Source organism: Mauremys reevesii, linkage group 24 (assembly GCF_016161935.1).
Source record: "Mauremys reevesii isolate NIE-2019 linkage group 24, ASM1616193v1, whole genome shotgun sequence".
Lineage (NCBI taxonomy): Eukaryota > Metazoa > Chordata > Testudines > Geoemydidae > Mauremys > Mauremys reevesii.
The window spans coordinates 9,678,954-9,820,023 of NC_052646.1; the positions used below are offsets into that span (position 1 = coordinate 9,678,954).

Genomic DNA, 141,070 nt, shown 5'->3' on the forward strand with positions numbered 1-141,070 from the left:
AGCAGGTGCTCTGGCCTGGCCTAGCTCCCACCACCAGCCCCCAGCACCGTGGGGCCAGGCCGGCCTGGGAGGGATCTGAGAGTCCCTCAATCCAGCCGGTAGCGAGGCTGCTTCTCTCCCATCGCCCATTCAGGGACCCTCCCACAGAGAGACGGGCTGATCTCTGACCTTTCCCTGGTGGGAGCAGCTTCCTGCGGGATCCCCCGACCTGTGGGAGCTTTTCCCGGAGCCTGCGTATGAATGTCCCACTCAGGCACAAGCCATTGGCGCCGGCTGCAGGAATCCCCAGGGAGGGTCCCCGGCCTGGTTTACGCAGGCCAGACTAGACCAGACGGGTCCTGTGACGGCCGGGGGAGTGCCAGCCAGCCAGCCGGCCCAGGCCAAGGGCCTTTCCAGGGCTGTGGGAGGACAAGCTCCCACGCCCTGAGCTGAAGGGGCCAGGCCAAGAGGACGTGCGGGGAGATAGCGGCAGAGAGGCTGGGCGTGACAGGGAAGAGGGTTCAGGCAGGTCCGAGGGCCCGTGGGGCCGCTCACAGCCCCCCGCCCATTCCCAACAGGGCACGATGCCCCCTCCTGTGGTGCCAGCCCAGCGCAGCAGCGCGGCATCTCGCCCCTGCCCAGGCGACACCGCGGTGGCAGCTCGGGGGTCTGAGAACAGCCACAGAGACAAGGGGGCCCGAGGGGTCTGGGTCCTTCGAGCTGCCAGGGGGGAGGCCAAGGAGAAATCCTGCTCCCAGGAGCTGGCACTGGCAGGAAATTTCTAACCTGGGGGACAGATGCGTTTCCAAGGGGGGTGCTGTGCTTAGGGTGACCAGATAGCAAATGTGAAAAATCAGGACACGGGGTGGGGGGTAATAGAAGCCCATATATAAAAAAGCCCCAAATATCGGGACTGTCCCTGTAAAATCAGGACATCTGGTCACCCTAGCTGTGCTGCAGGCACCAGAGCGGGGGGCTCATAGGAGATTCGCTCCTTCAGTGAGTGCTGATCCCAATGCCCCAGTGCTACACTAGGGGGTGCTGTGCTGCAGGGCATGGGGAAGGGGGCTCAATAGGGGGCGCGCTCCCCTGAGTCAGAGCTGACCCCACGGTGGTGCTGGACCTGCTGGGTCAGACACATAACTCCACGATCCTGCCTTCCCACCTTCATTTTCACAAGCACCGAGGTTTTAGGCTGCACTCCAGCCAGGGCATTACATTCTGCCAGAGTAAATTCGCTCAGACGTTTACACTGGACACAAGATTCTTCTTCGCTTCTTCTCCTAAACTGTTATACTGTTCTGTGCTGTTAGGCAGCTGTCATGCTCTGCCCCAGAGGTGGCTGCATATTAGTGCTGGGTGAGTGAGCCTGGTGCAGAATTGTTGTGAGGCTGTTAAGCAGCTGCCATGCCCCGCCCCAGAGGTGGCTGCGTATTAGTGCTGGGTGAGTGAGCCTGGTGCAGAGTTGTTGTGAGGCTGTTAAGCAGCCGCCATGCCCCGCCCCAGAGGTGGCTGCATTTTTTCAGCGTTGGGAGGCAGAACCAATTTCCCCCACTTCCCAGTGCGGCTCTAGCAGTGTTTGTGAAGCTCTGTGCGGCCCTAGGCTGAAAGCAGCATCCCCAGGGCAGGGGTGGGTGACGCTGGCTGAGCTGATGGCTATAGCGGGGCAGTAGGCGACGCCAGGGGGTGTCTCATTATGCTCTCATATGAAAATGCTTGGCGATGGGATTAAGCAGTTGGATTAAGCAGGGGATTCTCAAACTTCATTGCCCCATGACCCCCTTCTGACAACAAAAATTACTACATGGCCCCAGGAGGGGGGACCGAAGCCTGAGCCCTGCCGCCTTGGGGGGAGGGGAGGGGAGCAAAGCCAAGGCCCGAGCCCCACTGCCGTGGGTTGGGCGGGGGGCAAAGCTGAAGTCCAAGAGCTTCAGCCCCAGGCGGGGGTCCTGTAACCTGAGCCCTGCTGCCCCGGGACTGAATCCCTCGGGCTTTGGCCCTGGGCTGCAGCAAGTCTAAGCCAGCCCTGGCGACCCCATTAAAATGGGGCCATGACCCACTTTGGGGTCGTGACCCACAGTTTGAGAACCGCTGGATTAGCCCTGAGCGCAGACGGCAGGCGGCCAGGGGCAGCAGACAACACCCAGCTGCAGGCCTGCCCGGAGCTCCCAGAGAGACCCAGCTCCCCCGGGGTGTCCACCGAGGGATGATGGCCCACACAAGCACTGCAGCCCACCCTCCCCCAGGGATAGACCCCCGGGGACCCAGCTGTGACACAGAGAGAGAGAGAGGCCAGAACCCCAGATAACTACGGCACATGGTCCTCTGGTTTGGGTCGAATCTCGTTAATGTCCCCGGTCGAGTTTAACCCCTCGATGGCTTTGCTCCAGCTGCTCTGTCCTTACCCCTTAGCTTAGCGGATCTCCCTGCATGCGCCCCCTGGATGCATTCCTGTCCCACTGCCCACAACACCCCCTGCTGGAAGAAGTTGGGACTGGAGCTGCTGGGAGCTCCCTTCCTGGCCAGCCCTCCTGCCCTGCTCCCTCCAGTGCGCCCCCTGCTGGGAGAGGCCAGGACTGGAGCTGCTGGGAGCTCCCTTCCTGGCCAGCCCTCCTGCCCTGCTCCCTCCAGTGCGCCCCCTGCTGGGACAGCCCGGGACTGGAGCTGCTGGGAGCTCCCTTCCTGGCCAGCCCTCCTGCCCTGCTCCCTCCAGTGCGCCCCCTGCTGGGGGAGGCCAGGACTGGAGCAGCTGGGAGCTCCCTTCCTGGCCAGCCCTCCTGCCCTGCTCCCTCCAGTTCGCCCCCTGCTGGGTCAGGCCGATACTGGAGCTGCTGGGAGTGCTGCATAGCAAGCACCTCCTACACCATTCCCAAGGGCGGCAGTGGCAGCCTTCCAAACAGCTGCAGCTCTGGGTTCACATCGTCTAGGAACTGCAGCTGGCAGCCGCACAGGAACTGATTCTGGCCTCCCTTGGCTGGAGAAGGCAGCAGATCCCTGTGCTGCAGAGCAGAAGCAAGTGCAGCCAGGCCGCTCCCTTTCCCCTGGTGCCCCAAAACTCAGACAGAAACCTGGGCCCCACAGTCATGCCCTTGCCAGGGGCACTGCCCAGGCCTGGGCCCAAGGGCCCCACCAGCAACCAGATGGGCAAGCCAACAGGGTCTGAGCTGCTTGCTAAAATAACCCCTGACGTCATGTTTCCAGTCCCCCACCCCCTCCTTGGGGGGGAAGCGAAAGGCCCCAGTTCCTCCTCTTGATTTCATTCTTACACTGCTCAGATTGTGATGCGGTTTGCTGGCCCCTCCTGTGGGGCGGCGTGGCGGGGGAGGAGGGTGAGATGGGCTGTCCCTGTGGGGAACACAGGAGTGGCTCCTGCAATCATGAAGGGGCTGTGAGGGTTGGGGGGAAGCAGGCTCGGGTGGAGCCAGGCTCAGGGATGCAGAAGAGGGGGGAAGGTGCCAGGTTGGGAGCTGCACCTCCTGGCAGCTGGTTGCAGAGTCTGTGTCATTCTTTAGATGCTTCTTTTTCACTTCCCAGCTGCCTGGGTCAGGCCCAGCAGTGCAGAAACTCATAAGTGACCCTACAATAACAAACCGGTGAGTGCAGCCCCTCATTGCCGGGTGACCCTACAATAACAAACCCACGAGTGCAGCCCCTCATTGCCAGGTGACCCTACAATAACAAACCCACGAGTGCAGCCCCTCATTGCCGGGTGCCCCTACAATAACAAACCCACGAGTGCGGCCCCTCATTGCCGGGTGACCCTACAATAACAAACCCACGAGTGCGGCCCCTCATTGCCGGGTGACCCTACAATAACAAACCCACGAGTGCGGCCCCCTCATTGCCGGGTGACCCTACAATAACAAACCCACGAGTGCGGACAGGGGTAACTAACTGCCCTGTGTGAAGGGATGATGGCAAGTGGCCAGCGGGTGGGAAATGCCCTTCTGGGACACTGGCAGGTTCTCTCCTCCGGGGATCGGAGCTGGGTCACGGTTTGGGCTTCGGTTCTGCCCCACTGGGTCTGGGCCCTGCCGAAACGAGATGCTGCTGCAGCTGCAGTTTGCACCTCAGCCCCTTCCCCCGAGAACGGGTCCGTGTCGCTCTCTGGCGGGCGCCGCTAGCCCCGGCCCTTGGCCACCCCGCGGGGTTTGGGTCGCTCAAGCCCCGGGCGGGCACGTGCTGGAGGTTGGGCTGATCCCAGCCAGCACCGCGTGCTCCCCTTGCAACTCCCCCCCGGGCCAACCAGCCGCGCGCGCCCCCCCGGGCCCGGGGCCGCCAGCCCCGAGCTCCGCTGTCTCCGCGGAGGGGGCGGGCGCAGGGAGGCGGCGCGTGGCAGGGGCGTGGCAGGCGAGGGGTTAAAGCGGCTGGCGGAGGCTGCTGCGCTCCGCGCTCCCAGCCCGGCGAGGCAGGAGGATGCAGACAAAGGCTCCGTCTCCCTCGCTCGCCCTCCGGCGCTGAGAGCCCAGAGCGCGGCGGGACCGCCCCGGCCCCGAGCCCCGGCCCCGGCCCACCCCCAGCGCCTGCTGCCAGAGCCAGCCCCGGAGCCGGTAAGTCGCTGCCGCCGGGCCGGGCTGCACCCGGGAGGTTTCCCCGGAGCGGAGCGGGGGGAATCGGGGGCTGGTTCCCTGCTCGGTCACCGGATCGCGCCCCGGCAAAGGGCCCGGCCTCTCCCAGCTCCTGCTCCGCGCCAGCCGCTGGCTCTCCCCGGAGCGCCCGGCCGGGAGGGACCCACCCTGCGCCGGGCAGATGAACCCCGACGCGCCCGGCCGCCGCTCCCCTCCGCCCCCACCCCGGGCGGGACCCTCACGCGCGCCGTGGGGCGAGATTTCGGGCCCCGTCGCCCCCAGGGAGCCCTGCCCGGCGCTCACGCCCTAGCGGCTCTGGGTGTCTCCGAGCAGCGCCGAGCTGGCTCCAGGGACAGCTGGGAGCACACGCTGGAGGCGGCGCTGTAAGGGTTAAAGATTGGTGTGTCTAACCCCGCGAAAGCACCAGGCTCCTGGTTCTCCTTCCTTGTGCCTAGCTGGTGCGCGCGCCCCCCCCCCCCATCCGGGAGTTGGGTATTAGCGTAATGCCCCCGGAGCTCCACCTGCCTTGTGCTCGGCGCTGTACAAATGCCGCTCCTATCCCGGGGAGCTGGTGAGCCTGGGAAATCCCTTCTGCTACCTCTCCCGTGGGGACCAGGCCAGTCCCTCCCCACCCCACTGGAGCTGCAAATCCCCGGACCCAAACACCAGAGCTTCTGTTCTGGCAGCTCCCTGGGCTTGGTTCCTATTCCTCCTCCCGCCCAGTCAGTTTCCGTTTCTGTGGCTGCCTTTGCTAGTGCCCCAGCCCAGCTGTAGGGGGCTTCCCCCCAAAGATCTGGAGGGGGAGGAGGGGATTGCAGGGCTGGGGCTGCCCGGAGGGGAAGTGGTGAAATCCAGAAGCAGGCAATCCCCACGCCAAGGAACGGCCATGTCACGGCCCGCCAGTGTGATTCAGTGGCTGACCATGGAAGCTGTTGGATCGGGCTCTTTTCTGCTGGGGAAGGGAGGCTGTTTCAGGGCAGAGGTTTGGGCTGCCCTGGGACCTGTTTTCAAAGGAAATCTCTGGGCAACATGACAGACGGGAGCCCGGGAGGCAGCGTGGGAACCTCTGGAAGCGTGGAAAGGGCTGCTGGCTTTGTGGGAGATTTGGGTTCTGTCCCAGCCTCTGCCACCTGGTCCGACTCCTTTAATCTCCCCACCTGTAATGTGGGGGCAGCGTCTCTCCTGTGTCGTTTCACTTGTGAGCTGCTTGGGGCAGGGACTCTGTCCCGGGGCGGTGCCTGGCGCAGTGGGGCCCTGCTCTCGGCTGCCGTAACCCAGGTAGGAAAGGGTGTTGTTAATAAGATCTCCCCACAGCGAGCTTGGCGGTGGCGGCGGCATCTTCCCGGCAGAAAACCCGCCTGACTGAGCTCCCCAGGCCAACTGGGGGAAAGGATGCACTGGGCACTGTGCCATTCACAGCATAGGGGTGTGGGCTCCCAGACCAACTTTCCAGCTGTTCTGTCTGCCCCTTAATGCTGTTTACTCCCAGTGCAGTAGGTACCCCGGGGTGATGCTCCTAACTGTGCCTAATCTCTGGCCACTAGACGACAACTGTGGGTTGCTGGAGGCATGGTCAGTATGAGGCAGTGGGCTGCAGGGGTTAGATCTGGGGGAGCTGTCAGGACTCCTGGGTTCTATCTCCAGCCCTGGAGGGGGGAGTAGGGTCTGGATGCGAGGGCACAGGGCGGAGTCAGATGCCTGGGTTCTAGCCCCGCCTCTGCTGCTGACTCTCTGCGTGGCCTTGGGCATGTCATGTCCTCTGTGCCTCGGTTTACCCGCCTGTCACATCGGGCTGATGATTCTGAGCTCTCCTTGGGGGCAGGGAGCTATTTCTAGAGGCCCTCGGATGAAAGGTGCGGGAGGCGTTGTTATTGTTGATCCTCTAGGACTCCCCTGGTTGCTGCGAATCCGCCATTCCTGCCTCCTGCATGTGAGCGGCCAAGCAGGAGCCCCTGAGATAGAAACGTCTCTGGTGCTGGGTGGCTGAGTTGTGGCTTTGGGGAAAGATGTGGGGCCTGGTTCTCATTTGCTCCAAGGCCCCTGTAGACCCCTCTGCCAGGAACTGTAATTGACAAACCCCCTCTGTCCTGTGATGCAGAATCTGGGGCCCGGTGTACCTAGATCTAGCGATGCCCCCGCCACACCCACTCCTGGCACAGGCACCCACGGCAGACACTCAGCTGTTCAGCCAGCGGTGGACATGCCTGGGTCTAGAATGAGACTCCAGCTCTTGGTCTAGACGCCCTGGTGCGCACAGGACGCCAGGTAACCCAGCCCCTCGGTTATCCACAGCCTGGCCGTGCCCCTGGTGCCTGATCTCTGCACCGGAGCCCCGCAGGAGTGCGCAGGCTGCGCTCCCAGGAGCTCAGGGCTGGGCTTTCTAAAGACCTCGCTCCTATCCAGGCACATGAACCGACTTTTCTGCACCCAGTGTGCTGAAAATCCTGGGTCCCTCCACAACCCAGTGCCTTTCCCCCAGGGCTGTCCCCTCTCTCCTGGCAGCTGACACAGACTCTACTCTGGTGGCTCTTTGGCTGTCTGTGGCAGCCTGGGATGGGGCGGGGGAGTCATTTGTCCCGCTGCCCACCAGTGAAAGTTGCTGTGGCTGCAATTGTCAGCAGAGATGCAGGTTTTCGGGGAGCAGTTCCTGAAAATCTGAGCTCTTTAAGGCACCCCAAACTGGGGCTCCTAAACCCCACACCACTTAGGAAACCCACTGGCCTGAGCATGCTCACCCTGAGCAAAAGAGTTCACAGGGCCCTCGTCGTCTTGTTCCCCCACCCCATGCTCACGGTCCATCAGCCCCTCCCCAGCCTCCCAGCCCTGCACTGGTGGGTACTGGCTGTATCCTTCCTAGGGCAGCTGTGACCCCTGGGGTGACAGCCCGAGCCCTCTCGCATGGTTCCACCATCGTGGGAGAAAGGGGAGCGTTGCTGAGGATAAGGGGTGAAAGGAAGCAGAGCCTGGGTCTCATCAGTCACGCTCCATTGAGCAGCGCAGAAAGCCGTTCTCGAGCCGGCTCCATATGCTTGAATGGGGCAGGAGCTGGCAGATGGACTCCAGCGCCGGGATCCGGGCTGCTTGTCTCTGAGCCGAGACCCCTCGAGAGCAGCCATCCGGGCCTCTGTGCAGAGACTGGTCGTGATGCCCCGTCCTGGTGTGGAGCCGAATGAAGGGGCAGGGGGTGGGCTTGTGGAGGGAGGTTAAAGAGAGATTTCCCAGCTGTCAGGCCAAGGGGGAGCGGGGAAGAGATGGGGAGAAGGAGTGCAGGGGAAAGGGGCCAGATTGGGCGTTGGCTGGGCTGCATCATGTGACGGGCAGCAGAAAGTTGCTGTTCTATAATCTCCTCCCCTCACAGGCATCTTCCCCGCCCACACCCCCTCGTGCCTTTGGCGATTAAACAATCGCATCGGAAATTGCTAGCGTCTCTCATCACATCCCCTCCGTACGTCTCATCGGCACCCGGGCTGTGGTGCATGGCAGAGAACCCCTTCCCCGGCCCCATGCGGCTGCTGCCCCGTCCCTATCCCAGTGTGATGGCCGGCTCCTCTCCCACCCCGCAGGGCTAGGGCTGCGCCCCGGTGCACTCACAATCACGTGCACGCTGCTGTCGTGACGCTTGCCAGGAGGGCGGGTACTTGTGCAGACGGGGGCTGGGGGAGGGGGTGCAGTCTTACCCAGCCCTGCAGTTTTTGGACTCTTGGACCTGCAGATCAGCCAGCTATAAACCGAGCCTCATCCTCTCGCGTGGGCTACGAGTCACTCCCTCGGAAGTCTGACTGCTGGGAGCAGCCCCCTTTCCCCTTCTGTCATTGCCAACTGTCTGTGTTCGCCGTCAGAAACTGCTGCAGGCCAGCTGGAGTTCTGACTGTGTGTCTGACAGTCCATCGAAGCCCTAAGGCACTGCACAGACCCAGTCCCCGCTCCCAAGAATCTGAATAAACCAGACAGACAAGCATGGGAGGGGAAACGGAGTCCCGGAGAGGGGAAGTGACCTGCCCAAGAGTGACCTGCAAACCAGGCATAGAATCCAGATCTGAGTCCCAGCTCTGTGCCCTCCCCACCGTACCTCTGTATGTGCCAAACTTGTCATAACAGTCCCCTCTGTGGGACATGACAGGACCTTTGGCATTAAAGACACGGTCTTCAGCAACTTGAGCTAAAGGAGCAGTCCTGTTAGCAGGCGGCAGTAGTAGGGCCTTATCCTCATCCGCTGACCAGCCACTAGAGGGAGACATGTCACCCATCCCGCCCACATGCCTGCCGTCCGAAGCTGCAAACACACCCACCCCCAGGCCGTCCGAAGCTGCAAACACACCCACACCCAGACCGTCCGAAGCTGCAAACACAGGGGGAACTGTTGAGAATCTCACCAGGAGTTTAATGGTGGAGGAATCCGGGAGCCAAAATGTCCGTGTTTCCCATCATCCTTGTCATCGCTCTGCCCTTTCCGAAAGCTCCACGCCCAAGTGCCCTGCCCCTTATCTCTGTGAGCCCCGGGCTCTGCTCCCCACTCCTGGGACCCCTCTGCTGTCCATGGAGCCCCCGGGCAGCCAGCCCCACAAGCCGCACGGCTTTGTCATTTCCTCTCTCTTGGGAGTTGGTCCCTTCGGCCGCCTCCCTGTCAGTGCCTCTGTCGGCTCCTGATCGGTTGCTCTGGCTGTTTGCTCACCTCCCTGCCCTGCGTCTCCCCCTGTCCCAGACTGGTAGCAGGGCTGTTCCTCGTTCCCAGGCACCTCCATCACTCCCTTTAGTGGGGTGAATCCTTGGCTGGCTGAGACTCTAGCCACGAATTGCCAGTGTCTAGCCATCTCCATATACGTATATCCCCTTGTATCCCATCCCCACGTGCACCCCTTTAATGTTCCTCTAGTTATCTAGCTAACCCAGTGGTTTTCAACCTGTGGCCTGCGGACCCCTGGGCGTTTGCAGATTTCCAAAGGGGCCTGTGCCTCCATTCACAATTTTGTAAGAGTCTGACCATGAGAAAAGGCTGAAAACCACTGATCTAACCAATCACGTTAGGGACACTGTCCGTGCAGCCCCAATGCTGGAGTCCCCGCCCCTGTTTGGAGCTCGGCTGCTGGGTTCCCTTCTCCCCCATGTTTGAAATGGCGGCTGCCACCCCCGGAGCTGGTTTTGGGTGTAATTGTCAGCAGGAGACCTTCACGTTGGTGCTGTCTGGGTGATGAGGAGTCGTCCTGGGGGGAGGAACCTGGGGCACCCATGGGGGCTGGGTCTGAGAGGACATGGCTGCCAAGGGTGCCCAGGGCCCGGAGCGTTGCTCAGCTCTGCTTTGCCAGCCCATCTCAGTCTATAACTCTGCTGTGCAGCCCGCCCGTATTGGCAGCACCAGGGCAGATGCATCAGCACTGCATGAAAGGGCCAGAGGGCCCTGCCCTCGCTGAGCAGGGAGGGGAGATGCCAGGAAAGGAGGAAGGAGCATTGCCATCATCCCCAGTGCCCCATTGCGCTGCCTGAAACCCAGCCAACCCCCACCCCCTGCAGACCCTAGTGCCTGATGCCCACTGGCCCGTCCCCTCTGCCCCATGCTCTGGGCAGGACCCGGGTGGGTCACTGAGGAAAGGCAGGGGGGCCCCTCCATGCAGCCTCGCTCTGTTTAGGGCGATAAGGAGGCTAAGGCCAGGGAGGGGAGGGGGCACTGAACCCATAACACCCCCCTCCCCAAACTGGGCCTGATTCCTGCTGCCAGACATGCCCACACACTCAAGTGCCTCCACACACAACATGCTCGTCACACACTCAGGCTCCCGGAGACACACCCTCCCTGACCTCCATGGAGACGCACACACGACACACTGACTGCACATGCACTGCGTCTGCACCCACAAGTGCAGCACCCACATCCGGACAGCCACCCGCGTGGTGCATTCACCCCCATTCACCATGCACACGCATGCACCCTCCCGCACAATACCCCCAACTGCACACGCAACCATGCACACTCGCGCTCATGACACCCATGTGCAAGACACACCCCGCCCAACAGATCCCTCTATTCCCTGCTCACCGCAATCACCCCTACAGTCACACTCAGCGCACGCTCGCCGTGTACCCACTCCCCACCCACCCCCACACTGATTACACAGACAAGCTCCTCGCACACACACGCACACACACCCTCGCCTAGCAGAAAATGAACCTTGCTCTCTTTGTGAGTCGCTGGGACCTTGGTGTCCCCCCCATGTCCTGACTGGGCTGAAATGGTGCAGCTCTCTCCCCCAACAGCGAATGGGGCTCCTCTGCTCTGCCAGACCCCAGACCACGGATTTTGCCCCAAAATGGCCACTGAGGATTGGGGGGGTGGGACAAACCCTAGTGAAATTGCACCCCCAGCCCCGTGCAATGACACGTGACCAGAAGTGCTAGCTAGGCAGGCTGAAGCCTAGCTCCCTAGTGCAGGCAGAGAGGAGCCTCTGGGGGCCCTGTGCTGGGGAGCCAGGCTTTAAAAGGGGGTGGGGTAGCTTAGTGGTTTGAGCACTGGCCTGCTAATCCCAGGGTTGTGAGTTCAATCCTTGAGGGGGCCATTTAGGGAACGGGGTAAAAATCTGTCTGGGGTTGGTCCTGCCCTGAGCAGGGGGTCGGACTAGATACCTCCTGAGGTCCCTTCCAACCCTGAGATTCTAGGACAGGACAGGCCTTGCCTCCACTTTACGGGCGTCTGGGCAGGGACCAAGAAGAGGGCCAAAGGCTCCGCGAAATGGCCGAGACGTTCCCCTCAATCCAGCCCCCTTCGCCCTGCTGGCAAGGCTGCTAAACCCGGCCAGGGATCGGCCGGGAGCCAGCGAGAGCCCCAGGGTCTGTCTGTGTCCGTCAGCCTCAGTAACGAATCCCCCCACCCCCTTTGTAACCATCACAGTGGTGTGGCGGGTACTGTCCTTCCAGAGCGAGGTCTCGGGGGCTGGCGGAGATGAAGGGTTAGCAGCAGATTCTCTCCCGCCTCAGCGGCAACGGTGCCAGCTTTGTCCGTCAGGGATGGTGTTTTCTAATCCCATCGAAGAGCAGAGCTGACTGTTGTGTGGGGGAAGAGGCAATGGATCTGTCTATCCCCACACACCCCTTTGACGTGATCTATTGATCGACCTGTGTATTTCGTACCTGCCGCTAAGGGCTGTCATCTGACCCTGCCCGGTGTATCACTCGTCTGGGATGGCTGTCTGGAGACCCGTCCCCAGGGGACAGGGTGTGTCGGGATCTGGAGACCCGTCCCCGGGGGACAGGGTGTGTCGGGATCTGGTCCCCTGGAGTCTCTAACTAATGTCTCCCAGGTGCAAGCGTCGGACGCCAGCCAGGCAGGGCTGGGTCTGTGATTAGAACGCAGCATGTGTTCCCGCAGCATGTGTCATCCGAGCACTTCCCGGTGCTTTAGAAACAGTCATGAAGGCCTCTCTGGTAGATGCCAATATCATTATTTCCATATTACAGAGAGAGAAACTGAGGCACGGGGAGACAGTGAGTTTGCCCAAGGTGACAGAACAAGTCAGAGCTGGGAATGGAACCCGGGAGTCCTGACTCCCAGCTCCAGCACTGGCCCCCACTTCCCTCTGTGTATAGACCTAATGACACTCCCCGTGTGTCTGTTCCCAGCCTGCAGCTCATCTGGAGTACGAGCTGTGCGCATTGCAGGTCTGCCTGGGGCACGGCTCGGTCTGTGCCTGACAAGCAGCAATCTCTCAGCATCACAGCCTCACCCCACGGGCTAAAGGAGGCTCCCCCAACAGCTGTCACTAGTAGTAGGGCTTTTATCTTCATTGCCAGCCCTTCAGCTGGGAGAAACCATTACATGTGTGGTGGGGAGGATGTGGAGACCCAATGTCTGACAGCTCCCACCCCCACTTGGCTCCTCTAGCAGCATGAAGTCATGTGTGGCAGCCAGCCCACGGGCGGTTAACCCAGCAGCAACCCCACTCCTGGCTTAGCACCTCCCTCCAGAGCAGCGGGGGGAGGGGGTATAGGCAAGGATTTGCCACAGCACCAGCCTGACACCTCCACCCAGGGGCACCAAGGCCTGGTCAACTTCCCTGCAGGCCAGGCACACGTGGTGAGGCCTGGCAGTGCAGCCTCCTCAGGAGCGAGGCCAGTACTGGGGGCTGGCACAGGCAGCCCCCGGATGTAGCCTCAGGGCCACCGTCCCCACAAAGCATCCCCTACTGCTGCACCCCTGCACTGCTATGCTGTGGCCATGGGCCCATCTAGCCGGGTATCCTGTCTCCAGCACCAGCCGGCACCAACCGCTTCAGAGGAAGGAGTGTGCAGTGATGGGAGAACCTGCTGCGCCCTGGTCAGTTCCCTCCTGACCCCTTGGCTTCTGCCCTGAAGCATGATACTGCTGGTGATTTGGTAGCAAAATATTCCACCAAGGGGCTTGCCATTTCCCCACTAATGAGAGTTGGGCGATCACATCAGGTGTTTTCTTTGCCCTTCCCCAGTGTCGCTCGCTGGGAAATCTGCCCAAGTGGCTCTTTTGGCATCAAAACTATGAGAGACTCTGAACCACCTGTCCCAATTTTTCCTTGGTGGGAGGCAAGAAGGGGAGATTGGGGAGCCATTACTTGGCTGCAGGTGCAAACTGCAGGCTGCAGGTCATGACCACTAGAGCTGGGTGAATCGTTTTCTTTTTTTTTTGTCCCCCTCCCCGCCTTACACACTGGTCGTTTTGAAAATCGGTGGGGGGGTGGGGGCGAGTTGTTCTGGGTCGGATGGAAAATGAACATTTTCAAAATTACCAGTGAAACAAGAAGTCAGAAAACCCCCAAGCTGATATTTTAGGTCAAACAAAACATTTTTGCTTTGACAAAAATCAGCCTGATTCATTTCGATGTTGAGCATTGCTAGATGGGTTTGCATTTTTGCTAAATGAAACTGAAGGAGATTTTGAAAGTCCTTTCCGCCCCCCCACCAGTTTAAAAAAATCTCTCTCCTTCCCCTCCCCACCCCCAAATTTGTTTTGTTGTGAAGGGAACAATTTCAGTACAAGTGACACGAAATGAACGAAACATTTGTTTGGTTGACTTGGCATTTACCTCCCAAGTTTTGGCCAGAAATTGTCATCCATTTCTAGTGGGAGCTGAGAAAGGAGCAAAGTGGTTCCAAAGAGGGTGGATTTGCCAGCCCAGCGGGCTCATGTTTAAACTGCGGTGAAATGGGCTGGGAAAACCCTTCCTGTTTTGTGTAGTTCCCCCTTTGGTTTTAAATATTTTCCTCTGACCAGGACTCGCAGTGGAAGTGGGACCCAGGGTTTAAAGCAAGGGGGTGGGGGCAGGAACATCTAGGCTCTATTCTCATCTCTGGGAGGGAGGGTGGTCTCATCGTTATATCAAAGGAGCAGGAGTCAGGACGCCTGCGTCCCAGTGGCTCTAGGAGGGGACGCGGGGCTAGTGGCTTGAGCAGGGGGCTGGCGGTAAGAACTGGTTTCTATTCCTGATTCTGCTGTAGGCTTTCAGCAAACCCTTGGGTGAGTCACCCTCTGACTCCGTTTCCTCTCCCGTTCAACATGTGGATGATGATACTTGTCCCCTTGCTCAGCAGCTTTGGCAGGCTTAGTTCAGGAATGTTTGGAAAGTGCTTGGAGTAAAGTGGCTGCATCATTGCAAAGTCCTTTGCTGAGCTGGGCTAGTGCATGAGTGCACCCCCACTGCCCTCTACTGGATGAATTAGAGCTGCTCCTCTGTGTGTCATAGGCCCCGCAGTGCTGACAGCGGATGGTGATTCTCCGGCAGGGGACCATGCTTTTGGAGCAGGAGGATCTGAGTTCTGTCCCTCTGAATTTCCCCAGCATGCAGTGTGGCGACTGGCTGCCTCTGGGGACGAACTGCCGTCCCAGAAACAGTTAACCATCAGGCCTGTCTCTGAAAGGCCTCTCTCTCTCTCCGGGTGTCAATGCTGTGCTTGCAGTACAGGGCTGCCAGTCACTTGGCATTGTCCTGGGGATTTGGGTGCTTGGGATCGCCGAATAAAAGGCCCATTGTTTGGGGCACACACCAACCCCCCCCACACACACATACACACTCTGCTCGTCTTTTGTTTGTGTCCCTGAGCTTTTCTGCATGGCTCCAGCAGCCGACCGGACATTCCATTCCATTTCCGGGGGGGCCCCGCTTGCTGGAGGATTTGCATGGATTGGCCAAGTTAGATCCAAAGTGTTTGTGTGTGGGGAGAGGTGTTGGGGCGGGGGGAACAACGCAGTGTGGGTGTGAAAAGGGCACGAGGGGTGCTGCTTCTTGGAGCTGAGGACAATGGAGGGAGATCAGAGGAAGGAAAGAAAGAAAGATGGGGAAAGAGCGAAGGAATGGGAAAGTGGGAGGAGAGAGGGAAAGGGAATCGGCTCCGTCGCCTTGTTCAACTTGATATTATTTCCAGCTGTCGGGAGGAAACTCGAACCTGCCAATGCACTCAGCAGACACGGGGGATCTCAGTCCAGGGTCAGGTTAAACATTCCACATCTGCTACAGTGGGAATTCCACTGAGCCAGATCCCCCGCCCGGCTGCAAGGGGCTGAAACCCCCCGGCGGTGGTGGCTGAGCCCCGGGTCCAAAATCTCTGCCCCTCTGGGCCCTGTGACACTGGCAAGGAAGCAGCTGCCCTGGGAGGCCTCTGGTCCTGTGGGGGTTGGGGATATGCCAAGAGCCTGTGATGGGGGTGGGGGGGATGCAGGGCCGCAGGAAGCAGCGCGGAAGGAACCGGGGTGCATGGAGTGACTGGCACTCCCCAGGCGCCCATGAGGCTGGGGAAATCGGGGAGCCATCGGGTCCCTCAGGTCCCTGCATCCTGCCCCTTGCCAGCCCCCTCGTGCAGAGTGCGGAGGGGAAGCACATTGTGCTGGCGAGACAGAGGGGCTAGTGGGGGCCATTGCTGGGCAAGTGATGGGGCTCCTCAGTCACACTCAGGCCCCTCTGCAAGTGGTGACTGGAAATGGCCCCCCGAGAATCCCCCTGGGGTGGCATGAAATGTCTGAACCCACCCAACCCTCAGCACAGGGGGTGTGGCTGGAATGCCTTGGGCCCTGCCCGTTCTCTGCTTGCTGGGGCCATAGAGGCACTATGGGGAGCAGAGCGTAAATTAGAGCTGCCCCGAGGCTGCTCTAACTAATGCTGGGGGCTGGGCTGGCCCCTGCATAGCCCTAGAATATGGAGAGTGCAAAGGTGGCTTGAAGCCTCCTGCTCTGGTGCAAGTAGGGAGCTGACTGAGAATCAGGCTGTAGAATCCCGGCCTTCGCTCCATGGAGCTCTCAGGGCATTGTGGCTGGTGCCTTGTTAACAGGAAAATTGACGTGCTGAAGTGGGCTAAGAGATGAGCCAGAGCAAGATCATGGGCTGGGGGAGATGGGGGCTGACAGAGAGGGCACGACAAGGGTCTGCAGGCAGGGAGAGGGATTTGCTGAGTGCTGTAACCAGGAGCAGGGGGTGAGGGAAACTAGCCCAAGCTGGGGAAAGTCTCCCAAGGGAATCTAGGTGGGAGGGGAAACTGAGGCACAGAGTGGGGAAGGGACTTGCCCAAGGCCGTCCAGCATGGCAGTGGCACAGATGGAGCCCAGGTCTCCTGACTTCCAGGCCAGGCACCGAGCCTCTCCCTTCCCAGAGGATGCGTTGAGCTTCATGCTCTCATGTCCCTTGCTACGACCTAGCCTTGGGGGAGACACGTGGGAATGATGCGGCAGGCAGCGTGTACAAATGGTCAGTGGCTGCAGAGGCCACCAAACGTCTGGCTGGCATGCAGGAGGCAGCGTGGGGCAGTGGTTAGGGGCTGCTGGGGCCTCAGAACTCCTGGGTTCTCTTGCCAGCACTACCCAGGGCTGGCTGTGCGACCTCACGGGAGTTGCTTCACCTCCCTTGTTATTTGCAAAGCTGGATGGAGAACAAACAAACATTCTTGCAACAATTTTTGCTGTTATTTATCGGAATTTCAAACTTCCGCGGGTCGGGATTGAGGGGAACCAGCAGAACTGGGGCGGGAGGGAGCCTGCACAGAGACACTCCTCGCTGTCCTATGGGCGAGCCAGCCACATGATGCATTTTCGGCTCGTGCGCTGCCGTTGGCTTGTTTTCCATATAGTACGTTTTGTTGTTTTTAAAAATTGCTTCTGGGGCGATTGGTTGTGTAACAAATGATGCTTTGCCATTGGGATGGCACCTCACCAGGGCCTGGGCGCTCTTCCAGCACTTCCTGCCGAGGAATTGGCTCAACACACTCTCTGCTGTTCCTGGAGGCGTTTTCCTCCATGGAGATTTGCTCTTTGCAGGTGTTTGTGGGGGGGCGGGGGACGCAGCATGGAGCAAGGCACAGAACCCTGAGCTGGGAGTCTGATGTCAAGGGAGCACTGGGATCATCTAGTTTGACCTCCTGGATACCCAGGGCAGAGAACGGCTCTGAGTTAATTCCTGTTGGAACCAGAGCAGATCTTCTAGGCAAACATCCAGTCTTGATTTAAAGCTGGCCAGGGATGGAGAATCCACTGTGACCCTTGATCTCCGTCGTACCTGGTCACAGTGGATTCTCCCTTGATCTCCGTCGTACCACACCACAGCCGAGACCAGGTGGTGTCCCTTATCTCGACTGGTTCTTCAGGAGTATGGGGTGCTGGCAGGGGTCACTGCATCAGGGAGAGTCCGTGTTTGCGCAGGCTCCGCATGTTCCCATCTGGGGTCGTTCCCCGGCTTCCACTTGGTTGGGTTGTCTCCGGTCTTTGCTGCCACAGGTCTCATGTGCACCAAGGGTTACGTCCGAGGCCAGTGCCAGGAGGGGGTTGTTCTGAAGACACCGGCTTCTCCACGGTCCTGGGCGCTCTCCTGACAGTTGAAAACGTGACCCTCATTTCCAGTCGGAATTGTCTCGCTTCATTGAGACCAGTGCACCCCACGGGTGCCCAGCCAGAGCTGTTCAAGTGAATGCATCCTGGTGGCCTTTTACGTGCCAAAGGGCCGGTTCTCCCGCCTCGCTCGAACACACATCTCTGAGCACCTCGTCGGCTCTCCTGGAATCCCTGTGAAGAGGGGAGAATTATTGCTTAGACTGTCAACTTCTTGGGGCAGAGACTGTGTTTGTACAGCCCCTAGCACCCAGGGGTCCTGCTCCACGACTGAGGCAGCTACAGATCAATAGCACTGCTCTCCCATGTCACAGATGGGGGAGCCAGGGTAGAGGGGAACTTGGGCACCAGTGTCGCAAGGGCTTTGAGGATCTCCGTGGCACCGAAATTTTGGACTTAGGCGGCAGAGGCAGTTGCATTAGTCCAGTGCCTGAGCCACCAGTTCATCCCTCGTCCGTGCACTGCGCCCAGTCTGAGATGTCTTCAGCTCACGCGGCTAGAAAAGCCTCTGTGTTAGCTGCTGCTGCATAGCATCCCCCAGAAATAATCCTAGCCAACCAACAGTCGCTGAATCCGCCGAGGCTAAATCGGTTCTTCCCTTGGCCGCAATCGGCTGGCCGTGGGTTTGCCCCACAGATGCTCATCTGCAAATCTGTAAACAAGCAGCTGGAGGAAGAGCTCTTCCTGCTTCAGAGATTAAAAAAAACCCTTTTGACTCAATCTCGGAACTCGCTGCAAAACTGAAAGGGTGGCAGGGCATGTGCCGTGGTTAAATCCACATACAGACCCACCCGGCGCGGGAGCGATATGAATGAGGGGGCTTAGCTGCCCCGTGGGACAGCAACGACTTTCCCGACGTGATCTCCCAATCCGGGACTTGTGCCGAACAGCTCCGAGATCAACAGCCTGCTGGGGGCTGACAACCGATCTGTCTCCGGTGCTGGATGCTCTCCAGAGAAACGGACACATCGCAGAAAGTGCCTGCATCACCCGGGCCTGCCTGGAGAAAGCCAGCCGCAGGATATTTAAGGAACAGCCCCCAAGCAGCTGCATAATTATATCCCTGGACACCTAAAACGACGTTTGCAAAGCACCTGAAGCACCTCGAATGGCAGGTGCCGTTGCTGCATACAGAGCGTTAGTGGCTGGAGGAGGAGTAACTAGGAGGATGTTTCTCATGGACTGGGCATGTGATTGTACCGGGGCACAATCAGTAACGGAACCCAGGAGTCCTGACTCCCTGTCACCTGCTCTAACCACCAGCGCCCACTCGAATCCCAGGGCTGGCCTAGAACCCAGGATTACTCGCCCCCCCTCCCTCCTCACACACCTGTGTGTGCAGCGACGGACGGCGAGGGACAAAGACAGGAAGATGCGGAGGGAGAGAGGAAGGAAACGAGCAGGAGCACAGTTTGGGTTCTTTCCACTGGTTACAAACCAGCTTCCTGCGTCCCCGTTCCTGTGCTACATCCTGTCAGAGCCACAGGCCCCACCCCAGCTGCCATCTCTCTCCCAGCCCCCCCGAGCCGTTGTATTTAGGGCAGCGCCGGCATTCAGGAGGGCAACGAGGCGGGAGATTACTTCTGCCCAAATGGGGGCAGCTGGTAGCAGCGCAATTCCCATCACGGCAGGTCCGGGCCGCGTGATCCACACTAAGCAGATTGTCCAGGGGAGATAAAGAGGGGCGGGGGGGGGGGGGTATGGAATGCAGCTGGGATTCCCACTGTCTCCAGGATGGGGGTCCCGAGGGTGGGGGGAGGCAGTGTCCCCATCCACCCCTGGGGGGGCTCTTCTTCCTGCTCAGGGTGGGCCAAGATGAGTGCGAGGACTGGCCCATCCTGCTCCCAGCGAAGCCAATAGATAGAACATCCCGAGCCTCCTACCCAGCGTCGGGCTTGGCGCAGCCTGACATTTTGATTAAAAAAACCCGCGAAGGATATAAAATGAACACGGCCCAGATTAAAGGGATTAAAAGCTGGTCTCAAAATGTAATTGTAACTGGGGAATCGTCATCGGGCGGGTGTGTTTCCAGCGGGGTCCTGCGGGGATCGGTTCACCCTGTTGAACATTTATATCAATGACCCGGAAGAAAACCTAAAATCATCCCTGCTAAAGTTTGCAGGTGACACAAAGATTGGGGAGCGGTGACTGAAGAGGGCAGGTCACCGACAGAGCGATCTGCATCGCTTGGTCCGTGGGCGGCAGCAAACAATACGTTTAAATACGGCTGCGTGTAAATGTACACAGCTAGGAACATAGTGTAGCCGGATGGGGGACTCGATCCTGGGAAGCAAGGACTGTGGGAGAGATCTTGGGGATCGAGGTGGATAATCAGCTGAAGATGAGTTCCCAGTGGCCAAAAGAGCTCATGTGCTCTTGGGCGGGGGAGGCATAAACAGGGGAATGGTGAGTAGGAGCAGAGAGGTTATTTTATCTCTGTATCTGGCACTGGTGCGACCGCTGCTGGGGTCCTGTGTCCCGTTCTAGAGTCCCCTCTTCGAGAAGGACGTCGATAAATTGCAGAGGGGGTCAGAGAAGAGCCACGGAAATTATTAAAGGATGAGGAAACTCACCTGAGAGCGAGAGCCCCACAGAGCTCAGTCTGTTTAGCTTAACAAAGAGAAGGTGAAGGGGAGACTGGATCTCACACTATAAATATCCACCTGGGGAACAAATACCTAATAACGGGCTCTTCGATCTAGCCGAGAAAGGTCGAACACAGATCCAATGGCTGGAAGTTGAAGCTAGACCCATTCAGACTGGAAATAAGGTGTAAATTTTTAACAGAGAGAAATTAACCACTGGATCAGTTTCCCAAGGGTTGTGGGGGATTCTGCATCACCCACAATCTTTCAATCAAGAGGGATATTTGTCTAAAAGCTCGGCACTGGTTATTGTCTGAGTTAGGCCGGTCAGAGGGATGATCACAGTGGTTCCTGTTGGCCTGGGAATCTGTGAATCAGTGGGAGTGTTCGCCCATGATCTCAGTGCGGCCAGAATTTCAGGGGTGATTGGAGTGGGGAGCCCCGTCTCACCTTGGTGGAAAGGTCCCTGCTGTGAAATGACTTGTGCTGGGTCACACAGCCAGTCGTGGCAAAATCAGGAAAGAACCCCAAAGTCCTGGCCTCCAGCCCCTTTGCTCCCTCCTGGTCCAAGCCAGGCCCAGAGCTGCGAATGCCAGGCCTGTGCTTTAGCCGTGGGCCCGTCTTTCGTTTGTGTTTATAGACGGCTGCAGCAGCCACTGGGTCAAATCTCCTGCCCCTGGCCACCAGCCAGCTGGCAGACTCGGTGTCTGGCTAGGAGTGGCCAGCAGGGTCTGGCCGAGGTCGAAGGTTGGCTTGTCTTGCAGATGCTAGGTCACCCATTAATGCGGTGGGTCGTTAGCTCAGCCAGCTGGAGGAGGCAAAGGGAAGCAGGAAGTCCCCTCTCCTCTGTGCTTGTGGAGCCGACAGGCTGTGCTAACGTTAAGGGAGCGCACAGATCATTCTAATGGCAGCAGCTGAGACAGGCAGGGAGAGACGGTCCCTGCCCCAGCTGAGATCAGGGCCCTCTTGGGCTGGGCATTGTCTCTCCCTGGGTGGCCGGACAGTCCCTGCCGCAGCTGAGACACATCATGCTGGAGGCAGGACTCGGAGGGTGGGGGGGAATCTCTGGGGCCTGCACCGTGATCCACCTGTGAACGCGCAGCGGGTGAATCTTGAACTGTGACAGCTGGTGCCCCCTGCTGGGCTGTTCAGGATAGCGGGTCGCTCCAGGGGACCAAATTCGCTGGGAATCTCAGCTGGGTCGGTACCTCCCCCGAACCCCCTGCTGCCAGGCAGTGCAGAAACAGGGACCATCGATATAGAGATGGGGATGGGGGCAGGGTGGGGGCGCTGCTTCAGTTATACCCGCCAGCCTTTCCATGCAATGGTGTTTCTCCCCACGTGGCTGGGGGCTGGCTGGCTGAAGCTCCCCCGCTCCCAGCTGCTGCTGAGCACCCAGAACATCCCTGCCCACTCACTCCAAGCACCTCTCTCCACTGCATCCTTTCCCCTCCCCCACCTCCTGCATCCTGGGGTGGGAGGTAGCGCACCCCTTTTTCAACCCTTCCACCCTAGTCTACTCATGTATGAGGCAAATATTGCAGCAGACCTGCTGCTGCTCGCAGCTTCCCAGGAGTAGCAGGGAGTGACCCCAGGGCCTTCTATGCTGGAAAGCTGACACCTGAGCTAAAGGAGAATCCCCCCTGGCTGGCAGTGCTAGGGGGGAGGATGGCGCCTGGAGCCCCAGGATCTCTCCAGGCAAAGGGAAGGGAACTGATCCTACCTCGCTAGTGAGGAGGGGATGTCAGGGTTAAAATAATGCTGGACTCGGCAGTTGCCATGGTGATTTCTTTGCGCCTAGAAACCCAACCACTGTTGCTTCCAGTCTGCTGGGGGGTCTCTCCGATGCCTCCCCCACCCACCCCCCGTCAGGCCGCTCAGCCCATTTCACATTTCATCCAGGGCCACAAACTTTAATTTGCTCTGTCAAACCAGCCCCCACGTTTCCCAGCGGCTTGGGAGGGACAGGGAGGAGGCCGGGGGCGGGGGGGGAGACCACATGCTGGGGAGAGACTGACCTGCAGAGGGTCTGTGTGGGGCAGCGTCTCTGACAGGGAATCAACTGCCCCCGACCCCAGAGAAGCCGCAATGGTCTGCCTGCCTGGCATCCTCCATGCATTTCTGGTGCGCTCTGGATCCATGCGCCCAGCAGTGGGATCCATCCCCCTCCCCTGCCAGCTGCAGACATGATCTCCCCCCTGTTCTAGGGCCTTTCCTCCCCCAGTCGCAGGCTCAGGGCAGCTGTGCTGTTTCCAGTACCCCCATCTCCTGCGCTGCACCCTCGCCTGCCCAAGAAAGTGAAGATGTTCTGAGTGGGGAGAATCAGACATTTCAGCTGCAGATCCCCCCTCCCCCCACCAGATTCACCAGTGTAGCTGCTGCCGAACACTAGCCCGCAAATCCAAAGTCTTGTGTGCTTCTACAGTGCCCTTCAGCTGAGGAGCTCACAGCTCTTTGTTATCTGCAAGTTAGGAAGCAGGAAATCGAGGCACAGGAAGGGGAATGACAGGCCCAAGAGCTGGGAAAGGAACCCCGGCGTCCTAGCTCCCAGTCTCCCTTCTCTAACCTCTAGACAACCCAGGAGGCTTTAAGCATTAGACTCCGCCCCCTCGCCAGAGAGGTGTGTTGTGGAACCCAGGAGTCCTGGCTCCCAGGCAATGCTCTGCTCTCCGGAGGGAGGGGCTGGGGCAGAACAGTTCAGGAATGCGGGCAGGGCCGAAGCCAGGGAGAACAAATTTAAATGTTTGATGTTAGTGGGGACGGGCCCAAGCCGGCTGGATAACAGGAAGCAGAAACCAACCTCCTGCTTGCTTTTTCCTTGTCACTCCACTGAGAAAATAGCCTGGCTGGGGAGAGAAAATTATTACTCTCATCACAGCCTCCAGCTGGTGTGTGCGAGCTGCTTTTTGTGAATGGGGCTCCCTGAGCCATGCCCCTTCATGCATATTCAGGAAGCACTTTGCATGTAAGGTATGAATGGAAGCAGGAGGGGGTGGTCACTTGGCGCAGCCCTTTCATGGTCTTCCTCTGCCTATTGCAGGGTCTGGTTGGCCTCCCGCTCCTCGTCTTATTACTGAACCATAATCCCTGCCCACCATAGCGCCAGCTGAATGCCTCCCCCAGGCGTCCCATCCCGGGTCCTTTCCACCAGAGCTGAGCACACAGGCTGCCCCCGTGTGGTGACACTGGGCAGTGTGGGCTGGGAACTGGAGAGCCAAGAAGAACCACAGGGTCTGTCTGTGCCCAGCAGCCCGGATAAAGAATCTCCCTTTAGATCCAGTGTAGCCCTGTGCTGTGAGGGATGCTGCAGGTCCCAGTGTCCCCATGGGGAAGGCCACCGCATCCCCTAGTCCATGTGATCTACTCCAGCTCCCCCACCACTCACTCCCCATTCCCCCACTAGGTGATTGAGTCCACATCTACCTCTCCAAGGTCATCCTTGCCCTCCAAAGGGATTTTGGCCCCTCTTGGCTCTGCCCATGAATGGCCAGGAGGAAGCGCTGGCTAGCACCACTGAGACCTGGCTCAACACCCAGCAGCGTCCAGGCGCTGGTTGGGAGGCTACCTGTGCTGTGACTGGCAGTCCCCAGGGGGAAGCCAGCAGTCTGAGTAGCAGGGCCAGGGAAGATTCGAAGCGGAGGCAGATCATCTGGAGGGATGACCCTGTTTTCCTCATTCTCATAAAGTTCCTTGTTGAGGGTTGGAAGAAGGCAACTCACTACTATTGTCACCTGACTTGAGTGCTGTGTGATGCGGTACAATGCCCTGGGCAAGAGAGGGCTCCATTGTGTGCAGCTTTGGGGAAGGGAGGGGTGTGTGTGTGTGTGTGTGTGTGTGTGTGTGAATTTTCCCTCCCCCATTTTTCTGCCAGCTACAGAAAATGTAAAATTAAATAAAAGGGGGGGGGCAGGGTGTAAAGTGGGATTTTTTTGGGGAAAAAACCCACCACAGAATTTCTCTCCCCTTTCCCAGCTAGTTTTAGAAATAACGTTACCGTGGGAGCCTTGTGCTTGGAGTTTATCTCAGTTCAGTCTGAGAATTGGAGTATAGATTACAAGCACACCCCCAAAGGAACAAATCACATTGCATTAGTCACTGGAATTATGACTAGCTGGGATGGAATGGATCCATCCAGCCCGCGACTGTAACACATTTAGCTACTGATAGCAATTAAATCGCCAATGTGTTCATTGACTGAGCAATGTATTTATTGATGCTGTTTATTTGCTGACCTCTTTACTGACCTGTCTTCCCTGGGGGAGAATGAGTCTTCATTCATTAATGCTTCAGGATCCTTAGAAGGTGTGAGAGCACTGTAACATGGCAATTTGCAATATGATTTATGTATAGATATGTATTAATTATCCCAGCCCCTATACTGGGGGTGGGGATGTGTCCATTATCGATGGAGAAACTGAGCAACATAGCAGAGAAGTGAGATCCCTGGTGGCATAGGTGGCTCCTGCTTGTGGTACTATGGGTTCAAACCCCTCACATGTACCTTTTGGGGGAACAAATCTGTGACAAGATGCCTAGATTCCAAGGCCAGAAGAGACCACTGTGATCATCTAGCCTGACCTCCTGGATAACATGGGCCAGAGAATTTCCCAAAACTAATTCCTAGAGCAGATCTGTTAGGAAAAAAAAATCCCATCTTTATTTTAAAAGGGTCAGTGATGGAGAATCCACCACAGCCCTTGGTAAATTGTTCCAGCAGTTAATTGCTCTTACCAGTACAAATTTACCCCTTTATTTCCGGTCTGAATGTGTCTAGCTTCAACTTCCAGCCATTGGATTGTGTTCGACCTTGGACCGAATAGCCCATTATACATACTTGTTCCCAGTGTAGATATTTAAGGATGTAATCAGGTCACCTTTTAATCTTTGCTTTGTTAAACTAAAGAGATTGAGCTCTTTCAGTCTGTCACTGTAGGGCTTTTTTTTAATCCTTTAATCATTCTTGTTGCTCTTCTTTGACCTCTCTCCAATTTATCAATATTCTTCTTGAACTGTGGACACCAGAACCGGACACAGGATTCCAGCAGCAGTTGCACCAGTGCAAAATATAGAGATAAAATAATCTCTCTGCTCCTCCTCGAGATTCCCCTGTTTATGCCTCCCAGGATGACATTAGCTCTTTTGCCTAATGAGCTCTTTAAATTAGTAGAAAAAGGGCTGGATGATGAAAATTCCCAACTGTTTGATAATGAGATCAGACTGGCCAACGAGTTCTAGAGCAATGTGATACTGAAGTTGGATTGGCCCACTGGTGTTCTAGAGCAGTGTGACAATAAGGTTGGATTGGCCTGTGGGTGTTCTAGAGCAGTGTGACAATAAGGTTGGATTGGCCCGTGGGTGTTCTAGAGCAGTGTGACAGTAAGGTTGGATTGGCCCATTGGGGTTCTATGGCAGCGTGATGCTGAGGTTGGATTGTCTGTCAGTGGTGTCACTATATGTCACTGTGTGTTCCTATGCCCCACACATGTCACCATCACCACTGTGTGCTGATCTCACCCTGGGAGTGACAGTTTAATCATCTAGAACCCAGCTGTTGACTGAATTTGGTCAGTCCCTGGGAATCCCCTGGAATTGCAGTGACTATCGGGGGGGGGGGGGCAGTTGGGGTGTGGGAAACAGTCCCTGCGATGCCGTTCCGGAGCTTCCTGCAGACTGCTCCCCAGGATCCCCCAGCCAGCCCCCTCCCTTCCAGCTCCACCACACTCTCCCCTTCCCGAGTGTCAGGCTGATGCCTCATGGCTTCAATTACCAGCAGCTTGAAAGGCTCGATTGTCTGGAGCAAAGTGAAACCATCAGCTTTCCTCACCCCATGCCCCTCCCTCCTGCTGCCTGGGCCTGGGGGCCTCTCTTTTCATAACCCTCCCCTCAGTTAAACTCCTCTTCCCACCTCCATTGCTATGTGTTATTGCCCTGACGTCTCACTTCCCCCTCCTCGCTGAAATGCAGCCGCCTCTGGAGTGGGATGGGGCAGCAGTGTAACAGCAGCTTGGCACTTTGGGACAGGAAGTGAAGGAAAATCCTGTCTCCATGTGAAACAGCAGCGGGTTGCATGGGGTGAGATGGGCTCCTGCCACTGGAGGTTTCACCCACCTCTGTAGTGGAGTGAGTGTGTCCTCCCCCCAGCTCACCTCCTCTGGGGCTGGCTCTGGGGGCCTTCTGTTCCTGAGCCCCCAAAGGAGAGCTGGAGCTTCCCCAGGCAGAGGCAGAGAGGAGAGGGGGACTTGGACCCTGGCCTCCGTGCACTTTGGGAGATGGGGAGACCCTGATCTCTACGTTCCCTGAGTGGGACAGGGCAGCGCTGCATCTTGTCTGCCTGCTCCAGGCCCTTCTGGTGGCTGGAGAAGCCAACACTGTCCTGAGTGCCCTGAGTCATGGGGTGTGCAGGGGCCGCTGCTCGGACAGGCCTTGGGGAGCCCGTGAGTAGGCTGAGGCCAGGAGCGTGGGCTTGTTTTCTCTCCATGGCCCCCTGGGAGCTGTCATCTCTGAGCCAGACTGTTATTGGGATCCAGTTAAATAGCAATAGATGAGGATCGCTTTGGAGATGCATTAAGCGGCAGTTAGAAGGGCCTGATTTATAGCTAGCCTCAGGGAATGTGCCGGCATTTAACTAACACCCAATTACTGAGCTCGTGTTCCATGAGGGCCTCATGATAACCCGCCTGACACATGGTAACTGACACGGGATAATGGACAGCACATGCCGCAACTACATGCAATGATGCCACATGCTGTAACTCCACATGTGATGACAGCACATCCCAGAGCATGCAATCATCTACAGCTGGCATGTCCTACATGATCCCACATGACATAGCAGACCCACACTAGCTGTCCTGATTGATGTGTGTGATACATGACATAGCTGATCTCACATGTCACCGCACACAACTGGCGTGCCAGAAATTACCCCACATGCCACAACAATGATAACCAACATGACACGTGGTAACTGCCCTGGGATAAAAGCACATGCCCTAATGACATGGGACTTCTGACAGCACATGCCATAGCTGATCTCACTTGTGATACCATGGAACGATCATTCCATAAATGACCACATTGTCCTGCCATAACAGACAGACAATAATTTACCATGGGTAATATCATTTGGACTGCAGTAACTGAAAGCGCATGTTATAACTTATGTATAATAATTGATTTGACACGTGTAACCCCAGAACATGCTGTAACAGCTCTCACGTGATAACATACAACTGACATGCAATAAATGACCCAAAGTGCCCCCCGATCACTGACAAAATGTGTCACCTGTTAACTCCCGCACCACAGTTCCTGTAGCCAGAGGCTATTGGGCCTGATGCTTATTTAGGGGAAGGCTCGTGTACCCTACCAGAGTGCTGCAAAGGGGCCTTCCTATAATGGCCAGTCAGACATTATTGGTCACCTTCGGTTAAGCTGCCACAGTGTAATTTCTGGGATCCTTTTCTCATCCACCATCTTAGGCAGGGATAATAGTTCAATAGCATTGAAGGAGCTTTACAAGGAAGATCAGGTTTATCATCCCTGTTTTACCATGGGGAAACTGAGGCACGGAGACTTACCCAAGGTCACCGAGCGAGTCCATGGCCGAGCCGAGAACAGAACCCAGGTGCCCTGGCTTAGCCAAAGCTTGTCCAGTGCACCTGTCTGGAGGGTTTGCTGTCACAGAGAAGGTGCAGGGCATATGACTCTAATGGGCAGTAGGGGGTGCTGTGGAGCATCTTGCTTTGAGATTGGCTGGGGACCCCTTTCTTGTTGGTTCAAGGCTATTGTCTGTTTTCTGTAACATTTGTATAAGTCCACAGTAACCTGTAATGGCTTGGGGGGTGGGGGGGAGAGGAAATCTTTATCCCTCTATTTGAGAGCTCGTAGAGATTAGCCCTAGAGGATTTTCTGTAGAACTTGCAAAGTGAAAGAGACGCACCATGAACTGGGATGCAGGTGGGACACGTGCAGCCATATTGCCCCGGAGCAGTTGTTTTGGGTCCAAATGCCCATGGAAGTCAATGGCGTTTGGCTCAGAGGGTACTGGCCATTGAGGGTTTGGGGCATGAGACTGGAAGGGTCAAGGCCTGGCCAGACTGACTTGGGAAAGGCAGATGGGAGCTGGAACAACATGGACCACGCTGGGCTGACTTGGGTTCAGAGAACCGAGCCGAGTCTTTCCGGGCGTTCTTTGCACTAGTGAATACATACTGCACTAGCATGAGGAGAGCCTGGCATTGGGGCAGCTTACCCCCGGGAAAGATAGGAACCTCTCCTCTCCCAGACCCAGGCAGAGAACCTAGAGGACCCGACTCCCCGTGTCCCCACTCTAACTACTAGACCCCCCTCCCCTCCCAAAGCTGGGAATAGAACCCATGAGTTCTAACCCACAGTCCCCCTCCTCTAACAGCACTTCCAGCCATCTCTGTACCCTGCTCTTTTCTTCGTGCCACCCAGCTTGCCTGGGAAATGGGCAGGAAGCCAGGCTGGGCAGTTTATTATCCCTGTGTTACGCCGGCGGGACAAAAGGAATAAACAAAACAAAAAGTGGGGGGGAGAAGAAAAGGGAGAAGAGCGAAAACCAGTCAGAATGAAAGTGGCGGGGGGAGGGAATGAAGTGAAAGGCACGGGTGAATGGGGAGGAAACCTTCCCTGGGATGGAGCGAATGGGAGAGACCGGCAGAGAAAGGATCCCCCTGGGCACCACACTCACAAGTTGCAGGGGCAGCCCGGAATACTGAGTGCAAAAAAATCCGCCTGGAACAACAGCGGAAAAAAGAACCCAGGAGACCGGGCCAAGAGCCGAGCCAGTGATTCATTGTTTCAGGAAGACGGGCCAGCTGGGAAACGTTTCCCTTTAAAGAAACACAACAGGAATTTCCCCTTCCCAGTGAAAAGCGGAGAATAGAAAAGCAGCCCTGAGAAAGGGGGTGGCCCGTGAGGTTTCTATGGCGAGAAAACGGGGCCAGGAAAGGCACTTGCATGCGCATGCTACACACGCCCTCCTTCCCCCCGGGCCTGTGCATAGCTGGGGCATGGCCGGCCTGCGACAGGAGAGGGGGTCGTGGCCACTTGAAATGAACGGATGGCGTAGTAGTGAGATGGGGCTGGTGGGAACAGTCCCAGACTCTAGAAAGGGGTTAGATTGGATCCCTGAGCCCAACACTTGGGTAGATAACGTGATGTCTGGTGAGACGGATACAGCTCTGTCAGTGGAGAGATGCGAGGGAGGTGGGGGCTGCAGAGGAGGAGACTCTCATGCCTGCAGTGGGGAGAGGGTGTGGCTGGAGAGGAAGGAGGAGGCTGTTGCTAGAAGGACAGAAGATGCCTGGATATCCAGTGAGGGGTAAGGGCCCGGGGCCTGGCTGGATCACAGCCTGGAAGGAGTAAATGGGGGGAGATCCTGAACCGAGCAGGCAGGCAGTGGGGTTATCTGGGGATGGGAGTGTCTCTGGTTAGCTAACTGCCCTCAATTGTGTATAAGATTCCGGTCCTTCTCCTGGATCCAACATTTCCGGTCTACATCCGGCTGCCCTGTCCCAGTCTCGAGCGCTCGTGAGCTCCCTGCAGCAAAAGGGGAGGTGGGTGCGGCAGGGCAAAGGGCTTTGTAGGGATTGGCTGTGGGTGCAGGCCTGGGTTTCGGGCACCACCATTGCGGGCGTGTTCGGCTCCAGGTTTGTGGCTTGGGTCTCTTGTTCACTGAGGGGCCCATTGTGAAAGTCGTGCTGGGATCCCAGTCTGGCTCCAGTGTTTGTTCTCGGTAAATCTGGTTACTCCAGAGGGGACGATGCTCTGTTGGGCAGTGCAGGGATAGGGGCATCCAGCTTTCAGCACCCTCTAGTGGTCATGCCAAGGACACACATTCTTAGCTCAGGAAATGCCTCTTGAGAGGGACAAAATAAACCCAGCTGGACTGTTAGCAGCAAAGCCCGGGGTCTCTGTCCCAAATCTTTACCAAAATCAGGGGGTGCGGGGCCGGGGTGAGAGTGCTATAGAAGCCCCAGAGACGTGGGGATGGAGGGAGACGTTAGAGAGATGAAGGAGTTGGATGGATCCCGGAGAACGATGTGGGGATGGAGGAAGGAAGGGGTAGTTTCTGGAGATGGAGGAATTGGGGCATTGGATATGAGAGGTGATCGGTGGCTGGTTAAAATGGAAGGATCGATACTGTGGACAGATGTATGGATTGACACACACATTCTGTGGCAGATGGATACCGGGGATGGAGGGAGGGATGGATGGACGGACGGACGGATGCTGGGGATGGATGACTGGACGGGTGGACCGATATTAAGGATGGATCGATGGAGCCCCACTTTGCCCCCATGCCAGCACCACCTGGCTGGCTGCTGGCCTCCCTGCCCCCTTTCCATCAGGAAAGGTCAGAGACAATCTGGGCCCTGTGAGAACCAACCCCCGCTGTCCTCCCCCCACATCCCCACCCCATGTCTCTCCAGGCGCCAGGTGTGCGGGATGGGGGGAGGGGGTGCTGCCCCAGGGGAGAAGGAGAGAAAGAAGAAAACATTAAGTGAAAGAAATAGTGGTTGCCATGGTGACCGTCTTTACCGTCATGGTGGATGGCAGTGGTTTCCAGGGCAACCAAGAGGAAACGAGGCGGCTCAGCACGAGGGATGGGGGGGCTGGGCTCTGGGGCGATATTGTGCCCTGTTGTCAGAGTTTGGATGCCAGATCTCAGGCCCAGGGAAGCCCCCACAGGTCCTATCTCCTCCTGCACCTAGGGCCTGGCACGAGGTCACCCCTACAGACTTCCCCCGCAGCCCAGGACTTCATGGAGGTTAAGTCCATTAATGGCTATTAGCCAGGATGGGTAAGGAATGGTGTCCCTAGCCTCTCTTTGGCAGAGGATGGAGATGGATGGCAGGAGAGAGATCACTTGATCATTGCCTGTTAGGTTCACTCCCTCTGGGGCACCTGGCATTGGCCACTGTCGGTAGACAGATACTGGACTAGATGGACCTTTGGTCTCCCCCAGTACGGCCGTTCTTATGACTCCCAATGGCACCCCCTTGGGGGGTCTGTACCATGCAGCCGGATCTGTTCCCCTATCATGGAGCAACACCCTTCCCCCGGGGGACTCGCCATCAGGGCTCTGAAGATGCTTCTCCCCCTCTGCCATTGCCCAGCCCGGTGGATTTAACCCTTTTCCTCTCTCCCCATAACTCATGCTCCTCTCCTGCCCGCCCCTGCCTGCCCCTTTCTGAACTCCCCTCGCTCGGCCAATGTCTTTATGGACCCACTGGGGCTGGAACAGGAGAGGGATGAGGCTGGGGGCAGCATGTCTGGGGAAGGAGCAGGATATGGTTCCATAAATATCTGTATGCAGTGCAGTTGTCACGAGGCGGGGGGTGTTGGTGTCATTCTATTGCGGGGGCATCAGATGCGATGTGTGTGTACTGGGGAGTGTCAGTACGTCTGTATGTGCTGGAGGTGTCGGGATCTGTCTTTGGGGGTGTTAGTAGATGGAGCGCATGCATATCTGTGTGTATGGGGGCTGTCAGTAGATGATTTTGTGTGTGTGTGTTGGGCGTACTAGAATCTGTTGCCTTTGGGGGGTGTCAGTAGATGGCAGGGTGTTGGGGGTATCAGGATAGGTGTGAGTGCTTGGGCAGAATCGGTTCAGCCCTGTGTCTCTCTCCATAGGCAGATGGGGTGCTCAGTGCTTGGGGGAAGGGAGGCACGTGTGGATAGGGGTGAGTGTGCAGTGAAGTGTGACCTGATTGTGTGTGTCGCGGTGTCTCCAGCGCGCTGCTATGTGCAGCTCCCATCTCTGTCAGAACCACTGAGCATCAAATGAGTCACAGCCCAGCTGGCCCGATCCCACTGATGCCACAGCCCTAGTGTTCTCGCTGCACTGTGTGTGTGTGCGTGGATGTGTGTGTGCACACGTGCTGAGTGATTGTGGAGTGGTATGAGTGACTGTGGAGGGTGTGTGTCACTGTGGAGGGTGTGTGTGCAGGGGAGTGATGGGCTAGGGAGAGCAGAGTGATGCTGTTTGCTCTGTGTGTGTGTGTGCCCACTTGGGCTTTGTGTCATTGTGTAGGGCATGTGTTTGAGGGGTCAGTGTCTGAGCTCGGAAGAGGAATGCATCAGAGTGATGGTGTCTATGGTGTGTATGTCATTGTGTAGGGGTGTGTGTGTGTGGCATTGTGCAGAGTTGTGTGTGTGAGAATAATTGTGTAGGAATGTGTGTTGTGTACTGCTGGGGATGTGAGTGTGATTTGACAGGGCTGTGGGAATGGGTGTGATTGTGCCAGGGAGCGAGTATTGATTTGACAGGGCTGTGGGACTGGGTGTGATTGTGCTAGGGTGCGATGTGACTTGACGGCTGTGGGACTGGGTGTGATTGTGCTGGGGTGCAAGTGTGACTTGACAGGGCTGTGGGAATGGGTGTGATTGTGGGGGGGAGTTAGTGAGTTAGGGAGTTAGTGAGTATCCCTCAAAATAGCAGTGTAGTTGTGCATGAGTGTGTGCAGTGGGGTGTGCGAGCAAGCCGGGAGGACTGGGAGAGGTCTGGTGCCTGCCAAGGGCTCCGTGTGTTGCTACTTGGGAGGGTGAATGTCTGGGTCTGGTCACCAGCCCCGGCATCTCCTCCCTGCTGAGCAGCCTCCCAGCTAGGAACAAGTGTCACCAAATGGCGTGTTTATCAATGGGGGAGGGGGCGTCTTTCTTATCCAGGTCACTGGTTCGGCGCCTCGCCTTAATCTGCCAAAAACTGTCTGAAAATCCAGCCAGTCCCCCAAATCCCTGGGTCATTAACGGCTGGATGGGAGCAGAAATGACAGGGTAGCAGTATAATGAGAGAGAGCAAGAATGCGGGGGAGCGGCAGTTCATTCCAACCCTTCCCTCCGTTCTTGAAAATGAACAAACCCCTCCTCGGTGTGTGTACACACACACACGCATGCACACACGCATGTGCACACATTCACATACACACGCGCACACACACACACACTCATGCTCACCCCCCTCTGCCTCTCCCCCAGCTCCTGCTGCGCAGTCTCATCTGGATGACAAAACCAGAGACATTTTCCCCAGGAAGTTGGCAGATTTCTGCCTCCTGGGACAAAACCCAACAGCAGTAAAACCCTGGGCTCTGGCCGCGTTTGTCAGGAAAGCCAGGCTGGCCAGTGCCACTGGTGCCTGCAGAGTCCTTATGGGTAGGGATTGTTTGGGCTCCAGGTCCCACAGCTCTGTGCAGATCCCAGAGCAAGCCCCGGGATTCGAACTCTGATCTCTAACCTGTGCCTTGGGCTGGGGCTAACAGACCCCTCAGGGGGCTGTGCCAACCTGGAAGTAATGCAGAGTGCGGGTGCGGGTTATTAGGGGAGTTCACTGGGGCCAAGGTAAGATCAAGAGAATAGGTTCAGAACCATGGGGAATCCAGTAGCCCCGAAATTCCTGCTTTAGGATAGAAAGCTCCCAGAGTGGCTGTTATCAGATTTGGAGCAAACTGCACAGCCCTGGACATCTCTGCTCAGACACATGCTTATCACATAGGCCTGCTATACACTGCTTACGGGCTGCTGCCTGACAGCCCATTGCTCTCAAAGCTTTGCCGGAGCCTGCACCCCAAGGGCCGTGGCGCTCAGAGTGAGCCGCGTGGGCAGGTGGCAGACCTGTCAAACCTGCCCTTTAATCTTGTGCATAAGAAAGACTGGTCGGCGTCTGCTGGAATTGCTGAAGTGGAGGTGACAGAGCTAAGGAGGGTCCAGCTGCTGGCTTGGAAATCTCTAGGGATCTTGTTTTCCTTTTCGTTACACACCTAGTATCTCTGCCCAAAATTGTGCCTGCTACCAAGGGCAATATCTGGAAAATACTGCCCAGTGGCTGCCCACCAACACCCTGTGCCCAAGGGGACGTCACCCCCACCTGAGAGACCATTCCTTGCCTTTAGAGCTCTGGCTGCGGGGCATTTATATCAGTCCATCACAGAGACAGGGGTTAGCCAAAAGGTCTCTGGTTTCTGAATGGATCCCACTACTGACACCATAGAGTTTAAGGTCAGAAGAGACCACCAGATCATCTAGTCCGACCTCCTCCATAGTACCCAACAGCCAAAGTTAAACCCCTCCACAAGGTCACTGCTGATCTGAGCAGAGGGAAAGTTCCTCACCGACTCAAATGCCTTGCAGACGTCGCCGTATATTACAACACCGTTTATCTTTATCAACAAAGCGTAATCTCATCAAAAACCGGCATCACGTTAGTCTGACAGGATCTATATTTCATAAACCCATGCTGATTGGCATTAATTATATTACCCTCCTTTCATTCTCCAAATTCTAAACTTAATTCTCTCTTCTCCTCTGTCGCTTCCAACTGATAAGCCGCCAGCTCGTAACAGAAATTATCATCATGAGCTCCTAAGTGCATGACTTTGCACTTGGTACAATTGAATTTCATCCCATTTCTGTCACTCCTGTCTCCAAGGTCATCTCGCAATTCTTGTATAATATTCCAGCTCTCCTCTTTATGGGCTCCCCTCTTTGAACCATGTGGATCTAGACTGTTCTCAGTGGTAGAAGATGACAGAACAAGGAGTAATGGTCTCAAGTTGCAGAGGGGGAGGTTTAGGTTGGATATTAGGAAAAACTTTTTCACTAGTAGGGTGGTGAAGCACTGGAATGGGTTACCTAGGGAGGTGGTAGAATCTCCTTCCTTAGAGGTTTTTAAGGTCAGGCTTGACAAAGCCCTGGCTGGGATGATTTAGTTGGGTTTGGTCCTGCTTTGAGCAGGGGGTTGGACTAGATACCTCCTGAGGTCCCTTCCAACCCTGAGATTCTATGACCTGGGCCTAGACCGCCCCAAATTCATTGCCCTGGGCACTGGGCTGAAACCCCTCCCAGCTGGCTGCACCCGGGTGCCATTGGCAAGGGGAGGCGGCTCCCAGCTCGGGTCGGTAACTGGCCTGCCGGGGCTGGGTCTAACCGGGCCGCTGTCCGTGTGCTCCCCCTGCAGCGATGGCGGAGTACTGCAGCCTGCTGGAGGAGCTGGCGGAGAACATCACCAACGAGGACCTGGACCAGCTGAAGTCGGCCTGCAAGGAGGACATCCCTAGTGAGAAGCACGAGGCGATCACCACGAGCAAAGACTGGTTCAGCTTCCTGGAGGAGCACAACAAGCTGGACAAAGGTGAGCGTGTGTACGGCTGGCGCCGCTCGGTCCTGCTAGCCCAGCCCTGCACTGCCCCCGCGCACAGTTCTGCTCACGCCTCTCAGGCCCGAGCCCTGTTCCTGAACCGTGGGCGGCACTGCAGGCTGCTAAGTGAGCTTTGACTCCCCGACCCAGTGTCCATGCTGCCCGACACGGTGATTGTTCAGTCCACTCCTCTCTAGGGCTTTGTCCAATGGCTGAGTCCTTGTTGATAGATGTTGGGGATGGAAGGACTGAGAGATCCGATGGATGGATGCCTCAGTGATCTCTCTCTCTCTCTCTCTCTCTCTCTGAGAGATGGCTCTGGTGTATTTTATGCCCTGGGGCTGGAGCCCGCCCTCAGTGAATGGCTGGTGAAGATGGATATTTCCGTAGCCCATTCATTCGTCCAAGGGTTGATCTCCTGGCCCAGCACTGAGATGCAGCCCTTCTGGGGTGGGACCTGGCAGTTCATTTCACCGACGCAGCACAAGAGTTCAGGTCGGGGAGCGAAAAATAGTCCCCTGAACAACTGAAACCACCATCTGATTCTCCCCTCCTAGCGTGGGGCCAGGACACCTGGGTTCTTCCCTCCCAATGCCATGGGACCCTTAATGACATCTTTTATAGGACGACACCCACCTGCCAAAGGAGGCTGGATCACCAACACTGCAGCTGGCAGACCAAGGGGGGCTCCCATCCATGTGCAAGGGGGTGCCCCATTGGGGGGTAGGTGAGGGCGGTGGCCCGACTGAGGCTTCCAAGCAAAGTGACATGACCCACCCCACGCCCTGAGAATCCATGCGGAGCCCAGTGCATGCTGGGACAGCCCTTTGCCGGGGCCGGCACCTCAGCTCCGCGTGGAAATGGCCGATTCACACTAGCCACGGGCTGATCTCAGGAGCTCTGTGTCTGCGACGTGGCCCCTGCATCCACACGGCGCTTTGCAGCAGCTGCAGGGAGAACACAGGCTGCGCCACCCCAGGAAGCAGATTGCCCCAGGGTCTCTACCAGCCCTCCTTCCCCAGCCAGGGAGACCTGGAGGTGAAAGCAGCCCAGCCCTGTGAGTCAGCCCAGCAGCCTTGGGAACAGCCCGTCCCAGTTCCCAGGAGAGACAGTGACTCAGCAGGCCCAGCCAGGAGACCTGAGCTGTGTTACTGGGAGGTGAAAGTGGTACATGGATGGTGCATGTGTGTGCATCTGAAGGGGGCAGGGGGGCTCTGCTCCCCAGGGGGCAGGGGAGAGCATGTACACCAGGCATCGACAGACTGAGCCTTTCCCTGTCCGTCTTATGGGGGTCGGTCCCCTGGATGCAGGCTTTGCACTGTAAGGAGCTGGTTAGTTATCACTGCTGCCTGGCTGCAGAACTGAGCATAGGCTCTGCATGACAGGGTGCCAGTGGGGATTCTCCTGTAGCTTGGGTGAGAGGAGCCTGGGCGTTTGGAGCAGGAACCGTCCCCCAGCTGGCCATGGAGTTCCAAGTGAGCTCGGCCCAGAAAGAGAAGTGTAGTGCTAGGCAGGGCTGGGATTGTTTGCAGTGGGGCAAAACGCAGCCCAGACCTGAGTGACTTCAGTTTCCCAAGCTAAGGGTGATGGTGTCCCCATTATACAGATGGGGAAACTGAGGCTTGGCGGGTGCTGTGCTGCAGGAGGTGCTGCCATCGTTCAGACGAGAGAGAGCGCAGCTGTCAAGGCCCTTCTTGCTGGGCTCAGAATATTCGCCCCTCCGGGTCGTTTCCTTTCCGGCTCCCTGCAGTCCCAGTTAGAGATGGGATTTGCCAGTGCCCCTCAATCCTGACCCGCAGGCCCCAGCTATCCCATCCCTGGGTCCCCCATTCCCCCCCCCCCAGTTCTGCCAGTGCCCCTCAATCCTGACCCGCAGCCCCCAGCTATCCCATCCCTGGGTCCCCCATTCCCCCCCCCCAGTTCTGCCAGTGCCCCTCAATCCTGACCCGCAGCCCCCAGCTATCCCAGCCCTGGGTCCCTCATTCCCCCCCAGTTCTGCCGGTGCCCCTCAATCCTGACCTGCAGCCCCCCAGCTTTGTCAGTCTTTGCCACTGGAGGGGCTGCTGGTTCCCGGCAGGCAGGGGCCCGTACTGAGCCCTTGTGGCTTTTCTCTCCCACTCCTGGGGAAACCAGCATCTCCTGTCTCATTGTTAAAGGAAACTCAGGTCAGTGCAACCTGCCTCCCAGGCCTGGCCTGCGCCCACACGCACAGCACGCGTGGGTCAGTTCAGTGCGGCAAGCTGAGGTGCTGGGTGGGGGGATGGGATGACCCCCACCCCGTGGGCAGGACCTTGGGCTGCTCTCTGGCTCAGGCTGGGGGTTGGGCTCCCTCTCCCACCTCTGGGTCTCAGTCCCCTATTCTGGGCTTGGTGGGAGCCAGCTGCACCCAGCTCTCATCCCTCCCCCGGCCCTGCTGTGCTCTCACCCCCACCCGATTCTTACCCTCCTTCCCCCATCCCTCCGCCGCCCCTGCTTCTCACCCCGCCCCCATCCCTGCCGGGCTCTCACCCCCACCCCTCCTCCCCCACCCGGTTCTCACCCTCCCTCCCTCCTCTCTGCCAGGCTCCCGCCCTCCCCCATCCCTGCCAGGCTCTCACGCCCACCCCTCCTCCCACACCTGGTTCTCACCCTCCCTCCCCCATCCCTGCCAGGCTCTCACGCCCACCCCTCCTCCCACACCTGGTTCTCACCCTCCCTCCCTCATCTCTGCCGGGCTCTCACCCTCCCCATCCCTGCCAGGCTCTCACGCCCACCCCTCCTCCCACACCTGGTTCTCACCCTCTCTCCCTCATCTCTGCCAGGCTCTCACCCTCCCTCATCCCTGCTGGGCTGTCACCCCCACCCAATTCTTACCCTCCCTCCCCGCCCCTGCTTCTCACCCCCATCCCTGCCAGGCTCTCACCCCCATCCCTGCTGGGCTCTCACCCCACCCCTGCCTCTCACCCCATCCCTGCTGGGCTCTCACCCCCACCCCTGCCTCTCACCCCATCCCTGCCAGGCTCTCACCCCACATCCCTGCCAGGCTCTCACCCCACCCCTGCCTCTCACCCCATCCCTGCCGGGCTCTCACCCCTCCTCTCCCAGCCGGCTCTCACCCTCCCTCCCCATCCCTGCCGGGCTCTCACCCCCACCATCCCTGCTGGGCTCTCACCCCCTCTCCCACCCGGCTGCCACCTCACCCCCATCCCTGCCGGGCTCTCACCCCACCTCCTCCCCCACCCGGTTCTTACCCTCTCACCCCCATGCTGTGCCCACACAGACAACCTCTCGTACATCGAGCACATCTTTGAGATCTCGCGGCGCCCGGACCTGCTGACGGTGGTGGTGGAGTACCGCACCCAGGTGCTGAAGATCTCCGAGGAGGACGAGGTGGACACCAAGCTCACCCGCATTCCCAGCGCCAAGAAGTACAAAGGTCAGAGCCCCCCCTACACACGCAAGGGCAAGACCATCCCCCACCCATGGGACACGAGACCCCGGGTCCCCTCCCCGCAGGGCTTGGCTGGGGCGTGAGGTCCCTCCTGGGTGCTGCTGCAGGGGTGGCAGGAGATGTGGGGCGCTGGTCCCTGCCTGGGGTTATTGGGAAAGGCCAGACGCTGGGGAGAAGGGCGTTTCCCTGCAGCTGGGGCACGGGAGAGCAGTGTGAGACGTGGGGCGGGGTGTTTGTGGGGGAGTGCAGGGTGACCATAGGGTTGGCAACTTTCTATTGGCACAAAACTGAATACCCTAGCCCCGCCCCTTCCCTGAGGTCCCGCCCCTGCCCCGCCCCTTCCCTGAGGCCCCGCCCCTTCCCTGAGGCCCCGCCCCTTCCCTGAGGCCCCGCCCCCACTCACTACATTCCTCCTCCCTCGGTGGCTCACTCTCCTCCACCCTCACTCACTTTCACTGGGCTGGGGCAGGGGGTTGGGGTGTGGGAGGGGGTGAGGGCTCTAAATGGGGGTGCGGGCTCTGGGGTGGGGCCATAAATGAGGGGTTTAGAGTGTGGGAGGGGGCTCCGGGCTAGGGCAGGGAGTTGGGGTGCGGGCAGGAGGGAGGGCTCTGGCTGGGGGTGCGAGTTCAGTGGTGGGAGTGGGGATGAAGGGTGTGGGGTGCAGGAGGGGGCTCCAGGCTGGGGGTCGGAGCTGAGGGATTCAGAGTGTGAGAGGGGGCTGCGGGTTGAGGCAGGGGGTTGATATGCAGGAGGGGGTGAGGGGTTCAGGATGTGGGAGGAGGATCTAGGCTGGGGCAGGGGGTTGATGTGCAGGTGGGGTGAGGACTCTGGGGTCCAGGAAGGGGACAGGAGGCTCCATGGCGTGCACTGCTCTCACCCGCAGGCACCGCCCCCCCAGCTCCCATTGGCTGGAAACCGGCCAATGGAAGTGCAGAGCCAGTGCTTGCGGCAGGGGCAGCGCACGGAGCCCCATGGGCCCCCTGCCTAGGAGCCGGACCTGCTGGCCACTTCCGGGGCGCAGCGCAGTGCCCCAGGCAGGGTAGGGACTAGCCTGCCTTAGCTCCGCAGCACTGCCAACAGGACTTTCAACGGCCTGGTCGGCGGTGCTGGCCGGAGCCGCCAGGGTCCCTTTTCGACTGTGTGTTTTGGTCAAAAACCAGACACCTGGTCACCCTAGGCAACAGGCACTAGGGAGACAGGGCTGGTCTTCGCCCCAGTCTCGCCGCCCACCCCACCGCTCGTCACTGCGATAGTCCCGCCTTCCCCTCTGGGCCCCAGCAGGATGGCACCCACAGTAGCCAGGCCAGCACCTCATCCTCCCGTGACACTCCCGGCACCTGCAGTTGCCAGTGGGGCTGAGGGACGGGATGGGGGTGGGGGGCAGCGCTGCCTGGTGCTGGCTCCCTGGGCTTCAAGTAGCAGCAACATCTCTCTGGGCTTGGATGCCCCCTGGGGGGGGCTGAGTGGTGGGGGTGAGGGGGAGCGGAAGGGGAACCAGGCTTTCCAATGAGGATCCAGATGGCAAGGCCACCCCCTCCCAGGGGCGCTCAGCCTGGACCTGGGAGCCTGAGTGCTGGGCTAGGGGATGGGGCCCCCCTCCGCTGCCAAATTTAACTCTGCTCCTGCCGTTCTGGGAGCCCAAACACGGCAGGCAGCGCTGGGGCCGGGCGACCCAGCGGGCGGGGGGCTGTGACAGACGCGAACAGTCCCCCAGGGCAGCACGGGACCCGCCTGGCACCAGCCCCATGGCCACAGCGGGGTCACAAGGACGCGTCTTTCCTCCATGTGCGATTTCCGCAGGGAGCCGCGCGTGGGTCTATGGGCAGCGGGGGAAGGGGCCATTCCTGGGGTTCCCCAGTCTGAGCCCCCCCCCGCCTTGTTTCAGAGGCACGGAGCCACCTGCCGGCGCTCAACCCCAGGACGTGTCCAGAACCGAGCAGGGCCCCGGGCCTGGGACTGCCGGCAGCTGCTGCTGCATGGGAGCCAACCGGGGGTGACATCCCTCACAGTCCTACAGAGCCCGTGGCAGGCCAGCCTATGGGTTAAATGGGTGGGGGCTGAGGAAATCCCCCCCCCCAGTACCCCCATTCACTCTCCTCCCCTATTTCTCTGCAGACATCATCCGGCAGCCCTCGGAAGAAGAGATCATCAAACTGGCCCCCCCACCCAAGAAAGCCTGAGTGGGGGGGGGAGGAGGAAGAAGGGGTTGGCTGCCAGGCCCACCACTTTACCCCCTACCCCCGCTCCACCACCGTCATCCCCTCCTCCACCCCACCAGCCCCGCTCGCCCCTCCTCCCCCGCCACTCCTCACCTCCTGCCACCCGAGGGTCAGGGTTGGGGGAGAGCTTTGGTCACTAACACATCCTAATGCCCCCCTCCCCCGCATGTGTCTGGCCTTGGGGATGGGAGGGCTGATACCGCTGAGCCCCGGGGGAGGGGCTGGGCTGGGGGGGGGACATTCCTATGCAAGCAGAGATCCATGCCTCCCCCTCTCCCAGGCCGGGTCTGCACTCATGCGTGCCCCCTTGTCAGGGGAGATGGGGCTGGATCTGAAGGGAACATCCCCCAGAGGAGAGCCCGGAGCAGGGAGGGAGCCGAGGAAGGAAAAGGGAGAGCGAGAGGGGGAACGCAGGGAAAGTAGGAATGGAGGGAGAGTGGGAGAGGGGCCAGTGGGGTCCCCAAGCGGGTAACTCACTGTGAAGAAAGGGTGGGGCCAACCCGGTTAAAGGGCTCTGGTGTGATGAGAGCTGTGGGTTTGGGGGGTGGGGGACTTGGGGGGAGCAGACTCACCCAGCTGGTGCGACTAGGGGCAGCTGTCCCCTGGCCCAGCAGCTCCTCCCCCTGCATTTCCAGTTCCTCTCAGGATCAGGCCGTTCAGCTGTTCCAGGACCCCAGCCCCAAAAGCACCGGGGGGAGACTGTGCCGCAGCAGGGGGGCAGAGACTAGAACGTTGTGCCCATTCCCCGGGGTCTGGGCCCAGCGTGTGAGCACCCACCTCGCACCAAGGAGCCCGGCACAGGCCGGCTCCCACCCCTTGGAAACCATGCGAAGGAGCTGCCAGGCCCCTCCCAGTCACAGCTGAGGAAGGGTCCCCACCGTGGGTGAGGGACGGGTCTGGGGGCAGGGTACGGAATCCAGACCTGGGTAAAGCCCAGGGGCTGGGTTGGGACAGGGGTATTGGGTAGAGATACCAGCCCCCGCCCCGTCAGTGTCAGCTCCCCATCCTCTCTCCAGTCAGTCCTCCCACAGACTCACGCGTGCACGCCCTCCTGGGGCTTTGTGCGCACGTGCTGGCACAAAAGCACCCTTCGTGCACACAGCCACTCAGAACGCCTTTGCACACAGGCACATGCACACTTGTGCACAGGCACTCGTGTGCTCGCACACGCCCTCTTGCATTTGCGCCCTCGTGCACACAGTCACATGTGCACGCACTTGTGCCTTTGCGCGCACACAGACCTACCCACAATACACGTGCTGGTGAATTTGCACACGCAGCCCCTCTCCTCCCCCGTTATTTCTCCCCACCCCTCATCATGGGGCTGGGAGGTGGGCCCTGCGAATGAGGCTGCAAAGGGAGCTGGCCAGTCCCATGTTGGTACCAGCCATGCGGTTGACAGATCAGGGCCCTGGATGGAGAGAGGATGGGGGTCCCCGAAGAGTTGGGAAAGGGGGGGGGAGGGCAGGGGATGCCCCAGCTCAGCTGGTACCAGTTCAGTTTGTTTCTGGGGGTGTCAGCAAAAGGCAGCGGGAGCTGAGCACACGGGCCCTCGGAGGGGGATGTTCCATTGGGGATCTCCCCCAGCTCTGTTTGCTCAAGGTCGCCCTGCGTCAGTGCTTGTATCTGTGTTTTGTTCACAGCAGCTACGCGTGCCGGGGGTGGGGGTGGGGTTGTGGCAGGGGGAGGGGGCCTTTGCCGACACCCTGTTTATCTGCTCTTGACTCTGTGCCATTCCTCCATAGCACGGGTGGAAACTGGCCACCCCCTCCCCTCTCAGCCCCCTGGCCTTCCTATCCAACCTGCTCTTCATCACCCCCTGCTGCCCTTCCCCCGCTCCCCTTTGCTGGACGGAACGTTGGTGGCCTGAAGGTTCTGGAATGTTCAGCCAAAGTTCCTTCCACTTTGGAAATGGCCAGGGGCAGCGGCGGCTCGAGGTGTGGGGGGATTCCAGAAGGCAGGGGCCATGGAGGGGGGCTGCTGGGGGGCGGATCAGCCAGGGCGAGGGCCAGGCTCTGGGTTCCTTCTCCATTTGGCAGCCCAATGCTAAACCTGCCCCTAAACATCCCCTTCCCCCTTAGCCAGCTGACCCTGCCACGTGCTGAGCTGCTCTGGGTACCCTCTGGCCGGGGTGCTGAGCTCTGAGCTGCCCTTATCTCCTTAAGGACATGAAGGGGTTGAGGGTTCTCAGCCCTTCAGGGGACGAAGCCATGGGCGTAGGGGGCCTGGCCTGTAGGGCTAGCAGGGGAGCCCATGCGTCGTAACGGGGAGTCCACGCCCGTGCAGCTGTCATGATATGGGGCCAGGGGCAGCCGCCAAGATCCGGTGCCCTCTGGGGCAGCCGTCATGATGTTCCACCCTCTCCTGGGAGTGCCGAACGCTCCCCTGGAGAAGGGGTGCAGCCCGGTGACATCCCTGGGGGCTCCCCCTTGGTAGGAGTGGAGCCATCACTTGGGAACCTACAGCCCGAGGCAGGGAGCGGGGACCAGCTTCCGTTCCTGCCGGCTTCCGCGCTGGAGATTGTTTCCTACCCCCGTGCTGGAGGGAGGCCGGGATCCTTGTGCACTGGCAGCGGGTTGTGCCTAGAACCCTGAGCTGCTGGTAAGGGCCCCATGGGTTTAATTACAAATGGCGATTGAAACTGACTAGTTGAACCTGACAGTTTGCAGTCAAGGTTCTTCAGTTTTCCTGCCTGAGTCTAGAAACTCAGTTTCAGCAGGAAACATGGCCAAGGTCTGAGAATGGGAAGGGGGGCAGGGTGGGAGCGGGGTCCCTGACCGCACCCCGTTGTGCCAGCAAATCCAGCTTGTGCCTCAGCCACAAGACACGATTCCTATGCGGCCGCAAAACTCTCCCACAGCCCAACTCGGTCGGTTTACATTGCAAATGGAGCAAAAATTTGTCCCCCCCCAAATGGGGACGGTTCCCAGGGGAAACCTCCCCTCCCCGCCAATCAGAGAAATGGTGGGTCTTGCACAGCACTCCCAATTGGGCCTGCACTGGGGGACTGAGTGGTGGGGGGAGGAGCTGCTCGGGGAGAGAGAACAAAACCCTTTATTTAAAGCACAAAATATCCAGATGCTTTTCAAACCAGGGCAAGGAAAAGGCTGAGTGTCTAGTGGGGTGGGGGAGGGCGGTTGTGGAGTGGATCCCAGAGCCAAAAGGTTCCTCTGTGTGGACTCCCTCCTCCCTTCAGCTGGGGGTGTGTGGAGCCCCCCGTGGATGTTTCTGTTCTCTGCAACTGAGCAACATCCTCATCTAGGCTAAATCAGCATCACTCCATTGAAATCACTGCTGGTTTACACCAGCTGCACTTAACTGGGCATGGTGGGGGTGGGGTGATCTTAGCACAGAGCCTTCGAATCCCATTGCCATCTGAACTGCCTACACACCCTTGGCTCAGCACATGCTAATGGCACCCAGCACCTTAGCCACTCAGTGCCACGCAGGGCCAGCCCCGTGGCTTATAAAACCAGCGTGGTGAGCGTGCAGGGGAAGCTCAGATTCGAGTGGCCAGGTGAGGGGTGAGCGAGATTTGTGCTAACAGCTGGCTATTAACTAACAGCCCCCGGGGGAGGAGGGAGCCAGACGTGTGCAAAATCAATAGGGTCTTCTGGGTGACCGAGTGAAAAGAATTTATGTTAATATATTTTATTTAATAAAAGCTAAAATCTGCAGTGTGCATCTTGCCTGTTAGCCAGATCTGTGTCTGCCTCAGTGCTCCCCTTGCCCCGTGTTGGTGTGTGTGTCATACGCCTGCATTGCTATTCCTTACCGCTCAGCGGGAAGGCCAGGTCCCCACAGGGCCTCCCCATGCCTCTTCTCTTTCTCACCTTCATCTGCGTCCCCTGAGCTGGAGCAGCCGGCTTGGCTAAGGCATTACCCTGGAGAGGCAAACCAGCTGGTATTTATTTTCTGTTTAACGGCACTGGGCAGAGCGCTGGCCCATCCGAGGCAAAGCTTTGCCGCTCCCCAGGAAGTGGGGCTGGCTGGTGGAGGCAGGGGCGGCTCCAGGCCCCAGCACGCCAAGCGCGTGCTTGGGGCGGCATGCCGCAGGGGGTGCTCTGCCGGTCGCCGGGAGGGCGGCAGGCAGGGTGCCTTCGGTGGCATGCCTGCGGAGGGTCTGCTGGTCCCGCGGCTTCGGTGGAGCCGTGGGACCATCAGACCCTCGGCAGGCACGCCTGCGGGAGGTCCACCGGAGCCGCGGGACCGGTGACCGGCAGAGCACCCACCCCCGCAGCATGCCGCCGTGCTTGGGGCGGTGAAATGTCTAGAGCCGCCCCTCGGTGGAGGCTTTGCCACAGTGACACAGAGGCAGGGGGACATGGCCGTATTGCAAACACCGTGTTGTGTTCCCCCTCATTCCTGGGGGTCAGGTTCCCCAGGGGGGTCAGACCTGGCAGAAAGGCTCAGCTTAGCAGTGGACTCTTTGCATGGCAACGCAACAGACTGGGAGCCAAGAGGTTGAGGTTCAAATCCCACCACGGATGCGAAGCTCAAGCAAGTACTGTTCTGTGCCTCGGTTTACCCATCTGTGACATGGGGATGATTGGGCCACCCCCCCCAGAGGAGGGTGCATGAGGGTTAATAAATAGTGTTAACGCACCACCCTGTTGGGGCTCTAAATTCGCAGCTATGCTGTAAAGGGCCCTCAGTATAAGGAGACCCCAGGCTGGAACACCTGCCGGCTGCTAACCAGTATTAATTGCAATGCTGCAAACAGGTGACAAAAGGCTGGAGTGGCGGCTCCCAAACCTACCAGCTGAGGAGTGCCACATGTTTGGGGCTGTTAGTGTCCTGCTTTTCCTAGCGGCGTTTGGGACGAAGCCTTGAAAGGTTCATATCACACAAGACATGGTCAGCTGCTGTTTCTAATCCTTTCCCCCCTCCCCCCCCCCCGCCACCCATCCAGGGGGCAGGTGCTGAACACCAGCCTTGCTTTTCCCCTTTAAGGCTCTCCTCTGGGGGGGCTGATTACTGGTTTAACCTTCACTAATTCTGCAAGGCTGCTGAATACAGACAAACCCCAGCGTTCTCGTGGGCTCTTACTCCCAGAAGGTGTTGCCCCAGTGTCACCCCATGGCGGGTGGGGGGGCCCTGCTCTGAGCAGTTGGGGCAGGGCCAGATGTCCTGCAGTGGGACTCAGCTGCTGCCTGGCATTTGAATCCTCTCCGACGGGGCATAGGCGACTCAGAGGAGCCCAGCTGGGCTAAGGGGACCACGGGAAAGGGGGTGGGTCGCTATCGATTGCCTTTCTGCCAGCTCTCCCTCTCCGCCAGCGCCCGCTCAGCCTCTAACGCTCGGACCGCGCTAACTGTGTGTACATATCTATTATACAGATCTGTATAGTAATTCTAATGTTGAGTGTTTCCTTGTTGGTGTTTAGTGTTAACTTATTTTGCCATTCAAAAAACAAAACAAAACAAAAAAAACCAGGCCTAGTGATGGGGGTGGAGGAAGGTTTGGAGGTTTTTTTGCTAAAATAAACAGTATTATTACTAGCCCCGGGTCTTCGCTTTAATGAAAAATAACAACTCTTTTGTAAAATGTTTTTTAACATGTCTTGAAATCTGTGGCTGGGGGACTTGGGGGGGGGCCTGGATGCCCCAGGAGCCTGACGCTGGCCCAGTCTCACTCGGGCTTGCACGTTATGCTGGCTTTGCCCACCCCTCTCTCTGTCGCAGCGACAAACCTGCCTTAAAGACACCTGCGCCTCTAAAAGGAGTCCCCCAATCCTGACTGTTCAGCCCTGGAACCTGCCTTAACTCCAGCCACCTGACAGCCAGGAACACCCCCCCCACCGCGACCCAGCCACAAAACCCAGCCAACTGCTTTGGGGCTTAGCAGGCCAGCTGCTCGTGGAGGTGCTGGCTGGCCCTGCTTTCCCCCAGGAGCGAGACGGGCAGGCCCAGCATTTCTAAGGGACTAGCTGTTTTTGCGGAAGCTCCTCTCTGGCCAGAATCCTGTCCAGTGACGGGCTCGCAGGGAGCACCAGATGTGGCCCTGGCATGGGGTTGGGGCCAGATTCTGCCATGCTCAGTGGCACTTTACTCCACAGCCTGGTCCCATCCATTGCAATGGGAACACAGCTGGTGGGAGTGGACCTGCCATGCTGGTGTGTCCCAGTGATCTGACCCCAAGGAGCTGCTCCCCTCCCCCCCGAACCTTACAGCTAGGTCAACTCAATGGGCCCATGCAGACACGGAGATCACCTGGCCCTGGGACCAGCAGGGGGGCAGCGCAGGTGTCCTAAAATGTGAATAATGCCACGTCTGGGAGGCTGTGGCTTTGATTTCCTTATTTGCACTGATTGTTTTTACATGCCCCCAACTTCCAGCACAGATCTTCACCCCCCCGCCCCGACTGCAGCCACAGCTCAAAAATACAGCCAGGAACTAGAGCCAACGGTTTAAAAGCTGAATGAAACAGAGTCTGCTTTGCGTTGTCCAGCCAAATCTGATGTACAAACAACAGTCCTTGTGCTAATGAGCAAATAAAAAATTATTGTCTTGACCATGACGTGTGTGTGTGTGTGTGTGTGTGAGACCATTGCTGCCTTTTCCGTGGGCCCAGCCCGGGGATTCACTAGGGGAGTGGGGGCTTGGTTGTGCCAGTTAATTCGGTAGCTTATAGACTGGCTCTGCCCATGCGTCCAGCTACTCCATGCGTGGACCGTGAGCCGTCTCAATTAATAGAACATACCACCAGCCCTGCAGCCCAAGGGTTCATTTAGCCCCGTCTCTGACAGTGCTGCTGCCAGATGAACAGATCAGGGCAATTATGGCGTGATCCATCCCCTGGCCTTCTGTCCCAGCTTCCGGCTGTCAGAGGTTTAGGGATACTCAGAGCAGGGGTTGCATCTCTACCGTCTTGGCCAACAGCTATTGATGGACCAATCCACCAGGAACTTGCCCTATTCGTTTTGAACCCAGTTATACTTTTGGCCTTCACAACATCCCTTGGCAATGAGTTCCACGGGTTGACAGTGTGTGAATCATAGAAGATCAGGGGTGGAAGGGACCTCAGGAGATCATCTAGTCCAACCCCAACTAAATCATCCCAGCCAGGGCTTTGTCAAGCCTGACCTTAAAAACCTCTAAGGCTGGAGATTCCACCTCCCCAAAAGGAAGTACTTCCCTTTGTTTGTTTTAAACCCGCTGCCTGTTAATTTCATGGGGTGACCCCTGATTTGTGTGTTGAGAAGGGATAAACAACACGCCCTTGTTCACTTTCTCTGCACCATTTACGATTTTATAGCCCTCTGTCCTACCCCCCTTAGTCATCTCTCTTCCAATTTCACAGGCCCAGTCTTTTCAATCTCTCCTTGTACGGAAGCTGTTCCAGACCCCTAATCAGCTGGCATTAGCCCCTGTGGCAGTGGGGGCAAGCACAAGCCTGAGGGGGTGGTGACTCACTGCTGAGATGCAGGGTGACCTTGGGGTCCTCGAGTCTGCTTTGGGGCAAGGAATCATTCACACTGTGGGTCCATGGAGCCTGCAGGGGCCCTGAGCTCAGCTGGGGCAGGGACCGTCTCTCTCCCTGGGTAGCTGTGCAGGCCTGATGGGGCCTTGATCTCACAGGGTGCCTCTAGGGCAGGACACAATGATGAAAGGGGAGAGGCAATTGGCAATGAGGTTACACCCCCCTCCACAGTGTGACTCCAAGCTGCCTAATGCACGCCTCAGCCCAGAACCACGTCTGATGTGCATGCAGGCGTTCTCATGACCCAGACAACCCGGGGACCCACTGTGTGGACACTGGACCCCCGTGGCATCCAGCGGTTCCTATGAAACAGGCCTTTCCTCATCTCTAGCATCTGTGACTCTTCCCAGCTGACGTGGTTGTGCACTTGGGGTGTTCCAAGTCCCTGCAGCACATGCCAAGCAGATCAGCCCTGTCCCTCCCTTGAGGCCGGGCCGCCTTCCAGAGCTCTCCTTGGGCAGGAGCGGCCTGTACGTCACCGGCCCCGAGTGCTGGTGCAGAATGACCAAGCAGAGCCGTGTGCCCAGGAGACGCTCCCGCCGTTTAGCAAATCAAAGGAACTAGGATAAAACAGCCACCAAAGCAAAACCCGGGCAAGGAGGGACGGCTGCAGCAGGAGGCAAAGGGACAAAGCTGGAAGGCACCAGGGAACGTGCCAAGGGAAAAGCGGCGGAGGCTGTGGCTGGAACAAGGCACGGCAGCCACATGGCTCCCACAGCCCTCGGATTCAGTCTGATTCGGATGCCCCTGAAAGCGCTCAGAGCCAGGCACTGCCCACCCGCGGGGCACTCTCTGGGGGCAGGGCCTGCCTCTTACAGGCTAAGGGTGGGGCTCAAGCCAAAGGGAGCCCAGTGTGACTGAGGCAATAAGCAGCCCCCCCAGCCCAGCAGGGGTTACAGATGTAACCACACCCCCAGCTGGGACCCCAGGCCCACAGCTCCAGCAGTAGCAGCAGCCAATCAACTCTCAGGCAGGAGCAGACCTGTGTATCTGGCTCAAGGGCTCAGCCGCTGGAGGACACCAAGGAGCCCCTTTTCCCACCAGCACTGAGGTATTTAGGGGGGCAGAGCAGAGGTGGGAGGCTTAACACCCCAGTAACGTGTTTCAGGGCTGCGGGTGGGGTGACTGGGAGCAGGAATTTGTTTCTGGTTCTAGGAGTGAAGCACCACTGGACATGGCCACAGCACAGATCAACCCCTGCATGTGCCTCAGTTTCCCCATCTTTCCAATCAGAGACGATTAGGATTGGAAGAGGCCTCAGGAGGTATCTAGTCCAACCCCCTGCTCAAAGCAAGACCAACCCCAACTAAATCATCCCAGCCGGGGCTTTGTCAAGCCTGACCTTAAAAACCTCTAAGGAAGGAGATTCCACCACCTCCCTAGGGAACCCAGTCCAATGCTTCACCACCCTCCTAGGGGGAAAGTTTTCCTAATATCCAACCTAAACCTCCCCCACTGCAACTTGAGACCATTGCTTCTTGTTCTGTCACCTGCCACCACTGAGTACAGCCGAGCTCCATCCTGCTATCAAATCCCCCCTCACTTCTCTTCTGCAGCCTAAACAAGCCCAGTTCCCTCAGCCTCTTGTGCCCCAGCTCCCAGACTCAATTCACTGACGGGGTAAAGCCACCGCAGAGAGCAGGGGGGAACAAGCCAGGAGGGTGGCAATGGCAGAAGCTGAGCGCCAGCTGCCTCACCCTTAACCCAACCCCCCAGGCTGCAGTCCCCTAGGTAAGGGGAGGAACATGTCCGAGAAGCACAAGCAGCACCGGGCTGAGCCCAAAACACTTGCCCAATCTGCATCCAATGTAGAGGGGGAACTTAGCCCAGAGAGAGCGGAGGGGGCTGGGGTGAGACAGGAGTGATCGGGGCAGCCAGGGTGGGTAATACAGGTTCTACCCCTGCCCCTCAACACCTCTGAAGAGCAGAGGTAGAACCTGTATTACCCACACTACATGCAGCCCCCTCCCTGCCAGGAGCCAGCAGCTCCAGGGGCCCTCCTCTCTGTTAGCCAGCCCTGGCAGTGCAAAGGGGCTGGGCCCTGCAGGCTGCCGGGAAAGGGGGTTTCAGGCTGTGAGAACAGAGGGGGAAAGGACCTGCTGCCAAGCCCAGGAGCCTCTTGGCTGAGAGCAGGGCAGGGGCAGTGTGAGCATGGGGGGGGGGGTGGCACACAGTAGGACACTGGGTAGGGCACCGTCACAGACACGGGAGCCTTGGTGGCTATTTCTGCCTGCCGCCGGCGGAGGTCCCCTGCCCTCTCACACATCAAAGCAGAAAAAGGGTGAGAGCAGGGGAGCCCTGGGCCCTGTGGGAAGGATGCTGCGCACAGTGGAGATATGTGGTGCTTTAGGAGGGACTGGCAGATGCAGGGCAGCAGGAGAAAGGTGCCCCCTTGCCCTGCCCCCATACCAGGGCTGTATGCCAGCAGGTAACCAGACTCAGCCCCGGCAGGAGTGGATCAGCCCTTAACCTGGCAGGCAGGTGCAGAGCCTGGCAAAGCCGGAAGGAGGGGCAGGGAAGTGGCAGGAAGTCCAAGGCAGAGTCTGCCTGTGCACCTGTTGCAACAGGAGTCTCCCAAAATAGGTTTTTACTAAGAGAAATACCAATGGCCAGAGCTCTCCCCTCTCCCCCTCGGGGGGCGGCCAGGGCCAGCGGCCGGTCTGTCTGTGTACGGCCATGCAGAGAAAAGGGGGCTGGGTGCACAGTGGTGCCTAGAAGCACCTGCCCGATGCTCAGTGGGCTGAAGCCGTGTGGCCGCTCTGCCCCCAAGCTGCCACAAGCCGAGTGGAGGCACAGGGCACTGCACGAGGGCCCAGTCCTGCTCCAGCCAGGACCACAACATCGACCTCAACAGGAGAGCACAGCCCACTCTGAAGCCAAGGGTGACAGCCAAGGAAAAGCTCCAAGCTGCTGAGTCTAGCGTGTTGTGGAAGAGACGCTCACAGACAGGCCCCCCCCCGCAGCTCAGGCCCCTCCAGCTCTCACTCAATTTTTTATTGCATTTATATATAATATATATTTAAACTTTTACAATAATTTTAACTTGATAACATCCAAGTTCAGTTTGGTTCGTTTGGTGTTTAATATATATAAAATTAGGCCTCTAAACAGTGACGGGGAACCTCCTGGCCACAGCTCCCAAAACAATAGATTTTTTTTAAAAGTAACAGAAAATTAAAGGACCTTCCTTTACTCCCCTCTCCACTAAGAGGCTGATCCTACCACCCTTCCTCTGGCAAATACCCTGGTAGGATTCCAGTGGAGGGAAGTTAAGGACAGCAAGATCAGGGCCCTAGCTAGCTATCCATCAAGGGGGGGCTGGAGAAAGGGTGAAAACCAAGTGCAAATCACTGATATGTACAAACTAGGCAAGCATCTCTTTGCAAACACCCCTGGGGTGGGGCAGGAAGTAGGCATGACGACAGGTTCTGCATGGGTGATCCAAACCACAAGCTTGGTGGAGACGTTCTAGATCAGGTGTTCCTTTCCTAGGAACCCCTGGGAGGGGGAAAATAATAAAACCAACACAGAAAGGGAAGGAAGGCCCCAGTTTGAGAGAAGCAGAGTCAGATCTCTCGGGGAAACCAAGCCGAGAGAAGCACGCGACCGTGCCCCTCAAAGCACAAGCTTGCAGAACGCCTCTCGGGCCCACGCCAACAGATCCAGGAGAGGAAGGGGGAAAAAACAAACAAAACAAAAAAAAACAACAACTCAACGCAGGCTGGAGAGAAGCTCTTGGGAAGAGGCATGCATGGCAGCCAAGCGCGCCCTCCTCCGGAAACATCTTCTAGTACCAAAAGAACACAGGCCTCTCCACAGGCCCCCTTCCTTCCTCCAGGCAGATCCACACGGGGAGACCAGGGGCTAATGCTCCGTCTCTCTCTCTCTGACACTCTGCCCCCTCCCCTTCCTGGCAAGGGCTCCTGAAGCCCCTAAAGCAAAGACGAGTCCAAAAGTGCATCTTGCTGAGCTGGTCGCCCCAGGGCCCACGGGGGGAGGAGGAGTTGGGGGTTCCTTAACATTCCAATAAAAAGCTGAAAGTGTTTGTTAGTAGAGATTTTTTTTTTTGTCTCCTCCCTTCACCCCACCCTTCCAAGGGCTTCTCCGGCCACGGTGGCCTCACGAAGGCATGCACTGCACCCGATCTGGCCCCTCCTCTTCGTCGTCCGAGGTGTCAGAGGAGCTGGGGGACTCGTCCGAGTCACCATCGGTTGCTCCGGGTTCTCTTCGGCGCTGTCAAGAAAGAACAGGATGTCAGCCCCGCCCCCTCAACCAGGCCCCGCCCCTTCAGCCCAGAGCTCCGAGCCCTTGGCAAGCAGCAAGTCCTACAGAGGGCAGCCGTAAACAAGCCAAGGAGGAGATGAGTCACAGGAGCTGGCTGGACCTTCCCATCCTCCTTAGACAGTTAATGGCAGAGCCAGGAATAGAACCTAGGAGTCCCAGCCCTGTGCTCTAGGCACTAGCCTACACTGCCTTCCAAAAGAAAGCGCATCCAGCTGTTACATGCCAGGAAATTCAGACCCAATCTCCTGGGAACAGAGTCCTGGCCAGACTCATGCCAGAGTATGGGAAAAGCACGTTAGTCTGGGAAAGCTAAGCAGAAAGGGGAGAGGGAGAGGATCAGCCATGTCAGAAACCACCTTGGTTCTTCTAGACTCTGCTCCCCACTAGCTGGAGCGAGACACCGACTGTACTGGTGACTCAGGAGGGAGCGGTGAGCTGGCGAATGCTCAGGTCCCTCCTTGTTAGTGTTGGTCAAGGACACCCCAGAAAGCCAAGGGGTGCAGGAGGGGCACATGCAAGCAGGACGGACACCTACCCTGTGATGACGTCTCTGTCGGAGATGGTGCATGAGGAACCACAGCATGTGGCTGTCAAACAGGTCAGTGTGGTGCAAACTGTCCTCGTCTCGCTCCCGCTTGTTCTTCTTGATCACCTAGAAATGAGAGCACCAGAGAGTGACCAGACAGCAGCGGCAGTGCAGAGATGTCACTGCCTGCCATCGCCCTAGCACCAGATCCAGCCTCTGTTTATTCTGCGACAGAGTTCGACCCACCAAGAGGACATCAGGAGTCAGCTTGAGCAACGTGATCCAGACAGACCATGCCAGGGAAGGCGAGCAGTCAGCAGGCCTGGCCTGCTCCAGTCAGCTAGTGCCAGTGCCCTTTGGGTGCCACCTAAGCCGTGGCTGGGATGGAAGTAGGCAGTGCCATAGGGCTGGGACTCTCCCTCCCAGGCTGAGGATGCTAGCCATTAGACCAGCGACACACACGGAGCTCCACCTCGGAGGTATCAACAGCACAGGGCAGGTCAGACTGGCCGTGAAAACACACCGCTGGAGACGCAGGGAACAGAACGGCTCTTGGAGCTGGAGCTTGTCAGACGTGCACAGTCCAGGAGCTCAGCTCAAACAGGGATCCGTGACCGAACGCAGTCAGGCCCTTCGGTTTTACCTGTCCCCTGAGCGACTGCACCTCCTGCAGTGAAGCCCCCACAGCACATGGATGCTGATGAGCACTAGTTCCTCAACCTCCCAGGCCATCTCAGCGGTTTGGCTGGGAGATTTCCCAAAACACTCCCCAGGTGCTGCTGCTTTCTGTAACCTGACTTGGTAGCTACTTCGCCGTCGCCCTCGATACTGACTAAAGGGACTGAGACATCCTAATGTGACAGACACCGGGGCAGATGGTGATTTGGAAGGCAAAGGGGTCACTTAAGAGATGACAGAAGTGACGGGGATGGATCACTTGATTCCCTGTTCTGTTCACTCCCTCTGGGGCACCTGGCATTGGCCAGTGTCGGGAGACATGACACTGGGCTGGATGGACCTTTGGTCTGACCCAGTAGGGCCGTTCTTATGACAATTCATCCCAAGAGCCAGACAAGCAGCACACTGGCACCCAGAGGCCTAGACAGCACTAGTTCGCGCCAGCTCTCACCTCCTTCAGTCCGGCGAGCTCAGTGGGCGCCTCCGCGGTCGGTGCCCAGATCTTGACATCGTGATCCAGCCCGCTGGTGGCCAGGACAGGAAGGTGAGGGTGAGGCTCCAGGCAGTTTACCTGCAATGGAAACAATCTTGCAGTGAGCGCGAGCTCACTGGACAGCCAGCCCGGCGGGCAGGTGAGGCACAGGACTAGGCACGGATCAACCCAGCACACTGTATACTGGAGATGGCCCCAAGGCACAGAACCCCCAGGTCTACTCTTGGCTCTGCCGCTGGCTCACTGATCGTGGACAAAATCACTTCCACTCTGTGACTCGGCTTCCTGCCCTGTAAGCTGGGGACAGCACCACTCAACACGCCGCACCACGGAAAGCGCTTTGAGATCTACAGAGAATCGCTAAGTATTTTGCGCTGTGCTGAGCACACTCATAGGCAGAATGAGCCCCACAATTACAGTCGAAGAACTAGAGTCTACTGCCACCCATGCTACAACCTTGCCCCATGACCCTGGCCTCTATGCCTCAGTTTCTCCATCTGTCCTACCTTAGAGCAGCATGAAGCTGGAGTCATTAATGGTTTGTCGAGTGCTGAAGACAAGGGAAGTGCCTGAGTTCTCAGCCCTACACAGGCATAACAAAGTTATTCGCTCGCTGCAGCACAGAGCTGTAGCTGGCTGACTCACACGCCTGGTGCGCTGTACCAAGGCTGTGTCACCGCACTTGATTAGCAAAAAGAGATGCTGAACCAGCTGCTCCTGATGTGGGAAGCAGCAAAAGGCTGCTCTGACTTTCTACTGGGATTAGTCAACTGCCATCGTGAAAATTATTTCTAACACACCACCATAAAAGAGGCCACCCCCCCTCCATCGGGGAAGCCGCCACCACTTGTGGAGCTCGGCTTCAGACCCATTCCACGGGGAAGTCTGTAGTGAAGGAGGAGGTCTACTTTCTCCTAGAGCTGCTCTAGCTGAGAGTAATGAACTCACATTTCCAGACAGTGCACCTAAAAAAAAAGGGGAGGCGGCAGACAGAGGCGAGCGAGAAAGCGAGTGCTCAAGGGGAGTTAATGCTCGCCAATTAAGCTGTACCCGAACTGTTTGGTACATCTTAAATAATTCATAAGACGACTGAATTCAGCCGAGCAGGCATCCGAGATCGCACGTTCCGCGAGTCTGATGTGGTGACAAAGGAGGGGAAAGCTAAAACCCAGAGGAGAATATTCAACACGCCAGTGAATTAGCTCAAGAACAGGGGAGGCGAAGTACACACTGAATAGCAAATTGAAGTGTAAAAAGGCAAAGCTTAATAGTTTCATGCAAGTTGCTTGGAAACGAGTCTTCAGCCCAGATCAGTGGATTCAAAATTAGGCTACATGGAGACAGCAAAAAAAATCTGCTTATTAGATGGTTAGCTTAACCCTAAGTGTTGAATACAGAGTACGTCCAATACTAGCTAAAAAGCGGACCCAGCATTTTAGTCTAGACGCAGCGGTGTAGCGAGAACCCCTCATTCAGTGCAAGTGACAGACGGGTCTAACTAAACAGCAGTGCTGACCAGACGAGTGTTGCTAGCTAGTATATTGGAAAAAGCTGAGGTGCGCAAGGCAAGGGCTAGACGGAAGAAAGGCAAAGCTCAGCTACAATAGGATTTGCTTTACCCAACAGCTTCATTCGGATTCAGAATCCACTACGCACCCACTGAACACACGCCTGCGTGACTACAGGATCAACCATGGCTGTAACACTATACAATCCACAGCCAGCCGGCTGACCGGGAGCCTGCCACTATGCACAGGCAAGTCGTGAAAGCGACAACCAAGGCTCCACTTTCCAAACAAGTAGAAGCTCGTTCTAATAACACGCACCTCCCGAGATCTCAGAGTGCAGTAATGAGCTGGTATTGACCAGGAAGGACGAGAAATGGATACCAGCACATTCACTACAAGGGCTGATCTCTGAAATGCATTCACAGTCAGCCCATTGAAAACACAGGTTTTGTGTTTCAGTGAAATCAGACACCTGAAGTAGACCTTCACACACAGGAAAAAGCACCTCTTATTTTGCATCACTCCTATGATTTACTAGCGCTGTAATTACAGCGCTAGTATTACCGGTAATAAAACACCTGACATGAATAACAAGCCAGTTTTATCAGAGAGACTTTTTTGATTAAGCTTCCGTGATAAGTCAGACAGCGTTTCAAACACACGGTCAGGATTCAACGTTTCTAGGAGTATTTCAATACACAGTATTTTCCTGACAGCAAAATGTATTCTGCCAAAGAACAGTGTTCACAGGCAGAAAGTCTATCACTTAGGACACTTAATACAAGCCTTGAGAAGGCACGAGAAAGAGCCTTGTAGGGAATAATCCTGTGCAGACGGAGGAGAAATGAGCCTGCCCTCCATCCCGTCCACCTGATTCAACTGCATGGCCTTGACCTACATGGGTTCTGTACCTTCTCCAGCATCTCACAGGTCAACTCTTAGGACATGTGACCTCAATGAATCTGAAGTGACTGGCTCAGCTAGTGCACATGAAAATCGTTGCTTATGGCACATACAGAGGGCTCTGACAAGTCACCCCGCCCCGCCCCCTCCCCTTGTGCATTTCGAGAGCCATCGAGGAGCAAAGAATGTATTGTTTGGGATACACGGTGCTGGAGGCCCAGTCAGACACAGAAAACAGAGGCCTGAACCATAAACCCTGAAATGCGTTCCAGCTCCGTAGCTGGCTAAGCCAGCCAGAGCATAAGGCAGGAGAGATCAGTTTTCAAAACCCTTGTATCTGCACTTACTCCCCAGAATGCCCATGAGCAGGAATGACTGGGGGAGGGAAGAACAATGGACAAGGGAGCTACGGGGAAAGCGAGACGCACTCCTGTCTCCCACAGCTAGCTGCTGCTCCAGTGTCTCAGCACCATTCGCTAGCTGGCTGGATTCCTAGCCAATAAACCCCACCTGGAGAAGAGCAAGTGTCTGAGGCCAATACAAAGCAATATGGCGGGTTTGCCGCACTGAGAAAGGGGAGTTTAGCTACAGCCCGCTGGACTAGTCACCCCTCTGTAGTGCTGTTATCCCTGGAGGTCTGGCTTTAGCTCAATATACGACTTGTGGCCACTGCCAAACAAACACTGAGTGAGCTGTTCTGATCAGCTCCTGGTAATAAAACTCCTACAACACCCAGCCTCTCTCACTGCACCTCACAATATAACGGCACAAGGTCACCTTCCTCCCCTGGAAAGCCAAATTTAAAATATCTTTGCCAAGGACCACAGCAGAACTCTGACGGGGGACCCAAGGAAACAACTGGAAGGCAGGATACCACTTCCCTTCACCATCCTGAGGCCTTCTCCCTCAGCAGAAGGTCTCACCATCCAAAGGGCCAGACTGAAAAGATACCCAGGACAAGGCAGGCAGCCTAGTGCAGGGACAAAATCATGGAGCTAGGAACCTGGATTCCTGGATTCTAGTCTTGGTTCTGGCACTGACTGACTGTGGGACCCTGGACAAGTCACTTCTCTCCTTGCTGGAGCTTATCCCTTTGTAAAATGGATATAACATATACCTCAAGAGAGATCTTGGGAGACAATGTTAAAGCACAGTTCTGAGGAGAGGTGCTATCTATTGTAAAGCATCCATAATCTACGCAGGTTGGGTGTGTATTTTCGGGCTTTTAGCCGCTAGTTCGGAAGTGTTGCTGGGTGCCATCACAGCCCGATGGCTGTTATCCTCTTGTGCCGTTACTTTGTAATCTACTTACAAATCTGCCTTTCAGAGTCTTAGCTGGAGAGGGGCTGCCCAACAGTATCTGCTCAGCACCAGTTCTCATTGCCATTATAATCCAGCTCTACAAGACCAGCAAATTAGCATCGCTCTTGGCTCTGGATGGGAGTCCTAGGCCAGGCTCCAGCAGGAGCCATGATCAGATCCCCAAGGAATTTTAGGGAGAATAAAGAATGCAGGAAGCAGAAGACTCCCAGAACTAGATCTCTGGGCCATTGATCCTGTGTGGTGCTGTCACATCTTAGGCTCACCGCGAGGATGCAGTAGGCAAAAAACCACCAGTCTCCTCAGCTTTCATACTGCTACCACCAGATGCAGCTCCCAGCACAGTGCAAGGTCAGTGGTGCTGGAGACCACAGGGGCCTGAGCAGCACTGGGGTGGAACTGGACAGCCATGAAATCTGTCTCCTGGTGCTAACAGGGTCAGTGCACCAGAACACACTGCTGAATGGATGGGGGGTGGGGAGTGGGTTCCACAAAGGCAAAGGGAGGTGGTGAACAGCAGCCCAGGAAGCTACAGCTGGTAAGGGCAGCGAAGTAGCCAGGAGGATAAGCTGTGACACTGAAGCTCATGGGAAGGGCAGCAATTGCCTTGTTAAAGGAGCTGCTTTCGGAGGTTCTAGTTACATGGGGTCTTTGGTGTGGAAAGTCACCAAGATGCTGATCAAGCCTCAGCGGCCTGCGTGTCTGCGACTCATCCAAGCTGACACAGCAAAATCTGTGACAGAGCTGAAAACAGGACCCGGCCTGCTCCCCAGCCCCCACTACCCACCAGGAATATCCAGGATCTCAACACTACGCAGCAGCTCCCGTTGAGACGGCCACACTGGATTCTGCTCTTCAGTGCCAGGTTCGGCTGCTTGGGCTCAGAGCTGAAGGGAGAAGAAGCACGTAGGAGGCCGGTTACCACGTCACGGGGTGAACACACTCTCCAGTGTTAAGCCCAAGGGGCCAGTTGTAGCAGCCTGCCTAAGACTGTGTCCACAAGCTACACAGGCCAGAGTGAAGAGAAGACTGGTCCTGCCTCCACCCCCTTCTCACTAAGGATTAGGATGGCAGCTGCACAGCGCTTCAAGGTCAGTATATTCACATCATCATGAGGGTGTTTATACTGAAGCCACCACCTGTGACAATCTGGTCAACTGTCCTTGTAGCCAAAACAGCAAAGAGTTTCTCTGATGGGGTAAAAATGACCAATGAAACCTTGTGAAAGGGTCACTCTCGTATCCGGGTATAAGGGCAGATGTAAAATTGGTGCCTGGAACGTTCGAATATTCAAACAGCTAAAGCCGTCCTCCCCGTGCAGCTGCACAGCCTGATTGGAGATATCCGCACGCTGGATGGGACACTGAAAAGTTTTGTTGGCAAGCCGATGGGCAGCTCCAGCCAGGGGTGGCTGTTGTACTTTCACCCAATGGGCACTGCAGGACTGGCAAGTGATTAATGAGCGACTTAGCAGCATCTGATCGCGCACCAACAGTGGGCATCTTACCATCACTGCAGCGTATGGTCCCACGAACACCAAGACCAACAATGAGTGAGATCGAAGTTTTACAGTCTGAGAAGAGCTGTCACCATGACTTCAGAGCACAGCTAGGAAAGAACAATGACACACGGGCAAGTACGCTCAGGAAGTCTGGTATTGGGCAGAAGAACAGGAACAGGCAGCGACGCTGGAATCTGCAGCTGCCAATGACAGTGTGATCTCTCACTTGCTCTTCTATCACCCAGCAATTCACAGGCTGAGCTACTACAGCCCAGATGGTTTCATCAGCACTGCTCCCGATCGTGTCCACCAACAGTTAACAAGCTCAATGGTCATGGATGTGCGAGTTTGCAAAGATGCTGCAACTCTGACACTGACCATTGACTTTTGGCTGGCAAAAGTATGCCTCTGACTTCAAAGACCACAACGGATAGGCCACAATTAGTCTGATTCAACCGAAAGCTCTCACTGCAACCAAGCTATCAGATGGCTCTCTGTTCTTAACTGCCTAAGGCCATCAAAGCGTTAGAGACCAAGGTCTCACTCCTTCTGTCATCTGATGAGGAATGACGTTGTTTCAAGCCATCAGCGCTGACTGCTGCTGCTCAGTGCTAGGGCCTCAGCCCTTCAATCATTATCCCTGGATCAGTGAGGAAATGCTCAAGACAGTCGTAGCTAAGAACAAAACAGAGGCTACAAAAGCAAAGCCGAATGCGTTTGACTTCCGAATGTCATGTCATTCCATCAGAAAGATCAGGAATGCTGGTGGTTGACTCAGGCAGCCAGTTTGGAACAAGCTGCCACCAGGCATGATCGCCACGCCCTCTATTCAATTTGTGGTATTTTGAGGAGGTGGCAGCACTGGCTTGTCCAGAAGGATTGGGATGAAAGCATCAGACCGAGCCTTCCGAATCAGCTGCTTTGACAGGAAGATCATTTCAAGATGCTCCTTGATTGTCTGCTGCTCACAGTCCCTCTTCAATTTGAAGAGGGGCAGAAAGCTCTGGGAGGGTCTCCTTCCTTCAGCCAAGAAGAGATCCGGATCACAATCCACAGGCTGAAGCGTGGGAAGGGACCAGGTGTTTGCAATATCATCCCTGAGTTGCAAGAGCATTGTACTGTGGCTGCATAGGCTGTTCCAGACCACCTGCTGCACTAATATTCCCAATGACTGAAAGAAAAGAGCAATGAGGTATTAAGCTGTTGTCGGACCCAGGGAAAGTCTTCGCTTCCACATTAAGGTCTGGAATCAACGATGCACTTCGTGGCAAAGGCCGGGATACTCAGCATGGCTTTAGACCTGGTGGTTCTGCTCTCGACCAGAACTTCGCCTTGAGGCAGCTTTTGGAGAGGATGGCTCAGTTTAATAAGCCGTGTGCCGCACTTTTTTATAGACTTCCATCTGGCCTCTGATTCCGTGCATTGAGCAAGCGTGTGGGATCTGATGAGGTGTCTAGGCATTCCTGGGAAGACAGAGCCATTATCAGAAGAGCTCTATAATGGAACAGAAAGCGGTGTTTGCGTCAATGTTGTGCATCTCCACGGGAGTTCGCAAGGCTGGGTTCTGTAACCATTCTTGTTCAGTATCAGCCTTGATTGGCTGATGGATAAGCTGAGGAGCAGCTATTGGTGGCACAGAGTGCTGAATGCCATTGTACGTCAAGGTCTTGACTACACTGCTGACATAGTCCAGCTGGTGCAGTTGGGTGGATCGCTGTAGCTGATGGCTGATCCGGTTGGGCGAGAAGCAGTGTGCATTACTTGGGTTATCAATCCAGGTAAGATGAAGTCCCCAGCTATTACCATCAAGCAGCATCCAGCTCCAGATTCCAACCAGCTCTGTCGTAATCAGTCTATGGCAACTCTCAGATACGTCGGTTGCGTTGGAGGATGGTGGAAAGATGTGGACACTTGTACAGCAGCAGCTGCCGCTGCCATGTTTTGGGCCTTTCAGAGGCCTCTGCAGGGATGATGTGCACCTAACTTGCCATGAAGCTGTGAATCTACAGAACCATCAACTTAACTTAAGGAAATGAAACGTGTGCCGAGGAAGGCTGAAGAACACCAGGCTGGTATTTTCAATTCTTGTCGTGTTTGCAAGCTGCTCCATATTAAATGGCAGGACAAGATCAGCAGTGAGGATATTTAAAGCTGAACACAGAAGCCATCTTCATCAGCACTGGTTCTGTTTCCATGGCTTTCTTGGTATGGACGTATTAGAATGGAAGGTCAACAAATTCCAAAGCGTGTTTACCCAGGAATGCCACGGAAAAGGCCTGCAATCACATGGCACCAACCATTCTGATGGCACAGTAAGAATGCCAGAGACGGCCTTAAATGGAAGGTCCAGCCAGACCACTGTAATGACCTAGAGAGAAATCAATATCCATGGGGCAGCACCATCGATAGCAGCGAAGGGTTGAGGGAGTCTGCATATTTGTAAGACAGAAGGCAACAGAGGGCTGCCCAGCTCTGTAAGAGATCCTTGGGGAGAAGATGCTATACAACTGCAGAGTATTACTATGTGGGTCTCACACCAGCAGCCTAGCAGCGAAGACAATACCCAACGACCTAGGATAAATTAGGCCAGTGCAGTAAAGTTAGGGGCAGTCAAAGCAACAGGGAGAGAAGGTGAAAGATCCCTTGTAATTTACAGCCTCAAAGCCGGATTAGAGGTTCTCAGGACTTTCTGCCCTGCTGGTGAACAAACACTGACAAGCCCCCAGCTGGGCAGGAGCTCAGAGCAATTCGTTGGCCAAGACAGTGCTAACTGGTAGCAGAGGAAAGACCATTTATAAACAGAGTTGGTTCAGCATTGGAGCAAATAGTTCAGAGCTCCTGGCAGGAGCAGATTAAGGCTCAAGATGGACAGACCAACAAAAATCACAGGAGCTTCCAACCATGGTCACGTAGGTTTTGGGGTTTGTTTTTTGCAGGGCGGGCGGGGGAGTGGGTGGGTGCGGTGCAGTGCACTGGGCACCTTTGCTGCTAGAAACATGGTGTAGCTAGAGGAGCTCTGGGAAAGAATTCTGGAGCCCTGTTCAAAATACAGAACCCAGAGAATCCACTGTGCTCTGCATGCTCAGAGCTCTATAATTAAGTGCTGATGAACGGTGCTAGATTGAAAGCTCCCGGGAAGTGACCTGGAGGGTCGTTCTAGGCTGTCACTGCTAAGACTGGCACTAACTGCCCCTTGTTGCCATTCCTATTCAAGTACCACTACCAACCCGCTCCCTGCACGTACAATGCAGCAAGATAGATCTGAAGTCCCCAGTAGGAACCTTAACCATCAGCAGAAGCCGCACCATGCTCGGGAGAATCACCAATGGAAGGAATGCAGTAGTGGCGACCCAGCCAGGAACGAGCCTGTGTGTCGACTACAGACTCCTCCATAGCTAGGGCATCTGGCACTGTGCGGCAATGCACAGTTTGAGCTCCAAAGCCTGGTATCAGCCCCAAGTCCCTGGTTGCTCAGGCTCAGTCCTCTACTGGACCAGTTATGGACCCTTCCTACCTCGGCTCGGAGGCACAGCGAAGACATGCTAATAAACTTGTATCGTGAGCTGGGACTGAATGACTGAGCCCAACGGGGCACAGTGTTTATCTGCAATCACAGCAATTTGCTACGCCCAGGGAACAGGAACTTGCTCCTAGCTGCTGCTGCCTTGCTCATTGACGCCACCGCTGGCAATTGCACGGCCAGATGGAGAATGTTTGTTGCTGGTGGTGAGGTACAGCCAGGATTCCAACGCTCCCTGGAACAATTTTGCTCTGAAAATTGCATGTTTTCTTGAGCGGTTCCCAGTGACCCATGGTTAAACCACAGGATAAATAATAATGTAGCTGTAAATGCAGCTCTACTAACCTGCCTCTGAAACAGAACCCACGGACAGAGATGAGTTTAATGCCTTTTAGGCAGAGCTGCGCAGGGTGGCTATTGGGCATTAGGGCGGAGATATTTCTCATACTCCTGGTTGGTGACAGCGCCCAGGTAAGTCTCTCTAAGTGTAGTTACCTTGATTACTATCGGTTACGCAACTTCGAAATATTTCTGACTTTCCCCCACTGATGCAGTTGCATGTCACTCCGCTTGACTGCAGTAACCTTATCTCTCACCGAGCCCATGCACGAGCCCAGCACAGCTGTCTGCGTTGCCATCACCACCGAGATGGCTGAAATACCAGTCTGCCAACCCCTGCTTTAAATCATCCTATACCAGTGATTGACAAGCTTCAGGTAATTTCTGGACACTGCCACCACGATCAACTCAAGAGTACTTGGTTTGGCGTTTATCAGGAGCATAGGGAGAGAATGAGTCTTTTCCCTACCTAGCTGCTCTAGTGCATCGTGCCACAAGGTAATGTCAGTTCAGAAGCAGAGCTGATGGACTCTTGGGAGAGCTTCTGTCAGATGCTACGCACGACATGGCCTGGGGGAAGGGAACGCTACTCAGTGACTCACAAGACTCTAGCAAGGGAAAGGGCGATTACAAGGGCAACAAAAGTGATTAACAGTATGAAACAGCTTCCATATGAGGGGAGATTAAGAAGAATGGGACTGTTCAGCCTGGAAAAAAAAAAAAAGAGATGACTAAGGGGGGAGAGGACTGAGGGCTAGAAAATCGTGAACGGTGTGAAGAAAGTAAGTAAGTGTTATTTACATCTTCACATAACACAAGAACCAGGGGTCACCAAATGAAATTAACAGGCAACAGGTTTAAAACAAACATGAGGATTGTACTTCACACCACGTACAATCAAGCTGTGGAACTGGTTGCCAGGGGATGTTGTGAAGGCCAAGACTATAACTGGGTTCAAAAAATTAGGCAAGTTCATGGAGTCCATCAATAGCCATTAGCCAAGATGGTCAGGGACGCAACCCCATGCTCTGAGGGTCCCTAGCCTCAGGCTGCCAGTGCTGGGAATGGGCGACAGGGGATGGATCACTTGACGATTACCTGCTCTGTTCACTCCTTCTGAAGCACATGGCATTGGCCTCTGTCGGATATGGGGCTAACTGGAACATTAGTCTACCCAGTATGGCCATTCTTATGCAGAGGGTCAAGGAGCTGCATTTACTGTTAAAATTGGCATTTCTACAAAGATCTCAGAGTGCTTCACAAAAGTGGACAAATTCCCCATTGCAGACCCATGGGAGTGCCTTGTACATCAGTAGCAGAATTAGCTATAAAACCCAGATCTCCCAATTCCCATTCTGCCCTCTCCACTAAGAAGAGAAGCCATGAGTCACAACTCCCAGCTTGCTATCTAAAGCGGTGGGAGCCCAAAGGATTGCGGACAAGAGATGGCTTTGCAGCACGGCTGTGGAGTCTGGCACATACAACAGAAGAGGGCACTCACCACTCCTCCTTTATCGCCCTCCATGAACTGCACAATCTGGCAGGATGACTTCTCCCACAGGAAGATGTGTCCACAGTCACTGCCACTCACCACGAACTCGCTCTTCGGGCCGTAGAAATTAACACCCTTCACTGAAAGCAGAGAGATTTCAAGCAGAGAGCTCAAGGACAGCTCCGAAGTCCACGCAGCTCTCCTTGTGAGATTTGTTTACTTTATGCCTGGCTGACAAGAAGTTTCCAAGGTTACCAGCATGGATCTGTTCATCCCCCCCCCCCCCACACACACACACAATGGCTCACGCTGTACAAGCCCAAGAGCTGATTTTAACATGTGAGTTTGGTGCTTGTGAAATAAGGGACTAAGAATGAGGCAGTAACAGGCACTGATTGTATTTCCCCCACAGCTCTACCGATGCCCCCCAGTTCAAAACCGCACTATCCACCGAACCTCTTCAGAGTGGAGACTGCAGAGTTAGCGATCATGAAAGATCTCAGTTTAAAAGCCTCAGAGGTTAAGCGTCCCCTGCCACTTAAGAAGCCGAGGGGTTTGTGCATGCTCATTAGTGAACACTATCAGGGAGGAAGGAGACAGAGGTGCCTATTCTCACCTGTGGCATTATTGCGATGCCCCTTGTATCTCTTGACATACTCTGCCCCGTCGCTGTGAGAAGAGTTGAAGAGATAGATGTCTTCGTCATTGTAGCTGGCCAAGAGGTCTGCCACAGAACAAGAGACGCGCACACAGGATCATTAGCATCTGCCTGCGGATTCTAACATGCTAGACAGTCTCTGCCCTGAGACAAAGGCTAGGATGGGCAAGCGATACAGCAGCTTATGCCAGCCCACCTCCCAGGAGCCCCCCAAAGCAGACTCCACTACAGCCCAAGAGCCAGGGCTGATCTCAGAGCCTTGTAAAGAAGGTAGGCCGGTGTCCTTCCCATTTTACATTCAGGGATGAGGCAGAGTTAAGTGACTCATCCTGGAGCACAGAGAATCTGACTCAGCTGCACACAGAACCTAGATCCCGTAAATCCCAGGCCCTTGCTGCAGTCACTAGCATACAGTGCGCCGCGCCCACCCACCCCCCCCCCATAGCAGATGTCTGTGGCTGTGCAGTCCTAGCTTTGGGGTATGTTTCTCCCCTCCCAACACACACCCGAGAAGTCCAAACAGGAAGGCTTCAACTCAAGGACATGATATCCTCACTGCTCAGCACCTTAATGAGCAGGAGCAGGACCCCACAGGAGCAGAGGGAGGTGGCGGCAGGACTGGCCCTAAAGACATACTGCTTTACATACCTGATCCATCGTGGCTGTACACGAGACAGGTGATGTTAGCTTTGGACTCGCTGTTTACCTAAAAGCAAGAGGAAAGGACCAGACAGCTCTAGTCAGACTTCTTTTGCTCAGAGGCTCCCAAATGCTAATTCGGCGATGCAGTTACACTGACTACTCCATTACGGTGGTGCCTGACAGCGACTGGCTGTGTTCTACAACAGACTTCACAACGGGGCCTGTTTCTCTCCAGACCAAGGCAGCCCATCTCTGTAACCTTTCACACAGTGTTAGAACATTCGAAGGGTGAAACACGCCATGCAGTTGGGTTTTGCTCCATAATTTTTAGATGGGAGGTCTCTGAAATGGGGCTCTGGGTGTAATTTTTTCTTGGCAACCCTACTTTTTCCCCACCAGACTCTACAGTACAGTGGAACTTGAGTAGATCTGGAACAACGCTTCATAGATTTAAGTGTCAGCCTTAGGGACCCTTTTCTGCTGCTCTTCACATAACTGAATGGTTATGTGCTGTGCACGCAAACCTGACTGGTTGGGGCTGGGAACATGCAAGCGTGATTGATAAGGGCTGGGCACACAATACCTTCTCCATTGGAGCTATGTTTTTCTGTCAATTTTCTCTTGCGGAGATGGGCTCATGCACAGCTAGTAGAGAACATTTTAGCCACCAGCAGCTGCACTTCTACCCATTACAGATGTGCAGCCCCCTCCAAACCCAACCCCCAATCATTAAAAACCTAGGAAACCAGCATGAACAAGCTGCTTTGCTGTAAAGCAATTAGGGCTGCTACACGCCCACTCACCCCAAACCTGGCAAACCCACAAGGACAAGGAAATGAAGAGTTCACCACCTAACAGTACATACCCTCTACTGACCCACCCATAAGCACGCACCTTCCCAGGCCACGCCTGCAGCGTATAGGGTGTACAGGATACTGCAGGCCATGGTTGAGGAATAACCCTCTAACCCTCACCCCCGTAAGCTGGGGGGAAGGAATTCCAATACACCATGAAAGCAGCTTCCTACCAGGTGGTGAGGGCAGAACTTCTTAAGCACGCCATTGTTTTCATTTTCATCTATTTTCCGCTGATCATAAATCCTAGATGAAGACAGAAAGCCGGTAAGATTAATGCCAAATTCAAACACACGAAAAGCTCTTGCACGAATTAAGTGCTTTTCTGCAAATGAGTTTTCAAGTGCCCTACAGCTTCTAACTATGCAGATTAGATGTATCTAAGTCACTTCACTCTCGATTAAATGCACCATCTCCGAGATGGAATGTGGCAGCTGTTTAAGACTGCAGTCAACTGAAACTCTAGAGGGAACGTAGATAAAATGCAAGTATCAGAACTGGGATTTGGCCATGACACAGGCTGACACAATAGCTCTTGTGAGTAGAGCCATGTGATCTTTAACAACAATGAGAGGCTGGAACCTTAGATCTGAGTCTCATCCGACAGAAAGCAACACCTGCAGCTTACTGTCTCCTTACATCACGCTGGAGCAGTTACATTTGTACCTACTACACCCCAGAGAGTTTTAGCTAAACAGCGGATAGGGGACAGAACGTAGGGAGAAGATAGGCAAGGGAGAAAACAGGTTTTCAGCTGAGATTTGATGCGACTCAGGGACACCATGTGGCAAGAGACAAGATTGTATCTCCTGCCAGCTGGAACAAAGGGAAAAGGCTTTTACCCCAAAAAGGGGAACAGAGGTGGCTAGTGCTAGCTGAGCAGGGGAAGGGAATTCACCAGGAAAAACCCCTGGGTTGTGGAGTAAGTCTGGGGCAAGCGGGACTGGGGAGCCTGTGGAGGACAGGACGAGGCTGCACATAATTGTGGAACAAGATTTACAAAACAAAACCACTAATAAATTAAACACCACAAAATCACCAGGGCCAGCTGGTATCACAAGAGTTCTGAAGGAACTCCTATGAAAATACAGAACTACTAACTGTGGTTTGTAACCTGTCATTTACATCAGCCGCTGTACCAGATGACTGGAGGATATCTAATGTGATGCCGATTTTTTTAAAAAGCTCCAGATTGGCAAGTCTAACTTCAGTACCAGGCAAACTGATTGAAACTATATGAAGAACAGAATCAGCCGCCACACACGAACACGATTTGTTGGGGGAACAACACAGCTTTTGTAAAAGGAAATCATGCCTTGCCAATCTGTTAGAATTCTTTGAGGGGTCAAAAAACTTGAGTAAGGGTGATCCAGTAGATACAGTGTCCTTGGACTTTCAGAAAGCCTTTGACAAGGTCCCTCACCAAAGGCTCTTAAGCAAAGTAAGTTGTCATGGGATGAGAGGGAAGGTCCTCTCACGAATCAATAACTAGGTAAAAAGATACGAAACAAAAGGGTAGGAAGAAATGGTCAGTTTTCACAGCGGAGAGAGGTAAATAGTAGGGTTCCCCAAGGATCTGTACTGGACCAGTGCAGTTCAAGACATCCATAAATGATCTAAAAAAAGGGGCAGAGGTGGCAAAGTTTGCAGTCGATATAAAATTACTCAAGATAAGTCCAAAGCAGACTGAGGCATTACAAAGGGATCTCCCAAAACTGGAAGACTGGACAACAAAATGGCAAATTAAAATCAACTTTGTAGATGAAAGCAATGCACATTAGAAAACAATCCCAGCTCTGCATACAGAAAGATGGGCTCTAAATCAGCTGTTACCATGCAAGATCTTGGAGTCATTGCAGATCGTTCTCTGAAAACATCTGCTCAATGTGCAGCAGCGGACAAAAAAGTAGGAAAGGGATAGAGAAGACAGAAAATATGCCACTACATAAATCCATGGTACGCCCACACCTTGAGTACTCTGTGCAGTTCTAGCTGCCCCATCTCAAAAAAAATACATTAGAATAGGAAAAAGTACAGAGAAGGGCAACAAAAACTATGATTATGGAACAGCTTCCATACAAGGAGAGATTGAAAAGACTGGGACTATACAGCTAAGAAAAGAGACAGCTGAGGGGGGAATACGATATAGAGGTCTATACAATCATGAATGGTGTGGAGAAAATAAGGAAATGTTATTTACTCCTTCACATAACACATGAACCAGAGATCACCCAATGAAACTGACAGAAGATTTAAAACAAAAAGGAAGTAGTTCTTCACACAATGCACAGTCAACCTGTGGAACTTGTTGCCATAGGATCAGGTGAAGGCCAAAAGTAGAACTTGGTTCAAAAAAGAATCCGGTAAGTTACTGGGGACAGGTCCATCAATGGCTATTAGCCAAGATGGTCAGGGATTCAGTCCCATGCTCTGAGTGTCCCTAAACCTTTGACACCTAGAAGCTGGGACTGAACACTGGCATATGGATCACTCGATAAAATGTCCTGTTCTGCTGACTTCCTTTGAAACATCTGGCACCGGCCGCTGTCATAAGATGAGATTCTGGGCCAGACGGACCATTGGTCTGACCCAGTGTAGCTGTTCTGATGCTCTTAGGGTGAGGCTGCATGTAAACTGGCAGCTTCAAATGTGACACCGAAGTTGCACACTAAAGTGAATTCGAGTTCTGAGCTGAGACGGGTTGATTTGTGCTCTCTTGCAGTGAAAGCTCTTGGAGAGATTTAGATGAAGGGAGTAACAGTCACAGAGGCAGGAACTCGTGTTTTAAATACAGCAGATTCAAAGTACTTGAGTGTAAGAACATTGGAACTGCCAGACCTAATCACAGTGATCCTCCTAGTCCAGCATCTTGTCGGCCAGTGACTAGAAAAAGATGCTTCCAAGGAAGGCACCAGCAGACTAATAATAGAAGAACCAGCCCGTAATGGCAGCTTGCTTTCAACCCATCAGGAGAGGTTGGTTTATGCTCTAAAGCAGGTGGGTTTATAACCCTAAACAATGTAACTGTAGATGTCGTCATCCATATAGAGTCTAATCCCTTTCTGACTCCTACTGAGCCTCCCTGGTCCCAGTGATGCCCTGTGGAAGAAGCAATGTCCATGAAGTACCACAGAGTGTGTTAGAAGACTATGGAAGGGATGTAGTTACAGGAGTCTTCAGAGCTGCTCTGCTTTCTCCAGGGCACTGATCACACCCATAAGACAAATGCTCTAGCCCAATACGGAGCAGTGACTCTGCTTCTCTCGTATCTTCTGGAGTCAGACTTACCTGACAAACTGATCCCTGCCACCCACAGCAAACTGGTGCGTATTAGAGGGATTCACATAAATGGTGTAGAGACCCACTTTCTTTTCTTTCTCCTTTGTCACAACCAGTTTCCTTTAAAGAGGCGGAAAATAAGATTCATGTGTTAATGCAAAACAATGTCCAGATGGGAACTGCAGGCGTGTCTCTAAGCTCTCTCAGCAGACAGATTCTTACTCACTTTAAGAGTAAAAAAAAAAAACTAACCACCTCATTTCTGGTTCTAAATTGAAGAAAGCACATGACTATGATTTTATGCTGCAGTTCCTAGTCAATACACAGTGGAGTGAAGTCATTTTCTGGCTTTTTCCTTTGAAACAGAATTTAGTAGAGGGGATCTGAAGTGTTTTTTCTACTTGTACCAGAGGCTGATGTATCTGTACAATTGGTCATAACCTACTACATGCTAAAGGGCACCAGACTTTATTTAACAGCAGAAACACTTGTGCTAAGGTTATTCTAGCCCAGTGGCTCTCAAACGTTTGTACTGGTGACCCCTTTCACATAGCAAGCCTAAAGCGGGGTTTGGGGTGGAGGCTGACAGCTCACGACCCCCCACGTCATAACTTTGCGACCCCCTGAGGGGTCCCAACCCCCAGTTTGAGAACCCCCGTTCTAGCCAGAAGGATAAGACTCAAACTTTATTACAAAGCTACACAAGTACAGGCCCGATATTCAGGTTTGGTAGACGCTAGTATTAATGGAAATGTTTTCATGATATTTAAGAGATGACAATTCAAAATCTTCCCCTGGAGTGTTAAATCCAAACAGCAGAATAGAAGCTATTTCAGGAAAACTAAAAACAAAAAGTGAAACTGACCATGCAGCTCCATTTTAGTATTATTTCAGTCACAATAGGCAGAAGGTTTAAGATCTTTGTTTTAAATAATGTCCCTTTAATCTTTACCTTGGTTATGAAGATTGCCTACAATTTTAAAACCATCTAGAGGTGTGATGTTAAAAAACAACAACTAAGAACAGTCTAAGACAGACAAGCTCAGATGCTGTTGACTTTGAAACTCTTCATTTTAAATCGGATCATCTTCAAAGAGCTTCCAGTGCATCAGAAAAGGACTATGTTACTAAACTAGAAGCCTTCTTTAAAAGCAACCTGCGTACTTTGGAAATTTGTCAAAATTGACAGTTCAACATGTGATACGAGGTTAAAACCTTAAACAACCTGCTAGTTCAATTAAGATTTTTCAATTAACTACAACACAGAGCGTGGCAAAGGAGGCTCATGCTAAAAGCTTCAAGTGCAACACTGATTAATTACTGCACTTCAGACCCTTCGCTAAACAGACTAGATAACCAAGTATCTCGCACCTGTAGAAGCCTCTTTCACACTCAATCACATTGGTATGTCTTGAGGAAAACATCCATCCACTTGTTTGCATGCACATGCAATTCAGCCCTGAACTGAGCCTTGACAGCAGCCACAGTACAGGTGCAAAAGACACTGCAGTGTGAGCATGAACTTCTGCAGCTATTAGGAGAGAGGGAGGGATCCCCTTCAGGGGGGAAGGGAGGTCAATCCCAGTGGCCTAGTGCATGAGGGTGACAAAATGCAGACAGAGTGCCGAATTCATGTCAGGTGGGCCACCAAACATCTGCCAGATAGATCAGGAAGCAACAGAGAGGACTCAGACCAGTCATGTAAAAGCGCTGTATCCCAGCCATCAAACACACACCTTGAGCCCTCCAGTCCAAAGGGGGCCCACTGATTTAGTCATTAAAAGATTCCCTACAGCAGAGTAAACAGTTTGCTTAGCCAACTTTATTGCTGTCAAGTAAGCCTGTCTCTAGGTCAGACTGATAAAATCCTTGCACAGCAGACAGCTAAGCAAAGCACACAGGCCAATTTAAAATGATCAACTACACATTTCACCAAGACAACGTTCTGGCGTACAGCAGAACATCTGAGGCCTCGGGAACCATTAGGAGCTTCGAAACCTCATTGATTCATTCACCAGGATCTCATAGCAATCAAACAGCAAGCGTCAAGGAAAGATACTTACGAAGCAGGGCGGTCTTGTCTCAGGTCAATGGTGAAGACCACAGCATCTTCGCCAGCTGATAAGAAAGTGCATGGAGAATCCGGCTCTAGGGCCAGCTGGAAGATAAATGCTTTGGGATTGGCTCCCTTTTAACCAACAAGTGGGACAATACTCCTTCCCCTGTATACCACCCTCCCTTCCACCTCAGATCAGAAAGCACCTCAATGACTAAGCCTCACAAAACCTGGGACAGGCTGATGTATGATTTTTAATCTGTCAGTGGGACTGGGACAGGTGCATCTGCCTTGAGACTGAAGAGGGAAAATGGGCTCTGAGGCTGCATCCCCTGCTTCACGGAAAGCAGAATTAGCCACTTAGACCCACTTTGCAGTGTGTTCTGGGACAGAGCCGGCTGAGGGGGGATTTGGTCAGGTTGTTAGGGCAGTTAAATCAAATTTTTCTATCTGTATGGAAAGACAGGCGGAAGGAGGTCAGTTTGCATTTCCTGCTGCAGTTAGACATGCTGGGTAGGTTTATTCTTAGCACATCACTTCAATGTGACTGTGATCATACAATGCAAACCCTTCACTGCCTGCCCCTCCTGTATTAAGAGGAGGCCAGGGGTTATTTATCTATTTCAGAAGTGCCCAGATTGCTGTTGTGCTTGGTTCTGCAAAGACACAGGCACGGTCGCTGTCCTCAGCAGTTCACAACCCGAGATTAGGTCTCAGTCACTCGCTTGCTCCTCTGCGACCAGTTGCGCAAATGTAATCAGCACTTTACATCTGATGAAAATGCTTCTTAAAGAGCCACGGAAGTCCGTCCTATGTCAACAGGGGGCTGGAGCACATGACTTATGAGAAGCTGAGGAACTGGGATTGTTTAGTCTGCAGAAGAGAAGAATGAGGGGGGGATTTGATAGCTACTTTCAACTACCTGAAAGGGGGTTCCAGAGAGGATGGAGCTTGGCTGTTCTCAGTGGTACCAGATGACAGAACAAGGAGCAATGGTCTCAAGTTGCAGTGGAGGTGGTTTAGGCTGGATATTAGGAAACACTATTTCACTAAGAGGGTGGTGAAGCACTGGAATAGGTTCCCTAGGGAGGTGGTGGAATCTCCTTCCTTAGAGTTTTTTAAGGCCAGGCTTCACAAAGCCCTGGCTGGGATGATTTAGTTGGGGATTGGTCCTGCTTTGAGCAGGGGGTTAGACTAGATACCTCCTGGGGTCCCTTCCTACCCTGATATTCTAGGACTCTAACATTTCTACACCTTGCCCAATGGAAGGACACAGTGGTAGATGTACAGGTGCCTGGTGGCTGTGCTATAGACCAAGCAGATTTCAGCCCATCCTGTCTTCAGATGGCCCCATTAGTCAATATCCTGCATGTGACTGAGCTGCCCCAACTTGGACTGAGACAGAGCATGCTGGGATATGCAGTTTTCATGGGCCATGGGCCATGCATTAGAACTCCAAATGCTGCCTTTGGCCTGCACTTTGACAGTCCCCTCCCCCACCCCGATAAACACACTCCTGCTACAGTGACCATAAAAACAAGTGGTGTAGCGACAAGCCTCATGAAATCCAGGAGAGAATTGTTACTGGGCAGCATCTGGCAGAGGAGGAGGCCAATGAAAAGGCACAACTCTTTAATTAGGATTGCTAAGTACTTCAGAAGGACTCCACAGGGGATTGGATGCTTGGCAGTGAAATCACAGATTAAATTCAATGTAGGTAAACGCATGGCAACGCAAACCGAAAGGCTCCAGGACAACGTGTACTTCCTGCATTTGTTCTGACCTCAAAGCTAGGAGTCCTAGCCAGCTCCAGGGACTCATCTGCTTCGCACGCAGGAGCCATCAAGAGAGAAAGATGCTAGGAGCTGCCTTGAGGAGGGGCCAGAGTAGGTGAAAAGGGATGAACTGTGACCCTCTGCCATGGTGTGCTGCACAGAGAGCCCAGGAGGAAATCCTCAGCGCCAGGCATTTTCAGAGGAAAGCCCTGGACAATGAGGTAGTCCAAATCTTACCATCTTCGAAGTGCAACGTGAGACCCATCTCCTTGGGCAGGCGTTCCCTTAGCAGTGACTGGAGAAGGGACAGGCCAGTTTTTTCAGAGACATGCAACTGAGTTAAAGGAACACATCAGCTTCAGAGGAAATCTACATACCGAGGGAGGAGAAGGCACAGGCCTTTCAAATCATGCTTTAAAGTAGACGGAGGTTTATATACACTGAAAATAAGGGACGGAGCAGGGTACCGGCCGGTTCCATAGTCACACAGGTATAAGCGATTCCTTTTGACACCTAATGTACGGGAAGCCTGGCTGCTATGGGCCCTATCCGTCCCTACGCCCTGGCACCAGACAGAAACAGCAGCCAGTCTGCTCACCTTATGTGAGGCTCCCTTGTGCTGTGCCACGCGCTTGGTGTTTCTGCAGCACTGGGTGGCAGAGAGTTCGGCTACCCGGACCTGGCCATCCCGAGCGCACATGGCTAGAGTCGAGTCGCCGCTGTTGGGGAGGAACTTAGCCTGGAGGAGAGCAAAAGGAGATGGTGCGTTCCACTGGGGCTGGGAACAGCCGCCCTCCCACAGTGCTTGGGGCTGGAATCCCACCCACCCGCCACCCCAAACAGCAGCAGGATCTGTGGACTGAGCATACAGGCAAAAAAAACCCAGCAAGTCCCAAGCTGTAGCGCCACCTCTGACAGCAGGTCATTCATGCTCTATGCCTCGGTTTCTCCATGTGTGAGATAAGGGGACTGCAGAGGCTGGCTGGGAGTCTGTACAGTACTTCGAACAGGGTTTGAACAGTTCTATCCTAGCCAGAGCGACGCCCTGGCTGAGAAGCCCAGCATCACCTCCATCTCAAGCAGGGACGGAGAGGTGGAGATGCCCACAGGTTTGCTCCTGGACTTGGCCTTTCCTATTAGCCGCTGGTGAGCAGGCGAGATAAAACACGAAGTCCGTTCCCCACAGCAACCTCTGGCTACTAGAAAGCCGGAGTTCTCTGCTCTCCCTGCCACTCCAGCGCCTCCTGCGAGCATGGCGGCTGCTCTCCCAAGACCCTTCTCCACATACAGCTCCTGCCTCCGTCGCTTCCCCTAAGGAGCAGTGGACCTGACTGCCAGAGTATCTGCTGCTGCTCAGAACCCCCTGGGCACCAACTCGGAGCAGACCCCGTCGAGGTGCTATTGGCAGACTTGGTTTGCCTTTGGGAGGCTCTTCGCAGCCGTGCCAGCTGGAGACGCTATGAAAGCTCAGCTGGGCCAGCACTGGCTCTCCCACTTGCCATGACAAGTGAGGTTCAATAGGACCCTGGAGTCCTGGCACTGAGACACCTGCTCTCCCAGCACACAAACACGTTCAGTTACTTTCACCCGTTTACAAACGTAACAGAATAACTCAGCTCTTGGCATCCTTCTGAGCGGAGTGGGTGATGCCCCTACCAGCCCCTTCAGCCACCCCCTTCTCCGGACACACTCAGCCCCACCTCCTCTCACCTGGAAGACGTTGCTCTTGTGGCCACTCTCAAACTCCAGCACCGGCTGTCTCCTGACCCAGTCCCAAACCACCACCTTAAGGTCGTCGCTGCCACTGGCCAGCCACGTGCCACGCTGGTTAAAGTGCAAGGTATTGACACAGCCACCGTGCCCCTCGAGGCCGTGCTGGAGGTGGAAACGTTGCACAAAGACCCTGGCCCCGCAGGCCTCGTAGACAAAGCGTGAGCTGGAGCCCAGCTCCCTCTCCCGGAGGGCACGCAGAGCCTGCCAGCGGGGCCGAGGAAGAGCAGTCGTCTCCGAGGACACCCAGTCCTCCAGCGCCCGCTCATCATCCGAGGAGTCTTGATCGTGGTTGGCACGTTTGCGCTGGGCACGTCGCCGGGACCGCTGCTCCTCCTCCTCCTCTTCTTCCTCCTCCTCGTCTGAGTGGGACCGGTCATGGGCCTGGTTCTCCTCATTGATCGAGTAGTGGCCCGTGTCATCCATGCTGTCCGAGTCCTTTTCCTCTCCCGAGCTCTCCGTGTCTGTGTCCCGGCTCTCTGTGCTGGTGCGGTTGGGCCCTACGTCATCCCCAGTGAGGCTCAGGCTGAGGTCAGAGGCCTCTACTTCTATGCCTGAGGAGGTCTCTCGTCCCTCCTCTGCTCCAGACATTTCTTCAGGGCTGCTGGATAAGCTCCCTGCACAGGAGAGACCACAGGATTGATTCTGGGGTAAATAACTTCACATCTCTACAGCACCAAAGGAGTTTCATGTACCCAAAAGCACCATTGAAATGCAGCCACTTCCAGGGTGGAGGCCAGCACAACAGAAGGGGGAGAAAATTCCAGCCAAATCCCTACTCTTACAAAGGGCCATGGGATCGCCAGCGCATACACAGAGTGACCAAGACGTGGGGTTACGGTCTGGTCCGCAGTCCCAGAACCATTTACGCTGCATGGAACTCCGAAAGCTCCATCTTTCAGGGAGCTAGATGAAGCTATGGTTCTAGTCTGGGAAATCTCTATTTCACACCTGATGTTTAGATCACTGGGACATCCCCTCTGGGCAACAGGAGCTCAGGAACAAGCCTCTGGCCAATTGTTTCACTCCCACGTGTTACATTTTTAATTGCAGCTTCATTCAGGGATTACAATGTGCCTCCCATTATTTTCTTCCCTTCCCCAATCAAGTCTTGTAACACCCCCACCCCCTTCCTTTCTTTGTCTCTTCCCATCTGCCCCTTGGAGGATACAATTAACCCCCTTCCTTCCCCTGACTCTCGCATTTATTAACAGGATTGCAGACTGTTATAAACAAGCTCAGGATTCTGTAACCTCCACTCATTTAGCAACAAACAAAATCTGCCCCACGTTGCAATACCTTGCACAAGGGCTTTAACAAATCTACTCCCCCGTACAAAGGAGCAGGGTCTAGGCAGATGTAGGACGTTACCTGGCATTTGAATCAACAGCTAGCTTTGCCATGCCTCAGGGGGTTCTCTACAGTATTAGGCAACAATCCTGCTTACACAGACACACTCCTCTTCTTCATGACAAAGGCTATCTGAAGGCCAGTTCTGCTTTTTAAGGGTTTCTCTGCCGATTCTCCTCCACCAGAAGATGATCCAGCCATCATCTGATTCAAGGGATTTTGAAGGAGATAACAGGGGAGCAGATATTAGGAACAGATGGCCTAATGCTGGGTCTCCGGAAGTCAATGGAAGTTGCGTCACTGACTTCAGCGGAACCAGGAATTGGTTCAGAGATCCTATTCTAATGCAACTTTGTTAGTGAAGTGATGGGAGAGAAAACACCGCTATAAGGACAGAATGAGGGTTTCCCCATGTTGCAGGATGCTTAGACAGGACATTTGATTCCCCCATATCACTTTAAATGGCTTATGTAGAGCTAGGTGAACAATTCACAGGGTAAGTGATTTGGCAAATGTAGCCTCTTTGGCGGCTCCTAAGCAGCCTACCATTTTTGCGGTTGTTCACTAACCAAAGCTATTCAATAAATAGTTTGTGCAAACAAACCCCTGCTGATGGAGGGCTGGCGAGCACTCGAATCACATTATGGAACACTTCAGTGAGGAATTTGTGGGGTCACCATGTTCATTTCACTTAATAAAATGCATTTTGGTGCCACATCCAATATTTGTGCTGTACAATAACTGACACTAAAAGCTCTTCATTTGAATAAAGGTTCACAACCAGCAAATTTAGAGGATAGTGAACATGCTTAGAGAAATCACTAAAATGATTCCGAATTTCTTGTCTTAAGCACAGTAGTCTTAAGCGCAGACAACTCAAATGGGTCCTCACCCCTACCCTTACCATTGGCTATATCTGTTTTTCCATCGGTGCTACTCCCCTTTTCCGACATCTTTGTTCAGGGTGAACCTGCAATTGAGAGATTTAAAAAAAATGAGAGTTGGCGAACAGCAAGATGAGAGATCCCCCTCCGAGACCATTTCATAAAAGCCATGGCTTTCTCATACAGACTCGGTCTAGTAAGAGTGCACCCCTTCCCAGCAAACTGCAATGGCTTGACCCAGTGTACTGAGAAACAGTACCCACTTCTCAAACAGGGAAGAACTACTTAAATGAAACTGGACTGTTTACCCCAGTACATGTCCTATCAAATGCAATATAAAAATACTAAAAGCCTAACATTTTCTCTAAGGCTGCAGGAGTTAGATTGGCAGAGGTAAAGATACTCGATGTGTTTGTTTCCAATACACTGGGATGTGGGTATTGCAGATAGCCACGTTTCCCCAGTAAATGCTTCCAAATTCCATGGCTCCTTTTACCTCAAAGGATCCCAAGCTCATCTCCAAGGTGTACAGGGGAATTACTTTGCTGGCCACTTCTGGGATGGAAGGTGGCTGTGCATTATTAAAAACTGCAAGATTGGATAGCAGTTTACTGTCTGCAGAGGACACTTCAGAAACATAATGCCATCTCTCAAGGTGGCATATGGCCAGGACAGTGGGGCCTTCATACATACTCTCTGGTAGTCCTACCACAAACTATTAATATCCACAAGTGGTCAGGAGCTCAGCTTTTTCTCTCGTCTGATATGTGACAACTGGAGCATCAGAGCGCCCCCTTTACACCATGTTGGGGTATGGGTTCAGAATACCAACACTTACTACTAGATGACCTAAATCAGGGGTCGGCAACCTTTCAGAAGTGATGTGCCGAATCTTCATTTATTCACTCTAATTTAAGTTTTTGCATGCCAGTAATACACCTTCTAAAAATGTTAAAATGTATTTCTATAAGTCTATAAATATATAACTAAACTATTGTTGTATGTAAAGTAAATAAGGTTTTTAAAATGTTTAAGAAGCTTCATTTAAAATTAAATTAAAACGCAGAGCCCCCTGGACCAGTGGCCAGGACCTGGGCAGCGTGAGTGCCACTGAAAAGCAGCTTGCGTGCCGCCTTCGGCACACGTGCCATAGGTAGCCCACCCCTGACCTAAATATTCCTTGAATGTCTCCCACCCAAATATTGACCCTGTTTAGTGCACAAGATCAGTGGAAAAGACATCACGGTACAGTTATGGCTACTACCATTGCAGTCCAAAATTAACCTAAGCATAACTTCCGCAAGGCTCTGGTTCTCAGGGGTAATTCTTCCCCTCTGCCCCCATCCAACCATTTCCACATCTGTATAGTCCTCCAGCCGCATTCTTTCATGAAGACTGCCTTGACCCAACAGGGAAGCGAAGGTCTCATGACTCAATACATCTGCTTAATTTCTTAAAGCCTTCCACCATATTTCACTATGTGAACCTTCCCCAGTCTCTCCACTTTGGTCCTCGGACTCCCCTTTCATTTGTATCCTGTCACAAGACAAGATCTTTCCATCCAACTCCTGATCCCCAGCTACACTCAAAGGAATGATGAGTTATTGATGTTAGCTCTGCGATAACTGCTGCACAAAATCCATCCATAACTGAAGAGGCCAGTTTCACATGCCCATACCAAAAAATTAAGCATGTTAGATCTGAAACACAGCTGAGGAAGGGTAGTTTTGAGATGCAGTTAAGTGCTGACAACAAAACTTCTTGGCATCCACAGATTGTAGGGTCAAAATATATTCGAGAAGCTTTTTTACCTCAAATCACAGATTTCTAAACACACTCCTACGCACAAGGTCCTTCCAAACCTCAAACACTCTGTTAAGTGTGCAGTAATGTAGTGGGAGTTCAGGGCATTCCCACCGAAGCCCCACTGCTCTGGAATTTACCCCCCCACCCCCATCACTAGTCCGGAGTCCAAGTTTTGACCCTCAGGGCTCATTTATCCTCCCATGCTTTTCCCAGAGCACAGGGGAACTTAGCTGTGAGGTTGGAAGCTCCCTCACACTTGCTGCCATTGCTCAATTAATGAGCAACATTTTAATTTTACATGTGCACATGGTAAATCCAACCCAAAAGAGAAATAGTGCTCCAGTGTTTCCAGCTCCCTCCATTCCAAGGGCATTGTGGAATAGATCTTTAATTACTCCACAGTGACATCACGTGGGATCTCATGCTAGCAACGGCGACTTTTAGTTTCCTTAATGCAAGTCTTAAGCCCACTCACCCGGGCATCTCCAGAATCCCTTCAAAAATCCAACAGGAAAGTTACCAGGGTAGTGACGACACTATCCTGTCAGGTCCTCTACCGAGTTCTTCCCGCCATTCCTGAATTAAATATTCCAGCCCCCTCACCCCAGCCAAGGGTTTTAGCGTTAATTCCAAGGGGGAAATTATTTTTAATCATTAGTTAATAAAACATAGTCTAGCACCCAGAGCTCTTCCCATGGCAGAGAAATTTCAGACTGCTAGAGGCAGAGCAGCTATTCAATATTGATCTTTCCATCGAGCTGCAATTAGTAAAAGCTGCTTTCAGGCATTCACTCCAAAGCTGACTGTATCATACTGGTCTATGCCACAGGGATATCCCCCCCATACTGGATTTTAGTGATTTTTTTAAAAATAGCATGGATTCTCTTACTTTCTGAAGTATTTAGAAAAGGAAATAGTCTCTTTGCTATCGGCCATTTCCAGTGCTGTTAATGGAGCCTGTAATTAACGCAGCTCTGGGCACGTCTCTACTTTGTCCATCAGCATCAATGATGCCTGAATATGGCACCACAAAAAAAATATGGCACATTTCCCACTTCGGCAATGGTTTCACAATGCCGTGGGAATCGCTGCTTCCTCCGCAGCAGCAGCTCAGATATAGTTCAATGGGACAACCTGCAAAAAACAGTGGCACTATTTGCTCAGTTTATAAGATCCCCCCCGCGCCCAACAAAAAAAAAAAATCTAGGTCACAACTCCAGTCGAAGTCAGAAGCGGCAAATGTTATAAAATCAGGATATTTCTCATGTTGCTAGTCCTCTACTTCCTTCCCATTTATAAACTGGGAGTGTGGAAGTTTTACACTTTTTTCTTTAATTTCTTATTCTTAGAATAATGTCAGGGTTTACATAGATTCTACCATGAAGTTTTACACTTAAAAATGATTATATGAAGGGGAAAAAAAATACAAGCCCAGGGCCTCAAATTCAAACACAAAATTAACCAATTTATAGCTACCACCATCTTCCGAAACATTGAACATCCACATGTCAAGAAAGCTGAAATGTTTTGGCCAGGCTACGTTCCTCCATCAGGGCTCAAAGTTTGAAATCAGACTTGCGCTTTTGAGTCACTAGATGATTAGGAAAATTTCATCCTTACAGGACGGATGCTCCTATTTTTGAAAATTCTGACCTGGGTGAATTTTATCTACAAATCATTTTGCTGAAGTTTGAATAGGTTTTTCCATGAACAGTGAGGCAATTTTGGTTTGAAACAGCAGATCTGCCACTTAAGACAAGATTAGTAAAAATACAGTTTTAGCCCCGATGCAGCAAACACTTATACATATATTTGATTTCCAGCACATGGATTAAAGTCAGTGGAATTATTCATGAAAATAAGTTTAGCAGCTATTCAAGCGATTGCAGGATCAGGGTCTTAGTTTTCAGTGTTTTTTTTGCCTATTTGAATTTTACAAATTTCTGTAATAGACCCTAATAGGAATGGCATTTAAGGAATTTGCAACTTGGGTCATTATAAATTTTAATCTAAAGTTGCAATAAAACACATTACAAAATCTCAACTTGATTTAAAAACAAACCATATGTAAATCATTGATTTCAATGGCCTTGATTTAAATTGCTCCACCCTGGTTATTGCCACCTGCTGGCAGCTCAGTGGCCAACAAAAAGTTAGTGGATCTCAATCCAGATCTTGGGGACACAAGCGGATCTTTGCACGCTACCAGTTTTCAGCTGGCCTGATTTGTAGTCTCAACAGAAAAGGCAAAGATTAGATGGCTTAGAGAGAACAAACTCCCACCCCATCCAGCTTACATCCACGAGGTCAGACCTCTAGGGCAGTGCTTAGACACACTGATAGGGTAAGGTCAGGGCCGCCTGCACTGGAACAAACATAGAACAGCAGTTTCCATAAATTATCTTTCACCAGCATGAATTTCACTAGACACCCCGAGGGCCTTCAGATTATTTCTTATACCAGTGCAACACACATTGTACCAAATTCTGGGACTAATCTATGTGAAAGCATCTACTAGGTGTCATCAATACACATACAAATGGTCAGTTTTCAGAATGGAGAGAGGTAAACAGTGATGTCCCTCAGGGGTCTGTACTGGAACCAGTCCTATTCAACGTATTTATAAATGATCTGGAAAAGGAGGTAAACAGTGAGGTGGCAAAATTTGCAGATGATACAAAACTGCTCAAGATAGTTAAGTCCCAGGCAGACTGCGAAGAGCTACAAAGGGATCTCACTGAATTACAGGGCAACAAAATGGCAGATGAAATTCAATGTTGATAAATGCAAAGTAATGCACATTGGAAAACAGAATCCTAACTAGACATATAAAATGATGGGGTCTAAGTTAGCTGTTACCATTCAAAAAAGATCTTGGAGTCACTGTGGATAGTTCTCTGAAAACATCCACTCAATGTGCAGCGGGAGTCAAAAAGCAAACAGAATGTTGGGAATCATTAGGAAGGGGATAGATAAGACAGAAAAGATCATATTGCCTCTCTATAAATCCATGGTACGCCCACATCTTGAATACTGCATGTGGTTGCCCCATCTCAAAAAATATATTGGAATTGGAAAAGGTTCAGAAAAGGGCAACAAAAATTATTATAAATATATCAGTATGTATAAATATCTTCTGTGTGTTCCATTCTATGCATCAGAAGAAGTGGGCTGTAGCCCACGGAAGCATATGCTCAAATAAATTTGTTAGTCTCTAAGGTGCCACAAGTACTCCTGTTCTTTTTGCGGATACGGACTAACACAGCTGCTATTTTGCAAAATTATTAGGGGTATGGAACAGCTTCCCTATGAGAAGAGATTAATAAAACTGACTTTTCAGCTTGGAAAAAGAGACGAGTAAGGGGGGATATGATAGAGGTCTATAAAATCATGACTGTTGTGGAGAAAGTAAATAAGGAAGTGTTATTTACTCCTCACAACACAAGAACTAGGGGTCACCAAATGAAATTAATAGGCAGCAGGTTTAAAACAAACAAAAGGAAGTATTTCTTCACGCGATGCACGGTCAACCTGTGGAACTCCTTGCCAGAGGATGTTGTGAAGGCCAAGACTATAACAGGGTTCAAAAAAGAACTAGATAAATTCATGGAAGAGAGGTCCATCAAAGCTATTAGCCAGGATGGTGTCCCTAGCCTCTGTATGCCAGAAGCTTGGAATAGGCGACTTGAGGGATTCATTCCCTCTGGGGCACCTGGCATTGGGCACCTGGCATTGGCCACTGTTGGAAGTCAGGATACTCAGCTAGATGGACCTTTGGTCTGACCCAGTATGGCTTTTCTTATACCATGGTAAATTCTGCCCCGATTTATAACCCTGCAGCTTAATGAAGTCAATGAGATTTCAAAGAGTGCCAGTAAGGGACAGCATTTGGCTCAGTGGGTTTTTACAGCAGAGTGAAGTGTTACTCAGATTACTCTCAGTGAGATTGAATCACAAGGGCAATATTTCAAATTGCTGTCCAGGAAAGAAACAGATTGTGGTCATTTTAAACAGAGACAATGCTCGGCTTCTCACCCATGCACTCTTTAAAGAGTAGTCAATTTAGAGGTCACTTCTGTCTATGCATTTGCCACCACTTTGGCATAAACTCTGAATGGTGATTTTCAATTTTGGGTAGCACAATTTGAGACTCCAGATTTTCAGAAGTGGGTACTCAGCACTTTCTGAAAATTGGGCCCTTTTAAAAGTCTCAACTTGGGCATGCAAAAACATTTGTCACTTTCAAAAAGTGTTGGCTGTTTTTTCTAGTCCATTTTCCTTGTTTGCCTGGGGCGGTTCCACACAAGACACACAGGAGGAAAGCATCCTTTAAAAAACAAAAAAAACAAAAACAACCCACACACATGAGGACAGCGACTGGCAGGGCAGGTGTATGACAACTACTTTTAATCTGACCAGATTTCAAGCTGATGTTGTCGTTTTTATTGTAACATGCTGAATAGATGATATGTACAAGGATTACATTAAACCACCGGAACAACCTTAGCTGGAAGGTTTTTTGGAGTTGGACTATACATCGATAGTGTTAATTATATTTCTCAAGCAATGAGCAGACTGGAAAGCCAGTTAATAGCTTATCTTCAATTCCACTTGGTGAATGCTGCTATGGAACCTGGCAGTTAAAGTGGATACATTCAGTGGATATATTAATCTGGAGGATTTGACACATAACACTGAAATATGTAGGTATAGTTCTACTGCTATGGAGATAGCTTTCAAGAGGTTCTGCCCCTCTCCCCAAACTACCTACTGAAATCAGTCATTAATACCATTTCAGGATAACCCTTTGATCAAGGCATATAACAAGAAACCCACTTCAAGAGGAAAGGCGGTCATAGAATATCAGAATTGGAAGGGACCTCAGGAGGTCATCTAGTCCAACCCTCTGTTCAAAGCAGAACCAATCCCCAGACAGATTTTTGCCCCAGATCCCTAAATGGGCCCCTCAAGGATTGAACTCACAATCCTGGGTTTAGCAGGCAAATGCTCAAACCACTGAGCTATCCCTCCCTGACTCCCTCTCACTCACACACGCACACACCCACCACCCCAGAGGATTATAACCAAAGTTCTGTGCAATTCTATTTCTTTTTAATAATTTTCATTTTTCAGGAATTTCATGTTATTTTGTTTTATCCACACTGGGAAGGGGACAGATGGGGGGGGAGGGGTCATTGCAACCTGGCCATATCACAGCTCAATTTTGGCAAGACAATGGAGGGGCAGCTGGGCCAAATTTGGCAGTGCTGTGACCCAGTGCCTGTGGTGAGACAAGCCTAGTCCCACAGGAGCTGCTGCAGCGGGGTACTTTATACTTGGTTTTTCATATCTGCTCTAATTATAAACCTAGCTAAGAAATAAACACTCAGCTGCCTAGCAAGGAACTTCTGATGAGGAGAGATTGCTCCCTCTCGCCTCTCCATCTCCCTCTTCCTCTGGCAGTATTAACTCAGCCGCTGTGAAGATGAAAACAGATTGTATCCGTTAGCCCCTCTTCTCCATTTAGGTAGCTGAAGGAGTTCAAAGCGAGGGCTCTTTAAACTGATTTGTATTTAAGGCAGGCTGGATTGTCTCCAGCTACAGAGACTGCGTGTCAGCCTGTCTAAAATGGGCTATTAGCTATCTGATTCATACACAGTTAAACGCAGTTTAACTTGACAATGAGATTACAATGTACTTAGGCTAGGAACTCCTCGAGGCAGGGTCTGGGTGTACAGGGCTGAATACACCACTCAATAATAATAAAGGAGATTAAACAGTAGCACTCAACAAAGATCAAGTAGGAAAGCCGATTAGGAGTTTTGCAGAAGAGGGCCTAGTCTGCAATCCTCGAGAGGGGAAACTAGAGATCTTTCGCCAGTTCTACCAAATCCCTTCACTAGGGTATTCCTTGGCTGTCCTCCTTGGAAGCAATCCCTAGCCTCTTCCGGGTCGACTGATCCCTGGGCACCTGGCATGAACCCTAACTGCCCACGTTATGAGTCTCCTTCTCTGTGCTGCTGTACTAGATGTGAGCTGCTTAAAGCATGGGGCACTCTCTGGGGGCTTGTGGCAAGGCAGTGCCAGTGGAGGGCACTGAATGTGAGTCTACCTTCCCCACAGGTCTGACAAAGCCAGGGCTTGCTGCATCTTTTGGCATGGCAAAAGGGTGAGGAGAGGTCTTTTGCTTATGGCAGGGGTCCTCAGCGCGGTGCCTGCAGGCACCATGGTGCCTGCAGGGGCATCTAAATGCGCCCGCATCCTGGCCGGCGGTCAAGCATCCGCCGAAATGCCGCTGAATTTCAGCGGATGCTCAACTGCCGCCACGGTCCTTCATCTAGTGCCCGTCAGACGAAAAGGTTGGGGACCACTGGCTTATGGGATGAAGGTAGGTTTGGGCTATGATTTTTCTTCCCATGTTGTGAACAAGGTGTCCATCCTTCCCATCTACCTATTAAACACATCTTATAAACAGAGCACTGATTGAAGTCTTCTCAGGTCTACAAGGGCCTTTACTCCAAGTTATTCCAGAAAGTAGCTCATTGGCAGGGACACACTTCTGGTGGAGCCTGCCAAAAGGGATGGCTTTAAGGGATGCCTTAAAGATTTTGTGATGGCAGCTACTTTATTCCACACAAAGGTGTACTACAAGAGAAGTGAGAAAAAGTTTGCTCTACAGACATTGAGATGGACACAGAATTACATAGGTCACCCCAAACGAGTGTCAGACCTTTAGACCCATGCCATCATGTATTCTATTTAAACCACACATTCCATAGGAAGTTTTTACTAGTGCTCATTTTCACATCCTTCTGTAAAGCCAGAGAGATTCCTTTGGACCATGAGTCCAGCTCCAGAGGCATTAGTGGGAGAAGAGAGCCACTCTGGTTTTAATAGCCTCTAAAAAAAGCTTCTTAGTACGCAGTGTAACGATGTTCAGTCCAGCCTGAAAAGGTCATAAACCAATGCCTTATGCCATTGGAAGGAAGGGGAAGTGGCCATTCGTAGACATAACTGTTCATGAAATACAGGATCAGAGACAGTCAAGGTTTAGGACTGAATGATGCCCACCAGTGGCTTGGGTCAGTGGGGCTGGGCAAACAGGCAGGTGAAATGGTTGAAGGTGCATGCTCGATAAACCATGTTTACCACATGGTTCCTGTCACCACATGTGGCATCAGCGCTTTTAAGCCCCACTACATGGTATGATCTCTGTCACTTCCAGGTAGGGTGACCAGAGGTCCCGATTTTAAAGGGACAGTCCCGATTTTGGGGTTTTTTTCTTATATAGGCTCCTATTACCCCCCACCTCCTGTCCCGATTTTTCACACTTGCTGTCTGGTCACCCTACTTCCAGGTGACCAATCAAGTTTTACTCAAAGCTCTATTAGTTGCAGCTGGGCCACGCAGAGCCCCTTCCACTCAAGGCCCTCCAAGTGATTTACAAAAAGCGGTCGTCACTCACACCTGAGCTGCCGCACGCCCACCCATAAAGAAAGGGCATCACTCAAGGCCACAACGCCCAGACAGAGCTGAGACTAAACCCCAGGAGTCCTCCTGATGCCTGACTGTATGTTCCAACTACTAGAGAACAATCCCTCCCCTCACATATGCAAGCTGGTGGCTCGGACAAATCGGCAATGGGCAGGGGATCTGCCATGGGGCTGCCTCTCCCTAGTTTCATGGGGGGCATGGGGCTGATGCAAGACCCCTTTTTGGAACCGTACTTCTGAAAGTCGGCCATTAGAGCTGCAAGCTCACAGCACTAGCCCGGCCTGGACTCCTCAACCCTGCTCTTCCTCAGTTCACAGGACTCATGGTTTCTCCTGGGGTCTCCTACCCCAGCTGCCCCTGGCTGGAGGCACAACCCCCTCTATTACCCTACGGAGCTCTTACTCCCACCTTCTCCGATCAACTATCACATTCCAACCACCGCAGAACCTTTGCACTGTGACTCTCCATCTGGTTCCCAAAGGCCCCAAATCTACACGCTCCCACTGTTCTAGCCAATCCGCCCTCAAACGAGTCCCATGGAGCAGTGGGAAGGTGCAGCATTCCAGCTCCTTTTCCCAGGAAAGGGAAACAGTCAGATTGCTCTGAAGTGTAGTTCTGCAGACACACAGCCAAGGTAGCAACAAGTCCTGGCCCTGCTCCAGTGACCATATGGAGAGAAGGAAAGCTGCTCAGGTCAAAGGTGACAACCAGGATCCCTGGCCTAACAAAGCAGTTAGAGCCAGAGTTAGGGAGAGCAGTGGTGGAATCAGAGGAGCAGACAGCCAAGAACTAAGGCCAGGTCTACACTACAGACCTAACACTATATCACTCACAGGTGTGGATTTCACACCCCCGAGCAATATAAGTGATACCGACCTAACCCCCCATGTAGACAGTGCTGTGTCAACAGGAGAACTTCTCCCATCTACATAGCTACTGCCTTTCGGGGAGGTGGATTCGCTACGCCGATGGGAGCAGCTCTCCTGCCAGCCTAGGAGCATCTTCACTTAAGTGCTACAGCTGCATTTGAAGTGTAGACCTGCCCTAATCCTCATGGGGCTCTCCCAAAGAGAGCAAGACGCCGCTGTAAACTCTCCATACACAAAAGAGGAGCAGCACAGAATCAGAACAAGCTGGGAGGGAGGTGGGTATTTTAACCCAGTTTTCCCCATTAGTCTGAGTTAATAGCCTCTTTCATCCCGAGTGTATCTATATGAGACTTTTTATTACTAACACAGGGTAGCTAATATTTGTAGAGGCTAGCCTGGACATTCCCCAGCCAGCAGCGTTTGTAGTTTTCTTGCAGGGATCAGCTTAGGGCAGTGGCTCTTACCCTTTTTTCCATCTGCAGACCCCTAAAAATTTTCCAGTGGAGGTGCAGACCCCATTGGAAATATTAGTCCGCAGACCACAGGTTGAAAATCACTGTTCTGTGGTAACGACAAGCTTTTGCAGATCCCTCAGACAGAGTCTCTGTGGACTCCCAAAGGATCTGCGGCCCACAGGTTGAGAACCACTGGCTTAGGGTAGACAACCATGTATTCTGGAACAAACATTTGGGAGTGTCCAGACTAGCCTTTACAAAAGGCGTTAACTCCCTGAGTTAATTGGCATCCAGAAAAAACAAGCCTCCAGGGTAGAAAGAAATTAGAGGCATCACTTCCCTACCTAATGGAATGCAACCACCTCTGGGGCAAAACATGGCAGCTGTTTACCAATCTACAGCAACCCTGCATAACAGCTTGAGGGAAGGAGGCAGCCATATTCACTTGAAACTGCAGGGAGAACACAATTACTGGCGCTGGTGTTTAAATGCCATGTTGGGATTAGAAAGATTTAAGCGATGAAACTGGCCACGAGTCTGGGATAATATCCTGACTGTGGACAAGTGTCATGGGATCTTTGTTATACACAAACTCAGGTCTCACTGGAACAATGGCAACGGCTCCTTACACTCAGAGTCCTCACTTGGCCAATGGCAAAGGCCAGGAGTAAAGTATAGGTCTAAGGAACTCTTTAGTCTTCAATCTTTAGAGAGTGAGGGGAACCGAAATGTTAGGCTACTCAAAACTAAACATCTGGAGGTGATAATTACACTAGCTTTCAAATGCCCGAGGACTGGCGTCCCCAGTGCCCTCATCAAAGACTTGAAGATATCCCTCCACAACAGCGCGCAAAGCCTTCTAGATCCCTGCAACACAGCACGATCCTTCCAGCTGAGCACCGGCTGGACACTAGGAAACCCACCAATGCAACACTCTAAAATCGGCTTGACAGGAAGGAGCAAGCAGGCACTTGGGGCCCAGCATCCCGAACAAGCCTCCTTCTCTATTCGTGGAACCAGAAGGGGAAGCAACTCCTGGTCTGCTCCCACTCCAACACACACACTTCTAACAGCTCGGGATCCTGCAGAGCACATGGCTAGACCAGAAATTAGGTGGGGGAAACTGTCATTAAGGCAAAACACTCACTTGCTCCCTGACCTGCCAGCGGCTAAGCACGCTGTCTCTGGAGCTCTGCTATACATTTGCATTCCAGTAGTGCCCCGAGCATCAAATCAGAGTTGGTGTCCTACAAACACACAGAAAGATGCAACTCCTGCCCGAAAGAGCTGACACTCTGGGCCCCCAGGTACAGACACCAGGATCCTCAATTAAACCTGAACCACCTACATTTTAGTTACAGACAAGATCCTCTTCATGTTAAGCTGAAGAGATGCCATCTCCCCAACAGGCGCCAATACCTCATATATCGCCACACACGAGATTCCACTACCAGGCAGCAATGCCAAGGCACTGCCCAGCACAATACCTAGATCACTCTATTCAAAGCCAGCAAGGCTCCCAGCGCAAGGAGGCCAAGGGTCAAACCACAACGTGCAGGACGACGTTACTGTACCACACCTTGCAGATCTCTGATGCTGAAGGAACAGTAACTACAGAGGCAGGTGGTAACACACATGATGCTGCAACACATGGGAAAGTTTTAGACGTCTCTCCCACACCAGCCCCTCAGTGAAAGAACATTCACCCTCCAATACCTGCCACCCAAGGAGGTGTACGCACTCTACAAGGGTCACTGAATTTAGCCCCCCAACTGCCCTGTGTGGGGCGTATTAGCCCCATTGTACGTAGGTGGAGAAAGAGGCAAAGAGCTGAAGGGAATGGCCCAAAGTCAGTAACAGCCCCAGAGCATGGAACATCTAGCGCTTGTGCTTCAACCATGAGATCGTCCTTCCTCCCTTAACCTATTGCTTGTTAGTGATGGGCAGGAGTCTCTCACTCCTAGGATGCCCTCAATTCCAGCCCAGCTCCCAGCGAGTGAGCCGTTACCATCGGACAGCTTCTAGGTCAAGTGTTCATGGATTCACCCTAAACGTACAACACTTGAGGATTCCCCACATCCTGCACTTACTGCTATGCCCACTGAAAGAGGGGTTTCTATGTTACCCAATGCTAATACATGGACAGTGGAGAGGAAAGTTAGTCTTGTGGTTAAGGCACAAGAATGGGAGTTGGGAACTGGATTCTACTCCCAGCTCTGCTGCAGTCACCTCCCAGCCCTGTGCCTTGAGCGCGCCAGGTGTCAAACAGGGATGATGCCTAGTTCAGTGAGTGGCGCTTAAGCGCCTTGAGATCACCTCATTGAAAGGTGACGGCTGAGATTTTTGAAGTAGTGCAGGGGGCATTAGCCACAAGCGCCATTAACTAGAATGGAAGTTGTGGGGCCAAGGCTATGAACAACATCTACCCAATATTTTTTAAACTGAGAAGCCAACAGGATGCAAGGCACTTTGCAAGCGCTTTCCAGAAGCCAGATTCCTAGCGCCAATCAAACGACATTGTGTGCAAGTTCGTGCACGTTCTGCTTTATATCAGACATACTTGCACTCTTCAGAAGTCTACAATCTAGTAGTGTCCATCAGTAGAAAGCCATTTATTTATTTTTTATTTTGACAGCCCAAAAGAGTTAAGTTTGCCAAGTAGTGTTTTTCAACCTTGATGCTGGTTTGTTTGGTTTGCCTATAAAAGCTACACTACAAGTCCCTCAGAGAATGCTCACAAAACTCCTACTGAATAACACATATCCTCCTGGTTCCTTCTTTCTTCCTTTTTCTTTAGATGGGTTTGGCTTAACATTTCCTTGCTCTAGGAGCTGCCTTCCTCTTGGACTGTTACTTTGATTTCAGAGAACACGTCTCCCAACTAGGTCTGTTCACAATCTGAACAAAACATTTCCCAGCAGACAGCCTCTCCCTTGATGCACATTGGGAGCTCAGCAAGCGGGGAGACTGGTGTATCATGGAAGAGAATGGGGGCATAAGGAAGCCAAATTACAACTCCCGTGAGACACCACAGAGGCATTTTGGAATCAAAATCTTTTGGTTCAGGGGAAAATATTTTAACATGATTAAAATACTGCACACCAGCCCATATTAAGAGCGTTGAATTGATATTTATAGCTCCTTAGTTACTGAACAATCCATTATTATAATGGATATGTAGCTATAAACACACTAATGGACTAGCTTTGCCAGAACATACAGTATCGCAGCCACATTTGGACTAAGCCGCACAGGCACAATGGCTGTGGAGATAGGGCAGCAGTATGAAAAATGTCAGGCATTTCTCTGGTCTACTGAAGACTCCCTACCTTCAGGGTCATCTGCTTTACCAGACAGCAAAAATCCCATGGGTCTCTGCAGACAGATCCCTGCTGTGAACACAACCCTTTGTATCTGCATGCACTGGATCTCTCGTACACTCTCACCGCCTTGTACTTGTTCACTTGAGACTCCTATATTTAAGCAGGATTTTCTCCTAAGTACTGGAGTATGGCAACCTGGCTCCTTTAAGAACCAGGGAGGCTGTCCTGTGGTTTAGGCCCAAAATGTAATTTGATGAAGATCTTACACAGCCCAATAACCCTTTCATCGCAACATGCCACTCTAGGAATATGTCAAAAAAGGCAGCACTCTGGACTCTCAGTAGATAGCTGCAGCTAGCCCCGGACCCCCACCTTCCAAAAGGCACATTCTACTGTTGAGCACTCAGTTACATTTCAGATGTGTGCAACATGTGAAGCCCAATTACATAGTATGAAAACCACAGGGCTGGAACCCCTACCCCTAGTCAGCTCTCTGCTTTTCTGCCATAGCTGCCCCCTCCACCATCACTCCTTTCTAGGGTATAGCTCTGGCTAATGGCATTCCAGCCAGACAGCTACTGTTCATTCTCTTTCCAAAGTCCTCCCAGCTACAACTCATACAACACCGCCACCCCTCAGTATTACAAAAGTAATTCAAGAATAAGAGAGGGATGGGGATGTCAACTGATATTTACATTATTTTAATTTAAATGAAAATATTTTGATTGCTCTTAAGCCTTGCCTTAGAGTGATGGGGATTTACGCTGTCCTAGTGCATGAGAACCTGACAGTGAAATTGACCAGACTTAATACTTCCAGGGATGCTGTTTACTTTAGTTTCACTGCCTACCCAGAGGAGACAGCACATTAGATGCTTCGGAAATCCTTTTAGTTTTAAAAACAGAGCACTCCATGGCACCTTCCAGCCAGAGATGTCAGTGTGTTGCAGAGACAGGTGAGTATCATTACGCCCATCTGTAAGACGGGGAACAAGAGACACAGAGAGGGGAAGTGACTTGTCCAGAGTCACAGCAAGTCAGTGGCAGAACTGGGATTAGAAACAAAGTCCTCTGACTACTAGTTTGGGGCCTCTTCCACTAAACAAATGCTGCCTCTGACACACAAGAAGCAGCAATCCAATAAACTCAAGGGGATTCTCTACTACAGAAGACTTCTCTTAGTGGAGCCTTCCCAGTGGAGTCTGATCTCAGTTAAGTGACAAGACTTTCTCAAAAGCCTGAAGGGCCTGGAGATGAGTTATTGTGCTGATACACATCAGTAATACACATTACTGAAGCTTGTCAGCGCTTCAAGGCAGAGGAAGCCTTTTTGATGTGTTTGTCCAGCACCTAGCACAATGGGACCCTGATCTACGACTGGGGACCCTACGTGCTACCATGCTGCAAATCTCCTCCTTTCCCTAACCCCTCCCAAACACACATGTCTTTATTTGGCATAGTCCATAATAACTAACCAGAGGTTCAGTAGAAAGTCATACCCATGGAAAACCTGGGTAAAGACCACTTACCCTAGTGCACTAGCTAAATGAGCTCACTGGTAAGCAAAGGTTATGCCAATCCTGTACTGATTAGTCATCAGTCTTTGCCATTCACTGTAATATCCTATTTACAATAGGAACATTTTCTAAAGATCTCCAAATGTTAGCAACACTGGAAGCCTTAAGACACAACCCTGCAGAGAGAACTGCATGAGCCCAGATGTCCTCTTGCATGGTGCTCTGTGCAGGACCAGGTTCTCCTGTAGACAGACTGCCAGCATTTTTAACAGCATATCATACAAGCATCCTACGAGCAGATCTAATCAAGATGGTGTTAGGCAGACTGCTGGTGTTTCTCTCTTAGGGCCACGAATGCAGTTAACATCAAGAGAGCAGAACCAGTGGTATCAACAGTGGGCATGTTTTTAGGAAGGCCCTCTCTATACTAGGGAAGCTATGAGGCTAACACAGGTCCTGAAGATCACACCAAATATGCAGATTTCCCAATGAAGTGCATCCCAATTAATGGAGAAAACTGTATGATTTTTTTTTTTTAACCTGGCAGTGTCCTGAGTAATACACACACACACTTTAAATTTCCAGATTCACCCTCTCTTGGGGGCACACAGATCAGCTCTTGGCTACTCTTTTTCTTTAAAATCATAAGGGGGGGAGATAACCCATTAAATTAAGGGTTTCCTTTTAGAGATAAAGCACCTCAAAGCTACCACAAACAGAACACCTTTAAATTCCTGCACAATAGGCTAGTTCTGAAGCACAACGGAAAGGCCTTGTCAATGAATAATATTATTTTACATGCCATATCCAAGGCACTCAATTCAACTCAATGAGGCTTTGACACAACTAGCTTCACAAATGTTGCCAAACTGTAAGAGAGAGATCCCCCTCCGCCATTTGTCAGAGACACTCAGAACCCTTCACATTCAGGTTCACCCCTACCCTGTTTGAAGAGACAATTGACTCCATTTGGCAGAAGAAGAGAAGATGTGATTTGCCTGACATCACACAACCAGGCAGCAAAATGGCCAATTAAATTCAGTGTCAGACACAAGGTAGCGTACACTGGAAAGAACAATCCTTGAGTTATTCACCCACATTATGGGTTGTCTACACGCAAGATCTGTAACCCTTTAGCTATACCAGTACAGTCAAAGCAGTTCAACCCCCTAGCGAGAGCACAGTTATCACAATATAAAGGTGCTTTATCCCACACCTGGTCTACACTTAAAACTTATACCGGCATAGCTAGGTCAGGCAGCGGGGGGAGGAGAAAAGAGAGGGACGACGATGACACGACACACCATAGCGACAGAGCAACGTTGACAAAACCCCCAGTGCAGGGAAAGCTATGCCAACAGAGTGTTCCTGTCAGCCCAGCTAATGGGAAGTGGTGTTCCTACACCGGCAGAATGCCTCCTTCAGTCACTGTATACTGCATCTACAGTAGGGGGCTATGGGTACGTTTATACTACCTGTCGGATTGGCGGGTAGCAATTGATCTATTGGGGATCGATTTATTGCGCCTAGACGAGATGCAATAAATCGATCCGCGAATTGACGCCTGTACTCCACCTCGGCAGGAGGAGTAAGCAGCTTCGATGGGGGAGCCGCGGCAGACGACTCGCCGCCGTGAGGACGGCCAGGTAAGTCGAACTAAGATACTTAACTTCAGCTACGCTATTCACGTAGCTGAAGTTGTGTATCTTAGCTCGATCCTCCCCCACCACCACCATCACAGACCAGCCCTAAGTAGCTATAGCCTCAGTATGGCTATTCGCCTTCTCCTACAGGTACAAATATACCTGTATACATTGCTTTTATACCTGCCAAAGAGCTCACATGGACAGTTCTTTCAGTTAAAAACAAACAAAACAAAGAAAATCACCCCACTAACCAAAATAAAGAGTGGTCAAACTATCAAGTGCAGACCAGGCCTTAGTTAATTAGCCACTCAGGAAAGAGACTTGGGCACCATTTTTGGACACTTCAATGTGCGATACTGTCAAAGAAAAAAAAAACCACCACAACAACCCTAGAGTGTTCTGATGTACAAACAACAAGAAAGCAAATATTATAAAGCTATTCAGAAGTCAATAGGACCCCTTCACCTCGATTACCGTGCTCATTTCTGTCCACCTTATCTCAGGAGGTTCTAAGGTAGGTACACCTACGTCACTTAGGGATGTGATTTTTTTATTAATTAGTTATTCCGGTAAAAGACCTAGTATAAATGCAGTTATACGGTACCGGTATGCGCCACTCCCCTCTCTCATACAAGAACAGTTATACTGGTATGAGTACCTTTATTGATATAACTGTGCTCATTGGGGGGGGGGGGAGCGGTTGCACCTATTTAACTGTACTGGTATGGTTATAGCAATACAACTTTCTAACGTTGACAACTCCTTAGTTTAGGGAAGATAAATAAGGAGAGACACGACAGGCACAAACTAAGAAACAGTACAGAAGGCGATCAGGTAATCCTATTTCTAGAGTCATTACAAGACAGGGATATCTGATTCTGATAAAAGGCAACATGTTTAAAACCAAAAAACAAACAGCACAATTAACATGTGAAACTCACTGCCTCAAGAAATCACTGAGGACAAAAGTTTAATAAGATTATTAATAGGATTAAACACTTACATGGATAATAAGAACATCCAGTTACATTACATGGGATAAGGAATATATCTATATCTATATCTCATAAGCCAAGGTCCTGGGGTTATGGTATAACCTGTCCATTGGCGATTTCTTCCAGATTGCCCTTTAAAGGGTTTCTTGCACCTTTCTCTAAAGCATCTATTACAGGTGACGCTGGAAACAGGATATTGAACTAACCAGCCCATTGGCAAAGCCTGTATGGCAATTCCTATGTTCTTACAAAGGGTCAGTGGCAGAAAAGGAAACGAAACCCAGGAGTCCTGATTCCCGATCTGCTGCTTTAACTACTAGAGAACATGGTCACAAGCATATGAGCAGCAGCTCACTAGCCCAGGTATATCTAGTCATTCACCTTAGAAAAAAAACAACAAGTCGCTAATATTTAAATCACCTGTCAAACCCCGCCCCAAAAAACAAACAAACAAAGCAAAAAAAAACCAAAGGAAAAGAAAAGTTGCTGGCCCCAGGCTGGGATACATTAGACTGAACACAAGACAGTTTTAGAGGCACTCACCTTTCCTACTTCTATCCACCACACAGACCCAGCAGCACCTGGGAAACTGGCTCTGTAGATTTGCTGAAAGACTGAAAAAAAAAAAGTTTAAATTCAAGAGTTGCCATGTATAATGGATCTCACCCTCTTGCACCTACTACTCTGAACTAAAGATAGCTCAGACCGACTTCAACCACCCCATTCCCCCCCTCCCGCAAGTACATGTATGTTTTTGTTTCAATTAAAGATTAAATGCAGTAAAAGTATTCCATGCCAGCCTAGTGTGTGTGGTCGAGGGCCCACATAAAGGGCCCGAGATGGCCGCTCTGGGTGAACCCCAGAAGAGACACCTGCTCCCTGCTCCCCAAATACAGCTCACGAGTTTCCCACACATGCCCGCCCGACACCGTTAAAGCTAAAGCTGGAGGAAGAGCCAGGTTCAGCCGCTCTCTGCAGGGCTGAATAACGGGGAGGGAGCAGGAGCATGGCCAGGTGCAGGCCGGGTCAGGAGGCACCTGAGCCAGAGCACGGAAGGTCCAGGAGCAACCCCCCAACCACAGAGGAGGGGCCCGAACAGGGATGGCCTGGAACCCTGGGACCGTCCCAGCGGGGCCGGGGCCTGTACGAGAGAGGGAGGCGGGGGGGCGTGTCCCGGGCGGAGGGGGAGGAAGCGGGGCCAGGGCCTGGCCGGGGGTGGAGCGGGTTCGGGCTACGGGAGCGGGGCCTGTCCCGGGGGGAAGGGGAGCGGGGCTGGGATCTGTCCCGGAAGGGGGAGGGGAGCGGGGCTGAGGGTTGGGGGAGGGGAGCGGGGCCTGTCCCGGGAAGGGGCGGGGCCGGGCTCTGTCCCGGGAGGGGGAGGGGAGCAGGGCCGGGCTGAGGGAGGGGAGCAGGGCCTGTCCCGGGAGAGGCCGGGATCTGTCCCGGGAGAGGGAGGGGAGCGGAGCTGAGCTGAGGGGTGGGGGAGGGGCCGGGATCTGTCCCGGGAGGGGAGGGGAACAGGGCCTGGTTGGGGAGGAGCGGGGCCTGTCCCGGGAGGAGGAACAGGGCCGGGGCCGGGGCCTGGTTGGGGGAGGGGAGCGGGGCCTGTCCCGGGAGGGGGAGGGGGCCGGGCCGGGGCCTGTCCCGGGGGACCCGGGAGCGGGGCCCGCCCAGGCCGCGGCTCCGGGGGACGCGGACGGACCCTACTCCCAGCGGCCCCGGGCCCGCTCAGGCCGAGATCCTCCTTCCCCGGGCTGCTGCCCAGCCGCCATCTTACTGCGCCGCCTCCCTCCGCCGGGGACGCTTTGCGGCTCCGCCCACGCTTTACGGCAGCGGCGGCTTCGCGACACCCGCTTCCCTCAGGGCCTGGGGATTGTTATTGTAGGGTCGCGGCCCAGGGGGTGGGGCCCAGGCCCCGTGTTAGGGAAGGGTCTGCCCGCGCCAGGTCCACTGGTATTGTAGGGTCCCCTCCCCCATTAGACCCCTGTGCTACTGTAGGGTCCCTTGACCCCCCCCCCATTAGCTGCACAGTCACATCAGCCTGGTGTGTCATTGCAAGGCCCCCACTCAGCCCCAGGGTGCCAGTGCAGCCTGCCTCTGGGAGCCCTGCTCTGTTATTGTAGGGTCACTGCAATCAGGGATATAACAACCCCCGTTTCCCCCCGGGGGCCAGGGCGGGATTGCTCCTCCCAGTGACCAGCCACTTGCCTTGGGAGACTCCCTCAGCTGTGCCCAGCACCCTGTCATCATCCGTCCCATGGGTGGGCAGCCGCCCCGCAGTGCCGCCTCTCCCCTGCCTTGGCCTGATGCTCTGGGCTAGGCCAGCTGCTTTGTTACTGGGCTGCCCATAAGCCATGGGGCTACCCACGCTGCTTTCTCACCGGGGAGTGCCTCATGTGTGAGCAGGGCAGTAATTTCTCATGCCACCAGAGTTTTTATTTCTGTATGTTGGTGCTGCTAGCAGGGCCTGCGTTTTCACTGAATCCCTCCACCCATGGCATGGCCAATGCGGTAAGCAGGAGGGTGGCTGCCCTCCCTGCCGCATCCCGCCCTTAGGCCCCAGACGGTCAGTCACGGGCCAGGCTTCCCACAAACAGACTCCTACGGGGAGGCCAGGTACAAGCCATAGGGCTGCACTGGGATCCCAGAAGGGATGGATCAGCTCCGTCAACCTGATCCTCTCCCTTTCTACTTTCTTTTCCCCAGAATGGGATCCCTGACCCTCCAGCGTGGGACTTCCCCACATGACAGCCCCATCTGGAAGGAGCTTGGGGTGGTCTTTGCTGGTGAGCTAGAGGGAAAGGCCTGTCACGGATCCACAGGTCCAGTGCTCTCATACGGCTCTGGAACAGTCCCTGGGAGAACTCTTCAGTGTGTCAGCCCCCTTGGGGTCACACTCTCTCACTGGGAGCGCCTTGGTTTCACTACTTCCTGGGAGTGAACATCAGAGTCTTCAGCACCCCTGCTTCACGCTGTGAGCTCCCTACAGCAAGTCCACCTGCATTGGACCCCGGAGGGAGACTTACACACCCAAAGGGAGCAATTCCCCCCTCCACACCCCCAAATTTCCTTAATATGGAGTGACTCTTAGCCAGCATTGTAAAAGCAGAAGGTGTCTGGAACACAGTGCAGAAAGCCCTTGATTATCATAGAGAACAGAAAGTTACAGCATAGTCCATCTGGGTTAGTTCAGAACCCAGAGCTCTCCTCTGAACCTTTCTTAATCCCTGTTCAGAAGCTTCCCTGCTTTTAGCAGCCCACACTTAACCACTCCACCTGACCCTCCTCCTAGCCCTTTGTTCTCCAGCTAGTCACAATCGACTGGCTTCCTGCAGAGGGTGTGCCATCCACAGTCATCCATTGCTAGGGTACCAAATGTCCAGACAATTGTCTTCTGGGGCTCTCCATGGGCCTGGACCCCAGATAGCCAGGCGTCAGTCACACCTGTATCTCTGCAATGAGTAAACAATCCCGCCCACACACACCTGGTTAACCATGCAGCTCATAGGGGAAACTGAGGCACACAATACTCATCCAAAATATTATGAAAAATTCCCACTCCGCCACAGGGCCACAATCCTGGAGCCAAGAACAAGAAATTCTTGGGGAGGCAGTGTGAGCTAGTGTCTAGAGCACTGGGCTGGAACTCGGGAAACCTGCGTTCTGTTCCCCACTCTGCCACGGACCTGCTGGGTAATGTTGGGCACGTCACCTCTCCCTTCTGGGACTCAGCTTCCTCCTCTGGAAAATGGGGGTAGCGAGCCTGACGTTCTCTCTACAGCACTTTGAGATCTCCTGGTGAAAAGTGTTAGATCAGAGCTAGGTGTCATCGCCAAATAATGTCTTTTATTTTGATTCAGTCACTTGTTGGGCTGTGGCCTCTGCTGCTTCCATGGCTGTGATCTTCGAGCAGCCATGCCCAATGGGGCCCAGCACCAGCCGCAGTCTCCGGAGTGTTGTGATCACTGAGATCTCCCCAAGGCTTTGACCACTGCAACACAATGCCTGCTGCTGCCTTTCCTCCTCCCTCTCCCCCGCACGCTAAGACTTCAAGATCGGGATTCCAACATCTCTCCCCTTTCACCGAGGGGCAGAGAAAGCTCTTTTGCTGCTCTAAGGGAAGCTCCTCCTACAAATACACAGGGAAGAACAGGCTTGATGTCCTTCAAGGAAAAGTCGAGCAGGGTAAAAGTCACGTAAATAAGTCATAACATCTTTCCAAGAACACACGCTCACTATGTGGTTCTCACTTTCAACCCCTTAACCTGATTTGATAAATATTAACATGCACTGGGCCGCAAACATTTGCAATCCAGATCTAAGCTTTGGATCTATTCAGCATCGGTCAGGCCACGCCTGGAGTATTTTGTCCAGTTTTGGTTCCCCCACTACAGAAGGGATGTGGACAAATTGAAGAGAGTCCAGCGGAGGGCAACAAAAATGATTAGGGGGCTGGGGCACATGACTTATGAGGAGAGGCTGAGGGAACTGGGCTTATTTAGTCTGCAGAAGAGAAGAGGGAGGGGGGATTTATAGCAGCCTTCAACTACCTGAAGGGGGGTTCCAAAGAGGATGGAGCTCGGCTGTTCTTAGTGGTGGCAGATGACAGAACAAGAAGCAATGGTCTCAAGTTGCAGTTGGGGAGGTCTAGGTTGGATATTAGGAAACACTATTTCACTAGGAGGGTGGTGAAGCACTGGAATGGGTTATCTAGGGAGGTGGTGGAATCTCCATCCTTAAAGGTTTTTAAGGCCTGGCTTGACAAAGCCTTGGCTGGGATGATTTAGTTGGGGATTGGTCCTGCTTTGAGCAGGGGGTTGGACTAGATACCTCCTGAGGTCTCTTCCAACCCTGATATTCTGTGATTCTATGATCTTCAACTTTGCTGCCGATCCACATGCGGCGACACTTGTGAGGTGCATGGGCATGCTTTTCCTGCTTGAAAAGGGCACGCTGACACCAATAACCCCGGGGAATGGCATAAGAGGGCTTGTTTTTTAAATCTCTGCAAGTCCTGCAAGAACTTTGATTTTAGGGACAGAGATAAAACAACAGTGAAGACGTTAGGCTAGATCCTCAGCTGATCAAAAATTAGCCCTGCTCTGCTCAGTTCAATGGAGTTACAATTGCTGAGCATATGACCCTCTGTTGGGAGGCAGGGAAAATAGACTCTTTCAACCACTGAAAGACTTCACAGACACAACCCAGCAGTAGGGCAGGTTTTAGTCGAACACACGCCGAGTTTGCTTTTCAACCAGTGTCACTTCCCGTTGTGATTTTTAAATGTACTAGGAAGTAAAGCTGTTTCCAAGGAGGATTTTTAAAAAATAACACATGATGAGCAACAAGACTAGCTGTGCCCTGTGGATATGGGCCATTTCACCCATTCAGCAGGGAAGTGCCGTCAGTCCTGCCTGGTTTGCTTGTGCACCACTGGCGAGTGGTCAACTGCAAACAGCACAAGCGAAGGGTGTAGATTTCAGGGCAGATTGGCCTAGCATGCACATGGGTCAAGAGCAGCACGGATGGCTCACTTTTGGTTCTGCTGTGCCTTACCCTTGTAGTGCAGCATCATCCCTCACTGCCTGTTCTTTCACCTCTTCACTGTGAGGGGGTTGGACAGTGCTTCTCCGCGGCGTGCTAGGAAACATTCCAGTTTTATGCTCTCAGGAACACTCCAGTGATGCAGATGTGACCTTCTAATTCCTGCCTCTCATCCCAAAGAGTAAAATCACTTTGTATATGGAGGACGTGTCGTGCATGAAAAGATCTCAGAGGGGGAATCCCAACAGTATAAAGCATTGCTCTTTTTGTTAGAGTCATTGTCTTCCTGGAGAGAGTTCAGTGGAGGGCAGTGAAAATGATTAGGGGGCTGGGGCACATGACTTACAAGGAGAGGCTGAGGGAACTGGGCTTATTTAGTCTGCAGAAGAGACGAATGAGGGGGGATTTGATAGGAGTCTTCAACTACCTGAAGGGGGGTTCCAAAGAGGATGGAGCTCGGCTGTTCTCAGTGGTGGCAGATGACAGAACAAGGAGCAATGGTCTCAAGTTGCAGTGGGGGAGGTCTAGGTGGGATATTAGGAAACACAATTTCTCTAGGAAGGTGGTGAAGCACTGGAATGGGTTACCTAGGGAGGTGGTGGAATCGCCTTCCTTAGAGGTTTTAAGGTCAGGCTTGACAAAGCCCTGGCTGGGATGATTTAGTTGGGTTTGATCCTGCTTTGAGCAGGGGATTGGACTAGATGACCTCCTGGGGTCCCTTCCAACCCTGATAGTCTATGATTCTGTCATTCTGTGATTCCTGGTCCAGTGTCAGTAGCATGGCCAGACACAGAGGGGGGAGACTTTCCCGAGTTGCAGGAAGGGAAGCTGGGGAGGTGTGCTTCTGGCTCACGGTGGTTTTGAAAGCCCTGTGCCTTCGCATGCTGCGCGGTTTGGCTGAGCCTCCGCCCGGCGTGAAAGCTCCTCTTCCAGGCCATGGTAGGGCCAGGGTAATATTCATAAAGGCAAGGAACAAAGAAGCCTTTAAAGGGAATTCACCTTTATGGATTCCAAGACCAAAAGGGATCGTTGCGATCATCAGACTGACCACCGGTATAACCCTTCAGCAGTTCTGAAAAACCCAGCCAGGATGTTAGCACTTACAGACATTTACGAGATTCTTTAAGCATTTTGCCAATACTTGGCACCACTCAGGAGAAGGTCTTTTCCCAAAATGATTTCCAGTCATTTGTGAGTTAATTCTTTCCCTCACAGGCAGGGTGTGAGACTTATTAGCTCTACTTTTACAAAGGGAAGAGAAAGTAATGGGAGGCACCTGCTGCTCCCATCCACATCAGCAGCAGCGGTGGGTGCTTGGCCTCTCAGGTAGTGGAACAAGTGGAACCCGGCTCTCTCATCTCCTGCCCCCTGCCGTAACCGTGCTGCCTGGCTTGTGCCGCTCACCAAGAGAGGTCAGCGCTGAGGTTCTTTACAGGCTGACTCAAAAAGGTGGCTGGGCCATTGGTGAAAAACACGGTCTCTCTTTCAGCAGAAGAGGCCAGGCAGAGCTGGCGATTCTATCAGATTTCACAAGCTTGGCATGGTCCGAACCTGGAGGGGAGAGTATCGAACAGCCCTTTTTCCGGCCAATGAATACCCCAGAGCACCTCTAGGGGGCGCTGTGTTGCCAGAGGTAGAATCTTTTGTTTATAACCCAAGGTCCTGACTATTGGTGGTCATGTCATGGCAGCATGTGTAATTCTGTGAGCAAGTTAATGATAGGAAGGTAAGGGTGGTGTCAGTTAATTCATAAAAATCAGAGAACATGGAAAAAATGGGTGTTGCCATACCAGCTATAATGCAAGTAATCAGTTAAGGTGGGCTAGTGTCAGCAGGAGGGAAAAAAAGTTTGTAGTGACAATCAGGATGGCCCATTTCCAACAATTGACAAGAAGGTGTGAGTAACAGTAGGGGGAATAGTTCTACTTTGTGTAATGACCCATTCCCTCACAGTCTTAATTCAAGCCTAATTTAATGGTGTCTACTTTGTAAATTCCAATTCCAATTCAGCAGTTACTTGATGGAGTCTTTTTTTGAAGTTTTTTTGTTGTACTATTGCCACTTTTAGGTCTGTTATTGAGTGACCAGGGCGGTTGAAGTGTTCTCCAACTGGTTTTTGAATGTTATAATTCTTGATGTCTGATTTGTGTCCATTTATTCTTTTGCGTAGAGACTGTCCAGTTTGGCCAATGTACATGGCAGAGGGGCAATGCTGGCACATGATGGCATAGATCACGTTGGTAGATTCGCAGGTGAACGAGCCTCTGGTGGCGTGGCTGATGTGATTAGGTCCTATGATGGTGTCCCTTGAATAGATATGTGGACAGAGTTGGCAATGGGCTTTGTTGCAAGGATAGGTTCCTGGGTTAGTGTTTTTGTTCTGTGGTGTGTGGTTGCTGGTGAGTATTTGCTTCAGGTTGGGGGGCTTACAGACATATGTGTGTGTATATATATCTTCCTACTGTATTTTCCACTGCATGCATCCGATGAAGTGGGTTTTAGCCCATCAAAGCTTATGCTTAAATAAATTTGTTAGTCTCTAAGGTGCCACAAGTTCTCCTCGGTTTTTTTTTTTAAATCAAGGGTTTTTAAAATTATACCTTAAAACAGGCATGTCAAACCTGCAGCCCTCCCAAAGCTAAACTGCAGCCCTCGCCTGACAGTATCGTGTTACCAGTTAATGCTCCGAACACGATGCTGGCTTACATTTTTTTAATGGTGCAGATTACTATAAATGGAAGGAGTGCTTAAAGTTGATTTGCCATCATCAGCACACAAAAAAAGCAGTTCAGTGGGACTGATTACCAGCTTTGTGTATGCAGCAAAGAGTCTTGTGGCACCTTATAGACTAACAGACGTATTGGAGCATGAGCTTTCATGGGTGAATACCCACTTCGTTGGATGCATGTGTATATGATGTCACAAGAGTTGTAATGAGCATGATGCTGACAGGCCAGGGGAAAACTCATCCAAAGGCCCCATGTCTACAGCTGAACGCTGACAAACACACAGGTGGAATTAGTCTGGCTCCCCTGTAGGTTAGTATTGTTAAAATAGGTATGAAAATTATAAAAATGTGCTTAGTGATTAGACTTTATTGAAGGCTTGTAAACGGCTGCCTGCATTAATCTCATTTAGAACATCCATATCCCCTAATGTAAGGTAATATTGAAGCATTTGCATTGAAAGTATCTGTAAGTCACCAGAAAGGAAAGAGACACTAGTTAGTGTGAAATATCAGTCTCCAGCAGGGGGTGTTATCTCCTGCCCCACAGAGAAGGCCCAGTGACACCCAACTGTTGTGGAACATCAGAGGACAAAAGACTTTACGGGATGCGGGGATGGAAAGCAGTCAGCAAAGAGGAGACATGCAAGTCAGTTCCTCCCAAGAGCTGAATTTGCAATTCAAAGTAGAAAGGGGAAAGAAATAAAAAGCCTCAGCAAGGAGGAACTGCGTCTTTTATGCTTCTTGGATTCTCAGGGTATGTCGACACAGGGACAAAAGACCTGCTGCACGGCCATAGCTGGCCTAGGTCAGCTGACTTGGGTTCACAGGGCTCGGGCTGCAGGGCTAAAAATTGCTGTGGTGATGTTCGGGCTCAGGCTGGAACCCAAGCTCCGGGACCTCCACCCTCGCAGTGTCCTAGAACTTGGTCTCCAGTCTGAGCCCGAACACCTGTACAGCAACCTTTCAGCCCCAGAATCCGAGCTCTGCAAGCCCAAGCCCTATGATTGCACTCTTTAAATATATCAGAGGGATAAATACCAGGGAAGGAGAGGAATTATTTCAGCTCAGTGCTAATGTGGACACGAGGACAAACGGATATAAATTGTCAGTCAGGAAATTTAGGCTTGAAATTAGACGAAGGTTTCTAACCATCAGAGGAGTGCAATTCTGGAACAGCCTACCGAGGGAAACAGTGGGGGCGAAGGACCTCCATGACTTTAAGATTAAGCTAGATAAGTTTATGGAGGGGATGGTATGATAGGATAACGGGTTTAGTCAATAGGTCAATAACGTGCCACAATGGTAATTAGTACAAAGGGTCAATGATAGGATATTGTTAGCCTTTTTCCAGAGGGTCTGGCTGGAGAGTCTTGCCCGCATGCTCGGGGTTCAGCTGATCGCCATATTCGGGGTCGGGAAGGAATTTTCCTCCAGGGTAGATTGGCAGTGGCCCTGGAGGTTTTTCACCTTCCTCCGAAGCATGGGGCAGGGGTCGCTTGCTGGTGGATTATCTGCTACTAGAAGTCTTTAAATCATGATTTGGAGCATTCAACGGCAGAGTCAAGGGAGAGAATTATTTCAGGAGTGGGTGGATCGGCTTATGTGGCCTGCATCTTGCAGGAGGTCAGACTAGATGATCATAATGGTCCCTTCTGATCTTGAATTCTATGATTCTATGAAGTCATCTGACCTGGGCCCACTGTGGGCTTTTGATCCCTGTGTAGACAACTCCAAGGGCCAAGGATTACTAAGCATAAGTGAAAGATCCCCAGTGCTTGGTCTGGGTTAGCCCTAAAGGACATATAGAGCTTGCTTGTCCTAGAAGCTTCTGTTACTTTTTGAAACTTAAGATTGGAACTCATTTGTGTGTCTATGTTTACCTGCTTTAACCTTGTCAATAGCTCTCATTTCATAAGAACATAAAAACGGCCAGACTGGATCAGACCAAAAGTCCATCTAGCTCAGTGTCCTGTCTTCTGACAGTGACCAATGCCAGGTGCCCCAGAGGGAACGAACAGAACAGGTAATCATCAAGTGATCCATCCCCTGTCGTCCATTCCCAGCTTCTGGCTTTCCTTTTCCTAGTTAATAAATCTTTGGGTAGTTTATTTAGGATTGGCTACAAACCTTGTCTTTGATGTGAGCTCTAAAGTCCAAGTGACCTGTCCTTTGGGACTGGGCGTAACCTGAATATTGCTGCGATGTTTGGGGGTAAGGGACCCTCTATCACAAAAGGTAAGCTTACGTGCATGGTGAGATAGGTCAGAGTACCCAAGAGGACTGTCTGTGACTCCATGGTTAGGTTGTTATAGGCCATCAGGAATTTAATAAATGGTTGGTGAAAGCTAAGTATAGCATTCACAGCCAATGTAAGGTTTGTGTCTTCCTTCTTCACAGTCTGCCCTGAGGCTGGTACTCAGACTCGAATCACTACGGGACAGCTTGAACAGGAGGCGCTGGTTAAGATGTCAGCATCCAGCAGAAGTAACTGGAATCCGTATGCAAATACCTAATGTACATTATGTAGCATGATTAATTACAATCCCAAAGGAATTTATTCCAAAATCCTTGTTTTTACTTTGGTCTTGATCGGTTTTAGGTATCAATGGGGAGACAGAGAGTACTGACTAGTAGCTGAATCTTTGGCAAATACCACGGTGGAGAACCTGGCTAAACACAATGCTCTGTGTCACTTTACATGCACCCATAAACTGAACTCAGCCAGCTTGGTACAGAAGTACATCAAGCATCAAGAAAAGGTTGAAGACATTGAGACAAAGGCCAGCTGTGGGCAAGACGCACCTTATATTAGGTCCTACCACATGTGTTTCAAGAAGAACACCTGCTTCTTCTGCAGTAAGCCAGAAGCCAAAAAGTATCCATTAAGCAGAGTTTCAACATGTGAGACTGGTGAGAAACTATACGAAGCAGTCACTCTTAGCAAAATCGATGCACAGAAAGTAAAATCAAGTAGGTGCATTGACCTAAAAGACACCCATGCATATGACATTGCAGATCACATCAAGCTCTGTACCAAGAATGTTTGTAATCTGTTGCATCAAAAGGTAAAAAAAAAAAAAATCTGAAACAACTACCGACTTTGCTACTGAAAACTGCGACTTAGCTGGAGTTTGTAAATTGCCTCGCAGAGCCTCTGCTGGATGGGAAAGCAGTGGTGACGATGGCCGATACAGAGGCTCAGTACAAAGAAATGTGCTTTGAACAGGACTGAAGAGGAACAGCGGCTTAGCCAAACAACTCAAAGCATTCACTGAAGATGAACTGTAGGATATGGACATCGTTTTGAGCAATGCTGGATGCAGAGATGAATTGCAGCACAAGAGCCGCAAAAGCAGAAGAAAGTGCTGATGTCAACAGTAATATGAAGACTGTTTCCAGCTGTTAAATTTTTACAGAGAAGCATTTTGTCCTACAGTACGTGTCCTAATGTACACCTTGCGTGGTCTTTCCAAGCCAGCGGCTTCTAACAATGTGACCAGTACCTTATGCCAGCAGAGGCCTTTCAGTGTAGCAATCATAGAGGGTATGGCTGAGGTAGACTCGCTCGACAAACTAGAAACTTAACACCTGCCGCGATTCGGCTGAACACTTCATTATGAGGCTACGGAGAGACTACGGGACCTATGACAAAGTCTGCCTCATGTTTGACATGTATGCAGAGGAATCAGTTAATAATATTACCAAAAAGAGATTCCATAGCATTGCTCCTGTTCTGCATAAAAATCATTGATTCCACAAAGATCTCCAGTGTCACAAGGAAGAAACTAGTCTCATTCTCGAACGAAGGACGTGTTAGCTGCATATCTTTGCAGGAAAAATGCCTGCTGCTGCTGCCTCGCACTGATCAATGGAATTTCTTCCTAGTTCCCAAGAGGAGGTGACACTATAGTTATCTTGCATGCCATCGATGCCACAGACAAAGGTGCTACTAAACTCTGGATTTCTGCACAAGACAGACGTTCTAGTGCTCTCTGTGAGACACTACCCAAGACGTCTACAAGATTCTGTTTCTCTGCCTGCCGCTGGGAAACAGACTCGCTGTATATCCCTCAGACCTATCACTTGGACCATGCAAAGCCGCTGCACTGCCAGGTTTCCATGCCCTTCCAGGTGTGACACTACTGGAAGGTTGGCTGGAAAGACCAAATTACCTTCCTGAAGGGCATTTGATTCAGCCTCCGAAGACTCTCTCCTCGCTCGGAAGGTGCTCAGAATGGCTGAGACAGTCACTGATGAGTGACTGATAAATGCACTGGAGGCATCCATATGCCAAGTTTACCGTTTGAAGTTTACCAAGTTTACCAACATTACAACACTTGCAGAGCTACACCGGTGGATGTCTTCCAAGAAACAGTCAAATGGAGAAAAACTGCCACTGACAAGGGATGCATTTATACCTGCTATCAAGTGGGCAAATTATCAAGCAACGAAATGGCTCCAGGATGATCAAGTGCATCCAAAACTACCCTCTCCTATCGGGCAGAGATGGATCTTGGAGGATGAACTGGTCACACCAGTTATGTACGAAACACCATGCACTCCCAAATCAATCCTTCAGCTAATCAAATGCTCACGTGCTTAACCAGATGCTCACCACCCTGCAAAAGTTTGGCCAGCAGCCTGCTTTGTATGGAGACGTGTGAGTACGGCGCAGATGAGGATCAGGGCAACAAAGCATCTAGTGCTGGTGGCCTGAAGAAGGACAACACTGCCGAATATATATTTTCACTCCTACATGCCCAGGCTAACTTCCCAAGGATTACCAAAGCCCAGTGTTACTTTATGTATGAGCAATGCATCCCTGCATAAAGTAGAATTTAATAAATGCTGATTTTTAAACATTCTCAAATATACATCTGTGCAATTGTTCTAGATTTGCCATGGTTGGTACCATTGTATCCATGGGTGAACAGGTTTTCGAACAACCCCCTGCTTGACCCATTTCCAGTGATGTAGTATCAACACTTCCACCAATCAAGGACCTGGAGTGAGGGGGTGGGGAATGAGTCGCCCCCGCTGCACCACAGAGGATAACACACTGACATGACTCCCACCCCCTTCCATTTCTATCGTTAACTTGCCCACGGAATGAGATTTTAGTACCCCCAGGCTATCAATTAAAGATCCCAACACACCTCTGGGAGCACTGACCAGCCCTGTCCTGACCCCTGGTGGGAATTCCTTTCCACATCCTCAAATAGCCTCTGCAGTTTCATCTGGGTATCGGTAATCAGCATTAAACAGGATGTGATGCATGGGTAGAAAGGATTAAACATCCTGTGAAATAAATAACCCTCAAAAGACATGTGGGGAGATAATGTTTGTGGTTTTGTGTATTTACTTATGTATGAGTAGGGTCCACAATGTAATCAACGGTCCCTGTCTATGCTGTATTCTGATCATTCAGAGATCAAAAGAACATCTTATCATTTAAATGAATTGTAAACATGGGATATCTCTGTATTCCTCTCTCCTTGAAATGTATAGCAAATAATCTGGGAATGGTGGAGGAACAAGCAAATGGCCTTATGCTAATTCGTATAGCTAAGTACTGGTGATGGACCTCCTTCAAAATCATCCTAATTACCTTTTGTTCCCTGAGGAATTCCAACTTATCAAAAGATAAATTGTATAAAATGGGTCCTGATTCTGTCATCTCAGATCTGCTTAAGCTTCTTCAGGGGACGTTTGAGTTGCAAGACTGAGGTCCCAGTTATGCAGGTCCGCCCTGAATATGAGATCTGGACATTGGACTATGACCTATGACCTGAACTCTAAAGGAACTCTTTGCAACTACAAAGCTCACCATCTCTGCTGTGATTCTGAACCTCAATGAATTGAACTCATATCTGTATGTATATTGATCTTTTAACCATACTCTCTCTCTCTTGTTTTTTTAATACATTTTAGTTTAGTTAACAAGAACTGGCTGTAGCGTGTATTTAGGCAAGATCTAAAACATTTGTTACCTGGGAGGTAATGTGTCCGATCCCTTGGGATTGGTAGAACCTTTTCTTTTATATGATGAAATAAGATTTACAGAAATTTTCATCATATTTGTCGTGGGTACCTGGATGGAGGCCTGAGGCTGGATCACTTTAAGGGAACTGTGTTGTTTGGACTTCTGAGTAACTAGTAAGGTAATAAAGAAGCTATTTTATGCTGGTTTGGTAAATCCAAGTATTGGAATATCCACCAGCTTCGTGGGGATTGGCTGCCCCATTCTTTGAGGTTCACGCTAATTGAGTGACCATACCTAGCTCACAGTGGTGTAGTTGTACTGGAATGCACATGACCACAGGTTAATTGGGTTTTTGGATCGGAACCACTCACTGGTCAAAATTAAATTTTGATATTGGAGAATTTAAGGGTTAAAAATCAGTTACAATGAGTGACCCATGATCAAGATCCTGACAGAAAAAGCCTGGAAGAATTGTGCTTACAGAGAGGGTTGTATTTTAAGCAAAAGACCCCAGAGCAGGAACTGAAAAATCAGTGACTTGCCAGTGATAAGGAAGCAGACTCAGCGAAAATGCTTGCAGTGAGAAACCAGTGGCTAGAACTTGAACAAAAGCAAAAAATAGCTGGTATGGAAGGAGAAGCTGCTGAAAGAGAATGCCTGTGCTTTGAACATGAACAAAAAATGGCAGATATTCCATTGCAGGAACTAGAAGCTAAGGCAAAAGTGGACAGACTTAAGCTCCAACTCAAGTGAATAAAGGAACTTCAGGAACTTTATCATCCTGAAAAAACAGCTCCTCTTAACAACAAAGATGGGGCTAGAACAGGGATTCCCAGACTTTTGTACTGGTGACCCTTTTCACATAGCAAGCCTCTGAGTGCGACCCCCCCTTATACATTAAAACACTTCTTTATATATTTAACACCATTATAAATGCTGGATGCAAAGCGGGGTTTGGGGTGGAGGCTAACAGCTCATGACCCCCATGTAATAACCTTGCGACTCCCTGAGGGGTCCCGACCCCCCGTTTGAGAACCCCTGGGATAGAATCTGTCCAGTTTGTAACAATGTTGGTGTATTGTCTGAATCTAAGCAGTTGTCTGTGTCTAACTACATTTACCCCAACGGAACTGGAGGAGCTAAGAGAGGCAGAGAGGTATGTTGATGAGGCTTTCCGGGACACTGTAGAATTGTCCCACCTCCGCTCAGACAGCCCCGGTGCTGTTGAGGAGGAAGAACGGCCCAGGGAAGCAGAGAAGTCAATGGGAGCAAAGGGAAACCTTCCCGTAGTTGGGACCCTCCTTCCAGATGGTGCTGGGGTTGCCTCTCGCACTGAGGTTGCCTCTCCAGGGGAGGGAACTCCAGTTTCTAGGAAAAGGCAGGTGTTAGTAATGGGAGATTCAATTATTAGAAATGTAGATAGCTGGGTCTGTGATGACCGGGAGAACCGTATGGTGACTTGCCTGCCTGGTGCGAAGGTTGCGGATCTCTCGAGGCATCTAGATAGACTTATGTGTAGTGCTGGGGAGGAGCCGGTGGTCGTGGTACATGTAGGTACCAATGACATAGGGAAGGGTAGGAGAGATGTCCTGGAAGCCAAATTTAGGCTGCTAGGGATGAGACTGAAATCCAGGACCTCTATGGTGGCATTCTCAGAAATGCTCCCAGTTCCATGCGCAGGGCCAGGTAGGCAGGCAGAGCTTCAGAGTCTCAATGCGTGGATGAGACGATGGTGTAGAGAGGAGGGGTTCACATTCATTAGGAACTGGGGAAACTTCTGGGATGGGAGGATCCTATACAGGAGAGATGGGCTCCACCTAAACCAAAGTGGAACCAGACTGCTGGCACTAAACATCAAAAAGGTAGTAGAGCAGTTTTTAAACTAGGAGATGGGGGAAAGCCGACTGCTGCAGAGGAGCGTGTGGATCGGACACAGACTTCTCTTAGGGGAGAGTCTGATGATAGAGAATCTCCAGGTTATAGTCAGGAGCAGAGGACTTGAAGAGTATAATGTAAGGGCCAGATCAGATGATAAACAGTCACATAAAAAAGAATCTAGCACATCAGAAAAAGGCAGGCTAATAAACAGGGATAAGTTTTTAAAGTGCTTGTCCACAAATGCCAGAAGTCTAAATAATAAGATGGGTGAACTAGAGTGCCTTGTGATAAAGGAGGACATTGATATAATAGGCATCACAGAAACCTGGTGGACTGAGAGCAATCAATGGGACACAATCATTCTGGGGTACAAAATATATCGGAAGGACAGAACAGGTCGTGCAGGGGGAGGAGGGGCACTATATGTGAAAGAAAGTGTAGATTCAAATGAAGTAAAAATCTTAAGCGAATCCACATGTTCCATAGAATCTCTATGGATAGAAATTTCATGCTCTAGTAAAAATATAACATTAGGGATCTATTATCGACCACCTGACCAGGACAGTAATAGTGATGATGAAATGCTAAGGGAAATTAGAGAGGCTATTTTAGAACCCAATAATAGTGGGGGATTTCAATTATCCCCATATTGACTGGGAACATTTCACTTCAGGACGAAATGCAGAGATAAAATTTCTCAATACTTTAAATGACTGCTTCATGGAGCAGCTGGTACGGGAACCCACAAGGGGAGAAGCGACTCTAGATTTAATCCTGAGTGGAGCGCAGGAGCTGGTCCAAGAGGTAACTATAGCAGGATCGCTTGGAAATAGTGACCATAATACAATAGCATTCAACATCCCTGTGGTGGGAAGAACTCCTCAACTGCCCAACACTGTGGCATTTAATTTCAAAAGGGGGAACTATACAAAAATGAGGGGGTTAGTTAGACAAAAGTTAAAAGGTACAGTGACTAAAGTGAAATCCCTGCAAGTTGCATGGGCCCTTTTTAAAGACACCATAATAGAGGCCCAACTTCAATGTATACCCCAAATTAAGAAAAACAGTAAAAGAACTAAAAAAGAGCCACTGTGGCTTAACAACCATGTAAAAGAAGCAGTGAGAGATAAAAAGACTTCCTTTAAAAAGTGGAAGTCAAATCCTAGTGAGGCAAATAGAAAGGAGCACAAACACTGCCAACTTAAGTGCAAGAGTGTAATAAGAAAAGCCAAAGAGGAGTTTGAAGAACGGCTAGCCAAAAACTCCAAAGGTAATAACAAAATGTTTTTTAAGTGCATCAGTAGCAGGAAGCCTGCTAAACAACCAGTGGGGCCCCTTGACGATCGAAATACAAAAGGAGCGCTTAAAGACGATAAAGTAATTGCGGAGAAACTAAATGGATTCTTTGCTTCAGTATTCACGGCTGAGGATGTTAGGGAGATTCCCAAACCTGAGCTGGCTTTTGTAGGTGACAAATCTGAGGAACTGTCACAGATTGAAGTGTCACTAGAGGAGGTTTTGGAATTAATTGATAAACTCAACATTAACAAGTCACCGGGACCAGATGGCATTCACCCAAGAGTTCTGAAAGAACTCAAAAGTGAAGTTGCGGAACTATTAACTAAGGTTTGTAACCTGTCCTTTAAATCGGCTACGGTACCCAATGACTGGAAGTTAGCTAATGTAACACCAATATTTAAAAAGGGCTCTAGGGGTGATCCCGACAATTACAGACCGGTATGTCTAACGTCAGTACCGGGCAAATTAGTCGAAACAATAGTTAAGAATAAAATTGTCAGACACATAGAAAAACATAAACTGTTGAGCAATAGTCAACATGGTTTCTGTAAAGGGAAATCGTGTCTTACTAATCTATTAGAGTTCTTTGAAGGGGTCAACAAACATGTGGACAAGGGCGTTTCGGTGGACATAGTGTACTTAGATTTCCAGAAAGCCTTTGACAAGGTCCCTCACCAAAGGCTCTTATGTAAATTAAGCAGTCATGGGATAAAAGGGAAGGTCCTTTCATGGATTGAGAACTGGTTAAAGGACAGGGAACAAAGGGTAGGAATTAATGGTAAATTCTCAGAATGGAGAGGGGTAACTAGTGGTGTTCCCCAAGGGTCAGTCCTAGGACCAATCCTATTCAATTTATTCATAGATGATCTGGGGAAAGGGGTAAACAGTGAGGTGGCAAAGTTTGCAGATGATACTAAACTACTCAAGATAGTTAAGACCAAAGCAGATTGTGAAGAACTTCAAAAAGATCTCACAAAACTAACTGATTGGGCAACAAAATGTCAAATGAAATTTAATGTGGATAAATGTAAAGTAATGCACATTGGAAAACATAACCCCAACTATACATACAACATGATGGGGGCTAATTTAGCTACAACGAGTCAGGAAAAAGATCTTGGAGTCATAGAATATCCTATCATCGTGGATAGTTCTCTGAAGATGTCCATGCAGTGTGCAGAGGCGGTCAAAAAAGCAAACAGGATGTTAGGAATCATTAAAAAGGGGATAGAGAATAAGACTGAGAATATATTATTGCCCTTATATAAATCCATGGTACGCCCACATCTCGAATACTGTGTACAGATGTGGTCTCCTCACCTCAAAAAAGATATTCTAGCACTAGAAAAGGTTCAGAAAAGGGCAACTAAAATTATTAGGGGGTTAGAGAGGGTCCCATACGAGGAAAGATTAAAGAGGCTAGGACTCTTCAGCTTGGAAAAGAGAAGACTAAGGGGGGATATGATAGAGGTATATAAAATCATGAGTGATGTTGAGAAAGTGGATAAGGAAAAGTTATTTACTTATTCCCATAATACAAGAACTAGGGGTCACCAAATGAAATTAATAGGCAGCAGGTTTAAAACAAATAAAAGGAAGTTCTTCTTCACGCAGTGCACAGTCAGCTTGTGGAACTCCTTACCTGAGGAGGTTGTGAAGGCTAGGACTATAACAATGTTTAAAAGGGGACTGGATAAATTCATGGTGGCTAAGTCCATAAATGTTTATTAGCTAGGATGGGTAAGAATGGTGTCCCTAGCCTCTGTTCGTCAGAGGATGGAGATGGATGGCAGGAGAGAGATCACTTGATCATTGCCTGTTAGGTTCACTCCCTCTGGGGCACCTGGCATTGGCCACTGTCGGTAGACAGATACTGGGCTAGATAGACCTTTGGTCTGACCCAGTACGGCCGTTCTTATGTTCTTATGCTGCCACCTTTTATGTAAATGCGCTTACTCTGAGCTCAGGTGAAGGTAACCCCATAACTTGTGCAAAGAATGTAAACATCAATGGTAAAAGTGGTTTAGGGCAAATTACAGCTTCTAACATCACTGTTGTTAAAACAGATTTTGTCAAAGAGGAAGATTATTTACCAAATCAGAGTGTGAATTGTGATCGCTATAAGTTTACTATACGCAGGGGTGGCTCCAGGCCCCAGCATGCCAAGCCACCTCTGACTGTACGTGTGCCTTAGCCAGAATCCATCTGGAATGGAATAGTGTTAAACATGAAGTTATAGCTGGTGTAGGGAAGTTATTACCTAAGGATCTTTTGATTGGGGATGATATTAGAACCTTGTTCAGTCAAGTTGATGACATAAACCAGTCACAGGAAAGAAATGAGCCTGAACCTGTGTCTACTAGGAGAAAGGATTTGCCTATGGAGGGTTTCTCCAAATGTTTGTCGGAAGAAGATGGCTGTTTATCTATGCAAAGAAGCAGTGCATATGTGGAAAACATTCCTAATTGTCTGTCTGGTATCTCAGAAGTGAATCTGGCATTAGATAAGGCTCAGGAAGATGTTTCTCTAAAGCGAATTAAAGTTGGGGATCAGGTTAAAGCCCTGATTGAGGAAGAGAGGGGGACATTTTTATGGGTGTTGGAATGTTGGCTAGTAAAGCTAGTCAGCCTGGCCCAGGTAAAAGTGATGTGCTTAAAGTAGCTCAGTATAATAAGACACTATTTGTGGAAAGCAGCAGTTTTTCTGTTAAGGGAGGGGAAGGCAAAGAAAGTTTGGATGAGCCTAGGCAGCCTTGGGAGCTGATGGCTTTGTCTAACAGCAGTTTTGGAAGGCCAGGTTAGGGGAACATGAGTACCCCAATACCTTACCTGTTACCAGTGTGGAGAATTGTGACGGTGAAGGAAATGTTCCTGTGTCTGTTAGGGGTAATGACTTGCCCATGAAGGGAGCTACCCCAATCTCCAGGCAGTTGTCTGTGGATAGCCATGTGTGCCGGGACACAGGAAAGGCTATCCCAAGCTGTCTGTTAAAGGGGATGTTTCTCCAGCTCTTTTCTGTCTGAAAAGCAGACAGAAGAAGCCTGTCAGCCTGTGATGGTTGAGAATTTATCAGTTGACCCAGAATTGATTCTGGATACAACTAAAGCCCAGGAAGGAAGTGGTCTTGAATTTGTGTCCGCTGAGGACGATGACATTGTAACTAGGTTGCATCCAGTTAATGTCATAAATAGTCCCCAGAGAACAAGTGATTCTGGTGCTTCTATTTTGCCTGTTGCTAGGTAGAGATATGACAACCTTGTCTGATCAGGGTGATATCATAGCCAGGGCACAAGGAAAGCAGGAAGGTAATTTGGCTATTACCTGCTGACAATCTGGAAACTTGTAACAAGAAAGAGAATGCTTCTAATCTTGTGACTAAGAAGTCTAGCAGTTTACCTGAAAGAGGGTTGTGTGAAAATCCTCCTGATGGGCCAGAGGTGATTCTGGATGTATGTGAAACTCAGAAGGAGTTTGGTGATTTGTCTGTTGTGCCAAAGTTGGTTCTGGACATAAATAAAGCTCAGAAAGAACCTGTTGCAGTGCATGATATTGCAGAAGGAAAGGAATTTCTTGGTGAAGTCTTTGAAGTCTGCGAAAAGGAATTGTTTCCACTGATTCTTAATGGACCATTGTTGATAGTCAACAGTCTCTCTTCTGAGGAAAGTGTGTTCGTGCCTAGTGGCCAAGGTCTTTCAAATGAAAATGAATCCACTGAATTTGTTTTGAAAAAATCCATTGTGGGTAACTTTGAGGAGATTTCAGATGGAATAAAAATTGTTAGGGAGTTTAAACAGCCCTATACGCTTAACCAGCTGGACGGGGAGACAATGGTGTTGGGACAGGACTGTCTCCATGTTTGTTCTTTGAGTAAACAGTCTGTATCTCAGGTTCAGAGGGACAACTGGACAGCTGAATCTGCAGAGCAGGAGGACAGTTGTGCAGTTAATCTCTCGAGAATACAGGGGATGGCAGGTAAACTTTCATCTCTAGATATTTTGGATCTGACTTGTTGTCTCTTAGTGGACTTGACATCTGATTCCATGTGGAAACAGAGGTTGGTAATGGAAGGAGAAAAGACTTTCCCATAGCCATTAGCAAAGAGGCCACTGGATTCTGTGACACAAAAGAGTTCAGTAACCCTAAATACCAAAACCCCAAGGAAGTGGTTAAACTGAAAGCCTATGTTAAGGAAGACCCTGAGGTCAAGAAAAACCTACAAAGATTCAAAAGGGATATTGACCAAACTGACCTAAAGAATGATTTGTCTAAACCAAAGGCTTGGCATGACAAAAAGAATTGTCAATGTACACGTGCTAGAACTGATGTTAACGTTATTGCTAATGATTGTAACTAACTTGTTGCGGATACCAAGAACTGTACAAATGTACAATGTGCCGGGTCTTTTGGAAAAGCCCTTGAACGTGTTAAGAGTGGTACATAATAGAAACCCTTATAATTATGCTGTTTGGTTCGACAAGAACACAGTGTGTGTTAAAAAGCCTAATGAGGTTGAGGCTTCGCAGCTAATGCATAGACAGATTTTTAAAACTTTCCACAGTAGAAAAACCACTACAAGCTTGAACTGCTGTGCACAAAGGGAAACTGAGGTACAACACCTCACAGCCTTCATGGCTGAATGCCAGAGTAAGTGCTCTCTGAAGAACGTTAATGGCTATTGGGACGTTGCACTCTACATGATTTTAGAAAAATATGCTAATGAGTGTGAATATAATGTAACTGGAATATGTTTAATGAAAAAGGTCTCTTGCAAGGTATCATTACAAAGGTGATAATCTACTGAGAGTGTTCATCCTATTTGTATGAATATATCGTTCTTGTACTTGAAACTAGAAATATGGAATATAACTCTGAGGGCCTATTGTAATTATAATATTATAATAATAATAATTGGAGATATACCAATCTCCTAGAACTGGAAGGGACCTCAAAAGGTCATCGAGTCCAGCCCCCTGCCTTCACTAGCAGGACCAAAGTGTAGGCCATTAATGGTGGTTTGGAATCTTGAAGGCTCCCATTAACCAGGACAACTGACTGTAGATGGCTCTGTTTCACTTGTAAATCTTCCTGTATACGTGTGTGCTGGCAAGTGGGTAATGAAGACTTAGAGTGACATGTGATCATGTCACCTCAACTGGAATTCATCTTTAACTTGGTGTTTTTCCATTTAGAAGGACAGGTGGGAACCCAGAGAGGTGTTCCTGCCTTATGCAAAGGATATATAAGTGGGTGGAACAGAACAAAGGGGGCGGCCATCATGCGAAATCCCCTAGCTACCACCTGAGCTGGAACAAGGGCTGTACCAGGGGAAAGGATTGTGCCCAGACTAGGAAGGCATCCAGTCTGTGAAAGAAACTTATTGAAACATCTCTGAGGGTGAGATTTTATCTGTATTCAGTTTTTTACTGTACTAGGCTTAGACTTGCATGTTTTATTTTATTTTGCTTGGTAATTCACTTTGTTCTGTCTATCACCACTTGGAACCACTTAAATCCTACTTTATTTCATAAAGTCACTTTTTACTTATTAACCCAGAGTATGTGTTAATATCTGGGGGGTGGGCGGGCAAACAGCTGTACATTTCTATTGGTGTTATAGAGGGTGAACAATTTCTGATTTTACCCTGTATAAGCTTTATACAGGGTAAAATGGATTTATTTGGGGGTTGGAACCCATTGGGAGTTGGGCATCTGAGTGTTAAAGACAAGAACACTTCTTAAGTTGCTTTCAGTTAAGTCTGCACTTTGGGACACGTGGTTCTGGCCCCGGGTCTGTGTTGGAGCAGACGGGCATGTCTGGCTCAGCAAGACAGGGTGCTGGGGTCCCGAGCTGGCAGGAAAAGCGAGGGCAGAGGTATTGAACTCACAACCCTGGGTTTAGCAGGCCAATGCTCAAACCACTGAGCTATCCCTCCCCGTGTGTAGTCTTGGCACATCGGTTGACAGCCCCAAGGGGGGTTCTGTGATCCAACCCATCACAGCTATGTTAAGTCAACACATAGACCAAACCCTGGAATCACTTAAGTGTTTCACAAAGTACGGACTAAGTTCTTGGCTGGGGCCAAAGCAGGCCTCAATGAATTGGCCTCGCAAAGAATTCAATGTAAACTCAGCTCATATCAATGTTGGAAGAGCTGAGCCCAGGCTGGAAAAGGTGTCTGGCCTTTAAGGTCAGAAATTACTACTTGTAACCAGTTTCTTTAATGTATCAATCTTAATTTGTGTGTTCTATTTGTGCTGTAATCTGCTTTCATCTGTTTGCTATCCCTTATAATCATTTACAATCTATCTTTTTTTAGTTAATAAACTTGTTTTTATTCTCTAAACCAGTTTGTGGAATTCATAACAGGGGGGCCAAAAGCCGTGCATCTCTCTCTCCCCATTGAGGGAGGGGGCAAATTTCAATTAGCTTATGCTGTACAGTTCTCAGTGCAGCACAAAACAATACAATTTTGGGTTTACTCTCCAGAGCGGGAGTGCACTTGAGGGCCAGGCTAGCTGAAAGCCTTCCCAGGCAGTACTGAGTTCAGTGTCTGTGTCTTTCTGCAGCTGGGCTAGAGGAGGCTGAGCAGGAGAGGGTGAGGGAGCTCAGGCTGGTGAAACAGGCGGGCTCAGTGGTACACCAGTACATTGGGGTTTGGTCCTGCTTTGAGCAGGGGGTTGGACTAGATACCTCCTGAGGTCCCTTCCAACCCTGAGATTCTATGATTCGGTGGCACCCCAGAGGGGGGGGGGGCGGTAACCAGTCACACCCACATATGGCCATCAGGGAGACCCTGAGCAAGTGAGCGAGAACCAGCCAGCCAAGCACCCGAGAGAATGCTGGATGCCACCTGAGAGGTCTGGCCTTCCCTGTCCAATGTCCCATCCCCAGCCATGGCCATCCCTGATGCTTCAGAGGATGGTGATATAAAACAAAACAAAAAAAATCAAAGACTACATTGCCGGGGTAAGCAGGAGAATCCTTTCCTGACCCCTACAGGCAGCCTGCAGAAACACTGAAGCATGAGCTTTTAGGGACACAAGCAGTGAGCCCCAGGGCTGCTAAGCCCTGCCCCTATCATCACACGCCTGCATTTGTCCAGCTCGCTCTTAAAATTAATTGTTTGCTCCCAGCCCCCAGTTCCTAAGGGGAGGTTGTTCCAGAACCTCCCCCCTCTGACAGTTAGAAACCTTCTTCTAATCTCCAGCTTGTTCACGGCCAGTTTATATCCATTTCTTCATGTCAACATTATCCTTTAGCTACAATAGCTCTTCCCCATTCCTGGCATCCCCTCCCACCCCCGCGGTATTTATAGAGAGCAATCATGGCCCCGCTCAGCTTTCTTTTTCCTAGGCTAACCAAGCCAAGCTATTCCAGTCTCCCAAGGCAGGCCCTCCTGTCTCCGATCATTCTAGTAGCTCTTCTCTGCACCTGTTCCAGTCTGAATTCACCTTTCTTGAACATGGCTGACAGGAATTGGACAGTGTCTTCCAGTTGGTCTCCCCAGTGCCTTGTACAATGGTATTAATACTTCTCTCTCCCTACTGATACATCCTAGGGTTGCATTTGCCTTTTTCACAGCTGCGTATAATTGGTGGCTCAGTCATCCTGTGATCAACACACACCCCCAGGGCTCTCTCCTCCTCCTGCTTCCAACCCATGAGGCCCCGGCTGGTAGTAGAAATTCTTCTTATTAGACCATAATTGCATGACTCTGCACTACTGAATTTCCACCCATTTCTGTCACTCCTGGCTTCAAGGTCATCCAGATCTTCCTGCCTAATAGTCCAGCCATCCTCTGCATTGACGCTGCCTCCCAACTTCGTATCATCAGCAAGTTTCAGCAGCCCACTCCTATGTTTTGTGCCAGGGTCATTAATACAAAGATTGAGTAAGATTGGCCCCAAGAGCAGTCCTTGAGGAACTCCATGAGTCACCTCCCTCCAGTCCAATAATTCGCCTTTTAGCACAACCCATCTCCCCTGATTTAACTAACAGTTTCCCAGCTGGTACCCAGTGAAATGCTTTGCTGAAGTCCAGGTATGTTACATCTTCTGCAATTCCCTTATCTAAAAAAAAAATCAGGTATTTTCTCAAAGGCAGCAATCAGGTTAGTCTGGCCTGGTAAATCCTTGTTACATTATATTCCCTTTATAGGGTGAGAAGATGTCCTGATTTTATAGGGACAGTCCCGATATTCGGGGTTTTGTCATATATAGGCACCAATTACCCCCCACCTCCTGTCTTGATTTTTCACATGTGCTAGCTGGTCACCCTACCCCTTTACCGCCACAAAGTTATTCTTTCCTTCACCATTTGTTCTACAGCCTTGCCTGCTACGGAGGTCAGACTAACACATCTGTACTTGCCCTGTTCCCCCCCCCCACCCCCCCTTCTTAAATACAGGCACAGTGTTAGCTACTCTCCTGTCAAGCGGTTCTACCCCCGCACAGATTAAATATCCTTGCTGCCAGATTAGCAGTCTCAGGTGCCAGTTCTTTCAGAAAGAAACGTTCCCCTCCCCAACATGTCCTTAGGGGGCCCTGCAGGGAGAAGTGGGGCCTTTGAGCAGGGGCCCAAGGTGTCCCTGCCCTGGGCAGGGATTACCCTGGTTGTATTGCTCAGTACAGTTGGCAAGGGAGAGCAGGATTCCAGGAGTAGGGAGAAGGAATGATGCGCTTGCAATTCCTCCCCACAGGCATCTGTGCTCTAGTCTTTTCCCCATTCAGCAGATCCCCCACCCCACCGAGACAGACATGGAGGACAGAGCCGGGGAGATCGCCACCACCTTTATTTGCGGAATTTAGACAGCCCATTGCGTACAATCAGGTTCTGCCAATGGGGCAGAGGGGGGGAAAAAAATCACATCACGGAGTTGACAATTGGCAGAGTTGCGTTGGCAATCACTTCTGCCCCAGCTCCCCCTGGTAAGCCCGGGTACACGGAGGGGCCCGCTGGGCAGCACCCTGACGGGATTTGGAAGCAACCAGCAGAGTTTTCACAAGCAGCTCCAAAGGGGTCTGCATTCTTAAGCTTAGCCAGGGCCAAGTTGAGCCCTCCCTTAGAATGCACTGTCCCCACCTGTCACTCTGGCAGCTGGCAGAGAGAAAGGTACAGATCTGAGTTCATTAATGCCGGTTGTTTATTAGAGAGTGGGGAGGAGGGAGAGGAGACACAGCTGTGTGCAGGTGGCAATTTATTCTGTGTTAGCTTCCGTCGCAGGGGGCTCAGTGCAGATGCCTTTAAGGAGGTGTTTGGAGAAATTCAGTGCGGGAGCTCACAGGCATGTACTGCATGGGGCCTGTAGGCTGGAGGGTAGCTGAAAGCAAATCCAGCTGGGCAGTGTAAATTCCTGACAGATCTTCAGTACCTGGGAGGCCTGCATTGGTCTCACATTATTCAGAGGGGATCAGTGGTCAGAGGAGACTGACTTGTGGTAGCGAGAGAACTGGATGCAGCAAGCTGGCACCGGGGACCAGGGCAGATCGAGTCTCAGGACGGGGACGTGCAACGCATGCTCAGCCGCTGGACAGTGAGTTAGACAGCGGCTGCTCTAGCACAGACAGCCACTGGCAGGGCACCGGCCTTTAGGAGAAAGCTCTTGCCAGCTGAAACCAGAGCCGAGGGGAGTGAGTGTGAGAAAAGGAACAGAGAGTTCAGTACAGGCCTGGCTCCCCGTTTCAGCAGCACCAGTGAGCACAAGAGTGCACAATGGCACAAGAGTGACAAAGGGCCCCACACTCCTAATACACTACCAACACTAACCTGCTCATCTACCCTGAAGGAACTCTGCAGCGAGATCTCCCCCGCTCCACCTCCCCTCGCTGCCCACCTGGGCTGGCTCAGTCACTAACAGAGCCTGTGCGCAGGGGAGACAGAGACCAGCCCAAGGGTTAGCTCAGCTACTGCAGGACTCCCTAGAACCAGCAGTAAGACCCTCCCAGCCCTGCCAGTCTTAGGGGACCGGCCACAGCAGGAAGAGGCTTGGATCAGGATCTCTTGGGCCGAGGGGGCTGGTTATTCCTTTGAACGAGGATTAGATTTCAGGCCACACAGTCAAAAGGCAACTGGTCCCCCGCCCCGTGAGGGAGCCCTGAACAGCTGGGGCTGCTCCACCAGGACTCCAGCACCAGTTGATGAGAGAGGCTAATTATAAAGACTGAAAGCACCAGTTTGGGGAATTCTAGCCCAGAGGTTCCGGGGAGGAACTACGTGGTCAGAGCGCTCCAAGCGCCTCTGCAGGGCGCACTCTCTCATCAACTGGTGTCTCGTTAGACTTTCTGAAAGTCACAGGCTGAGGCCATCCTATCTGGATTTTTAATTAAATGTTAATGAACCTGGCATGCTCTAGGCACTGCAGCATTTCCAAGGGGCTGTCCCCCCCACCTACACCCATCACCCCTTCCAATTGGTCGGCTGGTGCGGGTGGCAATCACATGATCCGACACTGGTCACCGCCGGCGCTGGCTGTGTCTGACAGGTTGAGTCCATCGAGGTCAAAGTTCAGCCCAGGTGGCTGGGGAAAGAAGAGGGGAAGGGTTAGCATGTGGGACTGCCCGGCCCAGCCCCCTGTCCGGCTTTGGTGCGACTGGCTGTGAGCCTAGTGCTAGAAGAGGTGCTGGGCAGACGGCATGTGGGCGAGATGTTAGAACCCAGGAGCCCTCGTCTGGCACTTTTCTCCCAGCTCTGCTGCCGGCGCAGTGCAAGACTCCCGCTCACGTCGCTTCTGTGGCGCCACTTCCTTTCGCCTCATGGGGGGGGGGGGAAGAGGGAGGAGGAGGAGTAATACTGATGCACCTGGGAGCTACCAGACCTAACCTGATGGGCACTTGGACGGAAGAGGGCTTTATCCATACAGCAGGTGGGACCTGGGCAGCGGCAGCACAAGCTCCCCATGCACATCTGCTCCCACACCAGCTGAAGTCCTCATCCCACCTAGGTACCAACTGCAAGAGTCTAACCCCCGTTTGTAGCCTGTCTTGGCCTCCAGCCAACCATGCGCTAGCCAGACATGATGTCAGAGAGTGGGGAGATGGACCAGCTGGGGGTGGGGATCAGCACCGTGCCCAGGCTGCACTCCAGCAGGGAGATCGCCCAGTGCGGACATCAGTTACATTCCCACTGTAACGGAAATCCTGATGCCCCCCCTTCTCCAGCCAGGAGCATCCAGGTTGGGTTGCCTCCTTGTGTCACACTGGTTGTCTAGCTGCCCATGGCACACGCTGCCCAGCAAGGCACCCCCCTCTGCCTCCCTTCCATCCCAGCACCACAGTAGCATTCCACCCCACATTGGTACCGGGCCTTTATGGATCTGCCTGCCTACAGGAAGTTACTCATTACTCATATTCAAGTGGGCTGGGTGCTGTGCAAACACTGACACCATCCTTCACAATTGTCTTACAAGCTAAATAGACACAGGGTGGGAGGGGAAACTGAGGCACGGAAGCAGGAAGGGACCTGTCCAAGGTTACACAGCAGGTGGCAGAGCCAGGAACAGAACCCAGCTCCCCTGACTCCCTATCCGCTAGGCCTCACTGCCTCTTAGCAAGAACTACAGCGTTAGTGACTGCAGAGGATCTCTGGCCACTGAGCAGAGTGGACCTGTGTGTTTTAATAAAGGGTTAAAGTATGTCAGACGGGAGCGTGAGCGACCCTGCTTCACAGAACAGCTTCCCCCCAACCCCTTCTGTTCCTGCAGCCTCCCTTAATGCTGCACTTATTCCTCCAGCAGAGGTGAGCAAGCTGACAGCCGTCCCGCCTTCCTGCACCCAGGCGGGGTGACCTTTAGCTCAGTGCCTGGCCTGGCTCCCCTCCCAGACTCGCTGCTCTGCAGCCTGCTAGCAAAGGTCCACTACCGACGTCCCACGCTGGGAGCCGCCCAGCAAGATGCTTCCATGGCCCTCTCCTTTAGTTGGCAGAAACCCAGCAGCGACACACACACACGCCTCTGCCCCCAGCAGAGCTGCTAACGTGCCATCAGGAGAGAAGTTGCACCGCCCAAAAGCCATCTGGGGTGCCAATGACACAGCAGCTCTGCCTGCAGATCAGGACGTCGCCACCTTACCCCGCAGAGACATTGCAAGGTTGTGCCTGCAAAGTGCTCCGGGCTGCTACCAATGTGAATATCAATAAAGCATTTCATGCCATTAATCATCGCTGTGCTGTCAGACAGAGAGTTCAGCAGCTCCTCCTGCTTGCTCCTTGGCCAAGTCGGTTTGGGGAGGAGTGTGGAAAAACCAGCCAGCTCTCCACCCTCTGAGCACCAGGCCGCAGGACACGCCCATCTCCTCAGGCGAGAAGGGTGTGTGGGAGAGGGAGTCGGAACAGTGACTCTATCCCTGGCCCTTAGCAGTGGCCCTACATCACACTCTGGGCAGTGCAGTGAGAGAGGCAGCTGGATTGGGCACTTACATGGTGACATTTACCTTCCAGCAATTGTCCCGGCTTCCTCTCGGACCTTCCCACACCCAGGTGGTTGGGTTAAAGCAGTCCTGACAACCCCAAGCCTCTGCAATCCAGCTGTGCCGAGTACTTTCTGGTGCACTGATAGGGAGATCCTCAGGGATCCTCTCCTGCACCCCCTTCTCCCACCCCACGGAGTGAGACTAGCAGCTATCCACGAGGCACGGCCAAAGAACTCAATGGGAATTACTCCCTTCCTGCGGGTGGGGGAAGGAAGCAGACCTCAGTAGGACAGTTTCAGCGTTGGGAGCCTGAAGGTGTTTGTGCTTCAGCCATATGATCCAAGGGCAGGGGGCAAAGTCCCATCCAATCACGGCATAACATGCCAAGATCCCATGGATTTTATGCAAACAGAGAAAGAGACAAGCCAGGTGTTTCCCCAGCCAGTTCTCCACCTGCCCCGGGAGAACTCTGGGGAATTAACAGCTAAGCAGAGAGGGGCCCAAGGAGCAAAGCTCAGATCCTGATCCACATGGACCCTCAGGCTTTGCTTTTCAGACAGGAGAGGTGGCGTCACGTCTCAGCCCAGCTGCTAAGTGCTAAGCTTACAAATGGGCAGACTGAGATGTATTCTGTTCTGATGCCCGGGAATGCACGACTAAGGCGGCCTTGGAGTCCTACTGCAGTAAAGCCACAAGCTCACTGCTTCCTCGCTCGGGATGCCAGAGATCCTGACGCTTGGCACCCAGCCCACTGTGCACGGGCTCAGCAGCAAGCCCTGGCATGAGGGCATCGTGCAAACAGCCTGGGCCGGCCTTGCCCCCAAATCCTCTCCCAAGTACCCACATCACACCCTGTGGATCTGGGAGCAAAACAGGCAATGGACAAAGTAATGTCTATTGCTCGAGGTAGATTACAGGCAAGAAACTGACAAAGGGTACAAGGGAAAATCCATGTTATCTCAGAACCAGAGTCCTTCTAAGCATGTCACAGGTGCACATCGGAGGATTTCAAGGCAAAAGCACCATGCCCTTCACCTGCGATAAATGAGACTCGCCATCTTCCAGCAGCGTAGCACACATGACACACGTGAGCAGTTCTCATTTGAGCCAGCAGAGGGCAGTGGCGCACCAGCTAGCTGATTATAGCACTGTCCCTATTTTGGGGGGCTAAACTGAGCCACGGACAGGTTACGAGGGTCTCACAGTCAGCAAGAACCTGGAAGAGGACTCCTGGGTCCTATTCCTGTCATACCTCCTTCCCCAAAGGAATTCCAGCTCTCCTAGGAGAGGGACAAGGTGCTAGACCCCCAAGTTTTATGCTGCCTAGACAAGAGCTACAGCATTAGACCAAACAGCAGTAAAGGCAGGCAGAGGACAAGCAGTTAAGGGGTTAAAGATTACATGGCTTGTGGAACATAATTCCTCCCCCCCCATCCCCAACTAGGCTGCAGCTCCATGGTCAGTGAAGGGTTAAGAGCAGCCTATTCTCAGGCAATTTATTGTGCCAGCGAACAGCTCCTAGAGATTGTTTTTCCACCCAGCGTCAGCTGCTCTGTAATGCCCAGTTAAGGGGAAGAGCCAGGGGCTGATTCATGGCTGTTTTGGAAGTCGTAGACATTTCGAAATGTCACTGCGCCCGCCGCTCTCGCAAACAGATTGTTTTGGCTCCTGGGCTCGGTTAGTGCTAGGGCCTGCCAGTGAACAGAGCTCAGTCCCACAGATGGCATTCCACAGGGGGCCTCTTTTCCTACCCCCCAAGGTATCACTGGCAACAGGAAGAGGCTCCGGGCAAGATGAGAGATGAGCACACGATCAGAATCCAGGAGGACACGTGTTCTCCCCATCCCCACCCCTCGTTACCCCCTCTTATGCGAGAACCTTCCCTGGTGGGAAGGCTGCAGGGAAAGCGATTGTCCCAGCACATGGGGAAGACCAGCAAACTGGAGCACAGAGAGCCTTTGAGAGCAATTCACTGCACAGCTAGAGAGCAGGGGAGAGCCAGCGGTCCCAAGCTACTCCAGAATGGCCATGGCCTGGTCTACACACACCTTTCAGACCAGTACAACGATGCCAGTTAAATGTGTGGGATTTTTACAAATACAGTGATACCGGGACAGCCCCTAGCGGGGACGTCTGGTCTAGAGGTGCCTTACACTGGAATAGTTTATTCCCCCTCCCTTCTGGGCATAACCTACGCTGGGATAAGCACCTTTATACTGATCTAACTGCATCCGCACTACAGCTTGTGTGCAGACAAGCCCTGTCATAACTATAAAGGGAAGGGTAACAACCCTCCTCTATAGAATTCTGTAAAATCCCTCCTGGCCAGAGGCACCAACATCCTTAAGAACCTGATTGATTTTTCATTGTTTTAAGATCCAAGGGTTTTGGATCTGTGTTCACCAGGAGTAACTGGTGAGGGTATATGCTCAAGCCTACCCAGGAAAAGGGGTGTAAGGACTTGGGGAGGGGAGGAATTAGTCTAAATCTGCCCAGGAAACGGGGGGTTAGGGACTTGGGAAATATTTGGGGGAAGGCAGAGTTCCAAGTGGCTCTCCCCTAAGATTTGGAACACGCTTGGTGGTGGCAGCTTATTGTTAACCTAAGCTGGTAAATAAGCATGGGGGTCTTTCATGCGGGTCCCCACATCTGTACCCTAAAGTTCAGAGTGGGGAAGGGACCCTGACAAGCCCTGTAGCAGCCTCCCAGGAGCATGAGCTCCAAGAACACTGCAGTGGGGCTGGAAACTCGCTCGTCTGCTCCGAGGATGTTCCAGAGCCCCCCCACTGCCGGGCTAGTGCCAGCGCTGGCACGAACGGTGAGAGCACGAGCACAGACCAGCCGCCAATGTTTCTACGAGCTTGCTCCGACAACGCTGCAGAAGAGCAGAGCGATCACTCGGAGGGACATTGCAGGTGCTAGACCAACAATAGGAGAATGGTCCAACATGCCCAGTGCAGAGACACCGAGGAGCATTGTAAGGACCCAGCTCCAGCAATGGAGAGATTGTCCCATGCACATAGCCCATCACAGCCATACACCCCAGGCATGGCCCAGGCACCAGCTGCAAGACCAGGGACAGGGTCTATAGCTCAGATCTACGTGGGCCAGGCTTGGCTACAGCAGATTCTGCCCAGTGTGGGTAGAAAGGCCCTGGATCAGCCACCTCTAACCCCAGCCCGCAGTGCAGAGCCTTGGAGACAGACTTGCCCCAGAGGCCTGCTCCCAGCTGCAGAGCCTGGCCAATGCTCAGGCACGATGGCGGTAAGGCAGCAGAGCAGTCTGCTCAGGAACATTACTGCTGGCTGCACGGAGAAGCTGAAACGCTACGTACAATCAAGGCCCTGGAACCGTTTCCCAAGCTCAGAGAAGCAGGTCCCAGGTCAGCGCTGGCCCCGCCTGCATGGCATCCCAACAATAATAAACGCGTTGAGTAGATCTCGAAGCACCTCACTGGCTTATTATCCCTGCTTTCACAGAGGTAGAGAGGCTGAGTGTCTGGCCCAAGTTCACAGAGGGGGGGCTGCGATGAAGGGGGGTTTTGAACCTGGGGTCTCCCACATTCCAGGCTAGTCACTGAACTATCCCCAGCTACTCACCCTCCCTACCAGAGGCACAAGTCTGAGTAGGGTGCACAGACAAGCAGCATCTGGTGGATTTGCTCAGGAAGATTTTTCCTTTTAAAAATCCAGCTTCACTGTTCTCCTGGGCAGACTCACCTGATCCTTTCCTTTGGCTGGGACCAGCCAGCATGGGAATCGGCACCTTTAGGTGACAAAGGGTTCCACCTGACTAATTAGGCCTCTGCCTGTCAGTAGAGCAGATGACTGCAGAATCAGACCCCGGCAGCACCTGATCAAAGCCCTCCAGACATTAATGAAGCCGCACAAGTCCCTTTCTCCCCAGAACCAGCATTACCCCCATTTTACATTGGAGAATGGAGCCACAGAGACGACTGCCCCTGGTCACAGCACACTGGTGTCAGAGCCAGGAGTCAAACCAGCACACAGAACTGAGTTCAGATTCTAGCCGCTAGAGAGCTCTCCTTGCTGGGAATATGCAGCGGCCACAAGGTTTCCTGTATCCCATCAGGACACTGCTTGATCCCATTGGGAAAGTCAGTCCTTCCACGTCCCCACCAGCCCAAAGGCGCTCAGCACTGATCTAGTTGGTAGCAAGGAGGTGCTGCCTTCTGTTGCTAGACACCAACTGATGGGAAGAAGAATAGCGGAGGAGCTAGGCCCAGGGCTACCTGACAGCTCTACCATCTCCCAGCAGACTCCTAGCTGAGCCTTAGCGGCCCAATCCCTTCAGGTGCAGGAGGCTCTAAATTCCCACTTGACTGCAGTGGGGGCTAAGGGTGCCGAGACCAGGGCTGGGAATCAGGCCGCGTCTACAGGAGGAACCTACGTCCCACACTCACCGACTCTCCAGCCAGCTCCTTGGGAGGGTGCCCCAGGTCCTGGAGCTGGAAGAGAGACAAGAGCATTAAGGAAGAGGAGCTCCAAGCAGCATGTGTCCAGCTGCACAGCACAGCGTGTGAGGGGGTGGCTCAGGAAAGGCAAAGCCTTGCCTCTCAGTGGCTGCATCTTGGCCCAGCAGAGGTCAGGAGTGAGCTGGGTTGTCACCAACATCGTTTCTGTGGCCTGAGTGACGTGAGTCTGGGCTCTCAGCCTGGTTCCTAGCGGACTGATGCTCTCAAAAGCCACCATCCCAGTTGACAGGCCAGGGACCCCTCAGCAGAGCCCACGGCTGGAAAGGGCGCGCAGGCCCCCAGAGGTAGGCTCTACAAGAGGCCAGCTGCTCACCTGCTGCATGAGATCCAACACCATTTCAAAGCGAGCTTTCTGCTCGGCGTCACTGTCCGTAGCCTGCTCAGCCTCGAACTGCTGGCAGATTTTACCCATGATGCTGTGCTGCTCCTGGTACTTTTCAAACTGCTCTTCAGGCAGGGTGTCACGGTGGCTGCGCAGCCACTCAGGGTACTAGGAGCAAAGGACATGCAGATATGGTGACCCTCGAGGCGAGGGGCGGGGTCGTGCCACTCTGCCAGCTCCCAGCTGCTTACTTTTTCCGTGATCTCTTTGAGGGAGGGGTAGAGCACGTCCTTGGACAGGAGATTCTGCATGATGCTTTGCATGATGGGTAAGATATTCCCCTCACCGTCGCCCTCTTCCAGGCCCAGGCCATCCATGGCTTTTGTCAGCTCTTCCTCTGACATGTTGGAGTTCTGGGGAGGGAAACCAAACCCCACAAATGAGGAGATTTGCATCCACCACATCATAGGGGTCAGAAAGAGTGCAGGCAACCAGCCCGAGGACTAGAGCACAGAGAACGTCCCTGGGAGAGGGAGGAGCGCCCCCCTCCTGTGCCATCATCAATACAAGTGAACACTTTCCTGTGGTGCAGAAGCCAGACTGTTGTGCCCCAAACACCTCTGCAACCTGCTGCTTCCTCCTCTGGCAACTTTCAAGCTATTTCCCTTCAGGATCTCATCCCCAGAGGAGTCAGGGTCTGGACCGGAAGTCACCTCATCTGAACTGGGTCAGAACACAACCAAGCTCCGGGAATCTCAGCGGATGCTTTACCTGTAAGTCGTTGGCATTCTTAGCCAAGCCGCTGAGCGTCTCTTTCAGACAGGAAGTGAACTCTTGTTGGGATGTCGTGTCACTTCCTGTGGAGATTGGGAGAGAGATGCTAGATCAGACAAATACCCATGTTATTAAATTACGGCTCCAAGTTATTAGTGCTTCTATGTATGCAACAGAGAGAATTTCCAATAGCAGACGGGACTGTGGACCCAGACTAGCTTCGTAATAACAATACTTGGCTTTCTCTGCCGCTCTTTTAATCCACAGACCTCAGAGAGCTTCTTGAAAGGTGCCTCAAGATTATCACACCCAATTCTGCAGGCAGAGAGAGAGGACGTGGCTTACCCAGGTCACAGAGTGGAACAGATTCAGATTTTCAGTGATAGTCTTCTTGTCTCATAGAATATCAGGGTTGGAAGGGATCTCAGGAGGTCATCTAGTCCCACCCCCTGCTCAAAGCAGGAGTCACAGAGCAAGGCAGAAATGGGAGAACTAGAAATGGGAGACTCTCAGGGTGGTGCAGTGACCAAGAGACCATGGTGCCTTGCTAACCAGATGTTTGCTGCTCCTTGGAAATGAGGGCACATCTCTATACCCTCAGATCTGCAAGGCGGACTCTGGTCTCCCTGCACGTCCAGAGCGAGTCGGAGTCTGAAGATCCTGACAGTCACTGGGAAGAGGCTGCTTGGGGCTGCGGACAACATGCTCAGCTCTGGGCAAACTCTCTTCTGCCCTTCAATTAGGAACGTGAAGAGGGCATGGGTCAGGGATAAGATTTGCAGACAGAGGAAACCCAAACTCTCCTGCAGCCCGTGCTCCTCTGCGCCTGAGCCCACAGCCCAGACGTGATAGGAAGCTTTGTTTAAAGAAGACAGATTTGCTTTGCATGGGTTTTTTGCTCTCTTTAAATGCTTGTAAGGGCTGGTCTACTCTAGAAAAGTGACACCAGTTGGTTGGCAGTGATTTTGTACCCATCAACTTACACCAACACAACCCCTTTTTTTTGCTGCTTTAGCTCAGTGGTTTGAGCATTGACCTGCTAAATCCAGGGTTGTGAGTTCAATCCTTGAGGGGGCCATTTAGGGATCTGGGGCAAAAATCTGTCTGGGGATTGGTCCTGCTTTGAGCAGGGGTTTGGACTAGATGACCTCCTGAGGTTCCTTCCAACCCTGATAGTCTATGATCTGTATGGGTATGAGGTAAAGTGTACAATGCAAACTTTTGCTGGCATCACTGTGGCCCACACAACAGTGCTGGCAAAAGCAGACAGTTGTGCTGATGGTGGAATAAGCTATACCATGAAAAGCACAGGTTTGCCAGAACAAGTGGCATCCACACTAGGAGCGCTTTGCCAGTGCAGCTATGCTAGTGTAGACCTAGCCAAATTAAAGTGGTAAAAGTTTTCTAGTGCAGCTATGCCCTAAGCTTTTAGCAGCTGTGTAAGGCTTCCAAGTGAACAAACTGCATCTCAGTATTGTGTGCCATGACTGCATGTCTTCTACTACAATTATTCCTGGTCCTCTCTGCCATGACAGCCAGCCAGCATCACCAAGTGAAGTAGCAGTGGTTTAATTTTTTTTTAATGCTCCATTTTAATACCTTGCTCTCCTGGTGATCAGAAGGAATTGGGCTTAGAAGCACACCTTAGGGACAGATTCAAACAGATTCTTTGTTGCATGGGTAGGTAATCTGAGTTTGCACAATAAAAGAAGGTATCTGTAAGTTGCTCTTTAAAGAGGGAATCTCAGTCACAGAAATCACGGGGCTGGGTTACACAGGCCAGTCAATGAAACTGACAGCTGGCAAATCCAAAACTGATTAAAGGAAACTTTTTTTCACGTGAGCCATGGATACTTGGTAGCAGTGAGTTCCACCGGCTACCATTGATGCCAAGAGTTTAGAGAGAATCAGAGAGGATATACTTTTATACGGATAATGAGTATAGCCAGTGTTAGTCTAGTAAATATTAAAAATAACATTTTGCAAGGGCTAGTCACCCTCTGCACAAGCCAGCCACTGACTGTTGGGCTCAGAAGCTAGCTGTGCATGGGACAGGCTGTCCCATACTTGATAGATTTCTTGCACCTTCCTCTGAAGCAGCTGATACCAACCACTGTTGGAAACAGACACTGCACCTGATGGCCCCCAGGTCAGGCCACTCCCATGTTCCTAACCCAAGGCCCCAGACTGTCCCTTGGTTTCATATATTTCACTCTGCAAAAAAACTGGTGCAAGTTTGGCCCCTCAATGGCAGCCTGAGGGGTCAAGGGCTGATGGGGTCATGGAGCCAGAACTCTTCTCTTCCCATTCTGGTCAGGGTGGATGTACCTTAGCACATGAGATGCTTGAGCAACCACTGCCTGTGCTGGACGATCAATACTACAGTAAGCTTTACAAAGCTCTCCTGAAACCCGTCATCTGATGGTCTCACAGTCCACCAAACAGGAGTTAAGCCCCTCAGCGCCATGGAGAGGTAGCAAGGTATCACATGGAGAAGCAACTGTCCTGTGGCCACCCAACGCGCCAGTGACAGAAACCAGGAGTCCTGACTCCCAGGCCTCTGTGCTAACCCACTGGGCAGCTAAATCCCCTAATGTTAAATCCAGGTAGCTCCCCCTCCGGCAGAATCAATGCCACACAAAGGGTAACACTGCCAAATCCGCTCCTCACCAACTCTGCCGGCTGCTTCTGACAGCTTCTGGAACTGCTCCACCAGGTGGGGTTCTTCCTCAGCCAGCTCCTTCATGGCCTTCTCAAACTCCGCCGTGGCCTGCGACGCCAGCTCGCTGTCAAACAGGTCCTGGAAGAACTTCTCCTGGGAGGCAAAGAGGGAGTGCTGGAAGGAAGCAAGCAAACCATGGTATCATAGAGCTCTGTGCCCCACTCAGAACAAAATCTTCCCACAGGGACCATGAGATGCACATGGGTGTTCCCTGGGCAATTGGACAGGACCAAAGCCCAGGAAGGACCACAGGCCATTTCCAGGGCTGATCCAAGCTTGCCAAGTCTGTGAAACGGAGCTGAGTCTCCTGAGAACAGGTTCCTGCACAATTGCCGTTCTGCTCCCAGAAATGGGGAACACAAAGATACAGCAAGAACAAAGACTTGTAAAAACAGAATAAATCAAAGCATTCAAAGTGTTCGGGCTGGGTTCAAATTTGAGGTAGAGATTCAGACCTTTCTACAGGCAGGGAAGTTCACGCCTAGAGGGGATGTGACTTGCCTGTGCTCATGTAACCCACATGCCTCTTGGGTGTGGTGTTTTGTCCTACGTAGTGGCACCGAGACCACTTGGAGAGAGATTATGAGTCTTCTCTACAGCCTTAGCTAACAGCCATATGCCTTTTAGCTCATGCAGCAGAGGTTCATAGACTCATAGACTTTAAGGTCAGAAGGGACCATTATGATCATCTAGTCCAACCCCCTGCATAACGCAGGCCACAGAATCTCACCCACCCACTCATGTAACAAACCCCTAACCTATGTCTGAGTTACTGAAGCCCTCAAATTGTGGTTTGAAGATCTCAAGCGGCAGAGAATCCTCCAGCAAGTGACCCGTGCCCCATGCTGCAGAGGAAGGCGAAAAACCTCCAGGGCCTCTGCCAATCTGCCGTGGAGGAAAATTCCTTCCCGACCCCAAATATGGCGATCAGTTAAACCCTGAGCATGTGGGCAAGACTCACCAGCCAGCACCCAGGAAAGAATTCTCTGTAGTAACTCAGATCCGACCCCATCTAACATCCCATCCCAGACTGCAGGCATACTTACCTGCTGATAATCAAAGATCAATTGCCAAATTAATTGCCAAAATTAGGCTATCCCATCATACCATCCCCTCCATAAACTTATCAAGCTTAGCCTTAAAGCCAGATATGTCTTTCCATGACACCTGCCTTAACTCATAGTGCTAGAGAACATAATTTTTAGTATAAATATATAACTACATATTTTCCGTATACACATCTCACAATGATTATGATAACCCGTGTGACACAGGCTTTCATTAGAGACCTTACTGACATTCTTTGGCAGAGTAGACGGTAGAGGCCAGACCCAGGGGATCTCTGTAAACTTTATGTACACCTATGCCCTCTGCCTGGGTCACACAGAAATCTTAACATTTGTTGCTGTATATTATTTACACTACGTTTTCCAAAGAAGGATGTTCAAGCATTTAGCTCCAGATATCCCAGGTTCGATTCTGTCTGCCGACGACCGGTATCTGTCCGGATTACACTCACACAGCAAGTCAGTGACAGACCCAGAAATCGAAGCCAGGAGTTCTGACTCCCAGATCCAGCTCTAGTCATTAAAACCCCCTCCAAACACATGGTTCCCACTAGAGCTGTATCAGGGTAAGTCACAACAATCAGAAACAGTGACCTTTGCAACAAATGGTCCCAGACTAGCCCAATCCCCACCACCTCCACCCACTAGGTTTGCCCTTCCAGCTACAGAGCTGGACTGAACAGATGCCACTTCCACTGTGTCCTGACCAAGCCACAGGAAGCGTGAATTCCACAGACAAAGGGCTGGACCACGAACAACTCTGCCACATGGCTCCTAAGGCCTGAGTCTGTGGACAGGCAGCAAGAACATTCTGGCCAATCACAACTGCAGTGACAGGGATCAAGGACAGACAGTTCCTGAGACAGCAGAATGCCTAGCCACATGACTAACCCACTCTACTCATCCCCAAGAGAGACCAGCAGTCAAAGCTACAGCCCTGATTAGCCAGCATATTTGGGAGGAAGGCTTGGCGGGAGGGGGTGTGGGGGGAGAATGGGACGCCAAGAATCCCCAGACAAGAGCCCTGCCCACAAGAGGAAGGGACTCTACCAGATCTGTAAAGCAAGGGGAACTTCTCCCCAAACCCTCTCCACCCTGCACTCAGATGGACTTTCCGAGCTCATACTTGGGCTGCATCGCCTGGCAACTTCTCAGAACTGCAGGCATCCCCAGCTCCAGCAGCAGGGGGCGGCGGTGGGACTGGTTTGGTCTTCTCAAAATCACCGAGTGCACCTTAAAGACAGAAGCAGGGAGAGTTCACTTGAGTGGTTATAGATTCATAGATTCTAGGACTGGAAGGGACCTCGAGAGGTCATCGAGTCCAGTCCCCTGCCCTCATGGCAGGACCAAATACTGTCTAGACCATCCCTGATAGACATTTATCTAACCTACTCTTAAATATCTCCAGAGATGGAGATTCCACAACCTCCCTAGGCAATTTATTTGCAGGCCCCAGAAGACGGGGAGACAGGAGGGCTTACACGAAGCCTGATTTCTGTTTGAACCAAGCTGTGCGTCATGAGGCTGGCACCAGAAAACCTCAAAGGAAATCGGTCAGAAACTCACAATGAGCCAGAAGTCCACCTGACTGGTTTGCATCAATATTCAAACTGAGAGGCGTGCAGAACATCAACAAGGAGCACAAAGAACGAGAAGGAAGGCTCCAGTCCTGAAAGCATGTTTAGCTTCACCACTGGCTACTGACTTGACCAAAAGGGGAGTAGGACTATGAACGAAGTCACCAGATATTCAGTGTTCGCAGAACTGGGCCCGAAATTCTTAGCATTCATTCAGTTTAGTGATCGGAGATGTTACTACCTAGTTGAGAAAACTTTCTAGTACTATTCTGTAGTGCGACAGTGTCCCTTTAAGGATTCAGATTCCTGTAACATAGCAATCTGGGTCCAATCTTAGAGCTTGTTGCAAACGTAAGGAAAGTTAGTGAATTGACATTTACAGTGTGATCCCTGCTGACTAAGAATTACCCACATCCTACCATTTGTTACCTTGTTTCCCCCACCACAAATTGCCTGTTTGTCTCCTCCATACTCTATGCCGGGGTCGGCAACCATTCAGAAGTGGTGTGCCAAGTCTTCATTTATTCACTCTAATTTAAGGTTTTGCGTGCCGGTAATACATTTTAACGATTTTTTTAAAAGGTCTCTCTCTATAAGTCTATATATTATATAACTAAACTAGTGTTGTATTGTAAAATAAACAAGTTTTTCAAAATGTTTAAGAAGCTTCATTTAAAATGAAATGAAAATGTTGATCTTACACCTCCAGCCCACTCAGCCCGCTGCTGGTCTGGGGTTCTGTTCACCTAGGCCAGCAGCGGGCTGAGCGAGGCCTGTGGCCGGGACCCCAGCTGGCAAGGGTCCATCAGCCAGAACCCCAGATCAGCAGTGGGCTGTGCGGGGCTGGCAGCCAGGACCCAGAGGGCTGGGGGCGGGCTGGAGTCAGGGCTGGAGGTGTCAGGGCAGAGGGGGGGCTAGGTATGGGTGGGGGTGCCAGAGTCAGGGCTAGGGTCGGGGGGGGGGGGGATGAAGGAGTCAAGCAGAGGGCTGGGTGTGTATGAGGGAGGTACAGGGCCCCAGGGACCTGGGGGGTGTGCAGGGCTCAGGGCAGAGGGCGTGGTGTGTGGGGTCAGGGATCAGGGGAGAGGGCTGGGTGACTGCCCCCCTAAGAACTCCCAACCCCGCTGCTCCTTGTCCCTTGACTACCCTCCTCCTGGGACCCCTGCCCCCAACTGCCCCCCAGGACTCCACCCCCATCTAAGCCTCCCTGTTCCTTGTCCCCGGACTGGACCCTACCCCCTACCTGTCTCCTGACTGTCCCGACCCTTATCCACACCCCTATCCCCAAACAGACCCCCAGGACTCCCATGCCCCATCCAACCGCTCCCCGCCCCCTGACAGGACCCCCAGAACTCCCGACCCATCCAACCCCACCCCACTCCCTGCCTGTCCCAACCCCTCTCCACACCCCTGCCTCCTGCCAGGACCCCAGATCTCCCAACTCATACAACCCCCAGCTCCTTGTCCCCTGACCACCCCTCCAGAGACCCCCACCCTAACTGCCCCCACCAGGACCCTCCTTGCTCCCTGTCCCCTGACTGCCCTGACCTCTATCCACCCCTGCCCCTCACAAACCCAGGGACTCCCAGGCCCCATCCAACCCCACTGCTCCTGACTGCCCCCTCCAGAGATCCCCGCCCTAGCCATCCCCGAGATCCCACCCCTGCATCCAACCCCCTGCTCCTGACTGCCAGATCCCACCCCGCATCCAACCCACTCTGCTCCCTGTCCCCTGACTGCCCCCACCCCTTATCCAACCCCCGCAGCCCTGAGCCCCTTACCATGAGGCTCCATGCAGAGCCAGACACGCTGCCCCGCGGGAGAGCACAGCCCCGGCCCTCAGAGCGCTGTGCACGGCGGCGGTGGCAGAGCTCCAGTTGAGCAGGGAGCGTGTCTGCCTCCCTGCGGATCCAAATGCTGCCCCGCGGGAGCGCGCAGCCCCAACCCCCCGAGCGTTGCGCACGGCAGCAGTGCTCCAGGGGAGGGGAGAAGGCAGGGAGGGGGCCAGCAGCTTGTTGTGCTCCGCCCGGCGCTCCGGCCCGGGAACGCGGACCCACGGCTTGCCGTGCCCGGAGAGTGGGGCATTTGCCCACCCCGTGCGCACGGCTATGCTTCTGCTCCCTGCCCCCACGGGGGGGAGCAGAGGGCAGAGGAGAGCGGGTCAGGCTGGGCAGGATTTTTAATGGCATGCTGGAGTCCCGGCAGGCTCCAGCGTGCCATTAAAAATTGGCTCGCGTGCCGTCTTTGGCACGCTTGCCATAGGTTGCCGACCCCTGCTCTATGCCTTGGCTTTTGGGTGTAAGCTCTGTGGGGCTGGGGCTGCCATTTCTTATACACGGCACCTAGGACAATGGGGCTCGATCTGGTTAGCCTCTGGGCCCTACTGCAATATAAGATAAACCACCCCCACCAAGGCCAACAATAAAGATCATTTCATCCACTGAAATGCCACTGCCTCTGGGGTGAAGCTTGGCAGCTGTTTAACAGCCACATAAATAAATTTAAGACAACGGAGGAACAAAATATCTTGTATCTAAATGAAGCCACAAGGAAATCTGAGCTGACACACTGTAATCATCTAAGCAGCAACTCATAGAGTTAATGGCCAGGCTCTTGTGAAAATGCCAGGGAGTCCATAACAAGCCCAGATGGCTGGGAACTTTCACCTCTCTTCCAGAGGTCACATCCCTCTGACCAGCACGTCCCAACCCTTGCACTGGGTGTGGAAGAACTGGGAAGAGGGTCACCCACTGAATCTTCCCTGAAGTCTCCCAAACTCAGTTAGTGACCAAGGCCAATCTGGCAGCTGGAGAAAGCCAAGAGGGTCAAAGACCAGCTGTTGGCAACAGATCCTCCTAGTCAGCTGAGAGCTCCTACCCCGGACTAATACCATGGCACAGGCCAGGCTCTGACAGCCCTGAGGAATCACTGTTCTTTCTACCCCAATAGCCCCCAGTTAGGGGGCAGGGCCCCAATTCACCCCATCACATGGCCCTTGTTATGTCGAAGATAAAAGCTATTTACCAGTTTTACGAACCTCCCCCCCGCCCCCACCCGGATCTCAGCTTTGGCTGTTTTAGCTGATAGGCCCCCCCACCCCCGGCTGCCCCCCTGAAATCCCAGGCCAAGGAGCGTCCCTGGGGCAATGAAAGGCGCAGCAGGGGGCCCACCCCAGCCTCACCGGCTCCTCCAGCCGCTGCCGGGGGGGTTGAGCCCCCTGGGCCTTGCTGGCTGCGAGCACAAGCGAGGCGGGGAGTCTCACGGGACCCCCAAGGCCCCAGCGGACACCTCCCCGTCCTGCGGCGGGGGCCCCAAAGGAGGGAAGCCCCCGCGCCCCATGTGACCCCACCAGACCTGGCCTGGCCTTGCCCCCCCGCCAGGATCCCGGCCCCGGCCCCCTTACTGTCCAGCAGCTCGTCCAGCTCCCGGTCCGGGCCTGCCTGCCCGGCCCCCGCCGCCGCCATCTTCCGCTGCCGCCGCCTGGCCCGCCCCGGCCCGCCTCCCTGCCGGCGTGGGGCGGAGCTGATCGGCCCGGCCCGGATCCACCCTGTGGGGCGGGCCCGGCCGCCGCCGTCAGCTTTAAAGGGCAGAGGCCGGAGTCTCCTCAGCGCTGCGCAGAGTCTGCCGCCCCTCGGGACAGGGCCTGTTTCCCCCATCTACTCCCGCCCGGGCCAGCCCCCTGGCCTGGTTCCTCCCCATCTACTCCCGCCCGGGCCAGCCCCTGGCCTGGTTCCTTTCCCCATCTACTCCTGCCCGGCCAGCCCCCTGGCCTGGTTCCTTTCCCCATCTACTCCCGCCCGGGCCAGCCCCTGGCCTGGTTCCTTCCCCATCTACTCCCGCCCGGGCCAGCCCCTGGCCTGGTTCCTTCCCCATCTACTCCGCCTGGCCAGCCCCTGGCCTGGTTCCTTCCCCATCTACTCCCGCCCGGGCCAGCCCCTGGCCTGGTTCCTTCCCCATCTACTCCCGCCCGGGCCAGCCCCTGGCCTGGTTCCTTCCCCATCTACTCCGCCCAGCCCCTGGCCTGGTTCCTCCCCATCTACTCCCGCCCGGGCCAGCCCCTGGCCTGGTTCCTTCCCATCTACTCCCGCCG

General features: G+C 52.4%; 3 protein-coding genes across 7 annotated transcripts; 1 reads left to right on the plus strand and 2 right to left on the minus strand.

The window, feature by feature from the left end:
• Positions 1 to 4,374: 4,374 nt before the first annotated feature.
• Positions 4,375 to 40,859, plus strand: PEA15 (proliferation and apoptosis adaptor protein 15). 2 transcript variants are annotated; one of them, XM_039512825.1, is made up of 4 exons: positions 4,375 to 4,529; positions 34,942 to 35,115; positions 38,381 to 38,536; positions 40,667 to 40,859. In XM_039512825.1, exons 2-4 carry the CDS (start codon positions 34,944 to 34,946, stop codon positions 40,729 to 40,731), a joined length of 393 nt encoding a protein of 130 aa, XP_039368759.1. In that variant the 5' UTR covers positions 4,375 to 4,529; positions 34,942 to 34,943; the 3' UTR covers positions 40,732 to 40,859. The 2 variants fall into 2 exon arrangements, with proteins under 2 accessions (XP_039368759.1, XP_039368760.1); XM_039512826.1 differs by lacking the exon at positions 4,375 to 4,529 and adding an exon at positions 24,981 to 25,029.
• An 11,016-nt stretch (positions 40,860 to 51,875) lies between these two features.
• DCAF8 (DDB1 and CUL4 associated factor 8) lies at positions 51,876 to 98,048 on the minus strand. 3 transcript variants are annotated; one of them, XM_039512301.1, is made up of 14 exons: positions 97,966 to 98,048; positions 96,732 to 96,802; positions 78,105 to 78,170; positions 75,791 to 76,467; positions 74,679 to 74,819; positions 72,313 to 72,407; positions 70,259 to 70,369; positions 67,144 to 67,216; positions 66,123 to 66,180; positions 65,433 to 65,540; positions 64,826 to 64,956; positions 54,192 to 54,311; positions 53,072 to 53,188; positions 51,876 to 52,485 (listed from the first exon to the last, which is right to left on the minus strand). In XM_039512301.1, exons 3-14 carry the CDS (start codon positions 78,151 to 78,153, stop codon positions 52,372 to 52,374), a joined length of 1,794 nt encoding a protein of 597 aa, XP_039368235.1. In that variant the 5' UTR covers positions 78,154 to 78,170; positions 96,732 to 96,802; positions 97,966 to 98,048; the 3' UTR covers positions 51,876 to 52,371. The 3 variants fall into 3 exon arrangements, with proteins under 3 accessions (XP_039368235.1, XP_039368234.1, XP_039368237.1); XM_039512300.1 differs by having other exon boundaries at positions 97,891 to 98,043; XM_039512303.1 differs by lacking the exon at positions 97,966 to 98,048 and adding an exon at positions 97,226 to 97,262.
• A 24,345-nt stretch (positions 98,049 to 122,393) lies between these two features.
• PEX19 (peroxisomal biogenesis factor 19) lies at positions 122,394 to 140,562 on the minus strand. 2 transcript variants are annotated; one of them, XM_039512305.1, is made up of 8 exons: positions 140,384 to 140,562; positions 136,530 to 136,636; positions 134,285 to 134,429; positions 131,612 to 131,697; positions 131,092 to 131,253; positions 130,832 to 131,008; positions 130,447 to 130,491; positions 122,394 to 124,135 (listed from the first exon to the last, which is right to left on the minus strand). In XM_039512305.1, exons 1-8 carry the CDS (start codon positions 140,442 to 140,444, stop codon positions 124,052 to 124,054), a joined length of 867 nt encoding a protein of 288 aa, XP_039368239.1. In that variant the 5' UTR covers positions 140,445 to 140,562; the 3' UTR covers positions 122,394 to 124,051. The 2 variants fall into 2 exon arrangements, with proteins under 2 accessions (XP_039368239.1, XP_039368238.1); XM_039512304.1 differs by having other exon boundaries at positions 134,285 to 134,450; positions 140,384 to 140,555.
• Positions 140,563 to 141,070: the final 508 nt, after the last annotated feature.

What these genes read in the sequence shown, in the direction of transcription:
- PEA15 (XM_039512825.1), top strand. Translation starts at nt 34,944, where the DNA reads ATGGCGGAGTACTGCAGCCTGCTGGAGGAGCTGGCGGAGAACATCACC. An exon ending in GCACAACAAGCTGGACAAAG is followed by an intron (nt 35,116 to 38,380) that starts GTGAGCGTGTGT and finishes GTGCCCACACAG; the next exon opens with ACAACCTCTCGTACATCGAG. An exon ending in CAGCGCCAAGAAGTACAAAG is followed by an intron (nt 38,537 to 40,666) that starts GTCAGAGCCCCC and finishes ATTTCTCTGCAG; the next exon opens with ACATCATCCGGCAGCCCTCG.
- DCAF8 (XM_039512301.1), bottom strand. Translation starts at nt 78,153, where the DNA reads ATGTCGGAAAAGGGGAGTAGCACCGATGGAAAAACAGATATAGCCAAT. An exon ending in AGGGCGATAAAGGAGGAGTG is followed by an intron (nt 54,312 to 64,825) that starts GTGAGTGCCCTC and finishes TTTCCATTGCAG; the next exon opens with GTAAACTGCCTGGAGCCTCA. An exon ending in AGCTCGCCGGACTGAAGGAG is followed by an intron (nt 53,189 to 54,191) that starts GTGAGAGCTGGC and finishes TCTCATTTCTAG; the next exon opens with GTGATCAAGAAGAACAAGCG.
- PEX19 (XM_039512304.1), bottom strand. Translation starts at nt 140,444, where the DNA reads ATGGCGGCGGCGGGGGCCGGGCAGGCAGGCCCGGACCGGGAGCTGGAC. An exon ending in TGTTGGATCTCATGCAGCAG is followed by an intron (nt 130,492 to 130,831) that starts GTGAGCAGCTGG and finishes TCTCTCTTCCAG; the next exon opens with CTCCAGGACCTGGGGCACCC. An exon ending in AGGAGCTGGCTGGAGAGTCG is followed by an intron (nt 124,136 to 130,446) that starts GTGAGTGTGGGA and finishes TTCTTTCCCCAG; the next exon opens with CCACCTGGGCTGAACTTTGA.